The 133,230-nt window shown below is 41.0% G+C and overlaps 5 protein-coding genes across 6 annotated transcripts; all 5 read left to right on the forward strand.

The window, feature by feature from the left end:
* The first annotated feature begins 8,072 nt into the window (after window positions 1-8,072).
* Window positions 8,073-12,162, forward strand: LOC131257312 (uncharacterized). Its single transcript, XM_058258221.1, has 2 exons — window positions 8,073-8,224; window positions 11,682-12,162. The coding sequence occupies exons 1-2, from the start codon at window positions 8,107-8,109 to the stop codon at window positions 11,891-11,893; spliced, it is 330 nt and encodes a 109-aa protein (XP_058114204.1). The 5' UTR covers window positions 8,073-8,106; the 3' UTR covers window positions 11,894-12,162.
* A 19,603-nt stretch (window positions 12,163-31,765) lies between these two features.
* On the forward strand, window positions 31,766-33,921 carry LOC131257702 (aspartyl protease family protein At5g10770-like). Its single transcript, XM_058258514.1, has 2 exons — window positions 31,766-31,922; window positions 32,568-33,921. Exons 1-2 carry the CDS (start codon window positions 31,823-31,825, stop codon window positions 33,839-33,841), a joined length of 1,374 nt encoding a protein of 457 aa, XP_058114497.1. The 5' UTR covers window positions 31,766-31,822; the 3' UTR covers window positions 33,842-33,921.
* A 13,787-nt stretch (window positions 33,922-47,708) lies between these two features.
* On the forward strand, window positions 47,709-50,043 carry LOC131257313 (aspartyl protease family protein At5g10770-like). Its single transcript, XM_058258222.1, has 2 exons — window positions 47,709-47,844; window positions 48,557-50,043. Exons 1-2 carry the CDS (start codon window positions 47,745-47,747, stop codon window positions 49,828-49,830), a joined length of 1,374 nt encoding a protein of 457 aa, XP_058114205.1. The 5' UTR covers window positions 47,709-47,744; the 3' UTR covers window positions 49,831-50,043.
* A 9,360-nt stretch (window positions 50,044-59,403) lies between these two features.
* LOC131257703 (aspartyl protease family protein At5g10770-like) lies at window positions 59,404-63,163 on the forward strand. The gene is made up of 2 exons (XM_058258515.1): window positions 59,404-59,561; window positions 61,800-63,163. The coding sequence occupies exons 1-2, from the start codon at window positions 59,462-59,464 to the stop codon at window positions 63,074-63,076; spliced, it is 1,377 nt and encodes a 458-aa protein (XP_058114498.1). The 5' UTR covers window positions 59,404-59,461; the 3' UTR covers window positions 63,077-63,163.
* An 18,242-nt stretch (window positions 63,164-81,405) lies between these two features.
* LOC131257704 (uncharacterized) lies at window positions 81,406-85,323 on the forward strand. Of its 2 annotated transcripts, none has more exons than XM_058258516.1 (3): window positions 81,406-81,783; window positions 84,710-84,778; window positions 84,882-85,323. In XM_058258516.1, exons 1-3 carry the CDS (start codon window positions 81,577-81,579, stop codon window positions 85,056-85,058), a joined length of 453 nt encoding a protein of 150 aa, XP_058114499.1. In that variant the 5' UTR covers window positions 81,406-81,576; the 3' UTR covers window positions 85,059-85,323. The 2 variants fall into 2 exon arrangements, with proteins under 2 accessions (XP_058114499.1, XP_058114500.1); XM_058258517.1 differs by lacking the exon at window positions 81,406-81,783 and adding an exon at window positions 83,330-83,820.
* Window positions 85,324-133,230: the final 47,907 nt, after the last annotated feature.

The raw sequence follows: 133,230 nt of genomic DNA on the forward strand, positions 1-133,230 counted from the left end.
AACAGGGCCTTAGATGAAGATCTCAACCGTTCATAATCTCATAGCTGCCTGACTATCCAAACTTTGACTCATGAATTTGAACATGAGCCATTCAAGTTTTTCTTATTAGTGTTCTGATTTTATCTCATGCACAATCATCTACCCAAGAAATGTTTATTAGGGCCATATGAAGCATACAACCCAGAATATAGACGGTTCAGATCATCATCTGAGATGCAATCCGGGTCAAAAATCCACCCCTCTACGATGGCTGTGGAAGCATCCTATCCTAGACATGGATTTCTTGTCATCCCGACACCACGGCGTGGCCCACTTTGATGCATGCGTTTTATCGTGCCGTCCAATTTTCAGCTTATTTTAGGGCATGAGCCCTAAATTAAAGCATATCCAAAGCTGGATATGTAGACCACACGATTGGAAACAGTAGGATAGTGATATCCACGGTTGAAATCACCTTCGAGCAGAAAGTTTTGGATATGATATTTTTGTTTTCCCTTAAATCAGGTATGTGTGAACTCATCAATAGGTTGGATGACAAACAAGCATTACTGTGGACAGTGGCATACTCTTGACACCAGTTAACTGGGTGGGGCTGGGTAACCATGCATGGCAAGATTTGATTTGTCAAGTCTCAATGTGATATAAGTTAAGTATGCACTACCTTACTGCTTTAAAGCATGCTTTGTGTGGCACGATTGATGTTTACAACACATGCTTAATCAAATCTCATGAATGAAGGGGGAGCAGATTTGGCAATGCCCTCATCTTACTTACACACAATAAGGCCATGTCTTTGTAAGGTTTGATTGGCTATGCGTTATTAGAGATGAAGCCACACAGCATTTATTAAAAGTGATGCAAACTAGGTACTTCCCGCTTGTACAAACATGGATGGGCGGCAACCTATTGGGATTTGAATGGCCTACAGGCCACAATTAGAGATAGTTATTGTTGCCCTCAATTTAGTCAATCAAAGTTACTTGTGCATTCGAGAGCTTGGATTGAAAGTGTTTGTGAGAATAGTTGCATGGGCGTGAGATTAGAACGGATCCTAGAGTCTAATCGATCACCGATTGATTTAGAAATGCGCTGGCAATTTGAGTAAGGGAAGGTATTACCTTTTACAAATGAGTTATTTTTACTTGTACTGTCAATTACAGGATCATCCATTTTAAGGCTTTTTATCTCATCACTATTTGACATGGTATTTCTCAATCATAATAGAGGATTTGCACATACAAAAGGAAGATAAAGACTAGCTTCAACACAATCGATTTATTAATGTATTGGCCCTGTTACAATCATTGTGACCTAACCCTTAATATTAAAGTGAAAAAGAGATGAAGCATAAATACCTGATGCACCTATTTGAATAGACAATTGAAACAAATGATCAGCAGGATATGATCGGAGTATGATCAACTGGATTAAAACACAAATAAACATGGGGATCTGGCAACTTAATGTTGCAGCGTGTGCCGTTGAGTAGTAATGGACTAAGTTAGGAAAAGTAAAATAAATATGAAAATAAAATAGACATGGAGATAGGTGTGTTTGGCATGGGGTTTCGATATCTTCTTTGAGTGTTCATTTTATATATTTCTCAAGGCGATGGAAGCCTCTCGCTGAGCTTTAGAATCCTTTTGAATTTCTTGTGCGGTCTTTTTAGGATTTCTAATCAAGAAGGTCTCAAGAAGCTAGTGACGACTAGATTTTAGATTTCCACTCTTACATATAGATGCTCTTCTATAGGATTCTCTTGATTGATTTGAGGAGCATCTTTGGCTTGACCACAACCGTGTTTGCAGGTCATCCAGACTTTGGTGGGAATAGGATTTGACACCAACTACCGATCCATTATTCTGATAATTATAAAATATAAAATCTCTCATTTTCTTTATTCTGATTGTCGCATGGATTATGCCTTCTCAAACATTTGGTCGTTCTTCTTTAACTCTAGCAAGCGACCGATTTATAAACGTCTCTTGATAAATCTCTCATTTTGAAAAGGTTGTAAGAGATAACCCTCCGAATGATATCATATCCAATTGTGGGATGGGATACGCTCGTCCAGCAAGTCTTTTATAAGTGTACCAAGCGCACATCCCTCATTTAATAGAGTGCTTTTATGGTGGCCAAGTGCAATGGTTTGCTCTTCTAAAAGGGCCTAGTAGGAGTTTTTACTGTCACAGTAATGATAGAATATGTAATGCTAGGGGTGTACATCGAGTCGAACCGAGTCGAGCTAGCCTCAGCTTGACTTGGCTCGGCCACTGGCTAACCTCAGCTCAAACTTGGCTCGGCTCGGTCCTTGAGCCTGACTAGCCAGTTCGGCTCAGCTCGGTCAACAACTCGGGCTGAGTTTGAGTCAAGATCGAGCCGAGTTCGCCATTGAGGCATTTCCACAAACACCTGGACTACACCTTCAAAATCCATCGATTTTCGGTACAACAGGAAAGGCATAAACCTCTTGATCTTGCAGAGCTTGGTTCCTTGCACGAGCGTTTCAGAGTGGAATCGTCTAGCTAATGTTGCGAAGATCATCGAGAAGAACAAGATTTACAAGCGGAAAGACGATTAGGGGTGAAATCTTCTAGCTAAGCTTGGTTCTTTCCATCTATAAATCTTGCTGGGAGAAATCCCCTTCATTTCCAACAGGTCTCTCTCTCTCTCTGTTTCTCTCTCTCTCTCTCTCTATCCATCCATTGTCTAGAAAATCAAAACTCGAAAAGAAGATTAGGGGTGTGTCGGACAGGGCGAGCCAGAGAGGAGGGAGAGACTAGAGAGAGAGAGAGAGGGAGGAAAAGGAGGAGTAGAGATTAGGGGTGCCAGGCAGCAAGGGAAATGGGTTAGGGTTTAGGGACGCTGGTCGTGCGGGCAAGGGAAATTGGTTAGAGCAGTAGGGTTTTTTTTAAAGGATATATATACCTATGCACTGAGTCAAGTCAAGTCAAACCGAATCGATCCAAGTTCGAGTTGGATTCGATCCGAGTCGAGTCGAGCTAGGGCAAGCTCGAACTCATTTTCGAGCTCCAAAAATTAGCTCGACTCTGTTCGAACTTAGGTTCGAGTCAAGTCGTGCGAGCCAACCGAGCTAGCTCGGTTCGTGTACACCCCTATGTAATGTTGAAGAAAGATCAAATACAAATCTTGGTGTAAATAGGTCCTAGTCAAATATTTACCCAACCCAACAACTTTCAAATTGAGGTGGATTCTGTAGTGACCCCTATAGTATGGCCCCACCATGATGTATGTGTTTCATTCATGCTATTCATCCATTTTGGCATCTCATTTTAGGGCATCATACCAAAAATGAAGCAAATCCAAAGCTTAAGTGGACCACGCTATAAGAAAGGGATTGATTGCCTACCATTGAAAGAAAACTTCTTGTGGGCTAGATAAGTTTAAGATGAAGCTTTTGTGTGTTTCATTCATCCAGGTCTTTGCGACTTTATAAACATAATGGATGACAAATAAACATCATAGTGGACTCTAGGAAAGAGTCAATGGCGGTGTGTGTGTGTGTGTGTGTGTGTATATATATATTCTAAAATGAGCTTGTAACATGAATGGACGACCGGGATATAAAACACATATCATGGAGGGTCCACGGAGCTTTTCTAAGACCAAGCTCATTACTGGAAAGCTCACTACTGAATCCAAATCTCTTCCCAATGAGATTTGCTTGCGCCCATATTTTACACTAGCAATACCGTCCAATCAAATCCCAACACCTTGCTGACCGTCTACAAGTATACAGCATGGATCACCCAAGCTATAAAGTAGCTTGGTCAAACGTAGTTAACCCAAACCAACCTCACTCACTGAATCTCTTCGTGTTTGAAAGTAGTTTAGCCAGGACGCAACATGCTGTATGTGTCACCGAGGTCATTATTTTATTGATTGAGCCTAAAAATGTGGCAGAACCAAATCTTGAAGCACAACACAGAAAATTGATTGAATGTGGAACATTAAAAACGTTTTTATGTTGTGGTTTACCAAAGAACTGGATCTTCTCGTTTTTTGGCTCAAGGTATAAATTAAGTTGGCAAAATAGATGGACCACGTGATGAAACACATGTATCATGGTTGTCCTACCTACTTGTAGTCTGAACAGGCAATCCGCGACCGTCCTGTTGAGACAGACATTATGCATATCCTGAAACCAAACAAATCAGGCCTGCAACATGCTGTGGCATTAACTTTTTACGCTACTACGTATGGGCTTCTCGAATCCACGAGGTAAGCAAAGACTTCTCGAATCCACTAGGAAAATAAAAATGAATTTACAACCCTTTAAATAATGATAGTAAACCTTGGAAGAAGTTTCAGCATCACAAACTCCCTGTGTCGCCTAACCACATTATTCTCCTAATTTTCGACTGTCAGTTGGGGTTGGCTAAACAGCTTCTTCTACGGCTTCTTCTACCCAAAATCATATATGGAACGTGGTCGGGTAACTCCTGATTTGTGAGATATGCCTATTTTAATTCTGACAAACTTGATAACTTCAAACTCCAATCAAGCTTTCCAGTCCATCTTGAATATGGACGTGTTGGCCTACATCATAGACATTTGTCTATCTACATTTTGAGTGATTACTTTTGAGCATGTACTAATACAATCCGGGCAAATGAACAGAAAAAGTAGATTCTTCACAAAATCATGGTGTCCCAATTTGCTCAGGGGGCGTTTGGCACATGGGTTTAATTAAGATTTGGTGGGAGTGAGTTTTAAGATCTCATGGATGATTGCAACGTACGTTAGAACTCACATAAGGTATAGGTTGTGAAGCCCTTTTTTAAATCAGCACCAAGGCTAAGGCTGCAATCCTACTTTTGGGTTTCTTGTAGCTAGTGGTCAGTGTTATGTGGACCCCACCATGATGTATGTGTTTTATCTATGCTGTCCATCTATTTTAAAATATAATTTTAGGGCTTGATCTGAAAAATGAGGTAGATATAAATCTCAAGTGGACCACACCATGGGAAAACAATAGTGATTGAATTACACCATTAAAAGCCTCCTAAGGCCAACTGTGCGGTCCACTTGAGATTTGGATCAAACTCATTTTTGGGCTCATACCATAGAATGACATGGAAGAATGGGCGGATGGCATGGATGAAACACATAAGATCATGGTGGGGCCCACATAGCACTGCCTGGTAGTAGCAGGATGAGTAACCAATCGGTTTCTCGAACATGAAGTGGGATGGCCACCGAGCCGTGAGACGACCATCTCTGCCAGAGTGTAATCATTACATTTTAGTAATTCCTTCCTTCTTAAACCCATTTAATCCCATGCTCCAAACACTCCCCCATACTTTCACAGGAAGTTTTAGCAGCTGTCAACAATCCGCGTGCGAGGAATCGGCAGCTGATTAGATCCCAAAATCCCATTAGACACCGCAGACGTCCATTGTTTTATAAGGCCTACCATGTTTTGTGCATGACATCCAACACTCTAATCAATTTTTCCTTCAATGATGATGAGATGGTCCATGGATCATATCCATCCAATCATAAGATGGGCCACATCAGAGAAAAATCTCAAAATTCAGTTAGTAGCCCATGTATTGCTGTGATTACTTAATTTTGGAATTGTCCCACTTTTAGACATGGAAGATGATTTTGGACGGATTAGATGATATATGGACACCAACGTGGCCACGCTGCAAACACAAGAAACGGTGATGTTTGTGAGAAATCCATCCCTTCCCTCCATTTTTTGAACTCATTTTAAGAATTGAAATCAAAGGTGAGCAGGATCCAAGACTCAAGTGGGCCACACTAAAGGAAAAGGTGGGTAGAGAAATTCGTACCGTTGAAACCTCCCTGGGTCGACAGTGATGTTTACATTCCATCCATACCGTTCATAACGTCATTCCTACTGGGATGAACTGAAAAAAGAAATATTAACCTAATTCAAAACTTCTGTGGCCCCACAAATATTTCAACCGTTGATGTTAAACCCTCATGTTTGCGGCCCACTTGAGTATCGTATCTAGATCTTTTTTCCTCTCATTTCCTAAAATGGTCTCAAAAGACGGATGGACGGGGTGGATTTCTCACAAACATCACAGTGGGCCCCACCTAGGTTCCCAGCGCTGGAGCTTCCGGTCCTGCGAAAGCCTTTAGTAGGAAATCCACGTCCGGGCTGGATCCTGTTAGGATACGAAACCAAAACGCTTGCGTGAGTGCGGATAGTGACGTGGGGGCTGACTATTGGCTGAGGTGGATGAAGAAGTTCATGTGGATGCTATTCATACCGTCCATCAGGTGAGCCCAGCGCCTGTGTAGATCTGAAACGAAGAACCAGGACGATTCAACACTCGTGTGGGGTACAGCTTGGGGAGCAGTTGAGATGGGAAGTAGCACCACTAAAACTGTCTAAATTGTATGTCGGGTCCACCATGCACCCAGGAATCAGGATTAATGGATTCCCAGAAAATAGGACATTCCAAGATCGAATTTAGAGTTTTAAGAATGAATTTTTGGTCCACCTAGCTCTTGGATCGAACTAAATTTTAAAATCTATGGTGAAATCATTACGGTTCATCGGACGAACGGGTTTGATCTGATGAAAGATTTACTCACATGGTGCTCCAGTAGTTGTAGGCAAGCACTGCACATCCTATCAGTTTGTCAGGAATCCTTATCTAACTCTACGGGTAGTGGATTCGGTTAGGTCGCGTAACAACCGGGTTCGGTAAGGAGGTGACCGTGGGACCCACCTTGATATATGTGTTGTATATCTACGCTGTCCATCTGTTTTGCCTGTTTATTTTAAGGCATGGGCTTAAAACTAAAGTCGATAAGAATCTCAGGTGGACCACACCACAAGAAACCGTGGTGATTGAACGGCTGCCGTTAAAAACTTCTTATGGACACAAAAGTTTTGTTCCATCTGATATTTTTGTTTTCTCTTCATCCATATCCGTGTGACCTTATCGAAAATTTAAATGGCTAATAAAAAATACTGTGGGCGATAGGAAAGTTCCAACGGTATGGACGTTCAATTAGCACCGTTTCCTGTGGTGTGATCTACTTGAGGCTTGAATCTGCTTCGTTTTTGGATTCCCACGCTAGAATTATTCGAAAAAACAGATGGACGGCGTGGATGTACAAAATATACATCAAGTGGGCCCCAAATCGGATTGCAGTAGGCTCTTATTGTACTGAGTAAAGTCAGTTGGGCCCACCTTAAATGTATGTGGTCTATCCATACCGTCCATCGGTTTTTCCATCGGTGGAGCTCAAAATTAAAGCGTATCCAAAGATCAAGTGGATCATACCACTGGAAACAGTAGGGATAATGATTTCCACCGTTGAAACATTTCTCAGCCCCTCAGTGATGTTTATTGGTCATCCAACCTGTTCATGAGATCATAAAAACATGGATGAAGGGAAAAAATAATATATAAGCTTGATCCAAAACTTCTATGGCCCTCAAGAATTTTTCAACGGTATACCTACAGTTCAACTCTTTTATGTGATGTGGTCCATTTGAAAGTTGTATATGCCTTATTTTTGTAATTAAAACTTAAAATTAACTGTTAAAATGGATGGACGGAGCGGATAAAATTATATAAATCATGGTGGACATCAAAGAGTTTACTCAATACGCTTAGCGTAGGGGTTACAACGCAACCTGCGTCCATTACCTTGGCAGCTAGACTCCACCGAATCCGCTTCCCAAAAACATACATGGTACGGTCAATAACGTTTCGTATCCACGGTGTCCGTCCGTTTTGGCAGCTCATTTTAATATGATACCAAAAATAAAACAGATTGAAATCTGAGGTGGACCACACCTCAAGAAAATGTGGTGATTGGACGCCCACCAAAGGCCCACCCTAATGTTTATTTGTCATCAAGGCCACAAGAAGTTTTGATGATCAATCACAACTATTTCCTGTGATATGATACACCTAATATTTGGATCTGCTTCATTATTTCCCATCCCGGATATCTCAAAATAGATGAACAGCTTGGATATACAACGCATACACCATAACCGGACCTGCCGAATCGGCTCATGCACGTGTATGTATATATATACGGACGTACTCTACCTCCAAAATACACACGCTTAATCAAGGGTAAATGGATATGAAGATGGGATTGGTTTTCTTCCTCGTTTTCTCACTCTTATTCCTAAAAGGAGTCTCGGCCATTAGAAACCCTCGACGCCGCCCAACTAGCCTCTCTCCCGTCCAAACAGGTTTGCTTCTTCTTCTGTGATTATATATATAGGAAAAGGTTCTATGTGGTTGAGCTCATGGGAACTTCCCATGAGGTCGAGCTGTGTGGGCCCCACCGTGATGCGTGTCAAACATCAACACCGTGCATTTGATGGGTCCCCTTTAAATTATGAGATATCTCAAAAATCAGCTGTATACAGAACTCAAGTGGGCCATACCATCTAAAATCATGTGAAGAGATGCCTAAAACATATAAAAGCACTTGGTGGGGTCTCATTTGAAATTTGGAGTGTCTGAAACTTGGTCTGAGCCCTCATCCAAGTGGGACACACATAATGGATGGGCTGGATTTGTGAACCACATCTTGGTGGGCCTAAGAAATAATTATGAATGTTTTAATGGAGGGTAACCCTATCAACTTTTATAAGTGGTGTGACCCACAAAAGTCATGAATTGACTTAATTTTTAAGCCCTAGGCTCACCATGGAATGGTGCATCTGACTGATGGGGTAGATGTTCGACACGCATCATGGTGGGGCCACATAGCTCGACCTCATGAGAAGTTCCCATGAGCTGGACCGCATAGAACCTTTTCTATATATATATATATATATATATATATATATATATATATATATCAGAATATCATCAAAATATACTACCACAAATCACCCACCTTATTTGATTGGCAAAAGCGACCTAGGGATTTTTATCATAAAATTCCTCTAATATTCACATTTTACCAAATAAGGTCTCCCTTGCCGGATATTATCAGAACTCTTATTTATTTACTTTTCTTTAAAAAGTACTAAACTCAAGAAACATGAGGCCCATGTACTATGTGTATAACATCCAATCTGCTAGCCAATCCAATTATCATATGGGCTATACATGAATTTAAATGTTTTTGGGTAGTGTAATTTTTTTAATTATGGCGTGGTCCATGTTACAATTAGATACACAATATTTTAGGTTCTTATGATCATTATGGTGGGGTTCATCAGTCATAACCGCAAACATTTTTGGTTCATATCATTATCATAGTTTATTATGATGTGGTCCACAATATTTTTGGTTCATATATATATAATCATCATGGTAGGTTATTCAGTCAACCCAAAAATTCTCCTCGGGAAGCAATGAAAAGACAAGATTTACCTAAAGAACCTTAGGGCCTGCTTGGGCGGTGGGACTAGAAAGGATTAAGTGGGATGGGATTCATAAACCATAATTATTACCCAGGGCAGGGATTGTCCCCTCTTACCATGGGATAAGATTAATGCCACGCTTTGCTGATAATATGGTGGTACATTGAATGGATATACCCACCATCATTTGAAATTACTGAGAATAACACACGTGTTATATCTAAATCGTTCATTTGTTTCATAACCTCATTTTATGGCATGGGCCTAAAAATGAGGTAGATCCAAAACTTATGTGGCCCCAAAGAAGTTTTCAACAATAAGTATTCAATCCTCGTTGCTTTCTATGGTGGGGTCCACTTGAGCTTTAGATTTACGTGATTTTTTGGCCCATGCTCTAAAATAATCTCGATAAATGGGTGGATGGTGTGGATATAGCCCACACATCATGGTGGGACCTACACAACTTGCTAACATTGAGTGGAATTGGCACGGACCTAATGCAATTCCATTTAATGTAATTCCAAGCTTTTCCATTCTTCCCCAGACATGGAGTGGAATTGGCACGGACCTAATGCAATTCCATTTAATGTAATTCCAAGCTTTTCCATTCTTCCCCAAACATGGAGTGGAATTGGCATAGAACCAGATGAATCCCATCCCACCTAATCCCTTCTAATCCCACCGCCCAAACAGGCCCTTAGAAAATAATATTATGACTGAGAACCCTTGGCCTTGATTCAAGGCCAAAAACCTTTGCATGAATATCTGTTAAGAAAAATCCCTTATGCGGTATAAGCCGTGATATTGTCTTGACTTGAAGAACCGTACTTTTATTTTCCCCTCCTTCCTAGGGGGTTCTTTGTTTACATTTTTTGTTATCAACGGTTAGTTGGGAATGAAAATATGGTTGCAGCCCTCTCCAATTGGATGCATTCTCTGTTGTAAATATCTAAATTTCCGTGTCTGTTCTTATATTCATATTCATATTTATTTTCAAGATGTTGATGAAAGTTTTTTCTTCGGAAGTTCTTTTAAGTAGCTATGCAATTTACTGCATGTTACTCGAACTTCGCATTCTCTAACAAATAAGAAAATGAAGAAGAAGAGAATTACCTAATAAAGCCCCATAAAAATGGTATTACCATGTTCGCTCGTTCTTTATGTTTATTCACCTGAAGGGTTTGCAGCGAATGAAAATAATCTTGGGGTTTTTGTCTCGATTTTTTTTTTTTCTAGGGGGCTTCAGTAATTTTCCTGAGAAAGCCTTTGATGGAATCCTTAAAATTTTTATACTGCTCTCATAATTTTCTAAAATTTGATGCTTTTAACTGGACATATCTCGATAGGACGTCAAAGACCCACTTGCCAGATTTCAGTAATGTAGCCTCTAATCTGTAATTTTCAATAAAAAGAATTCAAAGAAAAAATCTCTCTGAAGAAATTCAAATCTTTATTTGGAATTCTACAGTAATTAGGTATCTCCCTCTCTCTCTTATAATTGCTGAGCATCATCGTGGTAGGTGGAAAGCTTTTCTGAATAATGACGTCTTCATCCAATGCACATTGCATACATGTATTAATCCCAGCCATCCAAATCATCAGCCCAAATATTGTAGTTGGCCGGTAGCCAAAATTCTTATACATCATACTCCTTAAACCATCTGAATCAGCCTCTTAAATTTATACCATCCACGACTGGCCCACAATTTAGATGGGCTTGATTGGTGCATTGTTTGCCAAGATTTTGCTGGAGATTTGCCACCATTTCAGTAACTATGGTAATTGCACTATGCACATTGATTGAATCTATCCTCCCTTCAATTTGTAGAGGTTTGCTCGAATACATCCCGCGTATTGAAATATAATACATCAAGACTTTAGACTTTGAATTCTGGTCATGATCCAAACCATTTATACAGATTTCTCATGTTGTATGTGTTGAAGTCCCTCGATATACATTGATAGACCACACTTTGACAGCTTAAGCTTTTAGAGTAAATGGTTGTTTGACGTGATATTAGAGCAGAAGATCTCAAGGGCAGCAAGTATGCCTTGCTAATATATTATTCTCCCATAGGGGTCAGAAAATTTGGTGGGTGGGGTGTTGAAGTGATAAAATCCCTCAATATACATTAAGTTTTTAGAGTAAATGGTGGTCACCGTAACCTTTGTATAATCAGTGAGATTTTTTTTTTTGGGCATCCTCCGTCCAAGAGAATCACACTAGGATGTATTAATTCAAGCAATCCTCCTAATATGCATGTTTAACAGTTGTTGACAATCTTTCATTATATCTGAAAACTAAGCACTATCTTTTCATATATCACAGACCATATAGGTAGTTCTTCCATAGGCGAACTACGGCTAGAAGTGGATCAGATTCTCAAGAGGGATCAAGCTCGAGTTGAATACCTGAACAAAAGGATTAAAGCTGGGCAGTCTAAAGCTCATATGAACACATCCACCGGTTCCATGCCATCGGTTGACAAGCAAGATCAGACCGACTTGAAGCCCGATCAGCACCAAGGCAAGGCGGCATAAGCACTCAACCCATTTAATTAATCATCCCATGGTTGTTGAATTGGTACTAGTACTATTTATTTTCGGAAGGGTGCATATGAACTAGTATTGTTTGGGAAAGAGGTGCATGGTGACTACTATTTCTTTGGCAAAGGTTGTATAGGAGGTAGAATTTTGCATGGTTTGGAGTCTTGAAAATGTGGTTAGAGAGTTATTAGTATTAATTGTCTAAGGCTCTTTGTAATTAATTACAAACATTCTTGAAAAATGAAAGAAGTTAAATTTGATAGCCATGGAAAGAGAATTTCTTTTATTTGCATGCAAACGATTATTTTCCACTCTACCACTGAGCTACTAAGGAACAACACAATATTAGATCTCATAGAGTTCAGTTCGGATTCTCATTCATGACCAATATGAATCCAAATCTTTCTATAAATACTCAGGAGATCGAAGTGTGACCCATCTAAGATTTGAATACCTGATTAAAAAGCTTAAAGCTAGGCGGTCTAAAGCTCATATGAACACATCCACCGGTTCCATACCATCTGTCAAGCAAGATCACATGCACTGACTTAATGCCGGGTCAGTACAAAGTCGGCATGACTACTCAACCCATTTAATCAGCCCAGTATTATTTATTTTGAGAAGGGTGAATATGAAATAGTATTGTTTGGGAAGAGTTGCATAGGAGGTAGAAATTTGAATGGTTTTGAGTCTTGAAAATGTGGTCAGAGAGTTATTAGAATTAATTGTCCAAGGGTCTTTGTAATTTATGAACATTCAAGAAAAATGAAAGAAATTGATAGCCTTAGAAGGAGAATTTCTTTTATAATTGCAAGCAAACAACTTTTTTCCACCCAAATTAAAGTTCCCATTGAAGTTGAGTTAAGAACCAACCACTCTACTACTGAGCTAGTAAATAACAATGGGATATTAGATCTCATAGAGTTCAGTTTCCATTCTCATCCATGATCAATATGAACCTGAAGCTTTTTATAAATACATCTGCCTTGGACGTCGAAGCGCGGTCCATTTAAGATATACTGCAACTCTCGTGTATGTTGCGTCAACAAATACTGAATGGATGATCTTAAACATTGATGGGTGGCGTGTAAATGGATGTTTTGAAACCAAACAGCCAACGGCTCCCATTCATTTTCATCTTCTTGGACCGTAATCACATGGCTGCCAGTGCCCTGTGTAATCAGGCCCACTGCTTTGAGGGATGCGTAATGCAAGGATCCAGTGGTATCACTTACATTAAGTTATCAAGCACTCTTTCTCTATATACAGTGGAATCACTTAGATCATGGTAAGGAAATCACATTGGTTGGTTTGAATACTGTTGTGTCATGGCCTAGACAGTGCAGAGGAAAAGTCAAACCAAATGCACCAATTTGCTGTTTGGATCATCCAACCAATTTTGAGTTTTGTGCATTTGTAGTTGTAGGTTGTCAATGGGCTGGGCCAGCTTTTCAGCCTCCCAGGCTGGAATATGTGGCCCAAGGTTCAGGTCCGGCTTAAGAGTGAAGCCCATTTATTAATCGAGTTGGGCTCAGGTTGTATATAAATTAAGGGCCTGCGCCAACCCATTTATGGTTTCAAAAATATATTCAAAATTTTTACATTTTTTGTATTGTTTTGTTTTTCAATATATTTTTAAAATATTTAATTACTCATTTAGATTAGACATTTTATTATTACTAATTAACATTATCTTATAGGGCAAAGGTTGGACTGACCTTTGCCCGGTTCATTCCCGACCCGGCAACCTCCCCATGCATTCGTGTCATGACCCATTTAATAGAAGGCCTTAAAGATGAAGAGAATGGTAGCAACAAAAAAGATAAATAAATAGCATACAAGAAATGTTCATGTTTAATTCGGTATTGATAGTAAAAAATGTGGAAAGAAAATAAAAATATAAAAAATTTGAAGAATGAAAAGTTCAAATTTAATGTAGTTTGGAGTAAATTGGGCTAAAAAGCCGAGTGAAAAAACAGCTATTTACATGCATACATTTGTGTGTTATTATTTATAATTAAGGTTAAAATAGAAAAATATAATTAGAACGTTCATATGTATGGATAATAATACATATGGGCAGTCTAAAAGTGTCCAATGCCTCTCTCAATTCCTTCATATTCAAGTAAACCACATTTAAGTAAATCATAATTTTCACCTTTTATTTAATTTTATTAATTGGTGGGGACCACCAATCTCTAGTCTCTTAAAATTGCCCCCAAAAAGCTACTTTTAGATAAAATACATTGTATTAAAAAAATGTGTTTAATTCGGTCCGCTAAAAAAATAGATTTTTTTTTTTCAATTTTTGTTTATCTTCTTAAATAATATACAGAGTTTTAAATGTTTGAAATATCATGCAAGAATTGCACTCTTGGCCAAGGCCTATACCCGGCACGAAAATCAGATGCATGGCTGTAATCATCCGTCTACAGCAACGTACGTGCATGCGTTGGATCATGAAACTGAAATCCGATTGAATTTGGATACATGGACTGATCAGAATTCGGGTTTGGATTCCAAATCGGGTCCAGACTCGAGACATGAATGAGAATCCTAGCTCTTCATATGTGTGGCACGTTGACACGTGTTGGCGCTCGTGCCAGTGGAAACACTAGAAACAGAAAACCCTTTTCGAGGGTTGTTCCCAAAGGGTCCTTATTCTTGCCTGGGTGGTAGACTCTCAGGAGTTTCTACTCGTAGTCAAAGGTTCGAGTACCTATAGCTGGTGAAATTCCACGAGCGTGTGAGTGTGTGGGGGGTGTGCGTGTGCGTGTTTATAAAAAAAAACGCAGAGAGGGTTGTTCCCAAAAGTGTATGGGTAACTTTGTTCATTGTACGCCCATAGCTGCGACCCTGAAGCTAGGTGGGGCCACCGTGATGTTTGCGAGAAATCCCACCCGTCCATTCATTTTTACAGGTCATTCTAAGGAACGAACCCAAAAATTAGTTAAACCCAAAGCACAAATAACCCACACGGAAGGAAAAAAAAATAGGGAGGGTAATTGCACCTTAACGAGGTCCACTGTTATGTTTATATGCCCTCCAAAACTTCTGTAGCCCCACCAATGTTTTGACCATAAGCGTTTTATGGCAATTGTTTCCTGTCGTGTGACCCACATGAGTTTTGGATCTTTCTCAGTTTTAGTTTCATATCCTAACATAAGCTTAAAAAATCGATACATTGGATGGATTTCCTACAAACATCACGGTAGCCCCACTTAGTCCTACATTTCACAACTCAGGTGGATCACACGGTACAAAACAATTAAATTGCATTTCACAACTCAGGTGGGCCACACGGTACAAAACAATTAAATTGCTACAAACAAATTGTTTTCACTATCATATACTTTGTGCATTGAGGCCCATCCAAGGAGCGCGGAGGGTAGGGTGAGGCTCTCATCTCGGGTCCCACCTGTCCATCCATTTTGCCAGTTCATTTTAGGGATTTGTTGTGAAAATATGAGGCAGATCCAAATCCCAAGGAGACTACATAGACCGATTTGAATTCGCACCATTAAAAACTTCTTGAAGTCACAAAAGTTTTGGATCAAACTGATATTTGAGTTTTCCTTTCACCCCGGGATAGTGACCTTATCAGAAGTATGAATGACAAATAAACATTAACTGTGCCTCACAAAGTTTTTAAGAGTGGGCATTCACTTACCACTGTTTTCCTGTGCTATGGTCCACTTGAGATTTGGATCTACCTCATTTTTCAAGGTGCCCTAAAATAAGCAGGGAAAAATGGACATTGAAATATGACATATACATCAAGGTGGGCCCCACAATTAGGGTTTCACTAACTAAGCAGTTGCCCCTGCCTCACCTGAACTGCACCCCATCTAAGAAGTAGAACTGCCTATTCTTTACGCAGAAAGTGAAATCATTATTTTCAACCAGATGAAAAGCTCAGATCTGATACATGCATTTCTCAGTGACACGTGGTTGCATGTGAACAAATAGTAGGATGTGCATATGGGTCATGTCGGGACTGATATAATTAATAATGATATCTGTATTTAGGACACGTACCCAACTTATTACAATCTAGTAATTCTAGGCACTTTCTTCTTCTCACTTTCAAGGTGCCCTAAAATAAGCAGGCAAAAATGGACGGCCACATTGAAATGTGACATATACATCAAGGTGGGCCCCACAATTAGGGTTTCACTAACTAAGCAGTTGCCCCTCCCTCACCAAAACTGCACCCCATCTAAGAAGTAGAACTGCCTATTCTTTAGGCAGAAAGTGAAATCATTATTTTCAACCAGATGAAAAGCTCAGATCTGACACATGTATTTCTCAGTGCCACATGTGGTTGCATGTGAACAAATAGTAGGATGTGCATATGGGTCATGTCGGGACTGATATAATTAATAATGATATCTGTATTTAGGACACGTACCCAACTTATTAAAATCTAGTAATTCTAGGCACTTTCTTCTTCTCACTACCCTAACACAGATGAGAGTCTGGACCATTAATTTTAGAATGCTTCAAATGGGCCCCATTACGGTTGGAAAACGCTAACGCTTACCTACCTCATGTAAGTACTTACTGAGGTCGCTTTCTCTAACATGTCGCAGGAAACGATTCTACATGCATGAAATCTACCCTTATCTGTCGACTGCATCACTTCTATTCTTGCCTCGGACGTGGATTGCCTACTGAAGTTATTGGTGCTCTGCGGCCTCACCACCATCGATCCATTTTGTCAGGTCATTTTATGGCAGGAGCTCAAAATGAGGCGAATTCAAATCTCAGGTGAACCACACTATAGGAAACAATAATAAGTGAACGCCTGCCATTAAAAACTTTTTAATACCAATTTAATATTTATTTTTCATCTAATTTACTGATTAGGTCACATAGACATAGATGAAGGAAATCGCAAATATTAGCTTGATAATTGTCTAATGTCTAAGCTCATGCCCTAAAATGATACGGGAAAATAAACGTATATATACTTCATGGTGGGGTCACAGAACTTAGGTTTTTAAATATTGTACTTTTTAGGTACTTCATGCTACAGAGGCACATGGATGAATGGATTGGGTGGTGTATTCCAAAGAAGGCGGGCCTACACAAATAATGGTGGGTGTCCCATCCTAACATTTTCTTGGGGGTTGGCCTACCTGAGTTATGGATGGTTGTGACTTTTGGTTTCCAAGGTAAACATGTGGCATAGTCCTTGTCTGACCCAATAGGCTCTCGCCATCATGACCGTTGGAAGACTTGGTAAGGCCCACTGTTATGTATATGTTTTATTAATGCTGTCCATTAGCTTTTACAGCTTATTTTAGGGAATGATATCAAAATTAAAATATATCCAAAGTTTAATTCTTGGGGACCATAGAAGTTATGGATCAAGCTTATAATTGTTTTTCTTTTCGTATGCAGGCCTACGTGACCCTGCTAACAGATTGGATGACAAATATATATCACTGTGTGCCCTAAGAAGGTTTCAATGGTAGATGTCATTATACCCCACTGTTTTGTATGGTTTGGTCCACTTGATTTTTAGATATGTTTCAGTTTGGGCTAATGCTTTAAAATGAGCTGCAAAAAACATAGGGACAGCATGGATAAAACACACATCATGGCAGGCCTTATTAAGTCTTCGTAGCATGGTAAAGGGTGGTGAGGTCCTCACCACTCCATGTTGGACACGGTGTTGTAATAGGTATCTTAGATCATGTCTTCGTAGTGGTCATTGGAAGTTTTGCTCCTTAGTTTTTTCTCAAAAAGGTCTTTCCACGTTGAATCAATGTGTCCTGCTCATTTTTTCTTAGTGTGTTTTTTTTTATAAATAAAATAAAAAAAACATTGTGATCTTAGATTAATCTCCGTATGCTTCCTCAGTTCTCCCAACACATGGCCCTTGGTTTGTGTTGTCCCGCTACTGAGGCTCTTTATAATTTGACTGTTGGTCTGGTTAGTTTGGTTTGATTTTGAAATGTCCAGGGCTTCCCCAACCGAAAACTATTAATCCGTACAATTTTTGCACTCAAGCCGATTTTATTTCAGGTCAGGTCCAATTGCCCATCTAAGGAATAGGGTTCCACGAGGGGTGTGGATCAAGCAAAACTCTTCTTGGTATCTGGCTTTAATTAGAGGTGGGCTACCTTTGTACGGAAACAATGGACTTATACTATAGATTCTATACAACTCCTGTAGCCTACCCAAGATCTTGATCAGCCTTATCTTTTTGGCCAGATGATTCCCTAAATGGGTCCCACCCGATTCATTGCTCTTGAACTACCATGGCATTTATTAATTGCACATGCACCATAACTGTGACAGTTATCAACTTTCACGGCCCTACAAAGAGATGGACTTTTCTAGATGAGGATTGCTAGAGTATATTCCAAGATAACGGGTTGATTTTAGAAAAGGGGATTCTTTTCAGACAGCTCATAGATATGGACCGTCCATTAGGTTCTAACCACTTTTCACATGGACCATGCTGAGGAATTCACCCCGATTGAATGAACTTTCCATCTGATTATTAACATTCAAATGGGTGGTCTGGATAAAAGGATATCCAATGGTTGGATATTCCAGAAACCGTTTCCATCAGGGCCATAACCATTCCATTGTTTGGCAGCCAGAAAACTGGAAAAGGAGAGGCCATTGAATGGAAGGTTAGGATTCTCTGATCGCCTTGATTCTTTCAGAGTGGCTCATAAATAGTAGACGGGAATTGCCTGCGACCCTGACCGCACAGTTCAACTCGACTGGTGTACACCTCTACGTATATACATCCCGGTGTATTTCGAAAAGATTTCAACGGTAGGCATTTTCCTCAAGTTGTGGACCAGCCTCGAATTTTTGGCTCGTGTGCATGAGCAAAAAACGGATGGAAAAAAAGATTTTTCCAACATCACCGTACGTATAAGATTTGATTGAATGGCAGGTTGTCTGTCCAAAAATTGATGTGATGGAGTACAACCATCTGCCATCCAATTAAATACTGCTCCTGGGACGTTGTGTTATGCATACTTTGTCGTTACAGCTGGGGCAGTATCCAGTCATCTGCAATACAGTGGTTGTAATTATCTGCACAACAACTTCGATACTTGGGTAGAGTGTGACTGATGATACAGTAGTACTTATTTAGAAATTTAATACAAAAGCATAAAATTTATTCAAACTAAATGAACAATAAATGTATAGTAAAGTAAAAAATTAGGCTCATTTAATTATCTTACTATCAGGTAAATATCTAATTATATTATTGTGTTATGCATACTCCCATAATAACTATTCATGAATCATAGGTTAAGACTTTGTAACCTATTTATATACCTATTTTTAACATACCCATGTATGTCAGTGAGATGTCATCACATGTTGGTTTTACCCGTGGGTGAAATTCTATTAGTGGATTGAGAGTTTTTTCTCTTTTGACATATAATGTGGTGTGCATAGATCAAATGCTATAAGAGATGTTATGTTGCAGCCTTGCCATATGTGGTGTAGATAATTTTAAATGTTGAAGTCTTGATAAAAACAACTCCTTACTGATTGCAAAACCAATTGATATAAGGACACCAAAACTTTTTATTATGGGAGTCTATAGAAACGGGGACTTTGACCAATGCATGACCGGAAGCAAGAGTCTCTCTTGTACAAGTCGTCATACACAATAAGCTACTCTGATGTGAAAGAATTAAGGAGATTTGTATCACCGAACATCAAAATCTTTTAAGATACTAACAACTATGCAAGGCCACCACCTCTCATAAACCACCTCTCATAAACGTATAAAAATAGCAATTAAAAAAAAAGAGCTCGTGGCCTTATGCATGCTAATATAACTTAGTCAAACTTTATTTTTCCGGCCGTCCTAGACATTTTTTAAAATTTTTAAAAAATTTTTAATTTAGCCCCTCCAATTCTCATAACATGGGGCTCCTGATTTTTTTTCTTCTAATTCTTAGTTTATTCCTCCACACTTTATTCATAGTCTTCCGTTAGATTGTAAGAAAAATCGCTTAGTTTCAAACAGAAGGTTATGAGGCTTTCCTGCGATATATTAGGTGATTCTGTTGTCTATCTCGCTAAGAAGACTGGTCCACACTAGATGATGAATGGATAGTCGATCCACGACCGTCTCATCACATACTTAGTTTCGATTAAGACTACGATCAGGTTGTTACCTTACTGGCCATTTCGCCATGAAGTCTAGTATTAATTGAGTAAAAAATAGATTGTCAAAAATCCACCCTACATCGGTCGTCTCACCATAACACTTAGTTCCGATCGAACAATGAATAGACATTTATCCCGCACATCACAACCGATATTGAGTGCTATTATTATAAAAATCATAATTAAAAAATACTTTCAACTTATATATATTTTTTCCATTATTCTTATTATTGAACTTTGGTAGTACTGAATCACACTAAAAGAAAAGGTCCTTAAGGGTCCTTGATCTTACTCCAGTGGTAGACTCTTAGGAGTTTCAACACCTAGTCAAGGGTTTAAGTTCCCATAGGTGGTGAAATCCCACTAAGGCGTGAGTGTGTGGGGGTGTGTGTGCGTGTGTAAAAAAAACAAAAAAAAAAAGGTCCTTAAATCCGCAGACTCACATTTATTGTCGCAGGTAAAAAAGAACTCATTCGAAAAGTTCAACCTTATCTCTTTTCACAAAACACTTGAACAAAGTACAATTTAAGCGGATGAGAGAACTCCGGATCCAATATCTAGTTTCCAATTTGTCCATCTCGACGTAATGGACACCAACAATATTTTAATCAACCCTTGAGTCAGGCCAACTCTAGCACATCGGTGCATCATAATCGCAAACGAAAATTGAATTTAGGCTCTCACTTACATGTGTACCCTAGCTTGATTGATTTAAGCAAAAAACACAACCAATCTAATTTTTGCAGTTAGTTCCACAATTTAGTAGTTTAATTTAAGTACATACATGGCACATGTACCATTTTAAAGTGCGTGAGTTTCATTATGCAGCCAAAGTACCAAATACCTCCCCTTATCTTTATAAATATTGTTATTTCGGTTTACTCCAACAGAAAAAAAAAAAAAACCAAAACCGTGGCAATTGTGCCATAATACAATGCCTTTGTCATTTGTAGGAGGGATGATAAGGTCCTCCCTAGGATATGAGCATTACACTCGGCTTTCAGCTTCTACAAGTAGGGCCATGGTTCAATGTTTCAGATTATTGGTCTGTTGAAAAATTAAAAAAGAGACATTAACTCAAATTGAAATCTCAAGTTATTTTAATTCAAGCTAATGAAAAAAATTGCCAGTCCAATTAAGAAAACGCTAGCCTTTTTTTGTTCTTGGCATGCACATTATATATATATATATATATATATATATATATATATATATATATATATATATATATATATATATATATATATATATATGACCAAAAAGCAAAAAAAAAAAAAAAAATCTCATTTTAAGATGATTAAGCATTTCTAGTGAGTTTTATACCTCCATCTCATATGTCTATTTTAAGGGTTGATAAGAGCTCGCATATAAACCCAACATTACTGTTTTAATTTTTCTATATTTCATTCCTTTATGGAATCCAAAGCTTCTAATATTGACATGGGGGATACCTAATCTATCTACTCTTTGTATAATTAAGGACAAGCCATGGTGCAAAAAATACATCAAAATAATCCTAAACACATGATCAATGGCATGTTTGTTGATTAAGCAGAGAAACAAATTAGGTTTAATCATCATTTTGACACATCCATTCAATCAATCGCACTTTGTATTACTTATGATTCCAAAGTGGCACTTTGGTTCAATCATTCTAACCATGTGATCTATAGCTCTAAAATAACATATGGTTCTAACTAATTAGCCCCTGTAAAGAGGTTAAGATCATCGGCATGATTCTTGTAGCATGACTTAGCATGACTTACTCCCAATGGTATTATTAAATTAACCATCCTAATTAATGATTGGGTGTGCCATGTTGCATTCAAAAGGTGGGGACGTCAGCAAAATGGAACATACATAAATGAACGGTTCTAACAAATTGGACCTATATATTCAAAGGGTTAGGATCTTCTGATTCTGATTGGTGTGATTCTTGTACCATGATTTTCTCCCAAAGGTATACCATTGAATGAACCCTGCTGGGAAGCGCTCCAGTGCTCTCATGATAACCTATAAATTATAGGGCTCCTACTTGGATTTTGATGCACTGGGGTACCCAGACTATCCTTAGTGAGACCACGTATCATTCTAAAGAAGCAAAATCATTATATATATATATATATATATATATATATATATATATATATATATATATATATATATATATATATATATATATATATATGTTGAAAATTATACAGATTAATGTATTTCTGTATGATATGGAAACCGAAAAGTGCAAAATAATCAGAAATCAGGACAGGCTGAAGCACGTCTGAAACGCTGTCCTTAAAACGTTATTTGCCCCTACTCAAGTGAATTGAGTATGCTGGTAGGTTATAGGCAAATAGCTTCTAGGATACGACGAGCCTGGTGTGGGTCTGCGTTCAGCAAACACGAAGGCCCACCAAATGGAACTCAATTACACGCTTTCTGGCAGTATTACAATATAAAGGAAAAAATTTCAAAAGAATAAGAAAAGAAGAGAAAAACTTCTGCAGTGGTCAGTTCAAATCTTCAGCTACTGGTTCAGTTGAACCGTTCTAGACCACACCGCTAGTCTGTTCTTCAAGCTAAGGTTTAAGCCTTGCTATGTTGCTGGAAAACACTAGAATATTTGAGTGGAAAGCGGCTGGCTGTCTCAGTTTGTATGGGTTTGCTGGAGTGAGTTGAGATGGATTGGAAACCCATCCAGGTCCTCCTTTTATAGGCTAGGATGGCTAGGGGGTTATGGTCCAGAGACTTAAATTCCATTAAGCCATTTCTAGCTGTTGGAAAACTAGCCGTATGCCGTCGCACCGAGCCCGAGCCCGTGACTGAGACCGAGACCGAGACCGAGACCGAGCCCGTGCCCGTGCCCGAGCGCGAGCGCGCGCGCGGGTGTTCCAGTGCTACGCACTGAAAAACGCAAGGTCCATAGTCCACGGACTAGGTAAGTAAATATTATAATACTCCACTTCCTTCATATAAACCACAGGTATTTCTCTTCTCTTTTCCATGTGGGACTATTCCAAAAAACCCGTAGAAAAGTATTTTTTCAAAACAACTTTTTATATTATATTATATTTTATTATTAAAATCAAATTTTTTTGCAACAATATATATATATATATATATATATATATATATATATATATATATATATATATATATATATATATATATATATATATATATATATATCAGGTTCGATGTGGTTGAGCTCATGGGAACTTCCCATGAGATTGAGCTGTGTGAGCCCACCGTGATGCGTGTCGAACATCTACCCCATCAGTCAGATGCACCCCATTCCATGGTAGGCTTAGTGCTTAAAAATAAGGTCAATCTATGACTTGTGTGGGCCACACCACATACAAAAGTTGAAAGGGATCACCTTCCATTAAAACATTCATAATCATTTGTTGGACCCATTGAGAACTGGTTTACAAATCCACCCATCCATTATGTGTGTCCCACTTGGATGAGGGGTCAGACCAAGTTTCAAATGCATCCAAATTTCATGTGGGCCCCACCAAGTGCTTTTATATGTTTTATCCATGTCTTCACATGATTTTAGATGGTATGGCTCACTTGAGTTCCGTATACAACTGATTTTTGGGATATCCTATAATTTAAAGGGGACCCATCAAATGCACAGTGTTGATGTTTAACATACATCATGGTGGAGTCCACACAACTCGACCTTATGGGAAGTTTGTTAAGAGTCAAATATTGTATATCAGACCCTAATTACTGCTTGGATTTATGAACATGGTACTGTTTAACGGCCCAATTTAATCGTGATTGTGATGCAGAGTGTATTTACGAGTATGGACTGAAAAAGGGTGCTTAAAGCATGGATTTAATGCTCTGATGACACCAAATGTCACGCCCCGAACTCGGAAACCGGGCTCACAAAATTCCCGATCGCCGAATCCGGCGCCGACAGCCTCCGTAGAACCTCATTCTCGGACCCCGGCACCCATTCACCAGGTTCCGATCCTGGGATCACTACAAGGAGGGTTTCAAATCATCGGTCTGAATCATAATGAGCATAACAAAAGCATAACCCACAAACAATAACCACAAGAACACCACCACAAAATCCACTATGATCAAGAACTTTTGAGTACAATGCGGCAGAAAGGGGAAATACAATGCAACAAAAGAAACAAAACTCCAGAAGCTCGGCTGCACGCTCCTGCTGCTACTATGCTACGGCTGCGTCCTGGCGTCACCTGCACGCATCAATCGTGCATAAGCTTATAGAAAGCTTAGAGGGTGGTGTAAGTGTGTGCGCAATATAAGCGTACTCAAAATGCAAGGTCAGAGTAATGCGAAATCATGGTGATGAGTACGTGAATGCAATCAGCCGTACCAAGGCTATGCGGTGCAAGATATGAATGATATCAGCCATAACACGGTCATGCGATGCGAGATGCTGCTCAAGCATGCCAATCCTCATCTTATATCAGTACAGTTTTCATTCTAGATAACCTCCGGGGTTTAGTACACTCCAAGTGGCATTGCTGCTCTCCTAGCCGCACAGTCCAAGTGAGCGTAAGAAACCTCACTATTCGCCTGACCAATAGTCTGCCAACCTATCCGGCACGTCGATAGCGGACCCATTCGCGAGCTGGTCAAACTCAGCTTAGTATTGCCCCCTACCCTCGGGCGAGTAAGGCCACACTCCTTTCCAACAGACCACGACACAGTGGGAGACGCGACCTCCTGGTATTCGGCCCTCGTGCGCTCATATATCCACTCGGTCTCGACATTGGAGTCATCCTCTGGTACCATCGGGTTTAGGGATTTTCACCTAGGGACGTCTATGGCGCCCGTATGCTAGAACCAAATATTTCCGGTATCCAACCCAGCCATCCACGATGTGTCTATGGAGGCTATGACCCTGATGTCGCTAGGGCATACAGTAACTACAATCACACAAATGCAAGTGCATGAGTCACACTATCAATCATGCAACAGTCCTGTATATACCATGCACTTATATGAGGCAACTCAGCCTATCAGGGAGCCCATAAACAGTCTATCCAAAGATATATGCTATGATCGGTCACTCCTCACATCAGGCATACATATGGTGCGAATGATCATGAATCATGGATCTATACTAAACATGTATAAAGAGATGGGCTCTAGGTATAATGGAGATGGCCCTAGACGGCCTACTTACCATAATTATGGGCCTATCAGTGAACCTTAGGGAGAGTTAAAATGCGGACATTTAACCAACATTATCTATTCAATGTGGACATCAAACCAACATTGCTCCCAAGGAATGGCCTTCCATGAATCACACAGTATAATGGGCCTTTTGTACATCTAATTGGGCCTTGACCCAAGGACCCAAATACATCAAATGGGCTATATAACATGAGCCCCATATCTATATCAAGGTGGGCCTTAATGGGCCTCATAATATGGGCCTAATACAAATCAAGGTGGGCCTCAACAAGGACCACTAATGCATGAAGATGGGCCTCCATAATGGGCCTTAAATTATCTCCAAAACAGTTGGACAGTTGGATGAAACACATACATTATGATGGAGCCCACACTAATAGAGGGTGCGGTTTACAATACTTACCTAAGTGGGGCCCACCAAAATGCTCATTTTCTACCCAGCTTAAGGGCCAATATAATGTTTATTTTCCACCCAACTTAAGGTCCAACATAATGTTTATTTTTCACCCAAATTAAGGCCCAACATAATGTTTATTTTTCACCCAAATTAAGGCCCAACATAATGTTTATTCTCATCCAATCTATTCATAAAGTCACGTGGGCCTGGATAGGGCCCACTGTGCTATTCATTTGACATCCAAACTATTCATAAGGTCACGTGGGCCTGGATAGGGCCCACTGAAATATTTATTTCCTATACAACCTGTTGCGGGGGGTTGTGTGGGCCAAGGGCCCACTGAAATGTTTATTTATTATTATTATTTTTTTATACAGCCTGATCACACAGGGCCACGAGGTGGAGGGGCCCACCGTAATGTTTATTTTTCGTGCGCCCGGTCTGGGCGAGGCCCCACAGTAATGTTTATTTGTCATTAAGGTTGATGAGGCCACCCAACCTAGGGCCCACTGTGATGTGGTCCACAGATCCAGCCCGTCCATTAGGTGAGTCCCACCTAATTGACGGTCCAAACCGAGTTTTAGCAACGTTAAAAACTCAGGTAGGCCCCACCAAGTGATTTTATATGTTTTGGCACGTCTTCTCATGATTTTAAATGGTATGGCCCACCTGAGTTCCGTATAAGGCTGATTTTCGGGGTGGACGTGTAGATTGAGGGGACCCATCAAATGCATGGTGCTGATGGTCGAAAGGAACCAAGGTGGGGCCCACAACTGGGGCCGTGAGCCCAGCCCGACCGTCCGTCCGTCAGCAACGGCCAGCGCCTGACAGTAACAGCAGCAGCAGCGCTGCTGCTTCGTTTATTTTTATTTTTTTTTTTGAAAATTGATTTTCTGCGGTTTTTCCCAGGCGGGGCCCGCTTCAGTAAGATCCACACCAGCCATTAGTCCCTGTGGCTCGATACAAACCCATAGAGTCCAATATTGGGCTGTTTCAAATATACAGGAGCATCAGGGAGTAAATCAAAGGTAAGAAACTTGTTTCCTATGGTATGGCCCGCTAAGGAAGGGGATCAACTTCATTTTTCGGCTCAACGCCTAAAATGAGATGGGGAACAAAATGGACGGCTTGGATTTTACATATACATCAAGGTGGGGCCTACATGAGTGGCCCACCTCTCCCTTCTCTTTTTTTTTTTTTTTTTTTTTTTTTTTTTTTTAAGTACACACCCATTGCCTGTGCACACACTCCTCTTGCCAACGTCCAGCGTCCTGGACGTTGGACGGCATACATAAGTATATTAGTGGGGTGGGTCCCACGTAGATGTGGCCCACCAACCTATATACATATAATATATATATTATATTATATATATAATACATAATATATTATATATATTATATAAAATATAACATATATATATAAAGCATTTAGCCCACCTAAATAGTGGATGGTGTGGATCATCACCTGTAATAGAGTGGACCACACCGTCTGATGTAGATGGACGGGGGAGATGTAACACATATTGGTGGGATCCACACCATTACAAAGAAAGAAAGAGAGAGATAGAGAGAGAGATAGAGAGAGATACACGGTGAGATAGAGGAACCCCGCCACTATGGGCCCTCTTGATTAAATCACATACATCCAAATGGGTCCCACCAACAAGTGGGCCCTAAAATTTAAAATAATGAAAAATCACCCACCTTATCTTCCTTCTTCTTGGTCCCTTAGACTCCAATGCTCTTTAGCTTCACTTTTGATGGTGGTTGATGGAAGATTGATGGTGTGGATGAAAGATGAGAGGGTGGGCCACACTTGAAGTTGAGAGAGTGTGTTGGATGTGTGAAATTTCTCATGGGATTTGGAAAAATTGCTAGAGAATGAGAGAGAGAGGTATAAATAATGGATAGAGGGATGGATGGAGTGATGGTTGTAAGAAAGGAGTGATGAGGGGTATGGTTTAGTTTGAAATTGGTGGAGAAGAGAGATGGTTGTGGTTGAAAATGAGAAAAAGAGGAATGATGAGGTGGAAAGATGGTGGACTTTTAGAAAAAGAGGGAATGGGTGTAGTACTTGATGTATGGGATGCATTTATGGTTAATTGATGGGACTAATTGTGTAGAGTTTCCCTCGAAATCCGCAACGCGCGGTGTTTCTTCGGAATAAATGCAGATCGGCATCTTCTGGCCTGGGTATCGGTTAGGTGCGCAAGTCACGGCGTTGGAACCGCGGCGACGACGCGATCACCAAGACATAAGTTTCAGATCGAGCCGACGTTGTTTGCGTGGGACCTGGCTTAGGATCGTGCGCAAACACCGAATACGGTGCGAAGGTTGCCGGAATTTGACCGGAAGGACCGCGGAAGCCAACGGAATGGTACGAACTAGGACACGGGTCTTACACCAAAGGCAAGGGACGGACTCTAGGGGACAAAGATCGACGGAATTACACGCCAGAGATTCGAGAAAATTAGGAAACTAAAGCTCAAGTGGTCCGAAAATCATCCAGAATGCAAGATCACGGAGTTCCCACCATCCATTCGGCTTGAAACTACATATATGGCTTGAAGACCATAAAGTAACCATACACATCAAATTTCGCTCGTTGGATATTGGTGGAAGTGGCCCAACAGATAGATCAACCTAGAAATCATTGATTTGCGGCTCACCTGATATCTGGATCTGCTTCAATTTTGGTCTCAACTCATTAAATGAGCTGAGGAAATGAATGGACGGAATGGATCTTTCACAAGAATCATAGTGGACCCCACAAGGGGCCGTGCGAGTGCATAGGTGGTGCACTCCTGCGGTGCACCGAATCCATACAAAGGGGTCAACAATCGCTGACCCGCGTCATCTTCAAAAACGGAAACTTCCGTTTTTCTTCTTTCGCCAGCATCCGCACGGACGATTTCAGTAGGGCCCATCCCTCATCCAGATCATGAATCTGGATCGTCAATCAAGCTTGAAAGGGCCTTATAATCACAGCCTAGGTGACAGAATCCCAGAAGGCAGCTGAGATCGGATTTCAACCGTCCAAACATAGGACGAACGGTAGAAGCACAAGTCTTATGGGCCAAACTGAACCTGAGCCAAAATAGACCATATCTGAATGGTTTTTCGAGAGGATTCCAATAGACGGATTGGATTTTCCTGTATACCCTGGTCATGGGCCCACCGACTTTCACAACGTCGACGCGAAAGCTATGTTTCGCAACAGAGCTTGCGATTTTTCTTTGTGAGCTACCATCACGAGCTATCTCTCCGATCCACACCGTCCATCGTGCAGAGGGCCTCAATCTAGTCAAACAAATGTTGATCTTGTGCATTCATGCATGCACATGTGCTAGTTTCAACGGTCACAAACGGACAGCTCGACGCCAATTGCAGCATGATTACTACCTTTGGTCGCGTCAATAAAATTCCAAAACTAGCCATCTCCGGTCGAAATTTAGAGGGGAAGCGGGTGAACGGAGTGGATCTCCTGTCTGAGCTCAATAATTGGCCCCACCAAGGTTCAGTGCAAGAATGGCTTACGTAAGAGTTCTGCTGCGTAAAACTTCCGCATGGAGTGCGAAAATTCCAGCCACCGCCTCTGGCACTCGACCTTCCCTGCTGCTTATAAGAGAGAGAAGGAGAGAACGTGTGAGGCATTCAATTTGCAGGGATCCAAGTCTTTGGACGTGGGCAGCTGTGGAGGCAAGGTAGACACGTGAAGCAGAGAGAGAGAGAGGGATCGTGGCTGGTCATCTCCTTATTCTTTTCTTTTCGGGTTTTTCTTTCCTAAGAATTTTTAGTTAATCAAAACTATGGTTGGCTAAACCTCTTAGCTAGGGCCAAGAGGTGAAGCTTGTAGCGAGATGGGAGATCCTATTTTATGCTTTTAATTTAATTTAAATTTATGAACTGAATTTGATTTTAGTTTGATTATTAAGTGAATGTTTTTAGTCTTTAATGGTCTGTTGTGACGGAAATTACAATAGGTCTGCAATGGCTTTGAGCGTGTTCCTTTTCCTTTTTATGTTTATGACATCAGGAAGCCCTATTGTTCACCATCATCTCCTGGGCATGGTTGGATGACGGTACCCTTCTTAACCTTCATATCATGTTGATTGGTTGTTAATTAGTTTAATTCTGTTGTTTGCTTTGTCTCATAGGCATGGTTTTGTGATGGAATCCATTCTAATTCATATACATTTCATCTCTTGAAAAATATATCAAAGGAAGTTCAGTTTGATGGTTACACCCTTCAATTGGATGAAGATGAGACTCTAAGTCTAGTTGAATACTTGAACATGCATAAGATTTCCCTGATTCCTACAAGTGGATCCTCTAAATCCCTAGTTTCCTTGCTCTGAATTCCTTAAGTTTTAGATAATTATTTCATCATTATTCCTCAATTTACACTTGATTTAGATTTCATCTCAATACTAATTCTAGTTCTACTTAGTTTCAGATTACGTACAGGTTTCAATCCCTTGGGATTCGACCTCGGTCTTACCGAGTTTATTACTTTATCACAACCCTATACTTGGGGAGTGAACAAAGTTCCCATGAGCTTGACGGAAAAGAACCTATTCCACACATACACACACACACACACACACACACACACACACACACACACATATTGGCCATAACTTCTAATCCCGATATCATTATGGGGCACACAACCTATTAATCTTTACTGTAATAGGCCATCCGAGGTAAACCGACCCACAATGGGTCACGTCGTGGACCAAAATCCACCCACAATGTGTTTCGATTTTATATATATATATATATATATATATAGATTTTCTTATTTTCTAGAAATAACTTGTAATACTCTTCTAGAAAACGTTATTTGGAATTTTTATTTTTAAAAATTAGGATTTAGAAGAGTATTACTAGAATTAAATTTTTTTAAAAATCAAAGTTAGAATTTTACTATTTTTGGTAATTACCAATTTTAGGGAGTTTGAGTTGGAGTTTAACTTTGAAACTTCTTCCCAGGCTTTGTATTACTATTTAAAGGATTGTAAATTCGTTTATCATTCATCAATCAAATTCCAAATTTTTACAATTTATTTTTTTATTTTTTTATTTTTCCTTGTGGATTCAAGGTAACTCTATAAGTCTTAAGAAGCTCTATAGATTTGGAATACATATCCCTTGAGGAAGACGGGGATCAACCTCATCATGTCTATCCCTGCATCTTACACACACAAATAAATAAATATATATATATATATATATATATATATATATATATATATATATATATATATATATATATATATATAATGTTTATATAAAATCCCCAAGTTTAAACTAGGGCTGAAAAATCATGCACAATGGGGCCCACCCGAGCTGCCAACTACTTTGCTCGCTTGTAAGGCCTATTAATGCTCACAAACTACTAGTACTTACAGCTACTGCTATGTGCGGGGCCCACCATGGTGGTTGCATGATATTTAGCTAGTCCTTGTCCCACCGTTGAAATGGATTGCCCCAAAAGTCACGTCTATTGCCCCAAAACTCAGGTCAATCCTACCATTGGATGCGCCTTACATGAACGTGGTGCCTTTTAAGTGGTCATTTATGTTTCATGTGGTATGCCCCACTTTACCGATGGATTCACCTTACTTTTGGGGTGTCCCATTTTTATGGTGGGACAACCTTGTTGGATACGGCCAAAAAAAGTTCCCAAATCGAACCCAACGGCTGACAGGCCTAACCCAGGATCATGTAATTCCTCTGTCTCACAAAAAACCCGTTCTTTCTTAGATATTAAAGCAAAAGCTAGCAATTGAGATATCCTCACAGCCATCATCTTCTATGATCTTCACACATTAAGGATATTTTTTAATTTTTTTTAAAATGAAGAATTAGATTATCAAAAGGTGTCATTTTCTTTTATTATGATTGTGCTTATTAATTTAGTTAGAGGTACAATCCACCAAAAGCCCTAGTTGATGTAACGTGTCGAGCTGGGCTCTTACACCATTCGAACCTGTAAGTCACTTTCCACTAAAAATTAATTTTGACATTTTTGGGGAATTACCAACCATTTATTTCCGTACACCTACGGCCTCTACCTTCTATCTTCTTTCATTATTCCATATCTCAGACTCTCACCATGTCTGTGTATATATAAATATATGGGCCACTTCCTCTAAAGTAACATACTTCGAGATGGGATTGGTTTTGTTCCTTACTTTCTCTCTCTTTCTTCTGACAATAGTGTCTGGCAATAGAGACAATACCCACAGCTCATGCACTTCAATATTTCCAGGTAAATATCTTAATTTCAATATCCACTTCTTATGCTATGTATCCATATTCAAAGAGGCTGAAGAAAGCTGAGTTCTGGTTTCTTCTATTTCTCGCTTCTCCTTTTTATCTTAGTTTTGTAGTTTTGATTGGACACTCTCTCTTTTATAGAGTTTGCACTCCAAAGGGATGGTTTGATGTGCTAGTTCTTGAATAGGATTTGATAGAATTTCTTGCTTTTTTATTTTTATTTTTTTAAAGAAGTTGTTGTATGTTTGGGTAGAGCTAGAATCATCTCTTTTGTTATAATTTTCTGTGAAGGAATTTCAAAAATAAAAATATATGTAGAAATTCAAAGCTTTCTATCATTTGGAATCCTTGAATGATTAATTACTCAGCTAATTCAAGCCAATTACACCATCTTGGCCATCTGATTTCTTTCATTTAATGTATTTTTATCTGCCATTTTCATGGCCAATGAATGGATGGTTAGGATTTCGAGATGGGTACTTCCATTTTTGGTTTATGCTCCATCCAAATTGAATGATCTGGTATTGATGTACCTTTTTCTTACTGCATATGAGTTATAAATGTATACATATATAGACATCTGTGGCTGAAAATCTTTCTATAAGAAAAACTACTAATTAATCACTAACCTTTGCAGATGATAAACACCAATCCAACGGTTCTGGCATTCACCTCACCTTGCACCATGTTCATGGCCCATGCTCACCTGTAACTGCACCACGGCTGCCACTTATCGATGTCCTCAAGCTCGACGAAACTCGGGTCCAGGCCCTAAACAACAGGTTAACAAAAGCCAATGTCACAACATCCTCCATTCCAAAATCCAGCGATCTCACGCCGGAATCTGTCGGCATCCCACTAAATCCAGGCCAGTCGATTGGAGTCGGTAACTATGTGATCAAGCTTGGTCTAGGCACTCCAACTAAATACTTCACAGTAGTGATGGACACAGGTAGCTCATTCAACTGGGTCCAATGTGACCCATGTAAGGTGTACTGCCACCCTCAAGAGGGCCCTAGATTCAATCCATCTACATCATCCACATACAAAAACCTATCTTGCGGCATGCCGGAGTGCTCGGCGCTGGAAGCTGCCACCCTCAATCCCACATCTTGTACAAAGTCCAATGTATGTGTATACACTTCAGCCTACGGCGATGGATCCTACTCCGTTGGATACCTTAGCCGCGACACATTGACGGTGGCCCCATCGGAGACATTGCCCAGCTTCGTTTACGGGTGTGGTCAAGGCAATCAAGGTCTTTTCGGTCGATCGGCGGGCGTTATCGGTCTAGCCCGTAACAAGCTCTCTCTACTATCACAATTATCATCAAAATACGGTTATGTATTTTCATACTGTCTACCTACACCTTCTTCTACTGGGACATTATCAATTGGTAAAAGTACGTATAATCCATCCATATACAAGTTCACACCTATGTATTCAGATCGACGAGAACCATCATTGTATTTTCTACGTTTGGCCAGCATAACAGTAGCTGGAAAGGCTCTACCATTATCCACTGCAGTATATACACGTACTCCTACGATTATAGACTCTGGGACTGTAATTACGCGCCTTCCATCAGCTGTCTACGTACCCTTACAAACGGCCTTTGTGAAGGCGATGGACGGGTATAAGCAGGCACAACCGATTTCGATACTCGACACATGCTTTGAGGGGGGCGTGCAGGGAAAGCACGTGCCGGAGGTTCGACTGATCTTTGAGGGTGGCTCGGAGCTGAGGCTGGCGGCTCAAAACACAGTGATTGAGCTGGATGGCGTGACTTGCCTAGCGTTTGCCGAGACCACTAGCCTGGCCATAATCGGAAACCGCCTGCAACAGACGTTTGGGGTTATGTATGATGTTTCCAGCTCAAAGATCGGGTTTGCTGCTGGTGGATGTGGTTGATTAGGGTTGGACCCGTTTGGATGACACGTTCTTCTCTAATTTTTACATGTTTGTAATAAAAAAGAAAATAGAAAAAAGAAGAAGAAGGGAATGCACGCATGTGGAGACTGTCTCACGGGCAACCTTACACATGGAAGGGCTTGTTGAGGGTGAGCACCATCTTCCTCAAGGGATAATTACTTCGAATCCACGGAGCTTCTCTTGACTCCTCCCAGAGATGCCTAGAGATAGAAGATAGAAATAAATTCTAATAAAAATCGAAATAATTGATTGATGTTCAAAAACGAGTTTACAACTCTTTAAATAAATGTTATGAACCCTAGGGAGAAGTTTCGAAATCAAACTGCAACTAAAACTCCCTAAAATCATGAGTAAACTTACTATTTATATATGGTCATGATTTCCACTAGACCTCATGGTTTTCAGCTAAAAATAGTAAGAGTCCTATTTTGCTTAACCATATTGTTCTCCTAATTTTTCTAAGCATTTATGTTGGACACGACTCCTAAAGCTCAATGTATGAATAGTTACGATCAAACTAAAACTTACTAAAAAATAGTAAAAATAAAAATAAACTGAAATTTCGACCATCGATATTATGGAATCTTGCAAATTCGGCATGGGCAGCCCGGCATAGCGGGGTTGGTTGGCTAAAGTAGCTTCTCCTCTCCCCAAAATCATATATGGCACGTCAGATAACTCATTTTGATTTGCGAGATACGCTCGTTTTAAGGTTCTAATGGTCCATATCACTTTCGTCTCCAATTAGATCTTTTCTGGTCCATCTTGACCCGTTCTACATCACAACAGCTTAAACCGTAAGTTACTCTGTGTTCACTCCCCAAGTATAGGGTTGTGATGTAGTAATAAACTCGGTAAGACCGAGGTCGAATCCACAGGGACTGAAACTTGTACGTTTCCTGAAACTAGGTAGAAATAGAACTAGCCTAAGATGTAATCTAAATCAAATGTAAATTTAAGGAATAATTGTGGAATAATTATCTAAAACTTTAAGGAATTCAGAGGAAGGAAACTAGGGATTCAGAGGATCCACTTGTAGAGATCAGGGAGAAATTATGCCTGCTTCAGAAATCATGGAGTTTAACTAGACTTCTTTTGATATGGTTTTCAAGAGGTGAATGGTATATGAATTAGAATGGATTCCATCATCTAACCATGCTCAGGAGACAAAGCAAACAACAGGATTAAACTAATTACCAACCAATCAACAATGTATGAGGATCAGGAAGGGTACTGTCATCCTACCATGCCCATGGAGCAATGATGAACAACAGGGCTTCCTGACTTCATAAACATAAAAGGGGAAAGAAATATTCAGAGCCATTGCAAACCCATTGTAATTTCAGTCACAACAGACCATTAAAGACTAAGAAAAATATTCCTTATAATAATCACTAAATCAAATTCAGTTTATGAAATTTAAAGGCACAAAGTAGAATCTCCCATCTCACTCTTCACCTCTTAGCCCTAGCTGAGAGGTTTAGCCTAGCATGATCATGCTAGCACCACAGAAAAAACAATCAAAGGATTTAAAAGAAAAAGAAAACAAGAAACAAAGAAAAACCCGGAACGTTCAGCCGAATCCCTCCCTGCTTCACGTTTCTTCCTTCCTTCAAAGCCAAGCAGCCGCACAGCCTTTCTTCTCCACGTTTTCCTGCCCAAGAAAACTCCTCCTTTTCCCAGCAGACACCCACCTTTTCCTCTCCATTTCTCTTCCTTGAACTGCAGCGGCAACCGAAGACGAGCTCCCTGTATTCTCCCGCACCTTCCCTGCTCCCACGTCTAGCCTTACCTCAAGAAAACAAAACCCAAAACTCTTCCCAGCCGTGCACTCCACGTTCCAGCTCCTTTCTTCCTTCCCCTCGTTCCCACTCCTTGTCACGTTCCACTTCCCCTTATAGGCAGGGGCGTAGGGCCGTGGAGAGGCTGAGTTCGAGAAGGAATAGGCTGCGGAAGATGTATTTACGCAAGGTTGGAGCGTAGGGGCGTTTTGCAGCCAAGAAAACACAAGGGAAAACTTCCACTTCCATCACATTCTTTCCAAATAGATGACGTCCCTTGGGAGATCTCTGGACGAGATACACGATGGATGGTTTGGATCAAGCCTCTGATCAACTGTGGTGGGCCAGAACCGCACGGAAAACCCGGGTTTTCCGGACGCAAAAACAGAGTAGCGTCCTTTGGCGCTGTGACAATGGTGGAGCCCACTTCACTGTTTTTCTGGAAAATCCGAGTCGTCCACTGTGTTCTACTTGAAAAACTAGGTGGGAATCACTATTTTTGGACCAAATTCTGTGTGGCCCACAGTACCTTCTACTCCGCCGTCCATCATGCCTTCAACGGTTAGGATTCTGCAATATTTTACATGGTCTTAAAAGGCCACCTTGGTGAGGTAAATACCCCACCTACGCACACAATGGACGGTCCCGATTGATTCTATACATGATGTGTGGGGCCCACAAGCCGAACCGACGGTCGGGCAGCGTTACGCTATTGCGTAATTTAAAAAATTTTGAGTTTGAGTCGGTCAGCGCTTGCTGACCGACTTTGGGTGCACGGGTGCACGGCTGGTGCACGTGATTGTTATGCACATTCATCACCGGCGGGGCCCCACAGAGATGTTAATGAGAAATCCGTTCCGTCCATCAGTTTTGTCAGCTCATTTAAACTGTTGAGACCAAAAATGGAGAATATCCAGATATCAGGTGGGCCCCACTTAAGGATTTAAGGGGCTGATCTATCCGTTTGGCCACTTTCACAGCAATCCAATGGTTGATTTTTGATTTGTACGGCTTATTTAATGTCTTCAGGCTATATATGGAGTTTCGAGCTGAACGGATGGTGGGAACCCTGTGATCTTATACTCTGTACCAATTTCAGGCTACTTGAGCATTAGTTTCTTGATTTTCTTGGATCCCTGGCATGCAAATATGCCGATCTTGGTCTCCTGGGGTCCATCTCATGCTTTGGTGTCATCAGAGCGTTAAATCCATGCTTTAGGCATCCTTTTTCAGTCTATGCTCGTAAATACACTTTGCATCACAAACACAAATAAATCAGGCCATTAAATAATACTATGTTTGTAAATCCTGGCAATAACTGGAGTCTGATATGCAATATTTGACCCTCAACACTCTGCAACCACCAAATAATTTTCATCTTTTCAAGTGTGTGTAATATCCAACCCGATGAAAATGTTGTCCCTTCTCTAAGGATCACTTCTGTCAAGATCAACCTGATTCACTTATTTGGTGGGCCCCCAACTTTATTTTATTTATTTATCAATGGCTATCCATTGTTTTCTACGGTGTCCAACCTTATGAGTGGAGTGGATTTGGCTGATTTTTGCTCCTATTGGGCAGGTTGGATTTTGCAAACACACTACAAGTTGGAAGTTATCACTGGTTAGATGGTAACTTATAATGCATCATGTTGGAAACATTTTTCTCCTCGTTTGATATGCTTGTATAACCATTTACTATTTTGGAGAATGGAAATGATTAAAAAAAAGTGTAGTATTTCAATTCACAAAATGCCAAGTGGGCGCAAGCAAGTCAAGTAAGGTGGGTGGAGGTATCAATTCCATGAATAAATGTATAAAATAGATAGGCATGAAAGGGACTTTATGTGGCCCGCCAAAGACAAGGTAACGTGCACCGTTTGTTGTGCTTGTTAATTAAATACCTCCCAACATATGTATTAAAAAATAATAAAAAAGAAGAAGCAGGGGTTGGTTTTGAATTATGTTTGACAGATATGTAATTACATTATTCATGATGAGTTATAGTTTTAAAACTCCGTAACTCTTAACTTCAACAGTTGGGAGTTTCTTCATTAGCTTCAATGATTAATTGCTTTGCCACAAGTGATGTACTAGTAGTTACGAGTTGGTTGGCGCGTCTCTCTCTCTCTCTCTCTCTCTCTCTCTCTCTCTCTCTCTCTCTTAAATTAGACAGTTGGGTTTTGTAAGTCACTTACAAAGTGACTTCTCATCTCAACCTCTGCAGTTTCCTAAATATTTGCATGTTAATCACTTATATGTTAGTTACCTCACAAATACCACCTATAAATGACTTCCTTGTAAATTACATTTTACAAAAGTTACAAGCATCCAAACACCTCCTTAATTTTTTGGTAATCTCCATGGTGGACTAATTGGTAATCTTTCATTTGAAATTAAGTTGGTATCAAAGCTTCCTATGCATTTTCTTAAGCACAAGACAATGAGTTTCTCATTGAGAAATTGGAATGTGAACTAGATGTGTTGTATGTATTAGTCATCTAAAGAAGAATATTCGGGTTCTCTTCCACATCATACCATAAGAGATCTCCACGAATATAATAATCTTGTAGAGTTAAATATAAAGTACGTTAAGGGCCTTACTCATGCCTTAGTGGTAGACTTACAAGACTTTTAACACTAGGTCATAGATTCGAGCATACGTTCCTGAAAAATCACTATAGTGTGAGTGTTTGGATATGTATGTGGTGTATGTGTGTTTGAGTGTGGGACTGACAGTGATTATGTTCCTTAAATCCAAGCCGTCCACCCACTTTGATAGCACGTTTTTGGCATGATTTCAAAAATTAATCTGACCCAGATCTTACGTGGACCACACCATAGGAAATAGTCATGATTGAATCCCCACCATTAAAAACTTTATAGATTCCACCCAAATGTTTATTTGCTATCTAACTTGATAAGGTCATAAAAACCTAGATAAAGAAACCATACAAATATCATCTCGATTCAAAGTTTTTTTTTTTGGCCCATGAGAAATCAATTACCACTATTTCATATACTATGACCCATCTGAGATTTAAATATGCTTCATTCATTAATTCATGCCTTAAAATGAGCGAGGTTTCAATATAAATAAACTACGTGGATGTATCCAAATACATCACGGTGGGCCCACAGTCAGGATTCAATCCAACTCAATGGATCCAGGTATCCACCGAAGCCATGGTCATTATTTTCGTGGCATCAGAGCCTCTGATATGATCCATCCAGAGGACTATGTCACGCTGCCAATGCTAGGTCCCTAAGACGCCATCTACGTTCGACCGACAAACCCAAAACCTCATACCGCATCTCCAAATCTCAAAACCCCAAGCTACATCCATATCCGACTGGCACTAACCCCATCTCTGCCGCCCGCCATTGTTGCCAGCAGCCAACCCCCAAATCCCAACCCACCAATGCATCGACCGGCAAACCCCAAAACCCCCATCCCGCATCTCCAGATCTCGAAACGCATCCATCTACCGTCACCATCTTCGGCTGTTCGGTCAGCCATTAAGGATCGCGGCTTTTCCATTACTATCAATCCACTTGCATAAACCCATCAAAAAGCGGATCTCGTGACCAAGTTATTTGGGCCATCATTGTATATATAAATATATATATATATGGGGAAAGGTTCTATGCGGTCGAGCTCATGGGAACTTCCCATGAGGTCGAGTTGTGTGGGCCCCACCCTGATGCGTGTCAAACATCTACCTCATTAGTTAGATGCACCATTCCATGGTGGGCCTGGGGCTTAAAAAGCAAGTCAATCCGTGACTTTTGTGGGCCACACCACGTACAAAAGTTGAGAGGGGTTGCCCTCCGTTAAAACATTCATAATCATTTTTTGGGCCCACCGAGATGTGGTTCACAAATCCAGCCCAGTTATTATGTGTGTCGCACTTGGATGAGGGGTCAGACCAAGTTTCAGACGCATCCACATTTTTAGGTGGGCCCCACCAAGTGATTTTATATGTTTTTATTCATATCTTCCCGTGATTTTAGATGGTATAACCCACCTGAGCTCCGTATATGGCTGATTTTTGGGGATAGCTCATAATTTAAAAGGGACCCATCAAATGCACGGCACTGATGTTCGGCACGCATCACGGCGAGGCCCACACAGCTCGACCTTATGGGAAGTTCCCATGAGCTCGACCGCACAAAACCATTTCCATTTCCATATATATATATATATATATATATATATATATATATATATATATCCAAACCGTCCATCTATTTTGTGAGGTTATTTTAATATATGAGACCAAAATTGAAGTAGATCCAACCATGAGTGGACCACACCAAAGAAAGCAATAAGGACGGACGTGGTTTGGCTAGTAAACCCAAGGCCAGCTAGGTAGTGTCAAAGCCCAAAAATGAGACAGAACCAAATCTCATGTAGACCACTACATTATTTGCCGTTTTGTAGTGGTTTTTTTTAAAATTATTATTCATAAAAAAAATTTCATATAAAAATGGATTTTTTTTTAATTTTTTTTTTAACTTTTGTTTATGCGATTGCATGCATTTTGCTTGATTCTGCTCTATGTGCTTTCGTAATACTCAACAAGAAAGACCCATCTTTTGAAAATCAGTAGTTTTTCAAAATAATAATAATAATAATAAATCAAAATTTTAAAAATTTCTGAAATTTTTCGCCAAAATGTTTTTTGAAAATTTTGAATTAAAAAGTATGGTCTGTGGACTTTGTCTCACATTGGAAATGCAAAGAATGGTTGTGCGGTTTATATGAGATGTTGTGAAGAGTATTCTTACTTAGAGTTTTTGGAGGAAGTGATACTCGGGTTGCGTGTTCCAGTGCTACGCACTGAAACAAACGCACGTGCGCGCTCGGGCTCGGGCTCAGGCATGGGCGTGGGTGAGGGTATGGGCAGCGTGGCTGTAGTGGCGCTAGATGGCGCACTTTGCACTTCGCAGAGTAGTCGCTCCCTCGCGACCTTACGCGAATCGGTGCGACCTCAGTGCGATAGGTCTGGTCTGTGCCTATGTGCAGTGGGGTCTGAAATTGGTCTGAGTTTTATAGAAAACTGAGAACGGTTGGATCATAAATCCAAAACGTTCAGCAGTTTCTGAAAACGACTCTCTGCCTTGAAAGCCAAACGGTCCGAAAATGGACTGACCATGATGATCCAACGGTCAGATCCTTTGATCCGACGATCAAAAACGTCTGAGATTAATTGACAACGACCAGAAACGTTTTCAAACGTTCTGGACAATTGAATACCACACAGCAACGGTGCTATACCTAATGCTTATATAAACTGGACCATTCAAGTCCGATTTCATTATCTCAACACACCTCTCTCCCATCAAATCAGATACAATTCAAATTTCCATTATAGAATACTTTAATCATCCCTACCGTGTAAGTTTGCCAGAAGAGATCTGCTGCGTTAAAACTGTTTCATAGTGGACCTATCGTGATTGCTGCACGCTGGATCCAGATAAGCCTTGTCTTATCCTAAAAGCAATTCGCCAGTAACCATCAGCAATTGATAAGGGGGTAAATCACACTTTAAGGACAGCGTATATTATACGTGATTCAGCCTAGTGAAATATTTTTTTAATTTATTTTTTATATTTTCGGTGTTTATTCCTAACACCATCAGAGTATTTTTTATCGGTGCATGATACTAACCCAATTTCATTTATTAACCTTTTAAGAGCTTGGCCTGGTCCAAGGCTAAGTACAAGTCCTGCCTTTTCTTGGGTTGGGTTGGCCTGAGCCTCAATGCCCGTGAGTGATACATTTGTAGATTGGATGACTAATTGGGCTATATATGGGCTTTGAACCTGGAGGTATGTAGCTAGCGGCATCACCGCAGTCCAAGACCAGCACAAAGCTGAAATGGGGCAGCCGACAAGCCAACCATATTAAAACTTTGTTGTATACGACGGGCCAACCAGACCCAACAGAGGACAAATTAGCCTTGGCCTGCCATAACCAGCAGCCAAATGAAATTGTTTTCCCAGTCAGTTTATCAATTGGGCTTGAACATTTAGCCCAACCTAACCCAGTAAGCCTATGAGTCTTGGCTCGAATCCATACAGTGATGTGCAGAAGAAATGACTAATTGCTGGACCTCAGACGCCCTCATTCATCTGCTGAAAAGACCAACAAGAAGGCTTCCACCATTTTTCTTTTTCTTTTTTCAGGTATCATACTCTGCATAACTGAGAGTAACTACAATGTGCTGGGGTTTTCATTTCCCACTATTGGGCCCATGGTTCAAGGATATGTATGGTAATTTATTTGATCGGAAATGTTCTTTGCAATTGTTTCTTTGGCTTCTCTTCATTGAAAGTGCAATCTTGTTGCATTTCTTTTTTAATTGATTGCCTATCTGCTATGGGAATACACATCTCAAAGGCTAAATATTGAAGGATTATAGTGTTCTATGAGGCATCCAGATTGGGCCAATCGTATCAACCGTTCAGATCACTGAATTGCATACTCTATTATTTTAAAACAGTGATCCTAACCATCTAATCACCTTATAGGAAATGGGTGATTCATATCTATCACTAGAAAAGTTTCATCATTCTTTAGACTATTCATCATGTGAGAGCCACCCCTGATTATCAATTGCTCCCAAAAAATCACTTTGATCTGTTAATCCCAACCATCGAATCACCCAAAAAATCACTTTGATCTGATAATCCCAACCATCAAATCAAAGGTGAGTAAATGTACAACCATACAATGCTATCTTTGAGACTCTCTCTCTCTCTCTCTCTCTCTCTCTCATGTACAGGCACACTCCTCTGAACCGGGCTGCAATCAAATTAGGTGGCACTAGGGCTCTTGGCTCAGATGGGCCCCACTATAATATTTTCAACCTATTTTGACCATCATTAGTTACAACCACTGTATTTTGGACCTAAATCATGGGAATCAGAGAATCCTAACCTTCCATATCGTGTCCTCTCCTTTTCTAGTTTTCTGCCTGCCAAGCCATGGATGGATGGAATGGTTATGGTCCTGATGGAAACGATTCCATCATAATATTTTATCCAAAAGGAATATCGAATAGACTATCTGATCATTGGACCTCTTTTTATCCAGACCATCTATTTTGAATGGTGATGATCAGATATAAAAGTTCCTTCCATCGGGGTGAATTCCTCATCACGGCCCATGGTAAGTGGCTAAAACCTACTGGATGGTCTATATCCATGAGCTGTCTAAAAAGAATCCCCTTTCCTAAAATCAATAGGCTATATATCTTGGTATACTTAGCAATCACCATCTGGACCATATCTTTTAAAGGCTGTGAAAGTTGGTTAGCTGTTACATTCATATACCCATGTAATTAATGATGACCATGGTAGCTCAAGATGCAACTCCCATGAAAGCTTAAGAGCAATGAATCAGGTAGGGTCCATTTCGGGGATCATCATTTCAATTTTAAGCCTCAAGTTCTATAAAGTGTGAGCCATTTAATGGAAAGCCTTATGCTACATGGGTCTATGTGGCTGCATTTGGTTGTATAATGCTCCACACATGCAAGCTTAGAAAACCTCACCCACAAATTATATATTTGTCCAAGAATCAGGTGAGGTGCAAATCAGATAGGCCAATCATATACTAATGAAGTGGACAGTCAGCATTTAACATACATAATGGCAAATAAGATGAATAGAAGGTCTAGCCCCCACCTGATGAACAACTTGGTTTATGTGTAAACTCTCTCATCAATAGATTTAAATGCGGCAAGTAGCATCACCAATAAAATGTAGAGATTACAAATCAAATCTCTGGGTAAAGTCTGAAAATGATGTACAACTACTCGTACTGATGCAACTTGTTAGCAAAATAGATGTATATAAATGTGAAAACTGTCACGATGCACTCATTTCATCCAAGTTTGGTTGGTCATAATTAGAGGTGTAGACGAACCGAGCTAGCTCGGTTAGCTCGCTCGGTTAGCTCGCTCGACTCGACTCGAAAAAGCTCGATTTGAAGTTGAGTTCGAGCCAAGTCGAGCTGATTTTTTGAGCTTGAAAATGAGTTCGAGCCGAGTTTGAGCTGGCCCCAGCTGGACTCGACTTGGATCGAACCAGTTCGGTGACTCGGTTACTTTGATATTGATGTTGCTCACCAAGTGTTCGATGAAATGACTTAAAGAAATGTGGCTGGTGGCAAGGAATGTATGTATATGAAACCAATACCCTTTTTTTCTTGATTTTTATATTGCTTAGAAGGTGTTTGATAAAATATCTGTAAAACCATTGCTGTTGTCTCAAATATAGTGAGATTTTGAAGGTGCAGTCCAGGTGTTTGTGAAAATGCTGCAATGGTGAACTTAGCTCGATCTTGGCTTGAATTGGCCCAAGCTGCTGACCAAACTGAGCCGAGCTGGCCAATCAGGCTCAAGGACCGAGCTGAGTTCGAACTGAGGTCAGGTAGTGGCCGAGCCGAGTTCAAGCTAAGGTCATGTAGTGGCCGAGCCGAGTCGAGTTGAGGCCAGCTTGACTCAGTTCAACTCGATGTACACTCCTAGTGATAATCCACACTCATTAACAAAACAAACATGCAATCCCTAATTCCATGATAAGGAAAGACTTCAAGTCCCCTCATGTGTTAGACATGTATGGATGAAGTCAATGAGCTCTACTTCTACTTCTCCTACTCTACTTCTCATACTACCTTAATTACTTCTTGAACTCTACTTCTTCCTATTAAAAAAAATAAAATAAAATTATAAATATATATATTGAGCGAAAGGATGACATGTTGAGGTGTGAATCTCTCGCTTTCTCTCTCTTATTTATGAAGAAATTCTTCATGGTATTAGAGCCTTGGTACCCCAACTCAATATCACTCACACCCTAAGTAACTCCAAATGAGTCAACTTAGTTTAGAGTTACCAAGTTTAGCACATCACCTCAAACCTTCTATGAAACTCCCCTCTAAACCCATCTTCTCCACAGTATCTTCAAAAATCCTAAACACCCGTTGATAACCATCTCCAACCAAGAAAAAAAAAAGAGGGAGAGAAAGAAAAGTTGAAACCCACTTGTTGACAATCCTGTGAAGATTTGGGCGAAATTCACCTTTGATTCCGGCGATCCCCAATCACTCCAAATCATCCTTGAAACCCCTTCAAAAACCCTGATTGGCAACCTCTGAAAAATTGAAAACCTAAACCTAACCCTTTTAATCCGATTTCGACTCATTCAATCCGAAAACCTAGCCTCCAACAGATTCTAACAACTCCTTTGGTCACCGCAAGAGATCCAAAAAAAAAAGAAGAAGAAAAGAAAATGTTGGCCACTCTTTTCTAGACCTACCTCATCTCCAACCATCTCGCATTCCTTTCTTCTGTTTTGCTCTCTCAATTTCTCCACAAAATCACTATCTCCACTCTCTCTAAATTTAAATAAAAAAATAAAAAATAAAGATAAAAAAACCTTTCTTTTTATTTAATTTTCTAAGGATTATGTACCATGCAAGCCTCTTGCCAAGACTATTTTCCAAGGATTATGTACCAAGCTAGGTGTGTTATCACCACCACCCTCTGATTTGAGGGAGAGTGATAAGGAAAGACTTCAAATCCCCACGTGTGAAACACGTATAGAGGAAGTCATATAAACTCTACTTTTACTTGTAATCTTCTACTTTTACTTCTACTTCTCCCATTTCCTCTACTTCTACTTCTCCTATTACTCTACTTCTACCTCTGAATACCACTCTACTTCTGCTTCTTCCTTTTGGACTCTAGTTCTTTCTTTTGTAAAAATCTATAAATAAATGCACTCAGCAAAAGGGATTACAAGTTGAAGTGTGAACTTCACACACTCTCTCTGATTTAGGAATTTCTTCACTGTAGGGAGAAGACTGGCCCAACAAAAGTATCACAATTCCCTGTTTATGCAATCCCATCAATGGTGGTGAGCCTACTAATACCAGCTAACCTACCATATTGCATCCCACCTCTTTTTGTTTAAAACACAATAAAAACATTACCATAGCAACCAAAGCACCACAGAACAAATATCAAATCATTCCAAACACAACAGGAGGAAACTACAGCCGCAAATCACAGCTAACCATCTCCTCAGCTAGGCACGGCAATCTTCGCCCGCTAAGTAGGATAGGCGATTCAACAATCCGTAGTGAGGATGCAACATCTGCAGCAACAAATCCACATCAGCTGCAATTAACTTAACGGGTGCAGTAAAACAATATCAACACATCTAGAGAAATGCTGAGGCCATTCACGTGGGCACAAATGCCAACATGGCATGCTTGTAAAACTTTTTTTTTTTACTTAATAGATGTGGAAAACAAAATAAGGGGACTAGTAAAAAAGGAGCTTTTAAAGATTCATACATCAATCAAAAGATATTTACAAATACCCACAAAAAAACATGTTGTTTGCGAATAAACTTATTGTTAATGAATGTTATTGCAAATACTCCTATTCTGCTAGTGTTTTGTAACTTCAATTGTTATAAAATGACAAAAATGCCCTTATAAAATGTATCACAAAATTCTCGTCCATAGGAAGAACATAAATCTTTTAAATCTTGTCCATCTAAAACCTATCACATGTTTTTAATTTGAGTAACACGGAGAGAGAAACTCAACACCACTATTTCTGAACAAGAGCCGGGCCTTCTTTTCGCACTATTATGGATACGAAAATAATGAAAAAATTGGATCCAATTGTCAACTGCTCCTATCGAAAATAGGATTGACTACGGATTCAAGGCATAGCACATGTTTCATAAAATCTGTATGATTTTTCCAATCCAAATCGAGCAGGCTTTACAGGAAGAAGAGGTAGAGAAGCTAGTAGGAGATTTTCATAGCAAGAATTTAAAGCATTTAAAACAATCAATTACTCAAAGATTATAACTAGAATTTCAAATTCATCTATATATTTTCTTCTAAGTAGCAAGAAAAACATATATAAATGATTATAGTAACTTGAAATACGGAATAAGAAGCAAATAAAAATGAAGAGAGGAAAGAAGTCTCACCAATGTATCTCTAGCAACGACAGAAAGTGCCGACTCCTCTCCCCCACCTTCTTGAAGCCTTTCTTTGAATTCACGGGGCATCTCCCACAACTCCAATTTCTTGAGTGTAGTAAGTGATATGTGGAGCCCACCTTATGACCTAAAAGCAGCACGGTGATTGGGTACTACGACCACCCGGACCAACCTAGAGAAGGACGGTCCTGTTAGGGACTTCGCAGGTCTCACTGTGACGTATGTGTTTTATACATACCTAAAAATAAAGGAGGCAGATTGAATACTCAAGTCGACCACACCACAGAAAATAGTGAGGAATTAATGCCGACCACTGAAAACCTCTTATAAGCTACAAAAGTTTTGTATCAAGAAAATATTTGTTTTTCCTTCGTCCAAGTTACCTTATGAACAGGTTGGAGGACAAATAAACATCATGGTGGGCCCTAGGAAGGTTTCAACAGTTATGGTCATTGTCACGTAGTCCACTCAAGCCTTTGTCTCTCCCTCCTTTTACTGCTCATAACTTAAAATGATCTTTCAAAATGGATGGACAGCTTCGATAAAACATATATACCACAGTGGCCTCAGAAAGCCCCTAACAGGACCATCCATCTCTAGCTAGGTCCTGGTGGGGTATTGTACCCCATTGCACCCGAAAAGCATGCCCAAACCCAGCCCATTGTTTATTTGCCTGGCACATTGACAGCCCCACATAGGATCACATAATTCCTTGGTCCCTTAGATATTCAGGCAAAAGCCAGCAATTGAGATATCATCACACCCTTAATCTTCTGTCTTCACACAAAGCAATTGAGACATCGAAAGCTGTCATTCTCTTTTATTATGATTACAGTTATTGGTCACTGTCGAGTCCTTACCATATACCAAATGCCAAAAGTCCCTAAACCATCGGAACCGTAAACGTCACTTTCCGTAACTTTAGACATCTTTAAGGAATTACCAACCGTTTATTTCCATACAGCTACCACCTCTATCTTTTATCTTCTTTCATAATTAAGCCATCTCTCTCCATGTGTATATATAAATACATGGACCACTTCCTCTAAAATAACACACTTCAAGATGGGATTGTTTCTATTCCTTATTGTCTCTCTTCTTCTTCTGATATCAGTGTCCTGCATTAGAGACAATACCCACAGTTCATGCACTTCAATATTTCAAGGTAAATATCTCCACTTCAATATTTACTTCTTATGCTATGTATATATATATTCAAAGAGGTTGAAGAAAGAGGAGTCTCGGTTTCTTCTATTTCTCACTACTCCTTTTTCTCTTAGTTTTCTAGTTTTAATGGGACACTCTTTTATGGAGTTTGCACTCAGAAGGGATGGTTTGATGGGTTAGTTCTAGAATTGGATTTTGATAGAATTTCTTTCTTTTATTTTTATATTTTTTAGAAGTTGTTGGATGTATGGGTAGAGCTAGAATTTTATATATATATATATATATATATATATATATATATATATATATATATATATATATATATATATATCTTTTAAAGAAAAAAAATATCTGAAGAAATTCAAAGCTTTCAACCCTTTGGAATCCTTGAATGATTAGGTCTCTCTCTCTCTGATGATTGCTGAGCTAATACAATCCAATCACACCATTTGATTTCTTTCATTTGATGTATTTGTATCCACCATATTCTTTGTATACTTGATATGACGACCAACGGTTGGATGGTTAGAATTACCAGATGAGTTGGTTTCCGCTTCATCCGTAATTGGGACCACATCTTGAATGGTCTGGTATTCATGTACCTTTTTTTTAATGCATATGCTATGTGTTCTGTATGCATATATGGACATATATGGTTGAAAATTATCTTTCTATAAGATAATCTACTAACTAATCACTACCCTTTGCAGAAGATAAACACCAATCCAACGGCTCCGGCATACACATCACCTTACACCATGTTCATGGCCCATGCTCACCTGTGACCTTGCCTAAACTACCACTTAAAGATGTCCTCAGGCTCGACGAAATGCGGGCCCAAGCCCTATACAATAGGCTAACAAAAGCCAATGTAACAACATCCTCCATGCCGAAATCCGTTGATCTCAGGCCGGAAATGGTCAACATCCCCCTAAAACCTGGACAGTCGGTAGGCGTCGGGAATTATGTCATCAAGATTGGCCTAGGCACTCCAGCCAAATACTTCACCGTGATGATGGACACAGGGAGCTCATTGAGCTGGGTCCAGTGTGAGCCATGTGAGATATCCTGTCACCCTCAGGTGGACCCCAGATTCAATCCATCTACATCATCCACGTATGAGTACCTAACGTGCGGCACACCGGAGTGCTCCACACTGGAAGCTGCTACTCTCAATCCCCCATCATGTACACTGTCCAATTTGTGTATATACAATTCAGTCTACGGAGATCGATCCTACTCCGTTGGATACCTTAGCCGGGACACATTGACGGTGGCCCCATCGCAGACATTGCCCGGCTTCGTTTATGGGTGTGGTCAAGAAAATGATGGCCTTTTCGGTCAATCAGCAGGCATCGTCGGTCTGGCTCGTAACAAGCTCTCTCTACTATCACAATTATCATCAAAATACGGTTATGTATTTTCATACTGTCTACCTACACCCTCTTCTACTGGGACATTATCGATTGGTCAAAGTACGTATAATCCGTCCATCTACAAGTTCACACGTATGTATTTGGATCGACGAGATCCATCATTGTACTTTCTACGTTTGGCCAGCATAACAGTAGCTGGGAAGGCTCTACCACTATCCGTTGCAGTGTACACAAGTACTCCTATGATCATAGACTCTGGGACTGTAATTACGCGCCTATCATCTGCTGTCTATGTGCCCTTACGAACGGCCTTCGTGAAGGCGATGGCCGGGTATAAGCAGGCACAACCGATTTCGATACTCGACACATGCTTTGAGGGCGGCGTGCAGGGAAAGCATGTGCCAGAGGTTCGACTGATCTTCGAGGGCGGTTCAGAGCTGAGGCTGGCCGCTCAAAACTCAGTGATTGAGGTGGATGGTGTCACCTGCCTAGCGTTTGCCGAGAGCAGAGGCGTGGCCATATTCGGCAACCGCCAGCAACAGACCTTTGGGGTTGTGTATGACGTTTCCGGCTCGAAGATCGGGTTTGCTGCTGGTAGATGTGGGTGATTAGGGCTGGACCCGTTTGGATGGCACGTTCTTCTCTGTTTTGTACAAGTTTGTAGTAAAAAAATAATAATAATAAAAATGCATGGGGAGAAGTTACCCGGTTGTCTCTTCGATCCATTGGGATAGCTTTCTGTGAAAATCAACCTGATCCACTCATTTAGTGGGCCCCAACTTTATTATTATTTTTGTTATCAATGGCTATCCATTATTTTCTATGGCGTCCAACCTCATGAGTGGAGTGGATCTGTCTGATTTATGTACATATGGGGCAGGTTGGGTTTTGAGACACAATGCTAGTTGGAACTTCTACGTGGTTGGATGGTAATTTATAATGCATCAGGTTGGAAATATTTCAACTCACCTTGTTAGCTTAATATGCTTGTATACCCATTTTCTATTTTTTGAGAATGGAAATGTAGTTTTTCAAATCACAAAATGACAAGTGGGGGTAAGCAAATCAATTAAGGTAGGTGGAGATCGGTATCAATTCCATGAATGAATGTATAAAATGTATGGGCATGAGAGGGACTTTATGTGGCCCACCAAAGACAAGGTGATTTGCACCTTTTGTTATGTTTGTTAAGTACGTCCCAAGATATATGTAAAGAATAAAAAATAGAGAAGGGTTTGTTTTTGAATTATTGATGGAGAGTTGATGACTCAATCTTGAGTTGTGGACGAGTCTCTTCATTTTCTTTTTATTTTTCTGTCTTTTTTGAGTTTTGCAACAATATTTACTACAGGTTTTTATCGAAAAATTCCTCATTAATTTGGATTTTAACAAATAATGAGAAATTTTGCTAAATAATGTTAATTAATAAAAATGTTTTTATAAAAAAATAAAATTAAAAGAAAGTGTTTAAGTTGAGAATTAATGTGAGGTCAATTAGCATGTTTATGATATCCAAAGCACTCAATAGATGCCAACCACCGTGATCATGAGATGACCAAAAAATATGGTGGATCCAATCATATGGTAGGTCACACCATAAAAATAATTTGTACCATAGCGGATTGCATGTGCCGTGTGGATGGAATTTGATCTAGGTAGGGCCTCTATGGGGCCATCGTGATATGTGTGTGGGGGGGGGGGGGGGTAAAAGGTTCTATGCGAGCTCATGGGAATTTCCCATGAGGTCAAGCTGTGTGGGCCCCACCATGATGTATGTTGAACATAATCAACACTGTGCATTTGATGAGTCCCCTTGAAATTATGGGATATCCCAAAAATCAGTCATATACCGAAATCCAATGGGCTATACCATCTAAAATCATGTGAAGACATGCTTAAAATATATAAAAGCACTTGGTGGGGCCCACCTGAAATTTGGATGCGTCCGAAACTTGGTCAGACCCCTCATCCAAGTGGGACACACTTAATGAATGGGCTGGATTTATGAACCACATCTTGGTGGGCCCAAAAAACAATTATGAATGTTTTAATGGAGGGTGACCCCTCTCAACTTTTGTATGTGGTATGGCCCACACAAGTCACGGATTGACTTGATTTCTAACCCCTAAGCACACCATGGAATGGTGCATCTGACTAATGGGATAAATGTTCGACACGCATCATGGTGGGGCCCACACAGCTTGACCTCATGGGAACTTCCCATGAGATCGAGCTATGTGGGCCCCACCCACCATGATGTATGTCGAACATCAACACCGTGCATTTGATGGGTCCCCTTGAAATTATGAGATGTCCCATATATATATATATATATATATATATATATATATATATATATATATATATATATATATAGGTTTATTCACTATTCATTCATTTTTTCAGATTATTTTAAACTATGAGCCCAAAAATGAGATAGAGATAGATCCAAGGCTCAAGTGGACCACGCTTAAGTGATAGTGATAATGATGCCCACCATTGAAATAAAATTTATGTTTTCCCTTTGTCAAGAATGCCGTCAGTTACTTAAGCGTGATCCACTTGAGTCAGGGGTTTACCTATTTTTTGGCTAATGAACCGCGTGATAGAACACATACATCAAGGTTGGCCTCACAGAACCCCTGCCTGATAATTCCGTCCAGACGGGGCAGGACACAATCTGCTTCTTTGGAGGGATCAGATTAAGTGAGACCCCACCTCACCCAAGACTATGGGGCCCTTACTGTGGGTCACCGTGGCCCACCTCGACCTTGATATATGTATGCTATATCCATACAGTCTATTTATTTTCACATATCATTTTATGCTATGATCCCAAATACCATACTCTAAGAAACAGTAGTGATTGTACACTTTACCATTAAAAGCTTCTTGGGAAACACCTTAACGTTTTCTTAGTGTTTATTTAGCATCTAATCTGTTAATAAGGTCACATAAATCTGGATGAAGTGAAAAACAAATATCAGTTTGAAACGAAACTTTTGTGACCTATTAATAGTCAATCACCATTGTTTCCCATGGTATGGTCCACCTGAGGTTTGAATCTTCTTCATTTTTGAGATCATGACATAAAATGATTTTAGAAAACGGATGGACGGCGTTGATATACAGAATACATACATTAAGATGGGCCACGAACTCGGCCTATTAAAGTCACCGGAATCGATAATTCAGTCTCTGGAATCCGGCGAGAAATTCTGGGGCGTGCAGTCACCGAAATCCTCTGGATTATGGTGGATTCGAGAAGATTGCGGTTTTATCTTTGAATGAGAAGGGGATTGAAGAGAATGGGGTTTTAATGGGCCTTCTGTGGTTCGATTTGGGCCAGATTTCGGGCCCGTTTCACGTTGATGTGGAGCCCAGTTTCAAGGCCTTTTTGCTGACTCATTTCGGGTCTGGTTTTGGATCCGCATGACGATGGATCAGGGCCCAATTCGGGCCTGATTTTCACTCATACTAGGCTTCACTTATGGGCTTAATGTTGCCTATTTCGTGGGCTTTATAGCCTTCTTTTGGGTATTTTGGGTCCACTGTCCAATCTAAACGATTTTTGAGCTCATCAGGCCATTTAACTACTCTGGGAGGTGGGGCCTACCCCTGTTTTAACTAGGGTTGAGCCTTGTAAACCTTTGTACGGCTGGAGTTAAGTGTAGGACTCATAAATCATTCATTTAATGAGCTTTAATAGGGTCAGTGGATTGTGGCCCTTTTTGCCGAAATGTTAGCTCCTTTTGGACAATAATCTATTGATTCTCTCTCAATTGGTTGGATCGTAGGTGTGATGATTTACTTCATAGGCAAGGTCTCTAGTTCTAGGATGACCTAAATACGTCAGGGAAAAGAATTGAAGAAGCATTTGACTCATTCATGCATGCTCCAATTAGCTCAGGGGCATTTGTACGTACATCATATCTATCACGAAACCTGTGAAAAGAGAAACATTTCTGCTCAGACCCATTAGTGAAAGAGTTGAGTGAATGAGAAATATAGCTAATTTTGAACCACTAACCCAAAAAAAAAAAAAAAAAAGGATAAATGGTTAGGGGGTAAAATGGGCCTTTTCTATTGGGGATAGAGGGACTTAAACCCTACTCGTTGAGAGCTTCGAAACAAGTGATTACTCATCCTGATCAGATTTCAGATCACGGAGATGTTGGATGGGCAAGATAAATTGCTTATTAGGTGGCTTTTTTGCATGATCTAATGATGGGATTAGAATATAAGTTAACCTGAGTGATAATATTGATACTATCTTCAATTTGGACTAGTCATATTATCTGGAGTTTGTTTAAATTTAGTTAGACTGATTGTGGTAATTTATAAAGTGTTTTGAATGAATTTGATTCATTTCAGATTAAATTAGGGTGAAACTCATTCTCTAATCCAATCAGCACATTTTGAACACACCCAATTATTCAAATTGATCAAAGAGTAGCCCAATCATTGTGTTCTGATCAATATAGTCTGTATATGATGAACTTAATAATTAAAATCAATTATGCTTTAGCCATGATTCTAATACAAGTAAACCTATCTAAATAAAACAAATTTAAATGGGACTTCTGACCGTCGATATGATGGAATCCCGCAAATTCAGCGTGGGCAACTCAGTATAGCGGGGTTGGTTGGCTTAAGTAGCTTCTCCTACCCCTCTTGAAAAACCCATCCCATCTCATGAGATACAACCGATTTAAGGTCCTGATGGTTCAGATATTTTCCACCTCTAATTAGGCCTTCTCCAGTCCATCTTTGCCATGAAAGTGTCTGCAACTGGCTCTACATCAACTTTGGCTTAAAAACCAAACACTCACCTGAACAGCCTGGTTCTTCAGCGAGATGATCGCCGGAAATGGGTCCCACATGATCCATTGCTCTTGAGCTTCCATGGTGCTCATTAATTATGCATATTCTATAAATCAATGTGAGAGTTTTCAACCTTCGAAGCCCATCAATGAGATAGCCTTTTGTGGAGTGCGATTGCTAGCTAGTAGGTTAGTTTATTCCAGGATAGCTGATTGATTTAACAAAAGTAGATTCTTTTTAGACAGCTCATTGATATGGACGTCCATTAAGTTCTAACCACTTGTCATGGGCCATGCTAAGAGTTCACCACAATTGAAGGAATTTTTCTATCTGGTTATTACCATTCAAAATGGATGGTCAGGATAAAATGAGTCCAATGATCGGATAGTACATTTGGTGGTCATTTTTCTATAAAATATTTCCATGGAACCATTCCTGTCATGACAATAACCATTCCATCCATGCCCTGGCAGCCAGAAAACTAGAAAAGGAGAGGCCATGGAAGGTTAGGAATCTAGCTATGACTCTTTCGTAGTGGTCCATCAGTAGTACCGGGGATCACTGTTCAGTGGTCCCAGATTAGACGGACGCGGATTAGCTAATGACAGGTCGAGTAGCGAGACTTGCTACTGAAGTGACGTCACAGTTCTGTGGGCCCTACTATGATGTATGTGTTGTATCCACACCTTTCATCCATTTTTAGATATCATTTTATGGCATGAGCCAAAGAATGAGGCAGATAAAAAGCTGTAGTGGATCCCATCACAGAAAACAGTGGGGAGAGTGATTTCCACCGTTGAAACTATCCTACGGCTCACTATGATGTTTATTTGAACTCCAACGTGTTCAAATGTTTAAAAATACGTTAAAAGAAGGAAAACATAAATATCAGCTTGATGTAAAACTTTTATGGCCTTTAAAAGTTTTTAACGGTGGGCGTTACTGTCCCCACTGTTTTCTGTGTTAGGGTCCACCAGAGCTTTGGACTTAACTCAATCTTTAGATCCTGCCTTAAAATAATCTTTCTAAATAGATAAACTGCGTGGATACAAAACATGCATCATGGTGGGGCCCACAGAACTTGGTGACGTCACTTCAATAGCGATGGCTGCTCAACCTGTCACTAGCTAATCCGCCCCCAGGTTAGACACGCCACGCTTCACGTTTTCAGTAGTCCCATGGTACACAGGACGCGGATTAGCTACGATAGGTTGAGCCGCCAGAAGGCTATTGAAGTGACGTGACCAAGTCACAGGGAACCTGCTACGATGAATGTGGTGTATCCACACCGTTCATTCATACGGAGATATCAAGAATGAGTTAGATCCAGAGCTCGAATGGGACCCACCACAAAAAACAGTGGAGAGAGTGACGCCTACCATTAAAATTTCCCAATGCCTGTAAAAGTTTTCGATCAAACTGAAATATATGATTTCGCGTCTTTCATGTCTGTCTCGACTTATGAACATGTTGGATCTTAGATGAACATCATAGTGTACCTTAGGAAGGTTTCAACTGTACGAGTCACTCTTCCCACTGTTTTCTATGGCGGGGTCCACTCAAATCTGGATTTGACTTGCTCTCTGTCTCATGCCCTAAAATGATCTCTACAAATTGATAAATGGTGTGGATACAACACATGCATCATGGTGGGTCCCACGGAACTTGGTGATATGACTTCTAGCAGCTGATCCACCTGTCAGTACCTAATCCGCGTCCGGTATACAGATAGGGATTGACCGTAACCTCCACTCCGGGGAGTTCCTGGGGTCAGAAACTAGGTTGGGGAGAAATACACCGTGACCATTCGTTTTGCCGGCTCTTGCTAAGATATGAATAAAAAATCAGGCAACTCCAAGACTCTAAGTGGGCACATGACAGGAAACAGTGGGGATTGAATGCCCACTGTTGAAACATTGGTGGGTTGTGGAAGTTTTGGATTCGGGCTAATATTTTGTGTTTTCAGTTCATCTTAAAGGAAATGACCTTATGAATAGTTTAAATTGCACATGAACATCATTGTGGATTACGGGAAGGTTTAAATAATAGGCATTTCCCTCCTTGCTTTTCGGGTTGTGTGGCTCACTTGAGTTTGGATCTATTTCATTTTTAGGTTCATGTCTTAAAATAAGCTAACAAAAAGGATGGACAATGTGGATTTTTAAAAAACATCATGGTAGGCCCCACCAAACTTTAGACCATAGGGATTACAAGTAATCTACCTTTAGAGTAAACTAATATTTGAGCAGGATGCTGATTTGGTATTGCCCTACCTATGCCAACGTCACTATTGACACAACATGGTGAAATTTGATTGGATAATAGGATGGTATAAAAAATGAATCTCATGAAAAGCATGCTCGAAAGTTATTTGCTTGAGGATATACTTGATTGGTCCCATCTTTGACACGAGCCCACCATCAAATAAATCTTACCACATTACACGTGTACCAACATCCGTACATGCAGGGGTCAATTCATGTCCATTTTAGTGCTAGCAATTATCTTTAGAGAAACCTTGATACTCCGGCACTTATAAATTACTTAAAAATTACACACACAAGATAAAATTAATTCAAATTAAACTAACAATTAATGTATGCATGCAAGTTTAGATTTATCATAAAATAAAAATTATACTTATTTAATCATCTTACCGTCAGATGTGTGGCTGCCCATTCGCCATATAGTAATTATGCATTTGCATTTATTGGATGGTTAACAATGAAAATTATCCAATGATCTAATTATTTCAACAAGTATCCCTGAATTAGAGGTTAGGATTGTACAACCAAACTAATTTCTGAACTGTAACTTGCCAACATTGAGTTCCATATTTGAGCAAATGCATGCTACAAGTACCATTTCGAAGTGCCAGTGTATCATTACACAGCCAGAGTATTAAATAACTCCCATTTATCTTTATAGATATTGTTATTTCGTTTTGTCCAAACAGAAAATGTAAATAGAAATTAAAATGGGTGACATAGCAATTGTTCCACAATACAATGAATTCGTCATTTGTAGCAGGGATGATAAGGTCCTGTCAGGAAGCTTATGATCCCAAAGTAGTACTTTCATTTGATGATTCTAACCATGTGCCTATGACTTATATGAGAGACGCCGGTTCTAACAAATCTCTCTCTCTCTCTCTCTCTCTCTCTCTCTCTCCTATGGTTCCATATGATATGAAGTTTAACAACGAATAATTCTAACAAATTGATCCTGATCAAAGGGTTAGGATATCCGATTAGTGTTATTATTATACCATATGATATTGCTCTGGATGGTACTATGGAATAAACTGTCCAGAGAAATGCTCCAATGTATTCACAACACCATATATTATAATGCTCCTGATGCAGGACAATTAACCACTTGCTCTAAAAGTTCGAACTGTTAGAGTATAGAGAATTAATCCCTTTATCTCATAACTGAGGCCCTACATTGTATGAGTTAGGACCTCGGCCGAACCCCCTTCGTGGGCCTCAAATTACATGGGCAACCCACCCCGAGTGTGTCCCCGCATCCCACGGGCTACCCCACTCAAGTCCGGTGTAAAATGCGCATTAATCACCCCTGGTGAGAAGTATCAAATACGAGACCTCCCCCATGGGCCCCAAATCACATGGATTACCCACCCCGAGTGTGTCCCTGCATCCTATGGACTACCCTACTCGAGCTCGGTGTAAAAATGCCCCTGCATTAGCTCCCAATGAGATTGTCTAATCCACCATTAGGTCCAACATGCATTAATTCATGGGTAAACATGCAAGAATCACATTAATCTGACAAATATAAACCATTTGATCATTGTTCTTCATTTTGAAAGTCAAGATCACGTATATGACAAAAATAGGTCCAATCAAGGCCATCCCATCCATCATGTATGTGATTCCAAAGCACTTTAGTTCAAAAATCATGGCCATCCCATCCTTGGCTTTGAAAATGTAAGGTTACTAAAAATAAGTCCAAATCAAGGATGGATTGGATCACCAAGTTCCACAGAGATTTTTTGCATGGTAACTTGATATGTAAAATCCGCGATATGTTAGAAAATGTTAAGCTTAGGGCCCAAAAATTAAGCTGATCAATCTATAATTTAGGTGGGCCATGCCAAGGGAAATAATTGGGAGCTCTCTCTCTCTCTCTCTCTCAAGAGAGTCCTAGAATCTTGTCACAAGAGAGGAGGCGTGTGAGCAAAGTGGGGCCCTTACCTTGATATTTGCTGGACATGCATCCATGCATGCTATACAATTGGTGGGTGCCCTCTAGGTTATTGGTTGTCCTAAAAAAATCAGCCATACCCAAAACTTAAGTGAGCCACATAATCTAAAATCATGTGAAATCCTGTCTAAAACATCTAAAAGCACTTAGTGGAGCCCACTTGAGTTTTTGGAATGGCTAGAAATTTGGTGTGAACCCTCGTCCAAGTGAGACACAAACAATGGATGGATTAAATGTCTAAGCTGCATCTCAGTGGGCTCTATAAACAATCAAGAATGTTTCAATAGATACGCACACATTCTAAACTGTTTTCTATGATGTGGCCCACCTAAGTCAGGGAATAGGCTTAATTTTAGTCTCATGGGGTGCATCTAATTAATGGTGTGGATGTCCGACACATTGGGGCTAGCAGAACTCGACCTCATGGAACGTTTTTCCCATATGAGAGATATGGACCTACCCCCTATGGGCTAGCCCAAGCATAATTAAAAGTATTCAGGCACTTAATTATGTCTAAGCTCAAGCTTGTTTTATGACCTAAAAAGCATGCTCAAACTAAGCCCAAATACCAACTGATCGACCCCAAAAGTCAATGGCCTGGCCCAATGACAGCCCTACATTTTTTTTTATATAATTTTTTTTTACACACGCATACACACCCCCACACACACGCCGTAGTGGGATTTCACCACCTATGGATGCTCGAAGCCTTGACCAGGTGTTGAAACTCCTGAGAGTCTAAACCCTTGACAGCCCTACATAGTATCAATAATTACTTGCCTCACAAAAAGCCATTAGTTCTTAGATATTGAAGCAAAAGTTAGCAATTACGATATCTTTGCACCCTTCATCTTCAATCTTCGCACATAAAAAAAGATAAATAAATTAAACAATACCAAAAATTAGATTATCAGGTGTCATTTTCTTTTATTAAAATTACGGTTATTAGTCATTGTTGATACCTAACTTATGATAAAAGCTGTGTTGAGCTGGGCTCTTAAACCATTATTGGAACTGTAAATGTCACTTTCCATTAAAAAAAAAAAAATTGACATCTTTAGGGAATTACCAACCATTTATTTCTGTACAACTGACCTGTATCTTTTATCTTCTTTCATTATCTCATTTATCTCTTCATGTGTATATATATATATATGGGCCACTTCCTCTAAAATAATACACTTCAAGATGGGATTGGTTTTGTTCCTTATTTTCTTTCTCTTTCTTCTCACAACAGTGTCTGCCATTAAAGACAATACCCTCAGCTCATGTACTTCTATATTGCAAGGTAAATATCTCAACTTTAATATCTATTTCTTATGATATGGATCCATATTCAAAGATGTTGAAGAAAGCGGGGTCTTGGTTTCTTATATTTATCACTTCTTTTTCTCATAGTTCTGTAATTTTGATGGGTCATTTTTACTTTTATATATGGAGTTTGCACTCAGAAGGGATGGTTTGATGTGTTAGCTCTTGAATTGGATTTAGATAGAATTTCTTGCTTCTTATTATTATTATTATTTGAGAAGTTGGATGTTTGGGTAGTGTTAGAATTATCACTTTTATTGTATTTTTCTTTGAAGGAAATTGAAGAACAAAAATATTCGAACAAAATTCAAAGCTTTCTATCGTTTGGAATCCTAAATATTGATTAGGCCTCTGTCTCTCGCTATCTCTCTCATGTTTGCTGAGCTAATTCACGCCAATCACGTGATCCTGACCATCTGATTTCTTTCACTTGATGTATTTGTATCCACTATTTTCTTTTTATCCCTTGGCCGACAATTGGATGGCTAGGATTGCCAGATGAGTTAGTTATGCTCCATCCACAATTGGAACACAACTTGAATGGTCTGGTGTTGATGCACTTTTTTTTTTTTTTTGGTACTGCATGTGTATGTATGAAAATATGGCATGTGGTTGAAATTCTTTCCCTAATAAGTGCGGATCTTCTGTGTTGAAAGCACAGAAAACTCAGATGCAGTCGCTTCTCGTCGTTACACGTCATTTCTGATGACTTCAGCTCATAAAATACACTGAATCTCTCTCCCAAATGAATTGGGTGCTACCTAACATAACTTTTAACATATGGAACTTTTCTAATTCCCACCATAATATCTTTTTTGCTGTTAGATCCACGCCGTCCATAAATTTTTCCAGATATTTCTAAAGTATGGGATCGAAGTTGAGGTACATCCAAATCTCAAGTTGACCACACCAAAGAAAGCAGTGGAGATTGAACAAACGACCTTTTGAAACCTTCTTAGGACCAAACGTGAGGATTACTTTCCATCTAACCTGTTCATAAGGTAACACATACCTGGATGAAGGTGAGACACAAATATCAATTTGATCAGAGCCTTTCGTGGCCACAAGAAGTTTTCAACAGTAACATCAATTCCTACTCTTTGTAGTGGTATGGTCCACTTTAGCTTTGGATCTTTTTTCCTCTACACTCGTGGCCTAAAATGATCTTTAAAAAATGGATGAACGGTGTGGATCTAAGAAACAATCATGGCCCATGTAAATATCACACGTCAAAAAATTCCTCTAGTTGTTGTGCGGTGCAGCGCACACCTGGAAAAGGGAAGAAAACGGAAGCGTTGACATGTGAAACTTCTGTGGCCCCACCATCACTTATGCATTGATCCACACTGTCCATCCAATCTTCTTACCATTTTAGGGCACGAGACAAAAATGAAGTAGATGCTCAAGGCCAAAAAGTGGGAATTAGACACCTGAAGGTTAAGTTGGTGACCTAATGTTGGGGGAGCTAGCAACCAAAGCCCTCGTAAACTACGGCCATAACTATAGTGGTCCTAAGATAGTGAAATTTCTTGTCAAGTAAGTTTTAACCCTAGAAAGGCCTAATGATATGGGCAAGGCATTGAAAAGATGCTAGGTGAAATAGATATGTTTATGAAGATGCGGGCTACCGGTCCACCTGAATGGTAAGACCCTACGAAGCTTTAATGTTCCATGGTTGAAAACTCCAGACCTTTGAAGAGATTATATGGCAAATAAACCTAACAGTGGACCCTAAGAATATTCGAGTCTTTACCTCACTGATAGACTCCGAGGAGTTTCAACACGAGGTCTTGGGTACGATACCTATAGGTGGTGAAATCCCACTATGGTGTGCAAGAGTGTGTGTACAGTGCGCATAAAAATATAAATATAAATATAAATAAATAAATAAAAACTGACAGTGGACCCTAGGAATATTTCAATCCCTCAATACACTGTTTTTGTAACAAGGTCTACTTAAGCTTTGGACGTGCCTTATTTTTTGGCTCATAAATTAAAATAATCTATAAAAATTGATGGACAGTGTGGATATAACACATAAATCATGATGGGCCAAATAAGTTTCACATGTTAAAAGTTAAGTTATTAGTACACATTTTATATCCTACTTTCATTGGTGATGACGTGGACCAATGAGAAGTGGCGGCGCTGAATTTTAATATGCCTTCTCTTCTACAAGATAAATTAATCTACTAACACTCCCTAACCTTTGCAGATGAAAAACACCCATCCAACGGTTCTGGCATACACCTTACCTTACACCATATTCACAGCCCATGCTCACCTGTAACCTCCCCACACCTGCCACTCATCGATCTCCTCAACCTCGACGAAACTCGCTCCCAATCCCTAAACAACATCCTAACAAAACCCAATATCACCACACCCTCCATTTCAAAATCCACCAATCTCATACCAGAATCTATCGGCATTCCACTAAATCCAGGCCAGTCGATTGGAGTCGGTAACTACGTAATCAAGCTGGGTCTAGGCACTCCACCTAAATACTTCTCTGTAATAATGGACACAGGCAGCTCATTCAACTGGGTCCAATGCGACCCATGTGTAGTATACTGCCACCCTCAGGTGGGCCCCAGATTCAATCCATCTACATCGTCCACGTATAAAAAACTATCATGCAACACGCCAGATTGCTCTGCACTAGAAGCTGCTACTCTCAATCCTTCTGCATGCACACGTTCAAATATCTGTATATACCAATCATCCTACGGTGATGGATCCTTCTCCGTTGGATATCTTAGCAGTGAGACATTGACTGTGGGCCCATCTCAGACGTTGCCTGGCTTTATTTATGGGTGTGGCCAAGATAATAAAGGTCTTTTCGGTCGATCGGCTGGGATCTTTGGTCTGGCTCGTAGTAGGCTCTCTCTAGTATCACAACTATCAGCAAAATACGGTTACGTATTTTCATACTGTCTACCTACACCGTCTTCTATTGGTACATTATCAATTGGTCAAAGTACGTATAATCCCTCCATCTACAAGTTCACACGTATGTATTCTGATCAACGAGCACCGTCTTTGTATTTTCTACGTATAAGCAGCATAACCGTATCTGGAAAGGCTCTACCATTATCCGTAGCTGTGTATACACGTACACCTACGATTATAGACTCTGGGACTGTAATTACGCGCCTTCCATCAGCTGTCTACGTGCCGTTGCGAACGGCCTTCGTGAAGGCTATGGCAGGATATAAGCGGGCCCCACCGTTTTCGATACTTGACACGTGTTTTGAGGGGGGTGTGCGAGGAAAGCACGTGCCGGAGGTTCGGCTTATATTTGAAGGCGGCTCGGAGCTGAGGTTGGCGGCTCAAAATACAGTGATTGAGGTGGATGGCGGCGTCACGTGCCTAGCGTTCGCTGAAAGCACGAGCCTGGCTATAATCGGAAACCTCCAGCAACAGACGTATAAGGTCGTGTATGACATTTCCAGCTCGAAAATCGGGTTTGCTGCTGGTGGGTGTGGTTGATTGCAATTGGACCCGTTTGGATGGCATGTTCTTCTTTGATTTTTACAAGCTTGTATTAAGTAAAGAAAAAAATAAATAAGGGGTTTGCATGGGATGACTTGTACAACCGTTTGCACCGTAAGTTACACTGCAACCACCGAATAATTTCCATCCTTTGAAGTTTGTGTGATATCCAACCCGTCCAAAAGGTTGTCCTTTCCATGAGGATCACTTCTACGAATATCAACCAGATCTACTCTTTTGGTGGGCCACAACTTTATTTTGTTTTACATCAACGGCTATCTGCAGTTTCTCACCTCATGAGTGGAGTGGATCTGGGTGAATTTTGTATCTATTGGACAGATTGGGTTTTTCAGGCATGTTAGGAGTGGCAGCGTACCAGTAGTTGGATGGTAACTTATAATGCATCAGGTTGGAAACATAGAGATCATTTCAATTCACATGTTTATATGCTTGTATACCCATTTTCTATTTTTGAGATTGGAAATGATGCAAAAGTTATAAAATGGGAAATGGGTGCAAGCAAGTCAATAAAGGTGGGTGGAGATATCAAGTCCATGTATGATTGTATAAAATAATTGAAGGCATGAGAGGGACTTTGTGTGGCCCACCAAAAACAAGCTTTGTACGATTTGTTATGTTTGTTATATAGGTCCAAAGACGAAAAGTATTGAAAGTGTAAAAAAATGTTGGTTTTGAATTATTGATGGAAAGATGAGGTTATATTTTTTTATAGTACAGAGTGTGGTTTTTTAAGCCGGTAACTCAACTCGATGGTCCATCAGATGAGTCTCTTCAATTCATATATATATATATATATATGAAATGGTAGTATGAGCTCGACCTTTGTAGAACTTCTCAGGAGATCGAGTTGTGGGCTCCACCATGATATGTATCGAACATCAACATCATGCATTTGATGGGTCCCCTTAGGGTCTGTTTGGCCGGACTGATCCCACGATATTAGGAGGGATGGGATCGTGATATCGCGGGATATGCATGACAAGTAGACTCGGTGAACTTGTCCCAGGATATAAGTGATGTATAGCGCGTCGTGGACAATTACATAGCCAAGATGGATCAGAAAAATCCCGGTCGACGACAGAAGTGATCCAGACCATCGGACCTTAAAATGGGCGTATCTCGCAATCCGGAATGAGTTATCTGATGTAAAATCTATGATTTTAGGGTAAAACGAGCTACTTCAGCCAACCAACCTCACTATGTTGGGTTGCCGAAGCTGGATTAATGAAATACCACCAGATCGACGGTGGTTTTCCCATTTTAATTTTATTTTTACTATAAATAGTAAGTTTTTGTTTGATCATAACTTTTCATCCGCTGGGCTTTAAGAGTTGTGCCCAACGTGAAAAGAGTTTAGAAAAATTAGGAGAACAGTTTGGTAAAGCCAAATAGGACACTATTTTTGGCCGAAAACCTTGCGCCCTAGTAGACATCATGGCCGTCTATAAATAGTAAGTAAGTCACGAATTCTAGGAGTTTTAGTTGTAGTTTGATTCTGATTTCTTTCTCATTGCTTGGTATCTTTATTTAAAGGTTGTGAACTCGTTTTTATTCATTCATTAATCAATTTCAAATTTATTAGAATATATTTCTATTTTCTGTTTTCTTTCCTTGTGGATTCGAGAAGTCTCTGTGAGGAGTCCAGAAAAGTTCCATGGATTCAAAATAGTTATCCTCTTAAGGAAAACAGTGCCCAACCTCACGTCCTTCCCTACATCAATAAGCAATCCCATGGATCTTAAACAATCCACTGACATCACCATCATTACCTTAAAATTGATCCCATCCCTTGGTTAGAGGGATTGGAGGTAGAATCTTGGGATATGTCAGGTGTGCCAAACAGACCAAGTGAACTTGTCCCGGGTTACAGCAATCCCATAGATCTTAAACCAATCCACTGACACCACCATCATTACCTTAAAATTCATCCCATCCCTCCTAATCCCATGGGATTTGCCCGGCCAAACAGGCCCTTAAGGTTGTTGAATATCTCAAAAATCAGTTGTATACGGAACTCAAGTGGGCTATATCATCTAAAACCATATGAAGACCTGCTTAAAACATATAAAAATACCTGGTGGGGATCACCTGAGTTTTGGATGCGGCCTCCAATATAGATTACTATTTATAAGGAACTTTCAGTTCTTGGTGATCACCTCCAATAATTATAGGGATTGCTATGTTTATCTTATGAAGCTGGCTTTCAATTCAATACTTTCTTCCACGTAAGGTAATGAAATTGTTGTTTTGATTGATATTATTTCATTTCTGTCAACAAGACACCTGCTGCCGGCCAACAGTGGAGGAGATTCGATTCTTGTCACATGCTATGAAAGAGACTGGTTCAACGAGATACGATGTGCTTGAGTTTTACAATGATATTTGATATTTAAAATATACTAAATATATAAATGTGATCATGCCTTCGCAAATCGAGTTGAGCTTTAGCACTTCAAAATTTTCTCCAGCCTTGACTAGAAGTGGCCAAATCGAGTTTCCTCTTATGAGTTGAGTCGACTGAGTCTTTAAATTAACTAAGATATTAACGTAGGCCCATAAGTCATTGTGAAAGAAATGGTTGCAATTGGACTCTCTCTCTTTCATTCCACTTGCTTGTAGAGTCTAACACATCCACACTGCCATAAGGCAAAGATGTAAATGAGAAAATTTTTTGCGAGATCTAAGCTTTCCATGAGGTTGGAAATAATTTTTAGATCGATCTTCTGACTAATAATTCAGACAACTTCATTCTTGGGGTGGACAGCAATTTATTTTGTAATTTGAGGGTTAAATTTATGTTCTTTCTAGTCATTCATTTATTTAAATATGCTATGGCCCACCTGAGGTGTGAAATGGTCTGATTTTTAGACTAGAAGATGTAAATTGTGTAACTCACCATATGGGAAGCTTAAATCTCACACCTGTGACATTATGACATATGGACCCACATGTAGGCTTGTACGGACCCAACACGAGTAATATACACCTGGCTCTTTTGTTGAAAGGTTTTAGTGATGGATCAGCAGACACATTAATGATAGTAAAACTTTTGCAGGACAGATTTAGTTTGGTACTTTTGTCGGTACTGAGCACAATAAGCATACTGTGTGATTGAGAATTTGATTGGATCACAGACCACTTAAAGATAAAACCTGCATCAGGTGGAATAACTTTCAAACATGTTCCATATAACCTACGTAATCAAATCTTGCCACATCTGGCAATACCAAATCTAAGTTGTAAAGAGATGGGGACTCTGACAATACCTACCCTAACTTGCCAGATGGACTCTGTGGAGCCTAACATGATTAATGTGTTTCATCCACCAGCCATTTTGCTAAAACATTTCAGGGCATAAGCCCAAAATTGAGATAGATCGAGCGATTAAGTGGACTGCACTACATAAAGCAATGGTGATGAGGACAATCACAATTGAAACTTTTCCAAGGCCCACTGATATTTATTTGTCATCCACCGTATTTAAAAGGTTAGATAGGCTTACTAGATGAGAGGAAAATATAAATATCAGCTTGATTTCTTAGACTTCTGTAGTTCTCAAAAAGTTTTTAACGGTGGATGTCTAGTTCCCCATTCCATGGTCCAAAAAATATCAGAAAAAAGGTTGATGTGTTTGGATAAAACACAAACATCACGTGGCAACGCAGAAAACCTGCCGGGACACAGTTCGTCGCATTTGTTCGGGAGGAATCCAGTGCAATCACTTACATCTAACTAATCAAGCACTTTATCTCCTTGCACGTGGCAGCGTACGCATCTGAACCATTAATCTCCTGGGTCTGATCGGACATCCTCCACATAAAAAATAAAAATAAAAAAACATTGGTTGCTTTGGGTATTGTGTCATATCCCATCAAGTGTGCAGAAGAAGTCCAGCCAGCGGTTGATATTCATTGTGCATCTAGAATAATCCAACCTGTCTTGAATAACGTGTGATGACGGTCCAGTGTCGGGCCCTAAAGATGAAGGGTCAGGATCTCTTGCATGTGTGCCACCAGCAGGGAGAATGATTAAGATAGATATGAAACGAATCTGGATACCAAGCAACATGAGTCATAGTCATGATGTGCCCTGAATGCATGACATGTCCTTGGATGCCAACCATGCAATTTTTAACCTTAGTCAGGTGGGCCACTTCTCATTTTATACACGTTAGTCCTCTATCATACACGTATTAGTTATCTGTAACTGACCTAGAAATGGCCGACACGTGGCAATCATTGAAATGAGTGGGCTACTAGCCAATGGCTAGTGGTTGGTGCTATGTGGACCTCAACATGATGTATGTGTTTCATCCATGCCGTCCATCCATTTTTCCATATAATTTTATGGTATGAACCCAAAACTGAGGTAAATCAAAATCTCAATTGGCCACACAGTGTTGATTGAACTCTCACCATTAAAAACTTTTTGGACTACAAAGTTTTGGTTGAAGCTGATATTTGTTTTTTTTTTCTTTCATTCATGTCTGCATGACCTAATATTGGTTGGATGTCAAATAAACATTACAGTGGACCTTAGGATGTTTCTAATGGCAGACGTTCAATCGCTACTATTTTCCCAATTTTCCCATGCTGTGGTCCACCTGAGATTTTGATCTGCACGATAAATTATTAAAATGATGTGCAAAAATGGATAGACGGTGTGGATATATAGAACAGAGATCATGGTGGGGCTCACATAGCACCGACCACTAGCCACCTGGCTAGTGGGAGCGTCACTAGCCAAACCACGTCCGTTTTACATGGGTCCCAACTCTTGCTCATTTGCATGTGCAGTCGGGACCCACATGCAGTCGAAGATAGATGATGAGAGCCGTTCATGATATGAATGGATCAAATGACACTTCACGGTTGCAGATAAAAGTCTTCTGCGGGGTTAGATGTTCCTTGTGATTTGAACCTTCAATAAAAGCATTGTTTTTCGCTCACACAAGCGTCACTTTTCACTTTGCAGTTCTTGCTTCCTCATCTCCGCAACGATAACAACCATTCATCTCATGTCCTTTTATCTTTACCTTTTTTATTACTGATCTTTTATTTCTTAACCTTTTGAGCCTTTTACCTTGATTTTGACTTTGATTTGAGGTTTGATTGGCAATCTTTCTTTTTTATTTTTCTTATTTTTTAAAAAATTATTTTAAAACATAGCAAAATAGATAGAAGTATTTAGGGACGGTTTGGAATTAGAGATTAAATAGTATTTTTAGGTGGAATTAACTAGATTATTACACCATGATTGTATGCCGGGAAATTAGATGGTATTTTTATTGTCTAATCTCACCATGGGGGAAAACCTTTGTATTAAGCGCTTGTTTCGCCGGGCGGATTGGAATGGATTGGAAGGGATTGGAAGGAAAATCCCGGGATTGGCTGGGTGTGCCAAACAAACTCGAGATTCTGATCTCGGGATATAGCAATCCCATGGGATTGCCAGCAATCCACTGACATCACCATCATTACCTTAAAATTCATCCAATTCACCCTAATCTCATTCAATTTTGCCTTGGACATGTTTAGCTCGACAGATTGGAAGGGATTGAAATGTGCAATCCCGGGATTGGAAGGGCGTGCCAAACAGACTCAGTGATCTAATCCAAGGATATAGCAATCCCATGGATCTTGCACCAATCCACTGACACAATCATCATTACCTTAAAAGTGATGCCATCCACCCTAATACCATTCAATCCCTTCCAATCCGCCCGACCAAACACGCCCTAAGTGAAACGTTTTGGTATGCCATGGTATTGTAATCAACAAATCAGATTTCATAAATGATGTTGGTTATATATGTGTGTGTGCGCGCGCACGTGCTCTGGTGTAAAGGGCACATGTGAATGACCTAAGTGGATAGAGTGCATGCATCAAAGTGGGCCCACAGATAGATGCAGTGGATTTTTAAATGCACTAGAAATCTCGACACATTTTTTGTTGGGATTGGATGACATAATACTCATATTAATTCAATCCTTCTTATAGTTTCCAAATGCTAAATAGAATTTACTTAGGATCAAATGCAATTCCATGCCACTTAATCCCATGTTCCAACTAGGTTAGTATACCATTGACAATTTTGAACCACAATGAGAGGGATATCATTTTTGTTGCCTTTTGAATTAGTGACAAAGGGGTGCAACTTGGGTTAAGCTCAACAAAGCTCAACTAGCCAACTGGAATTCAAGTTAGGCTAGGCAGAAGCTAGAAATCTTATACCCAACCCAAGTTTCAATTGGTCTTGGGTTGAGGTCCGGCAATTCAGCCCAACCCAAACTAGTTGATAATAACATTTTGTTATTGTGCCACATTCTTTCTATTTTTAAAAGTAAAGTGGTTCAAACATGACCAACCCAGTCTCTCCAAAGTTCTATTTTTCTTTTTCTGTTTTTTTCTTTGTTTTTTTTACACACGCACGCTGTGGGATTTCACCACTGGTGGGTACTCGAACCCTTGACCCGGTGTTGAAACTCCAGGGAGTCTACCACCCAGGTAAGAGTAAAGACCCCTCCATAGTTCTATTGCATTAGGGTTGACTATTCAAATTCAAATCTGCTATGATAGAATTTAAGGCTGGGTTGGGCTCATTGCCTTGAGGTTTGGTTGGACTTGGATGGAACTTCAACCCAATTGTTCCCACCCACGCTGCACCCTTGCTAGATTTTCGGCCGAAATCCATCTGTTTGCTGAGCTTTGGGTGAGATGTACTAGCATGCTCTAGTGTGGCTTTGGTGGATCCCTCCCTAGTGGGTGGAACCCTTTACTGTGGAGCTCACAGTGATGTATGTACCTTCAATCCACACCGTCCAACCATTTTGACAGCTCATTTTAGGACATGATACTAAAAATGAAGCTCACCCAAATCTTAGTTGGACCACATCATAAAAACAGTCATGATTGAACCTCCACGATTAAAAACTTCATGGATACCAGAGGAATGACTATTTACCATACAACCTGTTGATAAAGTCACAAAGACCCAGATGAACAGACCACACAAATATCATCTTAATCCAAAGCTCTTGTGGCTCACAAGAAGTTTGTAAGGGCGAATTACCACTGTTTCTAGAGGTCCATCTGAGCTTTGGATTTGCTACTTTTTTCGGCATCCTGCCCTAAAATGAGCTTTCAATTCCGATGAACTGAATGTAGTCACATACATCACTGTGGGCCCCACCGTCAGGGGTCCCACCCACCTCGCGTAGTCCCAAACAGGTACGTACTGCCCACGTGTACCAGTATTGTCCATGTTCGCCCGAAAGAACCGAGTACATTGCAATGCAAGGCGAATTGCAATGTGATATGGGCCATATGGCCGGTACGGGTAGTAATTGATACAATACGCTAAAACTGATTTTTATATTGGCTAAGACGTTTTCTGCTTTTTGGAGCAAACAGATCTGCCTTCTGTTCAGTAACTGAATGATGAGATGGGAAGCGTTGATTGGTCCACCTAATCAAGAGGCCTTCTTAAGAAGGCCCACTTGGGTATTTTCGTAGGGAGTAGATTAGCTGTTACACGGGTGTTACCGCAACCGTGTGGACCCCACCTCGATTTATTTGTTGTATATATACGCCGTTCATCTGTTTTCTTATATCATTTTAGTGTGCGATCTCAAACCTTAAGAAAATCCAAATCTCAGGTGGACCATACCACTAGAAATAGTCATGAATGACTACTAAACATTTTTTGTGGGCCATAAAAGTTTTGGATCAAGCTGATCATTCTATGTTCCCTTCATCCGGATCTTCTTGATATCATTAACAGGTTGGATGGTAAATAAAAATTATGAAAAACTAACCACGTACCCTTTGCAATTTTTAATGGTGAGGCACTCAATCACCACCCTTTCCTGTGGTGTGGTCTACCTGAGACCTTTAGCTGTTTAAATTTTTGAACCAAGTAATACAATGAGGTGTATAAACGGATGGACGGCATGGATATACAAATAATGTTAAGGTGGGCCCCCACGGTAAGGGTAACATCCACTAAGGTCTTGCCCGAGTAACACCTAATCCGCTTACATTTTCATCAGCCCAAGACACGCCGAAAAAAAAGTCGTTTATTTGCATCAACCTTTCGGGAAATAAGTCGGTACGCTTTTATGGTGCTGACTAAATTCTGTTGTGCCCACCACAAATTTACAAAGTTCATCCACGCCGTCCATCTGTTTTTTCAGATCATTTTAGTGTTTGATTCCAAAATTGAATCATATCCAAATTTAAAGTGGACCACACCATACGAAACAGTGAGAATAATGATTTCCATGGCCGAAACCTCCCCAGGCCCCACAGTGATGTTTATTTGTCATCCAACCTGTTCATAAGATCACACATATATTGATGAAGGGAAAACAGAAATATCATCTTGATCCAAAACTTCTGTTGCCCCCAAGAATTTTTCAACGTTAGACGTTCAATTCACACTTTTTCCTGTGGTGTGGTCCAGTTGAGATTTTTATATAATTCATTTTTGGTTTCAAGTCCTAATATTATCTGCTAAAATGGATGCACGGAGTGGATAAAATACATAAATTACAGTGGGGCCCACAGAGTTTACTCAGTTTTCTTGGGCTGGGTTAATCTGACCCCCAAAGGCCCATGAGTAGTGAACTTCTAGTTTGAATTGGGCCGTATATGGGCTTCGACACTTTAATATGTCAACGGGCTAGGCCTATGAGGGATCTGCATCAGCCCAAGACCAACACAAAGCTGAAATGAGTCAGCCCAAAAGGTAAAGTGTTACCAGCTAGATTTCCAACTGGCCCAACCCAACCCAACAAGCTTCTGAGTCTAGGCCCAAAACGATGCAGCTAACTCCAACTGGGAACGGTCAGGAGCTTTGAGTGGCCACCGTGATGTATGGGTCTTATCTACACCGTCCATCCATTTTTTTTCCTATCATTTTAGGTTCTATGACTAAAAATAAGAGCGCTTAAAGGCTTAAGTGGACCACACCACAGGAAGCAGCGGTGATAATGATTATCACCATTGAAACTTTTCTAGGGTCAACCATGATGTTTATTTCCCATCCAACCTGTTCATAAAGTTACATAGACCTGGATGAAGAGAAAAAACAAATATCAGCTCCATCCAAAACTTCCGTGGCCCAAAGAAGTTTTCAACGGTAAGAGTTTAATCCCCATTGTGTAGTCCACTTGAGCGTTGGATCTGCCTCATTTTTAAGCTTATGTACTAAAATGATATGAAAAAAATGAATGGACGGTGTGGATAAGACCCATACATCACGGTGGCCATTCCAAGCTCCTGCCCGTCCCACTCATCAGCTGAAAGAACGACGTGTAGGCTTAGCCTAGCCTACTGGGCCTATTTAACAGTGATGGGCTGCTGTCTATGCATGTGTGGACTATTCCTTGTCTCATGGGCTGGGCTGGGCCTAAACTCAAATCTGTAGATCGTTGGCTGGAGCTGGACATTGTCTGGTTTGGCCCACCCGACCTGAGTGGTTGCAACCCTTGATTACATGGGCCAATCTTACCCTTCTGGCCTTCCCAGTAGCGCTGGAAATGGGCCAATGATGGGATTAATTGGTGCCCAGATTAGAACTCATAGCAACCGCATAATTTATTTTTTAGTTAAAATTTAGCCTGGCCCGGCCCATGTACAGCCCTTAATGTAAGAGCTGCACACTTCCGAGTTAGCTCGGTCATCTCGGAAAAGCTTGAGTCGCCTTGTCTTGAAATTTGATTCGGATCAAGTCGAACTGGTTTTTGGAGATCGAAAAAATTTCAAGCCGAGTCTAAGCTTGCACGAGCTCAACTCGGCACAAATCGAACCTCAACTCGAATCCGCAAGCCGAGTTCGAGCTTACACGAGCTCCACTCGACTCAAATCGAACCTCAACTCGAATCCACTCAAACAGAATCAACTCGATGACCTGGTAATTTTGATATTGATGTTTCTCATCGAGTATTAGATGAAATGATTTAACAAAGTGTTGTTTTAGGGTGCGTGTATCTACGGATCAAATAGTGATGAGGAATGAATGAATACAAAAGAAATCACTACCAAAAAAAAAAAAAACAACTTTACATTATAAAACTGTTTTTGAATCTTGATTTTAATTTTGATCGTTAAGTATTTTACGAAATACCTATAAAAAATTGTTACTGTTACGCATTCAGTGACAACTTGAAGATGCATTTCACGTGTTTAAGAAAATGTTGCGCTAACTTGAACTGAACTCGAATTGACCAATTTGTTGACCAAACAAAGCTGAGCTAGCCAGACAAACTCGAGGACCGAGTCGAGCTAAGTTCAAACTTCCCAGTCTAGCCGACCCAACTAAGCCCGACTTAGCTCAACTCGTGTACAGCTTGTAAGGATATATGATAAGTGTCCTCTCTACTGTTTCACCTGGCATGCATGTGAAGGGATTGGACCATCTGTGTAGACAAAGCTACCATAGATGCTTCGTGGTTCTAAAACCATAATGATGATGTGACCTCAAACCAATTGTAGAAAATAATAATAATAAGGCCAAGGTCAGCATTAACAGCAGACAATTGATGGATATGATACTGCTCAAAATGTGGGCCATCAAAGATGTAGTGTTGATTCATACTAACGCATCCATTGTTGCGTGTGTGGACCCAAGATGAGCAACTTGGATCGACTCATCTAGTTTCCATTTGAGTCACAACTTGTCATGCGCCAAATTCGGAAACCGGGCTCACAAAATTTTCGATCGTCGAATCTGGTGCCGACAGCCTCCATAGTACCCCATTCTCGGCTCCCAGCGTACATACGCTACCAATCCTGGGATCCTACAAGGAGGATTTTCCAACGTACATTTATCTCGTAATAAGCATAACCACAAGTTTTCCCAAATCAGAAAGGCAACATCATCATCACATATCCACTAATATAATCATTTGAGTACAATGCTGGAAGGGAAATACATAAATCGAAAATCAAAGCTCCAGAAGACCGTTGCATGCTCCAAGCTCAATGCTGCTGCAACCTAACGCCGCCTTCACGCATCTATCGTGCATAAGCTTATAGAAAGCTTAGAGGGTGGTGAGAGTGTGTGTAAGGTAAGTGTCAAGTATACAATAAAGCCCATAAATTATACATCATCAGAATAAGCGGAAATACTGACAAGATCATGAATCATACAATATCAGAATAAGCGAAAATATACTGGTAAGTCCATGAGTACTATCAGCTGTACCAAAGTTATGCGATGCAAAACATAATAAGACAATAACAGATGCTGAGAATGCAATGCAATATGCAAATCCTGACAAGCCACGAATACCATCAACCTCATCTAGGCCATATAAGTGTAAAAACATAGTAACCCAGAATACTAAGTACTGCGGATGCAATGTAATATGCGGTGCGAATGAAATGACCATGCTGAAATGTGAAGTCGAGATGATAGTACGTAGTATCGCAGGTTATGGGGTACACCACAAATGGACTTCTATCCAAACCAGTCCCAAACCTAAATTTAGATAGTCTGACTTAATGTGGTAAACTCCTGATCTCAGGTTAGTTGCGCGCCCAACCGAAATCCTAGTCATGCGAAGGTACACGTAACAAATAGTTACGCACCACCAGCCCGAGTGGATAATGAATAAATGAATGAATGGATATGCAATTCATCCACATATCAGTACGGTTGCTCTCTGAGGAAATCACCGGGGTCTATTACACTCCACACCGAATACCTCCTCCCTAGTTGTATAGCCCAGTGAGTGGAAGAGACCTCACTATCCGCCTAGCCAGCAGTCTACCAATACCTACTCGGCTCGTCGATACCGGACCCATTTACGAGCTGGTCATACTCAGCCTAGCTTATAGCCCCCTCACTCGGCGAATAAGGCCACACCCCCTCCCAACCGACCACGATACAGTGGGAGACGCGGCCTACTGATATTCGGCACTCAAGCGCTCATGCTCCACTCGATCTAGACGTAGGGGCACCTCCTAGCCTCGGAGATTTTGAAATTTTCACCCAATGACATCTTAAGTGCCCACAGTGCTAGAACCAAGTATTTTCTGTGTCTCATTTAGTCATCCACGATGTGCCTGTGGAGGTCACGATGCTGATGTCACTAGGGCATACAATGATCAAGTCACATATATGCAAGATGCATAAGTCACACTATCCAGTCATGCAGCAATCCTGCGCGTACGACGCGATAATGTGGGCACTCTGTCTCATAAGGAGTCTCGTAAATAGTCTGCCCAATGGCGTATGCTATGATCAAACATTCCTTATATCAGGCATTCATATAATGTGTATGGGCATGAATCATGGAGTTATACTAAGCATTTTATATGGTGATAAACTATTCTCACAATAAAGATGGGCCTACACACAATAAGTATGGGCCTATCAATGGGCCATAGGGAGAGTTATAATGTGGACATTTAACCAACATTATTCTTACAATGTGGACGTCAAACCAACATTGCTCCCAAGGCATGACCCGCCATAAATGTCATTACATAACCCATGGTGGAATCACACAATGCAATAGACCTTGTATACATCCCATTGGGCCTCGACCCATAGGCCTCAACCCACGGGCCCTAATACATCACAATGGGCCTTAACCCATGGGCTCCAAATACAGCACAATGGGCCTCAACCCACGGGCCCTTATACATCACAATGGGCCTCAACCCATGGGCCCTAATACATCACAATGGGCCTTAACCCATGGGTTCCAAATACAGCACAATAGGCCTCAACCCACGGGCCTCAAATACATCAAATGGGCCTCAACCCATGGGCCCTAATACATCACAATGGGCCTCATTACATGGGCCTCAAATACATAACAGGTGGGCCCTGCACCTAGGCCTCAAAACACTCAACAGGTGGGCCCTGCTCATGGGTCAAAGATACATCATGATGGGCCACAAGTATATCCAAGTGGGCCTCTCGAATGGGCCACAAAATACATCAAAGTGGGCCTCACAGATGGATCACAAAAATACATCAAGGTGAACAATCTGCCCACATGTTCAAATAGTGGACGGTGTTGATATACATTAATGTGGGGCCTGCTGCCAACAAAGGAGCCGCTAGATGGCTGCTGCACAGGCAGCTAGTTGCGCTTAGGAAGGCAAAGGTGGGTACCACGTAGGGCCCACCACCATACATATATTATATAGTATATAATATATAATATATTATTTAGTAGTGGGACCCACAACACTTGTTGTCGTCATATGGCAGTGGATCCCACCATCAAATAGATGGATGGCATTTATAAAACACATACGTCATTGTGGGTCCCACGTGGGGCCCACCATAACGTTTGTTTGTCATCCAACTGTTGACAAGGTCACACGAACCTGGATGAAAAGGAGAAACAAATTTCATATTAATCCAAAACTTCGGTGACACCCAAAAAGGGTTTCAATGGCAAACGTTCACTCACGCTGTTCCCTGTGATGTGGGCTACCTGAGTTACGTACATATCTAATTTTTGGAGAGGACCCGCTGCCCTAAAGGGGCCACCAAATGCACAATGTGGATGTTTCACACACATCACGATGGGATCTGCAATGGGGCCCATAGACAACGTCCAAGCAGTGGACGCTGCTTGTTGCAGCGTCCTCTGTACGCTGACAACAACAGCGCCCCTGTTGCTATATATATATATATTTGAAATCTAAATTTCTGAAGTTTTTCACAGTTAGGCCTTGCATCAGTTGAATCTAGTCTAGCCAATGGATTCTACAGTCCATAACAAATCCATCGAGCCCAATATTGGGCATGTTTCAGCGTGTAGAAAAATTTAAGTGAATTTAAACGGTGAAAATCACTGTTTGCTAAGGTATGACCCACTAGTTAGTCGGATCAGCTTCATTTTTCGGCTCAATGCCTAAAATGAGTTGGGGAAAAGGATGGACGGCTTGGATTGAATCCATATGTCAATGTGGGGCCTATACGAGTGGCTCACCCAAATAGCCTTGAACCAAGGCTAATATTTGTGTTTTCCATTCAACGTCCAGCGTCCAGGGACGCTGGACAGTTGTGGATTTCAAGTGGGCTACCCATGTGGGCCACCAAATGAGGGATGGGGTGGATACAACACTTATAAAGTGGGCCCCACTTATGGATGACTTGAATAAAATACATGCCTTATGGTGGGGTCCATCCGGGTGGGCCATACGGCCACATCATTACATACAACAAGAGAAAAAAATGAAAGAGAGGGAGAGAGAGATACACGTGTGATGAAGGGACCCCGACACTATGGGTCCTCCTTTGCACGATTTACAATATACATCAAGTGGGTCCCAATACATGTGGGCCCACCAAATCAAATCAACAATAGAGATTCTTCTCCACCAAAATGGAAGGTCTAGATGACCTCTAGCCATGCAAAGAAAATAAACATCATGATGGGGTCCATGGGGAATGGCTCTATCATGGAATGATCATGAGAATCAAGGTAGACCATCGGCCACACCTAGGGTCCAAAGTGAAATCCATACCATCAATCGGTAGGCCTTACTTGGCCCTTCATCAAAATAAAAAATCTAGCCTATGGTAACACCCACCGTTCGATCTTCTTGGTCCGATGGAAAGCCAAGCTCCTTGTGTGTCACTTTGATGGTGGAAGATGAGAAATGAATAGCTAGGAGGTTTTTGGGATGGGAAGGTGGGCCACCAAAATCACTTTTCTCTCTTAAAATGCATGGATGTGCACTTCTCTTGCTAGCTTGAAATTTGTGTTGAGAAATGAGGGAGAGAGAGGGTTGTAAGGGAGGTGATGGGTGATGGAGTGATGGATGTGAGGTAAGGTGGTACTTGACATGTATGAGTGTGTAAGAGAGAGGGTGAGAGAGAGTTGACTTGGTGGTTGCTTGACTTGGAGAAAGAAAGCATGCGTGTGTGTACTTGACATGAGGTGATTGATTGATTGATGGGACATGTTGAAGAGATTCTCTTGGGATTACAAACGAGCGGCTTTTTCTTCGAAATAAACGTCGACCCACATCTCCCTGCCAGGGTATTGGATCGGTATGCAAGACGCGGCGTTGGAACCGCGGCGATGGTGCGGTCGCAATGGTACAAGTCTCGGATTAAGCCGACTTAAATCTACAGGATACAACTTAGAGTCATGCGCAAACATCGATTATAGGTCGCGAATTACCGAACTTCGACGGGAATGATCGCGGGAGTCGACAGAACAGTACGGACTAGGATACGGGTCTTACAGCTCTCCCCACCTAATAAAAATTTCGTCCTCAAAATTTAAACCAGGACACAACCAATATAGAGCTCACCAAGGGAGGAAAATCCTATCCGAACACAACATGCCAACATAATCAAACACCTAAGAATGAGGACAACGCCTGCGAATCCCAGCCTTCTGCTCCCAAAATGCCTCATCAACACTACAATAATCAAGGCTTATGTTTCAGTCAGACCTATCAGGTAACAATATCCGTCAATTTCATTTGTTCATTAATATTTTTATCTTCTACCGTTGATTTAATAGCCACCAATCAAATGGACAGGAATGCCTAATAGATTTTATTTATTTTTTAACACTTATGCTATCGATGTGAGAGCTGAATATATTGGATCAAGCTTATATTGGTTTTTTTTTTTTTTTTCCCTTTATACAGATCTATGTTACCTTTTGAGCAGGTTAGATGTCAAATAAACATTACCAAAATAATACGCTGGGCCCTATGAAGTTTTAATGGTAGAGTGTTCATTATCACTGTTTTCTATAGAACGGTCCACCTGAGATTGGGATGTCCTTCATTTTTGGACTCATGCCCTACAGTGATATGGCAAAACGGATGGACTGCGTGGATAAAAATTAAATACATTAAGGTGAGCCCGACGGAAATGTTGGATATGCATGCACTCAGAACAGTTCTATAAAGTTCAAAAGGTAATATTGTGAAATGGAAGAGAAATTGGTTGAGAAACTTGTCTCCTTCTGTCCGTTTGGCGATCTAGTTGCAGCCGACCCTGTCGTCGAATCTTTGTCCACAAGTGTTGAAGGTAAACTCCAAACCTAAATCCACAAATCATGACGTTAGGGTTAAGTTTTCCCTAAATCTATAATGGTTGTTCCAGTCATTTAGGTGTCAGTCAACCTTCCTACAACCCTAATTGTAGAGGCAAATCTGAGACGGGCAAATCCTTATTTGTATTATTATTGTGTAGCTCACATGTATGATGAAATGCATGATCATCTTAATCCTTATTTTTGCTGGTGTTTGATTTCAATTTCTAAATGAAAACGGTTAATTTGAAGGGTACTTGGTATTTACTACTTCGTACATGTCCCTTGTATAGTTTGTTGTGTATTAAATGTGGACACATGTAAATTTTCATCTTTACTTCTTCTTTTTTGTCAGCTTGTTAGTGCACCCCACTGTCAGTTGACACTTCACTGTTAGCCACCCCCACTAGGGATCGATATCAAGACCTCAGCATTGAAACGAGGTATCTTTCACTCAGTCTACCACTTGAGCTATGGATCAAGGTGTAAATTCCCATCTTTACTTGATTACATTATTGTTGGAGCATAAAATTAAGAAGGAAAGAGGAAACTGTGAATCAATGTACTATGATTGCGCGGTGCGCAACATAGTGCAGATGAAGGTCCATTGTGCTAGGTGCAATGAGGAAGAATTGCTCGTGCAACAGAACTTGATAGTGGTCCATTGCGCAGGGCGAGATGAGACTTATCCCTAGCACAAAGGGAAGCTATTGTGTGAAAAATAGGGTTCACACTTGTTGTTGCCTATAAATACCCCTTCTCTCCCTCTCTCTCTCTCTCTCTCTTCATTTGAATCATACACAAATTCTGGGGGCCAACAGAAGATCGTAAACCTCTCGAGGTAGTCAACAAATATGGGAAGCTCGTGCATCATATTTGATCATTCCGACATGTCTTGAGTTTGAGAAAACTGCAGGTTTTAAGACCTAAAATTATTGAACAAAAAAAGTTCCTTTAAAAAAAAATATCCTAGAATTTGATCTTCAATTAGATTTGTGATCTTTATTTTTCCCAAGTTTTGTTAGACAGATCATGTAGAGCAAGGGATATCACCATTGAACAGATGGAAGAAAACACAACGCATGCAATTATTGTAATGATGGACCGTCCATTAAAGGTGCCTACTGATCAGGCATACGTGTGTGGTCCATCTGTGGACAGAATGGAAGCTGAGGATGATATACGCAGCATCTTGGATCACACTATGAATTTTTCTTAGCCTCCAGTTGAGGAGAAAAACTTTAATACTCTGGTAGAATGTGATGGATGATACACAAGGTCTTAAAAGTCTTGAGTCCAAGTTAGATATATCTTAAAGCAAAATTTATGCTAAGTCGATTATCTTACAATTGGATTGGTGGACATTAATTGGACGGTTGAAAATGAAAGACATCCAATAATCTTATTTCGTAAACGAGTGTCCACAAATCAGAGGTTAGGATTGTTTAATAAATCTGATTTTCGGACTGTAAGTTAGTGGATTTGAGTTAACGAGACCATGTAATTTGGATTCAACTCCCTCAAATTGAAGGGTTGTCAAGGAGATATTTGGTCCATGGGAGCCCAGAAAACTAACGGTGTCCCACACTAAACGATGGGACTCGCTTGTCGACCTCACGATAAGCTCCGGTGAGGTCGAGCTGTGTGGGCCCCACAAACCGTTCCATGGCCCATCATGATGTTTATATGCCATCCAACCCGTTCATAAGGTCAATCTAACTTGGCGAATTGAAAACCCAAATATAGCCTCATGAAAAAAGTTGACGGTGGGCGTTACATTCCCACTGTTTCCTGTAGTGTGGTACACTTGAGTTTTATTTTTAGTCTCTTTTTGGGATCATATCGTAAGATTAGCCGGAGAAACTGATGGACGGTGTAGATTTCTCACAGCCATATATGTGAGCCCCTCGTAGCTTACGACTGCAGGAACTTCCTGCTTGCGGGACTGCGGCAGCTCGCGTCCAGAAAGTGAAAAAAGAGCAAGTTTCTTTAACATACGCCGGGTGCGCAATTTACAGGAGGACGATGAATCGTGGCGTGGGAGGGCCGTTGCTTTCTATAGGAGATCTACTGAGTGACGTGGGCGAAGGAGGTGGGGACCTACCCCATCTTCCTCCTCCCCTTCTTCTCCCTCTTTCCACCTTCTTTCAGACGACTCTCTTCCTCCGTCTCATCTCAACCGCCTATTTCAGGTACCACTTCATACACAACCTCATCCCCTTTTCCTTCTTTCTGTAATAGCAGATAACCAAATTTCCTAATTTTTGTAAATGTATACTCCCCATTTTTTAATGGGTTGGACCAGATAGTCTGATCTGATCGGATATTTAGTCCACCGAACTCTAAACGCGTTCTCTCTTGATTTTCTGTCGGATCTTTCTCTTCTTTAGAAGACGTTGAATATACACCGTTGGTGATTTTCTCTCCAACCTTCAACTTCTTTCGAATGAGCATGGTCCACATGATGGGTGGATTGGCCCGATTCAGGGCCAGGGCATGCTCGTTGTTCGACCCGCCTAGTGATTGGTCAGGATCTTGCACTCCTGTGCCACAATTGGCCTCTTCATTCCATCCTAGGATGGATTGCCGCACAATTTCTTATGGAGCATTGCCAGGGATGAGAAGTACATCGACGGGTAGCAATGTCATTTGGGTATGAGGTTAATTCCATAGTTAGTAGGGTTCCGGATATCGGTATTGGATTAAAATAAGAAAAGAGAAGTATAGAGCTTATTGTACTATATCACTATATCACCGTTTAAAAAAAAAAAAAATTTCTTAAAATTTAATTTTTTTGTTTTTTAATTCACGAAGTAGTGAAAAATAGAAAAAAGAAGAAGAAGAAAGGAAACACAATAATCTTTGTGTTTTTGATAGGTATACAATAGGCGTGGGCATTGAGCCGAGTCGAGTCGAAGTGGGCCAAGCTCAGCTTGGCTTGTCCATGATGTACTTGAGTTCGAGCTTGAGCTCAACATTGAAGCCTGGCTTGTTTATCAAAGTTGTCGAGTCGAGCTTGAGCTTGTTGGGTGAGAAAGTAATGGATTCTGTTCTTGATCCTCCTCCATTGATTCAGAAGAGAAGCTGAATAAAAAAATTTTAAAGAGGCATTTTACATGACGCTCCACCAAGCGAAATTCATTTTTGGTTTGGCCCGGCAACCGAAATAGGGTTTAGTCCATCTTTTAGCAGTCCAAAAAATCCATCTATGTGGACCCTATGATAGAAGAACCGTGGGGCCAAAAGCATCCTCAATTGTATATTCTGAATTACCCATCATCAAGGCCATACTTTTCAATGGATAGGATTTTGAATAGACCTGGGACCACAGAAAAGTGGGACCTACCTGTATTGTTGTTGCTCAGACAAAAGCACAATTTCCGTTACCTTGCAGATGATCTGAGGACTTGTAGCTCACAACATATTCATGAAGGATATGTCTATTCATGTGAGTGCTCCATGCAATATACTATTTTGGATTCAAGAGTTCATCAACACCAACATCAAACTCTTCGCTGCTGGGGTGAAAGCAAAGAGATCCCACTTTAACTTTCTCCGCATTCCCCACAACTTTAATATATTTATTAATCGAGCCGAGTCGAGCTCGAGTTTGAGCTTCGAGTCGAGTCGAGTTGAAATGCCCCCTGGTCGAACTCGGCTTGAACTCAACTCGAGCTTCAAATAATTAGCTTGAATCGGCCCAAATCGGCCATTCAAGCTGAGTCAATCCGAGCTGATTCGAGCCGAGTCGAGTGAGTTTTTTGAGCTAGCTCGACTCGTGAACAGCCCTAGTATACAATGGTGCATTAGACCATTCTTTGGTAAGAATGCTGTTTGTCGGCCTAACATGTTGAAAACTGAATTTTCTTTTTTAGCTGTCTACCTCTAAGTTGATCGTCAATTCTTACTGCTATAGGTTTTGTTACATATTTCTGATCAAACATTTGTGCATCACTACTGATTTTCCAAAATTAAAACATAAGTGATTGTAATCATGAAATTGTTGTGAATTGTACAAAACACGATCATAAGTAATTATATGTATGTTTTCTGAACTTATTCTGAGAACATCAAAGGTCTGTTTAATATACAATGTAGGCTTAGGTCTACTAAAAGATTGTGTCTTTCAACATCTTATCCAGTTGAAATGCATTAAAAAGGCAAAACAGTGAGAAAATTTGAGAAAAAGAAAAATCACAAAATGGGGCCTTTTAATCCTGTCTAGGCACATCCCTGACAGGTTCCCATTTCCGGATGGCCTTTTTGGGTGTAGTTGGGAATTAGTGCATTCTCTAATCTGTTCAAAATCTAGTATGACATACCCAGCATATGTTCGGATGCAAATATCACAAAGACAGAGTATTGTGTAAAAGGAAGCTAACAATCGATTTGTTGCGTGAAGCTCCTTATAATGAGAAACATGTAGAAAAATCGGGATTGGTCCTCACTTGGGAAATTCATCAACCTTTGTGTGTATTGGCAAATCCCTGAACCATCACATTTGGAAGAACATTACAGCTGAGATGACGACAACTTGGTTTGAGATGGACCCATGAGCCTTGCTGGACAACATAAGCAGTGGGAAGGGCCAGATTCCATGTTTAATCGAAGTTTAAGCTGAGAGCATGGACAATCAGGACCTGCTGGAAAATTGCATAAATCGAGATAAATGGCTGAAAACTATCCATGGGTATTCTTTCTGCTCAAACTACCATGTTGAAGAATTAATTCCTTTCAATGTTCATCGTGCAAGCAGACTGTAGTAGGTGCATTTCACAGATTTCAGTTTTTCCCCCCCTGTATGTCTAGTAATTCACTTGCAGAAGCGTTGGCATCTGGTATGTGCCCTCTACTTTCTCTTAAATTAGATGCATTTGTACATAAAAACGAACCAAACCACTATCCAAATGGATATTTTAGCAGGGTGGATGCTTATCCATTCATCTTCACGTTTGGGTGGTTAGATTTTGAGAATCACATTGAGCTGGATAAAGTTTACTTTTTCTACATATTCTACCCAAATCAGCATCTAGAACATTTTAGGTATTGATCCATGGGGGAAAGGAAAAAAAGGAGAAGGAAAAAAATTCTGGTGGGCTGTATTTCCTAGAATGTGTCACCCAAAAACCCAACCCTAACGGACTAACCATCTGCCCCATTGAAAACCTATTCTGTGACTTGCAGTGGTGCGTTTGGATGTACAGCTCAAGTGGTGTTCAGTTTTCCCACTTTTTCCTCTGTATCTCACTTCCAATTTGGCAATATTCTATCACATCAGCCATCGAAACCAGAACTTTTGAATGTAGCTTTAGCCATCGACCAGAAAGGAAGATTTTCAAGCAGTCACCTGAATATTTAGCATGTAAGATATGTTTATTTTCTGAATTTCCATGAAGAAGCTAAACAAACATTTGGCTTTATGAAGAAGAAACCTTCTCAAAACAATGGGAATCAAGAATCCATCATTCCTCATGTCCTTGATTCTTGCATAATGGATTTATGCAGCGTGTTGCATTTTTTAATGCATGTATGGAATTATCATCAACAGAAATGTCGGATTGGATTTTTTTTTTCATCAGGAGAACTATAATAAGTTGACCGAGGCATTGAAGGGGACAGATCAATCATGGACAGCTCTAACTCTCAAGGTGACAACATTAAGAAAATGCCTTTTCTTTTCTTTTTTCCTTTATGGTTAAAGCAGTGAGTCTTCATTGAGGTATTCTGATTAATTTCCGGTGACATTGACAGCTATGTGCTTCTCTAGAGACTGCTGATAAGCTCATTCAGTCCGCTAACTCAAATGTGGAAACACTAGCGGAAAAGATCAGAGAGCTTGAGAGCATTATGAAACGGGGGGATTCCGCCGTAGCAACAGCAAAAGCTATCCTTAATACACAGAGCAAAAAGGAAGGGCCTGTAGTTTAGAGTAATTAGACATCTGATGAATGGTGCAGATATACAGAGGTAAGTTACCCATTTGTGTGCATGTAAACCTGCAAATAACAAACCATGAAAGGTTTTAAAGAGCTTGTATTATTTTATTTTATTTTTTTAACTAAAAAGATTGATTGATCATTGAGAATCTATAGGGGAAAAGCAAGTTGTAGGCCCCGAATGGTGACGTGACCTAATCTGCACCACACACGTGGCGTGTTTGAAGTGCTTGGAGCTCTCCAGATGGTGGAGCAAATGTAAATTGCAACTGATCAGATGATTCCTAGATGCTTGAGCAGTGGCCTACAAAATGGCATTTAAAACAATAATTATCTTTTCTGTTTTAACTGCACATTTACAGGCCGCAAATCACATTGTCAGCTTCTTCCAATTGGTGGGATTTTTGACATGGTAGAATGCCTTTGATGGCGCCATCTTGCTAAGGGATTCCTATCACCTGTTGGGCATTACAAATGTTGGAGATCTGGTCGGCCATATTTTAGGGTGCATCCTCTATAACTAGTTTACCAGGGGTGCATTTGGTTGCATCAAAATTGGACCGATTAATCATGAAATATTATGATATTTGGTGCAACCAAACACACCCTAAACCAACAGACCAAAAACAGGAAATTGCCAACAATGGCAGTGATGGGGATCTCATCTATCGGCAGCTCTGCTAGAGCTTCTTCTTCTTTTTTATCCCTTTCATTTTAATCAATTTATAGCTTTGATATTTATTTTTTTCCACAGGAAGAGTCAATCTTAACCCACAAGTCCCCTTATCTCTTTGTTTAGACAGAACTGTGAAAAATCATACAAAGGATTACAAATTCTCCAAATGTGACTGACAGTTTCTTCTGTTTGAGAAACGAAAAAAGAGGCAGAAATCAATTTCCTTTTCCTAGCTTTTTCTCAAAACACAAGAAAGCCATTTCCCCAGAAAGCCCTGTTAAATGTAGATTTCCATAGTTACAATAGACAGCTCTTGCTGTTTAACTGTTAACCTTTTATTATTTCCATGGAAAGCAACTATACCAACCAAGGAAGCAGATTGCGTTGCAACTCACTACGCTCAGCGTACTGAGTAAACTCTATGAGGTCCACCATAATTTTTGTATTTTATCCACTCCGTCCATACATTTTACCAGATAATTTTAGGGCTTGAGCCCAAAAATGAAGCATATCCAATGTTCAAATGGACCACACTACAGGAAACATTTGAATTGAACTTCTACCATTGAAAAATTCTTGGGGTCCACAGAAGTTTTGGATCAAGTTTATATTTTTGTTTTCCCTTCATCCATGTCTTTATTATCTTATGAACAGGTTGATGACAAATAAGCATCACTGTGGGGCCTAGAAAGGTTTCAACGGTGGAAATCATTATCCCCACTGTTTCCAGTGGTATGATCCACTTGATCTTTTGATATCCTTCAATTTTGGGTTCCACCCCTTAAATTATATGAAAAAACGGATGGACGGTGAGGATGGACCACATACAGTCAAGGTGGGCCCGACTGAGTTTACTCAGCACGATAACAGCGTACTGAGTAACTCAGTACGCAATCCGTTTTCCCTAACCAAACAATAGAATTATTGTTGGATTCCACCATTCTCCATTTTCCAATTATTCCATACCAGTTTTCCATTTCCATATTTCAAACTCTGTTGAACAAACAGGCCCATGAAATTGCGGATCTACTCGTGCTTCATCCTGAATTGGGTTTTGTGCATTTGGTGGTGCTGATAATTCCTTGTTTATTGGGGAGCTGTCTTTCATAACCCCAGAAATCAACATTTAACATTTTTCTTTTTTGGGAGAAATCAATACCCAAAATTCTTTTAGTAAAACCTTGGAATGCGAAATTTCCCACGCTTAAAAAAAAAAAAAAAAACAAACAAACAAACAAACAGCGGCAAACTTGATTTCCTCGAATTTCCCTGAATTCATTTTCAGAGTACTCCCAATCCAAACACCCTATCGAATAGCAAATCCATTCCTACTTTAAGTTCACTTGGGCATTCTGCATTTCATGGGGCTGCTAAATCCATGTGGATGGTGTTCCGCGCTACGGATCCCACTGTAAATAGGCTTCCAATCTCAACCATGTTTTTTTTAAAAAAAATAAATAAAATTATTTATAATGTTTTGTTCAAGTAGACATTTTCCAAATTTAGCGTCATAACGATAGATCCCATTGCCCTTGGCGGCAAGACATGATGGTGACTTGAAATTGGTGGGCCCAGGATGTTGCCTGTGGAACATGAATTTGGGCCAGTGATAAGAGGTTGTGGACATCTCAGACTAACAGCAGACTGCTAAACTAGCCTCATAATAACAACTGTGCTGCAACAGCACCACCGAGCCATAGTGTTCAGTGATTCGGTCCATTGAGAAGGTGATCCACAACGTTGATGGACCATGGGCCCACAACTCAGGCAATCGTAGCTGCCCAATGGGCAATCAGTGCTTTGGAAAAAAAAAAAGTTTTTGTCTTGGCTAAGACGTTTTCTGCCATCGGAGCAAACAGACATCTGCAAGGGCATCTGCCTTCTGTTCAGTAACTGAATGATGAGACAGGAGGCGTTGATTGGTCCACCTAATCTAGAGCCCTTCTTAAGAAAGGTCCACTTAATTGGGTATTTTCGTAGGGAGTGGATTAGCTGTTACACGGGTGTTACCCCAACCGTGTGGAGCCCACCTTGATTTATTTGTTGTATATCCACGCCGTTCATCTGTTTTTATATCTTATTATAGAATACTATCCCAAACCTTAAGTTGATCTAAATTCAAGTGGACCATACCACTAGAAATAGTCATTAATGACTAATAAACACTTTTTGTGGTGGGCCATAAAAGTATTGGATCAAGCTGATATTTCTATGTTCCCTTCGTCCAGGTATTCTTCACATCATTAACAGGTTGGATGGTAAATAAACATTATGAAAACCTTACTACTTACCTTTGGAAATTTTAACGGTGAGGCACTCAATCACCACTGTTTCCCGTGGTGTGGTCCACCTGAGACTTTTAGCCGCTTAAATTTTGCAACTAAGGACTAAAATGGGCTGGATGGACGGATGGACGGCATGGATATACAACACATAGTCAAAGTGGGCCCCACAGTAAGGGTAACATCCACTAAGGTCTTACCCGAGTAACACCTAATTCGCTTACATTTTCATAAGCCTAAAACAGGCCGAACAAAAAGGTTCGCAGATTAGATACTTACAGGTTGAGTAGCGAGACTCGCTACTGAAGTGACGTCACCAAGTTCTATGGACCCCACCATAATGTATGTTTTCTATCCACACCGTCCATCCATTTGGAGAGATCATATTATGGCATGATCCAAAGAATGAGTCAGATCCAAGGCTCAAATGGACCCCACCACAGAAAACAGTGGGGAGAGTGACGACGTCACCATTGAAAAGTTCCAAGGGCCACGAAAGTTATCGATGAAGCTGATATTTGTTTTTTCCTTTCTTTTATGTCCGCTTTAACATATGAATAGGTTGGATCTCAAATAAACATCACGGTGGACCTTCATAAGTTTTCAACGGTGGGCATCACTCTCCCCACTGTTTTATGTGGTGGGGTCCACACCAGCCTTGGATCTGCCTCATTCTTTGGATTATGCTCTAAAATGATCTCTTCAAATATATGGACGGTGTGGATACAACACATATATCATGGTAAGGCCCACAAAACTTGACGACGTCACTTCAGTGGCCACTCACGGCTACTCAACCTGTAAGTAGCTAATCCGCGTCCAATAAAAAGTCGTTAGGCCACCGTGAATGTATGTGACTTATCCACGCCGTCCATCCATGTTTTCATATCATTTTAGGGTTTTAGCCTAAAAGTGAATCATATCCAAAGTTCAAGTGGACCACATCACAGAAAACAGTGGGAATAATGATTTCCACTGTTAAAACCTTCCTAAGGCCCAAAGTGATATTTATTTGTCATCCAACCTGTTCATAAGATCATACATATATGAATGAAGGGAAAACACACATATCATCTTAATGTAAAACTTCCGTTGCCCCTAAGAATTTTTCAACGGTAGATGTTCAATTCACATTGTTTCTTATGGTGTGGTGCAGTTGAGCTTTTTATATACTTCGTTCTTGGTTTTAAGCCCTAAAATTATCTCGTAAAATTGATGCACGGAGTGGATAAAATACATAAATTACAGTGGGCCTCACAAAGTTTACTCAGTACGCAATCCGCTTCCCCTTTCATGGCTTGGCCATGTCTAGACCTTTGCACAAGCGATGCCTTTTCTTGGGCTGGGTTAAGCTGACCCTGGAGGCGCATAAGCAGTCAACTTGGATATTTGAATTGGACCACTATGGGCTTTGAACCTTTAGTATGTCAACGGGCTAGGCCTAGAGGGATCTGCATCAGCCCAATACCAACACAAAGCGGTTGAGATATCCCATAATTTAAAGGGGACCCATCAAATGCACGGTGTTGATGTTCGACACACATCATGGTGAGCCCACACAGCTCGACCTAGTGGGAAGTTCGCATGAACTTGACCACATAGAACCATTTTGTGTGTATATATCCACCACAACTGACAGGCCAATATGCTAGGCTTCCCAGCTAGATTACTGAGGGGCCTGAACTTTTGGCCCAACCTCCGAGTCTAGGCCCAAAATGATACAGCTTTGAGTGGCCACCATGATGTATGGGTCTTATCTACACCGTCCATCCATTTTTTTTCCTATCATTTTAGATTCTCAGACCAAAAATAAGGGAGAGAAAAGGATTAAGTGGACCACATGCACCACAGGAAGCAAGTCTTATATTGATTCTCACAGTTGAAACTTTTGTAAGTCCATCATGATGTTTATTTTCCATCCAACCTATTCATAAAGTTACATAGACATGAATGAAGAAAAAACAAATATCAGCTCCATCCAAAACTTTTGTGACCTCAGGAAGTTATCAATGGTGAAAATTTAATCTCCATTGTGTAGTCCACTTGAGCCTTGGATCTCCCTCAATTTTGGGCTTATACCCTAATATGAAACCCAAAAAAAATGAATGGATGGTTTGGATAAGACCCATACATCAGGGTGGCCACTCTAAGCTTCTGCCCGTCCCACTCATCAGCTAAAGAACTACATATAGGCTTAGGGGTGTATGCCTTGTCAAACCGAGTCCAGCTGGCCTTAGCTCGACTCGGCTCAACCACCAGCTAACCCAGCTCAATGTTGGCTCGGCTCAGTCCTCGAGCCTGATTGGCTAACTCAACTCGGTTCGGTTAGCAACTCGGGCGAGTTCAAGCCAAAATCGAGCATATGCGGCATTTTCACAAATACATGCTGTGCACTTTCAATTTCGCACTGTATATAAAACAACAACTGTTTACAAATATCAAACACTTTGTAGGCAACATCAAAATCAAGAAAAAATGTCTTTGTTTCATATACATACCTTCCTTACCATTAACCGACATTTATTGAGTCATTTCATCAAATACTTAGTAAGCAAGATTAATATCAAAGTAATTGATTAACCGAACTAGTCCGTTCCGAGTTCGGTCTGAGTCGAGTTGAGGTCAAATAAGCTCGAACTTGGTTCGAAATTTTTTCAAGATCAAAAAATCAGCTCAACACGGCTGGAACTCACCTTCGAACCAAGTCAAATTGGGCTTTTTTGAGCCGAGTCGGGCGAGCTAACTCGGTTCGTGTACACCTCTAGCTTCGCCTAGCCTACTAGGCTATTTAATAGTGATGGAAGATTCTCTGTCTCATGGTTCCTTAGCTGGATCTGGACATTCTCTGGTTCAGTCCACCCAACCTGAGTGGTTGCAACCGTTGATTACATGGGCCAATCTTACCCTTCTGGCCTTTCCAGTAGCTCTGTAAATGGGCCAATGATGGATTCATTGGGGCCCAGATTAGAACAGATAGCGACCGTCGATTTAATATTTTAGTTTAAATTTGGCACGGCCCGGTCCGACTCATGTACAGCCGATGTAAGGTATATGACAAGAGTCCTCTCTACTGTTTCACCAGGCATGCATATGAAGGGATCTGGACCGTCTGTGTAGACAAACCTACCGTAGATGTCCCGTGGTTCTAAAACCATGATGATGATATGACCTCAAACCAATTGGAGAAAGAAAAAAAAAAAACAACGGTCAGCATTTAGCGTGAGAAAACAGCAGACAATTGATGGGTATGATACTGCCCAAAATGTGGGCCATCGAAGATGTAGTGTTGATTCATACTAATGCATGCCGCGTGTGTGCTGAAGAGATGACTGGACCCAAGATGAGCGACTCAGATCGACTTATCCGGTCTCCAGTTGAGTCACAACTCGTCCGATTCGACAGTGAGTTGACTCGTCCGGGAAAATTGTTGTATCAAAACATGTCTGACCAAGATGAGTCACGTGGGATTCGTGCGAGACTTAAACCAGGTGTAAAACATTTTGGATGAGATGTGATAACAAGGTGGGCCACAGTACACGTGGACCCATGACAGGTGGATTGGATATTTCACGTGCGGCGTATTTCTAAGCGTGAGACGCGACTGTAGAAGGGTGCACTGCTGGAGGTCACTTAGCAATACACGGATGGTACGTTTTACCGGACGTCCGTGCTTTTCGGTTGTAGGGCCCTGGTTTGGTGATCTGAGGCGTTGATTTGACGGGGGTACTCTTTACCTTCGTCCTTTATCTTAGTACGACCCAGATTTGAAACTACGCCCACCCGGACCTAGCTAGAGATGGACGGTACTGGAGGGGGCTTTGTGGGGCCACCATGATGTATCTCTTTTATCCACGCCGTCTATCCATTTTGAACCTAAAATGAGTTAGGTCGGTCATCTCGGAAAAGCTTGACTCACCTTGTCTTGAAATTTGATTTAGATCAAGTTGAACTGGTTTTTGGAGGTTGAAAAAATTTTGAGCCGAGTCTAAGCTTGCACGAGCTCAACTCGGCTCAAATCGGACCTCAACTCGAATCCGCAAGCCGAGTTTGAGCTTACACGAGCTCAACTTGACTCAAATGGAACCTCAACTCGAACCCACTCAGATAGAATCAATTGGATGACCTGGTAATTTTGAAATCGATGTTTTCTGTTGAGTCTTAGATGAATTGATTTAACGAAGTGTTGTTTTAGGGTGCGTAAATTTTCTACAGATCGACTAGTGATGAGGAATGAATGAATACAAAAGAAATCAATACAAAAGAAATACAAAAAATGAAAAAAAAAAATATTATAAAACTATTATTGTATTCTGATTTTAATTTTGATTACCGGGTATTTTATGAAATACCTATTTATGCATTCAGTGATAAATTGATGTCGAAAAACTTGAACTCAACTCGATTTGGCCAATCTGTTGATCATACAAAGTTGAGCTAGCCAAACAAACTCAAGGACCGAGTCAAGTTGAGTTCAAACTTCCCAGTCGAGCCGACCCAGCTAAGCTCGACTCAGCTCAACTTGTGTACAACTTGTAAGCATATATGATAAGAGTCCTCTCTACTGTTTCACCTGGCATGCATGTGAAGGGATTGGACCGTCTGTGCAGAAAAACATCAGCATTAATAGTAGACAATTGATGGATATGATACTACTCAAAATGTGGGCCATCGAAGATGTAGTGTTGATTCATACTAGTGCATGCTGCGTGTGTGGACCCAAGATGAGCGACTCGAATTGACTCATCCAGTTTCCATTTAAGTCACAATTTGCCGGATTCAGAATTGAATTGGTAAATTATTGTATCTAGAGGTGTACATGAACTGAGCTAGCTCGATTATCACGCTCGACCTAACTTGAAAAAGCACGATTTGACTCGCTTTGAAGATGAGTTCAAGTCAAGCCGAGCTAATTTTTTAAGCTCGAAAATGAGTCCGAGCTGGCCATTGCTCGACTCAACTCAGATCAAACCTAACTTGAATCAAACTCGAATCGAACCAATTCAATGACTTAGTTACTTCGATATTGATGTTACTCATCAAGTGTTTGATAAAATGACTTAACTAAGCATGCCGACGGCAAGGAATGTATGTATATGAAACCAATAAATTTTTTTTTTCTTGATTTTTATGTTACTTAAAAGATGTTTGATAAAATACCTATAAAATTATTGCTACAATCTTAAATATAGTAAGATTTTGAAAGTACAATCTAGATGTCTGTGAAAACACTGCACACGCGAACTCAGCTTAAACTCGACTTGAATTGCTTGAGTTGCTGACCGGACTAAGCCAACCTGGCAAGTCAAGCTCGAGAACCAAGCCAATCCGAGTTCAAGTTGAAGTCAACTAGTGGCCAAGCTGAGTCAAGTTGAGGCCGATATACACCCCTAATTGTATCAAAACATATCCGGTCTCACGAAGATGAGTCACGTGGGATTCGTGCGAGACTTAAACCAGGTCTAAAACATTTTAGATGAGATGTGATAACAAGGTGGGCCACAGTACACGGTGGACCACCATGACACGTGAATTGAATATTTCACGTGTGACGTATTTCCAAGTGTGGGAGGCGACTGTTGAAGGGTGCACACTTATAGCAATACACGGATGGTACGTTTCACCAGACGTCCGTGCTTTTCCGTTTTACAGCCCCTGTTTGGTGATATGAGACGTTGATTTGACGGGGCTACTCTCGACCTGCGTCCTTTATCCTGGTACGAGCCGGATTTGGTACTACGCCCACCAGGACCTAGCCAGAGATGGACGGTCCTGGAGGGGGCTTTGTGGTCTACCAGAATGTATGTATTTTATTCACTCCGTCCATCCATTTTGAAATATCATTTTAGGTAATGTTCCTAAAGTTAGATGGATCGAAAGCTCAACTGAACCACACAACAGGAAACGGTGGGGATTGAATGATTATTGTTTAAAATATATTGGGGCTACAGAAGTTTTGGATTAAGCTGAAATTTATGTTTTCCCTTCATCCAGGTACTTGTGACCTTATGAACTGGTTGGATGGCAAATAAACATTACGGTTAGTTTCAACGGTGGCTGTCATTTCCACCACTGCTTCCTGTTCTGTCGTTCAATTGAGACTTCAATATTACTAATTTTTAGGATATTCAACTAAAATGATATTTCAAAATTGATGGACGGCATGGATTAAAAAATATATCACAGTGGACTCCACAGAGCCTCTGCAGGAGCGTCAGTCTCTAGCAAGGTCCCGGTGGCTAGCGAGTTGCATGTAGAGATATATCTGTGCGCGTGCGTGGCTATGTGGATCCATAGAGATGTCCGTGACAAATCCACTCCGTCCATTTATTTTGAAAGACCACAATATAAAAATATTTTAGAAATCATACCGATCCAAATTCATGTGGGCCACACTAACAGAACAGTAGAAACAGCAACGTCCACTGTTGAAACCTTCCTAGATTGACCATGACTGTAATATACCATCCAAACCGTTCATAGAATTATTACCACTCATATAAACTGTACGAACAAATATCATACCAATAAAAAAAACTTCTGTCACTGCCAGGCGTTCAATCCCCACTGCTTCGTCTAGTATGGCCCACATAAGTTTTGGATCTGCCCGATTTTAGAATCCTATCCTATTGTCGTCTTTAAAAACAGATGGACGGAGTAGATTTGTCACGGACATCTCTATGGGGCCCACACAGCCCCAGTCAACGAGATATCTATGTGCCCTGTGTCGCACGCAATCCGCTCCCGTCCCGGTCGGGGCAGTACCCGATCCCCGTCCCTTTACGAAAGGGTTAGAAGGCATACGAACGTCACGGTGGGCCCTGGAATTCACGGCTGATTGCGTACTCAGTAGACTTTTATTGTACTAAGTAAAGTCTGTTGGGCCCATCCACGCCGTTCATACGTTTTATCGGCTCATTTTAGGGGTTCAGCCCAAAACTGAAGCAGGTCCAAAGCTCAGTTGGACCACAACACACAGGAAACAGTGGGATAAGATTTCCTCCATTGAAACCTTTATAGGGCCCACAGTGATGTTTATCTATCATTCAACATGTTCATCCAATATCATATTGAGCCAAAACTTCTGTGGCCCTTAAGAAATTTTCAACAGTAAACGTTCAATTCACACTGTTTCTTGATGTTGTCCACTTGAGATATAGATATTCTTAGTTTTTCTAATCAAGCTCTAAAATTATCTGTTAAAATGGATGGACGGAGTGGATAAAATAAAAATATCACAGTGGGCCCCACAGAGTTCAGTACGCAATAAGCTTCCGCTTACCAAGTTTTCAACGGTTGCCCGTCCATCCCCACTCTTTCCTATGGCGTGGTCCCCTTGGGTTTTTTATTTTCTTTATTTTCAGTCTCCCCTCCTAAAATATGCTCGCGCAAATGATGGACGGAGTGGATGTCACACAGACATCACCGTGGTTCCACAGTGCCTTTTTGTTGGATAGGCTCCCTACAACAAGTCGTAAGAAATTGGCGTCCATCGCATTATTGGAGCGGGTCCCACTTCCAGCTGAATCAGCTTATCGTTCTAGATCATTGCATCAGCCACGATGCTCCTTAAGAGATAGAGAAGCACGTGGAGTTTGATATTATCCGTACACGTGGCACTCTTCAAATGGGGAGTCAAAACCGCATAGCGCCGTCCACATGCCTAAAAACGTTTTATTAGTAGGTGGGCCCGACGGATGAAGACACACATACAACTGTTTTGACGCATGGTTAGCGTGAGCGGATTAGGTGTTAATCGGGTAAGTGTTTCCCTGATAGTAGGGCCCACCTAGACTTATGAATTATATATCCTCACCGTCCATCAGTTTTTCAGCTCATTTTAGTGGATGGTCCCAAAAAATGAAACATATCTGAATCTCAAATGGACCACACCACTAAAAACAATAGTCATTAAACACCCACCGTTAAAAACTTCCTAGGGTCCACAGTGAAGTTTATTTGTCATCCAAGCTGTTGATAAGAGATAAAGGCAAAACACAAATATCAGCTTGATCCAATATTTTAACGGTGGAAATTCAATCCCTTTCCTGTGGTCCAGTTGAGATTTGGATCTGATTAATTTAAATGAGATGAAGAAACTGATAGTCGGCGACAGTATATAACAAGTACAGCAAGGTGGGCTGCACGGTCAGGGAACAGGAACACCCACTAACGTGTTACCGGGGTAACACGTAATCCGTTCCTTTTGTCAGTGTGCTTGCTCGCTTGAGATGGATGGCCGTTTTACGTCATACATGCCAACATGTCATATTTGTGGAATATCTTGGCCGTTCATCAGATCGGGTCCACTAAGAGCATGTACTGGCTCAAAAATTCCTACAGGCCTACTAATAAATTGGAAAACAATAGAATGAGAAAAATAAAAGTTAATATAAAACCAACCGCTCAAATTCAACATACATTTTCTGTCCTAACTAATGCATGGATATGGTTTGGCCCACTGTGACGGGCGTTCCACAAGTACAAATGTTCCATCTTGCTACTTTTCAACGGACGTGAATTGCCTACTGTCATAGGTGTGGACATCAAGTCGAACCGTGCGGAGTTGGCCTCACCTCGGCTCAGCTCGGCCACTAACTGACCTCAGCTCAAACTCCGCTTGGCTCGGTCCTCAAGCTTGGCTGGTCAGTTCAGCTCGATTCGGTCAATAGATTGGGCCAATTTGTGCCGAGTTCAAGACAAGTTCATCTGTGCAGCATTTTCACGAACACCTAAACTGTAATTTCAAAATCTTATTATATGTAAAATACCAGCAAAGGTTTTTTTTTTTTTTTAATGTATTTTTTCAAATAGCTTCTAAGTAACATAAAAATCAAGAAAAAAAAAGGATATTTATTTCATTTATATACCTTCCTTTCTACCGGCTGCACTTCATTGAGTCATTTCATCAAACATTTGGTGAGCAATATTGACATCAAAGAAACCATATTTCTGAATATTACTGAACTAGTTCGATCCGTGTTCGATCTGAGTCAAATCAAGCTTGGGCAGCTTGAGCTCAGTTTCGAACTCGGCTCGTACTCAGTTTCGAAAGTCGAAACATGCTTTTTCGAGTCGAGTGAAGCAAGCTAACCGATCTAGCTCGGTTCATGTACACCTGTACCTACCGACACTGCTAGTAGCCAGTTGGCTGCTGGACGGTCCAATATGGACCCAGCATGATGTATGTGCTTTATCCATGACCTAAATTTTTTCCATATGGTTGTTGGGGACAAAAATACAAGTCCGAAGACTCGGACTTAATGCCTCGAGACTCGGACTTAATACCTCGGGTCACCGAAGGATGTGTCAAATCCGAGGCATGGTTCGCTAAACCGAGACAACGGTTGAGTCGGTTCGGACGACTTATCAGCGTTCCGGGCATGTGTCGGGCGGACCACCTTACAAGACCGACCGTCGCTAGGTCAGATCTCATCCCGGATATCTTGGGATAAGATCTCCGACCCCGAAGTTCACGGGATCGGATGACGGCTCAAGATGGGCACGATCCAATCTCCGTGATACCAGGAGAAGATCCCGTGCTCAATATCAGGAAGAGAATGCTATAAAAGAGGGACCCTGTCACCTTGAGAGGTACAAAACAAATTCCCTCCAAAACCTTTCAATACTTTGAGACCCCGAGTCCAGGCCGACTTTGGCATCGGAGGGTCCCCGACTCGAGTCATCCTTTGTCTTCCTCTTGTGCAGGCATACAAGGGTCAAAGGAGGACGAACCAGACATTTGCATCAACAGTTTGGCGCCGTCTGTGGGAACGTGCAAAAAGCCATCTCGTATCTCTATACTGAGTCCAATGGTGATGACTAGAAGGACGGTCCCAGAGGAAGATTTAAATGGGATTGAAGGACCGGTGGGTCCAGTCGCGGCCCCCGCGGCCCAGAACCCACCTAACAACCGCCAACGAGGAGCGACCCGGACAAGCAACAATCAGCGGGATCGCGACGATGGACGGTTGGATAAGGAGGTTCAAGAAATCCGGTCTGATATGAATATGATGAAGCAGATGCTGGAACGAATGTATCAGCAACAAATGCAGCCGCTCCCTCATCCTCAAGGGGAGACGGCACGGGCTCCGGCTACGGCTACGGCGGTTGATCCTCAACCTCCCGCGCCGCAGTCTGTCCGCCCAAGCCAACCCCAAGGCGGATCAGAACCATCTCCGGCGCAGTCAGCCCCCCGACTGATCTTCGGCACGAAATAGAGCGAAGAAGGCGCAATCGCCCTTCCATGGAAGGCACGAGCGAACCTTGGAAGGCCGACATTCAAAATTTTAAAAAAGAAGTGCGGGAAGAGATGGCAAAAGAGATGGCGGACATAAAGCACGGCCGGAATGTATATTCAACCGGGTCCGAAGCGAAGGCATCCCCCTTTGTGGACTCGGTACTGAAGGCCCGATTGCCCGAGAGGTTTCGATTACCTCAAATCACTCCTTTCACCGGCAAGACCGACCCGACCGAGCATATCGAGTGCTTCAGAACCTATATGGAACTTCACGACGCCTCGGATGCAGTAATGTGTCGGGCCTTTTCTCTTACATTGACTGATGTAGCTCGACTGTGGTTCAAACAGCTGAAACCAAAGTCCATCAGTTCATTCGTTGAGTTGAGCGACGCCTTCCTCACCAACTTCATCGGCGGAAAGAAGAAATTGAAGCCCCCTGCACATCTGAATAGCGTAGTTCAGAAGCAGGGAGAGCTATTGAAAGATTACATCAGGCGTTTTAATTTCGAATCCCTTCAAGTTCGAAAACATTCGGAAGAAACGGCCCTCAATGCGCTCATGCAAGGAGTTAGGGATAAGCCATTCTTGGCATCTCTAGACAAAACTCCGCCCGATACACTGGCAGAGTTTATGGCCCGATCCGATAAATATGCCAACGCCGAGGAAGCGCGAATCCTGCGTGAAACAAAAACCTTGGCCAAAGAGTCGGCCAAAAAAGAGGCCGACTCGGCCGGAGGGAGGAAACGCAAAGAGGATCAAGCGCGTGACGAGCGAAGGTCAGGAAAACGGCCGGATCGAAGATTTTCCACATATACTCCCCTGAATAAGACTCGGGAAGAGGTACTGATGGAAATAAAAAACGAAGGCTTTGTTAGCTGGCCCAGTAAGCTCAGGAGTAATCCTAATCGGCGGGACAAGGATAAGTACTGCCATTATCACCGCGATCACGGGCATAACACAAGTGATTGCCGTCACCTAAAAGAAGAGATCGAACGACTCATAAAAGACGGCCGACTCAGAGAACATATGGTCAAAGCTGGGGCAGCTGAGGCGCGCCCGACCGAGAGTCAGCCCATGGAAGAAATCCGGACGATTATCGGCGGTCCACAATGTGGGGGCGACTCAAACAACGCGCGAAGGAATCATGCACGAAAGCTTAGTCAGCCTCAGTCCGAGCTCATGATTATTGATCGGCCATCAAAGGAAAAGAAAAGAGAAAAATATTGCATATCGTTCACTGAGGAAGACGCCCGAGGTATCCATCACCCCCACGATGATGCGTTGATCGTCTCCTTGGCGATCGCTAACCGAAAAGTGTTCCGAATACTCGTCGATACAGGATCATCTGCAGACGTATTGTTTACTGGGGCGTTCGACAAAATGGGGATCGAACGAACCGCGTTACGCCCGGTTCGGACCCCATTGATCGGTTTTTCCGGAGGACAGGTACTGCCCGAGGGGACTGTCTCATTACCACTCGGCACTGCCCCACATCAGACGACGATGATGGTTGACTTCCTGGTCGTCGATCAACCCTCGGTATACAACGCGATACTCGGCCGACCTTCATTGAGTCTCCTCCAGGCCGTGGTATCCACATACCATCTTACAATGAAATTCCCGACCGAGTCAGGAGTCGGAATTGTCAAAGGAGACCAGCAAGACGCGAGGCGATGTTACATGATAGCTGTAAAAGGAGCCGCCGACAAGAATCCGACCAACATATTAACAATCGAATCATTGGACCCTCGGGGCGAGAATTATGAACGAGGACAGCCGGTCGAAGATCTTGTCTCAATCCCCTTAGTCGAAACAGATGAATCCAAGACAGTACGAATTGGCTCATCTCTGCAATCCCCTTTGAGAGAAAAGCTGATCGCCCTGCTCCGAAGGCACGCCGACGTATTTGCTTGGAGTCACGAAGATATGCAAGGGATCGACCCCTCCGTGGTGACTCACCGACTTAACGTCGATCCGTCATATCGACCGATCCGACAGAAGCGACGACCACTCGGCCCCGAACGATATGCCATCATTGAGAAAGAAGTCGACAAACTACTCCAGGCTAATTTCATAGAAGAAATACACTATCCAGAGTGGGTCGCAAATGTCGTGCTTGTAAAGAAGTCCAACGGGAAGTGGCGAGTCTGTATTGACTATACCGACTTAAATAAAGCCTGCCTCAAAGATAGCTTTCCGCTTCCGAGGATAGACCAGCTAGTAGATAGTACGGCCGGACATGAGCTCCTTAGCTTCATGGATGCTTATTCGGGATATAATCAAATTGTAATGCATCAAACAGATAAATCAAAAACTACCTTTGTCACCGACAAAGGCCTTTATTGTTATCGAGTGATGCCGTTTGGTCTGAAGAATGCCGGCGCAACTTATCAAAGGTTAGTTAACAAAATCTTTGCTCGGCTTATAGGCCGAACCATGGAAGTATACATCGACGACATGCTCGTCAAAAGCATACACGCGGCAGATCATGTGAATGATTTGGAAGAAATGTTTCTAATCCTGCGGAAGTTCCGGATGAAGCTAAATCCAAGTAAATGTGCTTTTGGAGTAGGCTCCGGAAAATTCCTCGGTTTCTTGGTCAACGAGGGATAGAGGCAAACCCTGAGAAGATAAAGGCTCTGATTGATATGGAATCCCCCAAAACCATTAAGGACGTCCAAAGGTTGACCGGACGAGTCGCAGCACTTAATCGATTCCTGTCCAGAGCAACGGATAAGTGTCTCCCTTTCTTCAAACAATTGAAAGGAAGACAAGCGATGGGTTGGACGGAAGAGTGTGAAGCAGCATTCCAGCAATTAAAATTATATCTCGGTTCTGCACCTCTCTTATCAAAACCCGAACCGGGGGAGTCGTTGCTCCTCTACCTAGCGGTATCCGAGGCAGCGGTGAGCTCGGCTTTGATACGAGAATCCGAAGGAAAGCAACTGCCGGTTTACTACGTCAGCAAAGCGTTATTGCCAGCAGAAACGAGATACCCAAGCTTGGAAAAAGTGGCCTTGGCTTTAATAACTTCCTCTCGGCGACTTAGGCCGTATTTCCATGCCCACACCATCATAGTAATGACCGACCTTCCGCTTCGCCAGGTACAGAAACCAGAAGCTTCCGGCCGACTCACCAAATGGGCTATCGAGTGAGTGAGTTTGATATTCAATACCGACCAAAGGCAAGAATCAAAGGGCAAGCCGTAGCTGATTTTATCGCCGAGGAACGTCTTCAACCGAACTTTCAAGAAATGATACACCGAAGGACGGTGCAGAGTTCCGACCTCGACCGCTCCCCCTTGCCCTATTCCGTGGAATCGTATGTCGACGGTTCTTCCAACTCGAAGGCCGGTGGGGCTGGGGTTGTTGAAACCCCGATCATACCTATATACGACGCCTTACGACTTGGGTTCCAAGCGTCGAACAATACGGCGGAATATGAAGCGTTGTTACTCGGCCTCCGACTCGCCGCTAGCATGGAAGTCACGCACCTAAGTGTTTTCAGCGACTCTCAGTTGGTTGTTAACCAAGTTACCGGTGTATACCAGACACGGAAAGACCGGCTAAGGGCTTACATGGAGAAAGCGAAAGAACTTATCAACGGATTTCAATTCTGTCGTGTGACTCGGATCCCTCGCACGGAAAACAGCAAAGCCGATTTGCTAGCGAAGCTCGCCTCGGCCAAAGAAGATGAAATACCCAGGTCCGTCCCTGTCGAATACGTTGACAAGCCAAGCATAGATGAGCCAATTAGCGAGGCTGTCAATACAATCGACTCGGAACCTTCCTGGATTGATCCAATCCGCCAATACCTTAACGAAGGAAAGTTGCCCGAGGATCGGGCCGAGGCTCGACGAATTAAGATTCGAGCCTCCCGTTATACCATATTCAACGGAACCCTCTACAAGAAAGGTTACTACGCCCCGTTGCTGCGGTGCCTCAAACCCAGCGAGGCAAACTATGTGTTACGGGAAATTCATGAAGGAATCTGCGGAAACCACTCTGGAGGGCGATCCCTCGCCTACAAGGTCCTACGACAGGGATACTACTGGCCCACTATCCAACACGACGCTCGCGAGCTCGTTCAAAAATGCGACAGATGCCAACGGTTCGCGGCAATTCCGAGGCAAGCGCCCGAAGCACTAACGCCGATGACCGGTCCCTGGCCTTTCGCACAGTGGGGCATCGACATCATAGGACCGCTCCCTATGGGAAAAGGTCAGACCAAGTTTGCTGTGGTGGCGGTTGACTATTTCACGAAGTGGGCCGAGGCAGAACCATTAGCTAAAATAACCGAGCAGAAGATCACCGAATTTGTATGGAAAAACATTATCTGCCGATTCGGGGTACCCCGTACCATTGTTACAGACAATGGAAGGCAATTTGATAACAGAAGCTTTCGCGGGATGTGCGACAACCTCGGAATCAGAAACGTTTATTCTTCGCCTCATCATCCTCAAACCAACGGACAAGTTGAGGCGGTTAATAAGATTATCAAGCAACATCTTCGGACCAAGCTTGGCCGAGCCAAAGGAGCGTGGGCCGAAGAGCTCCCGAAAATTCTTTGGGCCTACCGAACCACCGCTCGAACAGCCACAGGGGAGACCCCATTTTCACTAGCCTATGGCTCGGAAGCCGTCACTCCCGTTGAAATCGGATTACCGTCGGCTCGGATCACCACGTTCAGTGCAGAAGCAAACGAAGAACTCCTTGCACTCGGACTTGACCTTCTGGACGAACAAAGAGAAGTGGCACGGCTGCGCACGGAGGCGCGGCAGCGACAAGTGGCTCGGTTCTACAACACCCGAGTTAGGATTAGAAGATTTCGAATGGGGGACATGGTTCTTCGAAAAGTGTTTTCTAACACCAAGGAATTTGGTTCGGGTACATTGGGACCCAACTGGGAAGGACCCTACATCGTCTCGGGCACCATTAGACCGGGAACGTATCAGCTAGAAGACCTAAACGGACAACCGTTGCCCCACCCTTGGAACGCTGAACACCTCAAAGTCTACTATCCCTAGTTCTGTCTTCAACGATTAAAGACTCTGAACTAAGAAAGGATAAAGCCAAGTCGAATAAGTAAAGATAGGCATTTCTCTTCCATTCATCAAAACATATGTAAGTACAAAGCGAGCGAAGATCTCTTTCATTCATCAAAACATATGTAAGTACAAAGCAAGCGAATACATCAAAGCAAAAAAATATATATATGTCCAAGGGCCCCGGTAAATGTCCTCATGCACCGGCCTCGCCCCCAGCGGTATCTTCAGCAGTGGCGTCCGGGTTCTCGGATCCCGAGGCTGCTCCACCCTCGATTTCTGAAAGGTCAAGGTCAGGGAAGGATTTCTTTATGTCCTTGACGCATTCCAGATATCCGCTTTGGAACAAGCGGTCCCTTTCATCCTCGAACTCCGCCGACTCGAGGAATGCTTGGACGGCTTGGTCCCTAGCCCTCTCGGCCTCCCGAGTCTTCTCGACGGCCTGCTGAATGTGCTCCGCCGCCTCAAGCTTAGCCCGAGCTAAGTCATCCGCGCACGAAGCATGGACTGCTAGAACTCGCTGATTCTCCTCTTGACCTTGGAGAGTCGAGCCGGTGCTCGAGCGACCTCGCCGCTTCGTCGGGCTCTTACGGAGGAAGCCGCCTCGCCCTGCGTCTTCGGCAGCCTTTCCGGCAAGGGACGCCGCCTGTCAGACGCCGACCGGACCTCGGCCTCCTCGCGTCGACCTTCGACCTCAGACAGAAAGCCTGCAGTCGATGAGTTGAGGATAGCTCCTTTGGCCTTGATTAAGCAAGGAGCGAGTTCAAAAAGCATCCGGGCAGAGTTGCGATGACGGGGCGTTGTAGAGTTTCACGAACTCTCTTTCACACCCGTGGGCCAGGGCCCATGGAACCATCTCCGACACCACTTACTGCAGGAATGACGGCCCCTCCTGGTTCGTCTCCTCCCCTCGGGAGGACGCGGTCCTCGTCTCTCCCTCCCCCCTGGAGGACGCGGCCCCGGTCTCCTCCTCCCGACTCGGACGTCCGTCTCAACGCGTGCCGAGTCAGGATCCGCCCGTTCCGAGGCAGCAACCACCGTCTCTTCCGCCCTTTCGTCGGGGTCGGGATTACGACGACGGAGGGGGCAGAAGAGCTCGCTGGCTCTTTCTCCTTCCGCAGCACCCTTTGCCTCTTCGGCGAGGCTCCGAAAGAAGAACTGACCGCGGAGGAGCCTTCAACTTCGTGACTGGCCTAAGGGCAGGACGAGCTCCAGTCATCTCCGGTTCGAGGGTGATCCTGAGGTTGGGACGAGCTTCGGGCAGATCTGTAAAAAAAAAAAAAAAAAAAAAAAAAAACCAAAGAATAAGTTATGGCGAAGTAAGTCGGGGGAAATTCGGAAAATCCAGAAGATTCATTCTCAATTACCTGTAACTTCCGAGTCCAGACCTGCAAGATGAAGGCGCTCCGGCTGTAGAAGCACCTTCCAAGACCTATTCTTCGAATCCAACGACCTCAACTCTTTGATCCGAGCCGAGGCAGTGGAGCCGAGCTTCGGCCGCTTCTTTGGAATGTCTGCCAAACATAAGCTCGTCAGACTCAGAATATTACAAAAACAAAAAAAAAAAAAAAAATAAGGGGGCGAGAGGGAGAGAAGACCCAAGTCACCTGCTCTTTGGAACGCCCGAGGGACACGAGCCTCGTAGGACCCGGATTCATCCGTCTCCCAGCGACCACATGCCCAAAACCAACGCTCTCTCCAGTGTTTGTTGGAAGTGGGAGGGTCGGTTATCAGGGAACCGCCTCCGCCTCGCCAAGCAGCGAAGACGTAGAAGCCGGGATAGTTCGGATTTACCCGTACCTGATACAGGTGGAGAACTTCGTCGACTGTAAGTGGTGGCTGTTCCATCTCAGCCCACAACACCGCACATCCGAGTAAGTTCCTCCACCCATTCGGGACTATCTGCCCCGGGGCAATCTTTATGCGAGACAAAACTCCCCGGACGATGGTCTGAAGGGGCAGACGCAAGCCGCATTGCATCGACACCTGGTAAATCGCGACTGCCCCGGCAGGAGGGTGGTCCGGTAAGTCATTCGGACGGGGAAGATAGGTGATGACCGACTCGGGAATATGGTATCCGACTCGGATTCTGTCCAAGTCCGTCTCAGTCAAGACTGAGGGAACCGGACCGCTTAAATCCTCTCCCGATCCTTCTTCTTCAGACTCGGCCTGCGCCGATTCACCAACGGGAGCAAGATCAGGGGTTCCTTCGGCGATTAAAATTTCATCTTCTTCCTCCTCATCTTCCTCCATGTCCCTTTGCAAGTTAGGCCTTCCCGGGCGGGTTAATAGAGATGACCCGCCCCGAGAAGGAACGACGGAAGCAGGGCGCTCCGCCGGAGCTTCGGTGACTCTCTCCGGTAGACAAGCAGCGTTGGCGTCCACTGCTATCTCCGTCAGTAAGGAAGGCGATTCCGCAACGTTCCAAAAACGTTGCGCTTCGCCTTCGTCTCCGGAAGCCCCCCCTGGGGACTTTGAGAACTCCTATCCGCCATTAATATCTAATAAAGAGGAAGGAGAAACTCACCGGAGGGAGAAAGGAAAACGGAAATGGCGGAAAGAGGCACCGACGGTTAGGAGAAACGAAAAGAAGGAGATGAAAGGTTATGCAAACCCCAAAGAAAATGCGGAGCGGGAATGGCAAGAGCAGTAAAAGTTTAAAGTGCGGGGCCCCTGACGTTATATAAGGTCGCCATACGGCAGAGACAATTAATGGGGAAATGATTCGACGCCTGCATCGATTCCCTCATTCGACACGTGGCGCACGTCGGCTGGCGACAATAATACCTTTGCTACGTGTCCAATCTTCGTTGGCGGGATGTGCGATTTGACGGCTGACGGCGCATGCGATGTCAGGAGCTGAACCGTCCCCCATCAAAGGCCTTACGGAATGCATTTAATGACCACGACTCATCTCGGACTGAGTTACGAACCGACTCCAAACTCGTTACTCCTTAGTGTCATATGAAGCACACGGAGTAGGGGGGCTTACTGTTGGGGACAAAAATACAAGTCCGAAGACTCGGACTTAATGCCTCGAGACTCGGACTTAATACCTCGGGTCACCGAAGGATGTGTCAAATCCGAGGCATGGTTCGCTAAACCGAGACAACGGTTGAGTCGGTTCGGACGACTTATCAGCGTTCCGGGCATGTGTCGGGCGGACCACCTTACAAGACCGACCGTCGCTAGGTCAGATCTCATCCCGGATATCTTGGGATAAGATCTCCGACCCCGAAGTTCACGGGATCGGATGACGGCTCAAGATGGGCACGATCCAATCTCCGTGATACCAGGAGAAGATCCCGCGCTCAATATCAGGAGGACCCCAGCAGCTATAAAAGGAGGACCCCTGTCACCTTGAGAGGTACGAAACAAATTCCTCCTAAAAACCTTTCAATACTTTGACACTGCTAGTAGCCAGTTGGCAACTGGACGGTCCTATATGGAACAGCATGATGTATGTGCTTTATCCATGCCGTCCATCCATTTTCCCAATCCTTTTATTACACGAGCCCAAAATGAGACTGATACAAATCTCAGGTAGACCACATCACAGGAAACAGTAGTGATTATACGTACACTGTTAAAAATTTATTAGGGTCAAAGAGGTTTTGGATAAAGTTGTTTTTTTTTTTTTTCTTTCATACCGGTCTTTGTTAACTAATCAACTGCTGGGATGGAAAATAAACATTAAAATGGGCCTAGGAAGTTGTCAATGGTGGGCGTTCAATCACGACAGATTTCATGCGGTGTGGTCCACCTCAGAAATGGATCAGCCTTATTTTTGGGCTTTTGACTTAAAATAATGATCCAAAATGAACGAACGGCGTGGATAAAATAAAGACAATATTGAGAACTGTCCAGTAGCGACGTCGCTGCTGGCAATGTCAGTACGCAATCCACGTCCCTTTTTGACGTGAAGGGTCCATTGGACCTTACGGAGCGAGTACACTTGCAGCCCCTCCATTCTTCAGATATCCTTTTCCTCCCGACGTCATACAGCTGTTGGATCTGGGCTCATCTTGCAATGATCAAACGGCTGATATCATGGGCCTTGCCTTATAAGATGGGATCCAAAACGAGCATCAGATTGACGTTCCAATCAATGGTCACCAGACCTTTCTTTTGGATCTCTCAATTTATAATGAACTCCATTACATGAACGGTTTGGATCACCGCAGTATGACCCTAGATCTAACTTCTAGAGTACACCGCGAAGCACTGTAGAAAACCTCATGTCGTTTTTGGCTGGTGATGCCAACAAAAGGAAGGTAGTAGGGCCCGGCGGTGTTTGACATCCATCTCAATGGACGCGAGTTGCCTGTGCTCCCTGCCCACAGGAAGAAGCCATGTGGAGCCCTCAGAGATACGCGTGTTAAATCCACACCGTTCATCAGTTTCCTAAGCTCACAACATGACAGGAGTCAAAATTTCAGGAAGATCCAGAACTCAATTGAGCTGCACAAAAGAAAAAAGTGAAAATGTGAATGAACAATGCTGAAACCTTGCTGAAGTCGATCATGATGTTTATATACCATCCAAACCGTTCATAAGGTTACCATTATCATTCTATGTAAGGCTTCTGTGGCCCCCACAGTTTCCAATAGTAAGCGTTCAATCCTGAAGTTTTGTGTGGCGTGGTCCACCTGAGTTTTAGATCTACCTGATTTTGGAATTCTGTCCTAGTGTGAGTTTGAGAAACAGATGGATAGAGTGGATTTCTTCGGGCATCTCTATGGGCCCCACATACCTTCTGACCACAGGGCAGGGACACAGGCAATTCCCGACGGATCTCAACGGTCCAAAAAATATATTGTCCATTGATCGTGAAATCACATCCGTAAAAAGGTAGCCCCACCTCGATGAAAATTAGGATCCAAAACCAGGCATATACATTTATCAAGTGGGCCTCACTGACAGAACGTTCCGCTCAATGTACACCTGTGGTCCACCTGATGACTGGAAGTAACTCATATTTGCTTCAGTTATCTCCAAGGGAAGGGATCCAATGCCCCAGTAGCACAACCTCTATATTGTGTACCATTGACATGGCGATATGGACCATGCATTTCGCAATCTCCACCATTCATTAGCCACTAACCAGTATTGCCTTCATCCGAACCGTCTGATCAATGAACTTTTCCTCGCTGGATCTTAGCATTGCTGATCCTTGTCCGTTGTTGATCGTTTTGTGGACCACCCAATACATACATGCCAACATGATTATGTATTTTATCCACTCCATCCATCCATTTTTTCAGCTCATTTTAGGGCACAAGCCCAAAATTTAGGCAGATCCAAATTTCATGTGGACCACACCATAAGAAACAGTGGTGATTGAACACCCACCATTAAAACCTTCTTAAGGAGCACCGTAATGCTTATTTATCATCCTGATAAGGTCGCACAAACCTAAATGAGCCCAAATACACCTTGATCCAAAACTTTTGTGAAGAAGAAGTTTTTAATAACAGTCCCCCAGGAAACTTCTTCATGCATATAAGAAGTTACGGTGCTCCTAGTTGCATGGGACACATATTCCAATCGACAGATCAAGGCCGTCCATTATCTTTAACATAAATTTCACTGGCTACCATGAAACTATCAGACTTATCTGACAATCATAAGCATCTGATCTATAGCCTTTAATCAGGATGGCCAAGATCGTTTTTATAAAAATAGGTCTAATCATTTTTTAATCCATTTATTTATTAGGCCCATCATGGATTGCTTACAATCTGAATTACCACTTTTGTTGGGCAATCCTAACCGTCCCATCTGTGGCATTAAAAAAAAAGGATGGCTACAAAAACTAAAGGCTAAATCAAGGATGAGTTAGATCATCCATCAGTGTAATTTTTCACGTGTGTTCTGGTCCTAATGGACAGTTCAGATTAATCAATTAAACTGTCCACGTGACCCAATATAGAATAAAGCATTTGTTAGTAAAAAGGAATATTGCATCATGAGCCATGTGTGAGTTTTGGCACGTTTATTTGTGTTTTGTTTTTGGACGATCCATTTTATTTTCATGCCTTAGCCTAACTTTAGACTATGAATTGCAGCCTTGATAAGCTACACACGTGTGCATCAAAACTCATGTTCATGCCACACATGTAACAACATGTACCATTCTAATGGATGGTTGGAGATCCAATCCATCCACTGGAACAGTACTACCACTATATTGATGGTGTAGATCAAGAATCAGGTTGATCCACTGGTTAGTCTGACTACAGTTTGAGAAAAAAAAAATGTAAAGCTTTAAAATAAAATTAGCTGAAGTTTTCCAACTCTTCTACATTTCTCTAATATTAGGGGCCACATGATCAGTGGACCCAATGAATTTTTAAGAAAAGTCAGACTAACACGCTGGATGGATTAGATCTCACACCTATGTGCTATGCTAGCACATGTGTGGCGTGGTGTAAAGGAGTTTTATATCTTAGGAAAGCTCAAAGGTATAAAGACAATCAAAGCCATTTTTAAGACTACAAAAGCGTTATTTTATTGCCTAAGTTGAAGGATGCCTTGAACATCCATGTCACTAAAATCTTTATAAAAATAAAAGATTAAGCATGAGGTTTTATGTATTCCAAGAACCAACTCTCTTCTCTATTGCAAGTTTATTACGAAAATTTCTCAATTTTTTAGATGGATCCATTGTGCAAGTTGTAGACTAAGCGAAGATGACCTCATTTCAACATTGAAATCTTAGTATGGATTCCCAAGTGGGGTGTGGATACCGCAGGGTATACTAACAATGGTGTATGTGCGTACGTACTAACAAACAAACCAAAGAAAATATTTCTCATTTTTCTATTAGCATTCTAGTACAATTTTATAATTGTTTTTAGACTTTTATTTTGTCAAATAATGATCTTCGCAACTTTTAATCTCATTAGTTGCTTACGTATTTGAGGTTTATCATAGGTAAAAATAGATTAGCTATAGAGAAGAGGCCATTTAGGACATATATGCAGAACACAAGTAGGTCGAACAACACCAATCATAACCAATGAGCCTTTCAACGGTTAGGAAAGTGTTCTTTGTCATTCTTCACCGAACAACCCCAAGATCTTCCGTGGTCTCATTCATTTCTGAGCTGTTACTTAAAACATCTCTTGTAAAAGCTCCCAAAGTGTGACTTTGCCCTATATGACTAAATGAAGAGGATGGTCATCTCCGATGTCTCTTCTATATTTTACCAAGGAAATGTGTTCGGTCTCGGCCTTTTGACACAACTTCCGAGGGTAGATCAATAGGTTGGTAATCTGCTCAATGCCATAGGAAAGGTCGACCACAACTCACTAAAGAATTTAGGTCAGTAAAATTCCTCTTCGGAACGACCGTCCACCTCGGACACCTACTACACACTTCCATTGGTTTCAACTTGGTTTCGACTATAACTACTTGAGGTCCTAGTCAAGAATCTCGGAAGATGATCACAACACGGATCTGCCTAATATCTCCGCCAAGGATCTCAAGAGATATCCACGACGCGTTTGGGATACAAATCCCTCTACAATACATATATACTAAACAGAAAATCTCCATCTACGCCACCGCCCCTCTTCAACTATAAATAGGAACGCTTCTAATGGTGAAAGGTACGCACAATCCAACTCAAAAAGTACTCCAAAAAATCCTACGTTCTACTAATCTAATAACATGGACAAGCTTGTTTGTTGCCGAGTCTAGTGGTGGCTCACTCAAATCTCTTCCTTTTTTTTTTCTTTATCTTTTTTCTTTTTTTACACGCACTTTCAAAACCGCACACACCACAGTAAGTTCTTGAACCCATAACCTTTATGTTAAAACTCTTGTAAGTAGAGACTCCCGGATGCATTAGATCATGCAGAATAATTGGAATTATGATAGTTTTTAACCCGATAGTGAGGGTAAATACCATCTTAAGTAAAACACTTTTTGAAGCTACTTTCTGCCATTGTTGGTTCTTTTGATGTGCTCTATTAACACACTTTAGCACACATGTTTCTAATCATAGAACATTTGTGCCACTCATCCACATGGCCTTCTACGGCCCACGTGATGAATGGTGCAGATTTCACAAAGTTGTCCAAACTGCAGATGGGTTGGGATGAACCTTGCACCTCATGTGATAATTTGTATTGATGTCTTCTTCGGGTGTTAGCTGGCTGCTCCACGTGACATATATAAACGATGTTGACTGAAGAATCCTAGACGCACGATTAGTAAATATTTCCCATTTGATGGCTACCTACTATGCTTTTTGTTTGTTTTTAAGCAAGGCCTCGGGCCACTGCCACACTGAATTTCCATGGTAACCGGAGCCGATTAGGTGTTACTCAGGATAACAAGTTCGTGGGTGCTTTCCCGAACGTGGGGCCCACCTTGGATGTATTTTGTATATCCACACCATCCATCAGTTTTTAAAGCTAATTTTAGGGCATGGTCCTAAAAACGAAGAAGATCCACATCTCAAGTGAACCACAAAACAGGAAAAAGATATCATTGAACGCACACTATTAAAAACTTTCTAGGGCCCACTGTAATGTTTATTTGCTATCCAACCTGTTGATAATGTCACAAAGACATGGATGAAGAGAAAACACAAATATCAGCTTGATCCAAAACTTTTATGGACTCTAGAAGCTTTGAATGGTGGGAATTCAATCCTTATTGTGTGGTGAGATTTGGATCTGCTTCATTTTTGGGGCTATGGAATAAAATGAGATGAAAAAAACTGACGGACGATGTGGATATATAATACATAGAACAAGGTGGGCCCCACGGTTAGAGCAACCCACTAACGTGTAACTCGGGTAACCCCTAATCTATTCCCAGTACAAACCTCGGGAAGAGCTGGTACACCAATAATCTCGGCTTCCGAGTTGGGTCTCACTTCTTCTCTTTCTTTTCAAGCTCAATTTGAGAACCGCAAAATTATGGTGCTCTGGTGGAGTTTAATAGTACATACACGTGCACTCCTGAATTGGATACATATATATATATATATATATATATACTCAAAACCGAATCATCCAAATTTCATACTGGTTAAATGGATCATAAGCCATTAATTTTTCTGATAGAATGCCCTAGGCTGTTGATTGGAGGACATGTAATGAATAGTTAAAATGAAAAAATTGCAAACATTTTGAATTCAACCTACAAATGTACATTACCCAGATGATTAGGATTGTCCAGTAATTCTAGTTAATTTCATCATGCATTTGTATGCTCCATCACAATATCCAACATATCAAATAAGCTTTATTCTTTTCTTCTTCTCATTTCTTGAGCAGTCGTTGTGGCCGATGTGCAATGGGGACCACCTGATCAGAGAATTGATGATGAGGGTACCCTATGGGTGGTAGAGGTCACACAAGTTACAAATTTGGCTGTCCACAGACCTGTTCTCTTTCAAAAATCAATTTTGAAAATTAATCATAGAAGGTAAGTGTGCTAATGGACTCTGTAGGCCCTGATGGAAGGATGGACATGATGAGGTCGATCACTGCCTTCCTCAAGGGGATAATTACTCCGAATTCATGGAGCTTCTCTGTACTCCTCATAGATATTCCTCCGTGCAGGCCATTTCTAGCAAAACCATATTTTTGAAAAGAATAAGAAAAGAATTGATCCGAAGCCAATTGAGCAAATTTCACTAAGGTTCAAGAAAATACACGACCTAGCCAGAACTCAATCAAAACTCAACTTAAAAAAACTTGACAAAACCTCCAAAAAATGAAGAAGATAAGATAAAACTTGACATGGCACAGCTTTAAATTACTTATACATTTAGTAATGAAAAATAAAAATAAAAAACTCAAAAAGGTCTTAAGAATTTTTAAGGAACTTGTTCATAGAGCAGTACACGAGTCGAGTTAGCTCGGTCAGCTCACTCGATTCGACTCGAAAAAGTTCAACTCGACTCTTCTTGAAATTGGATTCGAATCGAGTCGAGCTAGTTTTTCGAGCTCGAAAAAAATTCAAGCCGAGTTCGGCTCAATCCTCAACTCAAATCGACTCAGATCGAATTGGATCAGTGACTTAGTTATTTTTATCTTAATGCTGCTTGCCAACTGTTTGATGAAATGACTCAACGGAGTGTTATAATGTTGCTCACCAACTATTTGATGAAATGACTCAACGGAGTGTTGTAATGCTGCTCGCCAACTGTTTAATGAAATGACTCAACGAAGTGTTGTAATGCTGCTCGCCAAGTATCTGATGAAATGATTCAACAGAGTGTTGAGATGCTGCTCGCTAAGTGTTTGATGAAATGACTCAACAGAGTGTTGTTTCAGGTACATACATTCTCCTTAAAGTTGGCTAGTGGCGAGGAAGGAATGGTTACGAAACAAATCAGACAAAAAAAAAAAAAATACTTTACACCATATGACTGCCCTCATATCTTGTTTTTTATGGTGCTGGCTAAGTGTTTGAAGAAATACCTGTAACGTGTTGTTATTGTTATGCAATCTGTGATAAATTGAAGATGCATTGAATGTGTTTGAGAAAATGTCGGACGGTCTCGAACTCGGCTTGGACTAGCCCGAGCTGCTGACCGAATCGAGCCGAGCTGACCAATTAGACTCAAGGACCGAGCTGAGCTGAGTTCATGCTGGGGTTCACTGCTAGCCAAGCTAGGCCAAGCTCGACTCGTGTACAGCTCTACTTGTTCATGTTTTCAAGTCAAATTGTTTCTGGGTCAAGTTTTCATGTTTTTAAACTATGATAAAAACCTTTTCATCTCTACTATATGTAACACAAGTGGTTACGGAAGGCATTATTCATGCAGTTAGTCATTGGAAGATTTATAAACTTTAAATTTTAAAAGAAGATTGATGCCCTAATGTCTTCAATCAGGCATAATTTTGTAACTTACCTTTTCATATGAGTAACCCATTAACACACTTTCTCTCTTACTTTAAGCCCACACCCACCCTTCTCTCATACCCAAGTCTATAGGAATATGGTGAAACAAAAATCGATGTGGTGCCTACCATAATCTCCACCAGACATCTACTCTATTCATTAGTTGCCCAACTTGTGTTAGGATGTGAGCCCAAAAATGAGGTAGATACAAAATTCAAGTAGACCACAACACCAAAAACAACAAGCCCGCCATTGAAATAATTCTAGGCCCTTCTCTCTTCTTTCTAAATATAGCCTACACGTTTTTTTTTCTTGGCATATAACCACGCCCTTTAACTCCAACCTCTCTCCCTTTCCCTTTCTCTATTTCCCTCTCTACATGCGTTGCATGTGCCATACTTACTAATTTTGTAATTCGTGATATATTTTTTAGAGTGCAAAAATTAAGAAGAAACGTTTATGTTAGTGGGAAGGTGTGATGCAACATTATATTAAAGCAGATTTTGCAATTGTGACTAATAATAAGCTTCTCTTATTGAGTCTGGGTTCTCTTTTAGTGACTAAAAGGAAGCTTCTCTATTGTGCGCGTGGATTTTGTACATGTGGGGCCCCAGGGTTTGGTGAGCCAAATCATTGAACCCTAGCCTCTTATCATTTATGGACCATGCCTGAAAAATCTTCTCAACCAGAACACTCCGGTCGTTTGCCCGTTGCCATCCAAATACGTGTTTAAGAAGAGATATATTAGCCCATCCAAATTCAAGGGAGAAGGGGCCAAAAGATTGAATGGCTAGGATCTTCCAATTGGAATATTTTGGAGACATGGTCCATATATGATGAAGTCATCATGTCGATATTTAATTAGGATAAGCCCACCTTGAACCCTATACATGCAAACTCAATTAGCAGACATTTGGTCATTAATAGAGAACTGGGACTGTCTTAATAATATTACAATAAAGATATAGATTGATTTCTTTAATCTAATTAATGTGCAATAGATCGTCCACCAAGATCTCCCATTTATTCATTCATGGTGGGCGGAAATGGATATATGCATTCAAGCCAGGAATACAAGCCATTTATTAAGAAAGAATGAAGATACACACACACACACACACACACACACACACACACACACACACACACACACATGAAAACGCTCACCTGCGAACCAGTTCGTACGTACTACATACGAACTTTTTTGAGAACCCATCATACGTGATGTGGATCCAAAATCTAAACCGTTCATGTGAAGCAACACCTCGTGAAACCTCCCGGGACCAAGTTTTTGACGTAGGGATGAACGTGATGAGGATAACTACTCCGAATCCACGGAGCTTCTCTGGACTCCTCACAGAGACTTCTAGAATCCACGAGGAAAGAAAGCATAAAATATAAATAAATTCTAATAAATTCGAAATTGATTAATTAATGAATAAAAATGAGTTCACAACCCTTTAAATAGGGGTACCAAGCAATGGGAAAGAAATTAGAATCAAACTACAACTCAAACTCTTAGAATCCGTGACTTACTATAAATAGTAAACTTACTATTTATAGACGGTCGTGATGTCTACTAGTGCGCAAGGTTTTCGGCCAAAAATAGTAAGTGTCCTATTTGGCTTCACCAAACCGTTCTCCTAATTATTCTAAGCTCTTTTCACGTTGGGCGCAACTCCTAAAGCCCGACGGATGAAGAGTTATAATCAAACTAAAACTTACTATTTATAGTAAAAACAAAATTAAAGCAGGAAAACGACCATCGATCCAGGGGTTTTTCGCAATTCTGAGCTGCGCAACCCGGCATAGTGGGGTTGGTTGGCTTCAGTAGCTTGTTTTACCCCAAAATCATATATTTTACGTCGGATAACTCATTTCGGATTACAAGATACGCCCGATTTAAAGTTCGATGGTCTGGATCACTTCTATCGTCGACCGGGCCTTTTCTGATCCATCTTGGCCATGTAACTGTCCGCGACCCGCTCTACATCAGTCTCCTCCACTTCAAAAGAACTCGTCCTCGAGTTCTCGTCATGCTCTAGTTCATGATACTCGGTCAGGTCCGCGACATTGAAAGTCTGTGAGATTGCCATGTCATCTGGAAGATCAACAATATAAGTATTGTTATTGATCTTTCGGATGATTGGAACGGGTCCAATCTTCTTATTTTTTAACTTGTTGTACGTCCTGGTCGGAAATCTCTCTTTCCGCAGATGGACCATAACGCGGTCGCCCACCTCGAACACTTTTTGTCGCCGATGCTTGTCCGCTTGTTCCTTATACTTCTCGTTCGAGGCATGTAGCTTGGTCTGCACTTTTGAATGGATGCCCATGATCTTGTCTGTCATATGTTCTGCTGCAATGCTCATGCCTGGGTGCTTGGGTAAAGGGACCAAGTCAAGTGTGTGGCGAGGCACTCGTCCGTAGATAATCTGGAACGGTGATCTCCCTGTCGAGCGGTTTACTATGTTGTTGAATGCAAACTTTGCTTGGGATAAGGACAAATCCCACTGCTTCAGTTTTTCTCTTGAAATACAGCGAAGGAGGTTTTCCAATGTGCGATTCACAACTTCAGTCTGCCCATCAGTTTGTGGGTGGTAAGCACTGCTGAATCGAAGTCGTGTATCGAATCGATTCCATATAGTCCGCCAAAAGTGGCTAATGAACTTCGTGTCACGATCGGAAGTAATGGTCTTGGGGACCCCGTGTAGCCGAACAACCTCCCTGAAAAATAAATTCGCCACGTGTGTTGCATCGAGGGTCTTCTTGCATGGGATAAAGTGCGCCATCTTTGAGAAACGATCTACCACCACGAATACCGAATTCATGCCGCGTTGTTTTCGTGGGAGACCAAGTACGAAGTCCATTGATAAATCCTCCCAAGGACCGTCAGGCACAGGTAATGGGGTGTAGAGACACGTATTCTGAGATTGCCCCTTAGAGGTCTGACAAACATGACAACGTTGTACGGCTTTTCCCACGTCGCGTACTAACTGCGGCCAGTAATATCGCTCTTCTACAAGAGCTCGCGTCTTGTCTCGCCCCAAGTGTCCACCAAGGCCACCTCCATGTAGCTCCTGAATAATCTGCTCCCTCTGAGAACTTTGAGGGATGCACAATCGATTCCCTTTGAAGAGAAAATCGTCCTGTATATGAAGGTCACAGTGACCTTCTTGACACTTCATCCAAGAATCTTTGAAGTCTTCATCCTTGGCATATAGCTCCTTGAGATAGTCGAAGCCGACTATCTCGTTGCTCATTGTAACTAGTAGTGATGCACGACGGCTAAGTGTATCAGTCACCTTGTTCTGCTGCCCTGACTTGTGCTTCAGAACGAACGTGAATTCCTGTAAAAATGTAACCCATCTAGCATGCACACGATTCACGTTAGTCTGACTATTAATAAACTTTAATACTTGATGGTCAGTGTACAAAACAAACTCTCTTTGAATCAGATAATGCCACCAATGTCGCAGCGCCTAAACAACTGCGTACAACTCAAGCTCATAAGTTGACCACTTCTTTCGGGCTTCGCCGAGGTTCTCGCTGTAGAAGGCTACCAGCCTGCCTTCCTGTGATAATACTCCTCCAATTTCGACGTATGAAGCGTCACACTCAACCTCAAACAATTTGTCGAAATTAGGAAGCACCAAGACCGGTGTTGTAGACAAACGATGCTTGATCTCATGAAAGCTCTTATCAGCTTTATCGATCCACTGGAACGGTCCTTTTTTCATGCAATCTGTTATAGGCGCGACTATTGTGCTAAAATCTCACACAAATCGACGATAAAAAGTCGCCAACCCATGAAAACTCATCACCTCATGAATGTTTGTCGGGATCGGCCATTCCCTAATAGCTCGCACCTTTTCATCGTCCACACGAATGCCTGTGGACGTTACAATAAATCCTAAAAATAACAGGCTGTCAGTAAAAAAAACTATACTTATACAAGTTGAGGTATAACTTGTTAATTTGTAAGACTTGGAGCACCTGCCTAAGATGTTTCTTGTGCTCCGCCTTATCCTGACTATATATCAATATGTCATCAAAATATACTATCACAAATCGGCCAGTGAACGGTTTTAGAACTTGATTCATCAAACGCATAAAAATACTCAGTGCGTTCGATAGGCTGAAGGGCATGACCAGCCACTCATACAACCCTTCATTGGTCTTGAATGTCATTTTCCACTCATCACCGGGTCGACTATGAATCTGATGATACCGGCTCCTTAGATCTAGTTTAGAGAACACCGTGGCCCCTTTTAACATATCGAGCATGTCGTCCAACCGTGGTATTAGGAACCGATATTTAATGATAATTTTGCCGATTCCCCGGCTGTCGACACACATGCGCCAGCTTCCATATTTTTTTTGCGTTAATAATGCTGGTACGGCACATGGTCTCATGCTCTCTCTCAAGAGACCCTTACGGATCAATTCCTCCACTTGCCCTTGAAGTATCTCACACTCCTTCGGACTCATCCGATAATGAGGGCGGTTGTGCAGGCTAGCCCCTGTGACGAGGTCTATGTGATGTTGGATGTCCCTCATGGGGGGCAATCCATCAGGTAAATACTCAGGCCAGACTTCTTTGAATTCGTTTAGCAACAGTCTTAAACTTAGAGAGATGTTTGAGGGTTCATCTTCCTCGCCCTTCACTACTATGGCGTATACCTCGTCAGTTTCCTTAAAGTCCTCCATGAAATCCCGAATGGTCAAGAGGAAACTCCCCTCCACTTTAGAGGCTTCAGGGTGGTTCTCTGGTGCCATAGGGGTAAGGATTATTTTTCAACTATCCTTGACGAATACGTAGACATTATCTCGTCCCCAATGGGTCGCATCACGGTCCGACTGCCAGGGTCGACCGAGTAACATATGACAAGCTTCCATATCGACCACGTCACAAAGTATTTGATCCTTATAATTTTTGCCAATTGAAAATGAGATAGTGCACTGTTTAGTTACCTTGGTCTCATTCTCCTTTTTTATCCAGCCAATTGAGTATGGGGAAGAATGTTTCATCATTGGTAGCCGCAACTTGTCCACCATTACTCTTGAGACGATGTTTTCGCTACTACCACTATCTATGATCATATCACAGATATTTCCGTTGACGGTGCACCGAGTACGAAATATATTGTGTTGTTATGGATGTAATTCCTTTCGTGGGGCATACAGTAATCGCCTCACAACTAGAAATTCGCCACGATCCTCGCCCGTCACTTCATCACCACCTGCTATTTCTTCAGTGGTTTGTTCATGTTCATCAAAGTGATGGTCTTCTTCTGCGGCCTCATCTTCAGTGCCCCCTTCGTTTATAGTCAAGTGCGCTGCGGGACGTTGAGGACAAGTGTTTGATAAGTGGCCTGGTTGGCCATAGCGGTAACAATTGTTTGATCTTGGCCGAGTATAAGGATTTGGAATCCTACTTGGACCTGCTGTTGTGGGTGCTGCACGTTGAGGTCTGGATGAGCCGCTCCCCGTATCACGGTTTGCGGTTGTAGGAAGTTGAGGTACTGGATCTTTTCCTTGTGGCAGCACTGGATCCTGTGTGGGACCCATCATGAGGGGTCGATTTGAAGGATATAGACGAGCAGAAGCTCTTGCAAGTTGTGTTTCTGCCCTACCCGCTAATTGAACTGCTTCATCCACGGTCCCGACTGGGTACATCTGAACTCGATTTTGAATTATCGGTCGCAACCCACCTATAAATCGTGCCACCTTCTGTGACTCAGATTCTGACATATCGTTTCATGTAGCCAACCGTTAAAATTCTTCAGTGTAATCTGTAACAGTTCGATTTCCTTGTCTGCAATTTTAATATTGATGGAATAATATCTGCTCATAATCACTGGGGAGAAATCGTGATCGAAGAAGACGTCTCATCCGTGGCCTTGATGAGATGAGCGCCTTGTTCTGGCGAGCTCGTGAGAGTTCTAATTGTTCCCACCATGCAGAAGCATCAGATTTTAATTTGAACGCTACCAATTTTACCCTTTTATGATCTAACACGTTCATGTAATCAAAATATCTCTCTACTTCGGCTAGCCAATCGAGAAAATGTTTTATACGTAATAAACCGTTAAAACTAGGAAGTTCAGCCTTACCTCGATAGTCTCTTTCAGCACGATCTAGATGATCACCTCCATGGATTGGTCGTCGAGCAAAACCCTCATTAAGGTCCTCGTCACTAGAACTTAAATCATCTGGTGTAGCCCTACGGTTTGCCACTGGTAGTACTCTACGAAAATCGGGGTTGTATCGTACAGCAACCATGGGTGGTGGAGCTACCACGGGTGGTGGAGCACCGCCTAGGGCTCGGGGTGGAAGTAGCTCATCCGTAAGACAGTCGAGAGTTGCCTGTAGCCCTTGCATGGTCAACTGACTCTACCAGTGGAAAGCTTCCATTCTTTCTGAAAGATAACGAATCCCTGAATCACCGTCCATAGGATTTTGATTCATACCTTCGTTGTTTGCCATCGGCCCGAGGGGAATCCTCGTTTTGATACCAATTGCCGTAGGGATGAACGTGATGAGAATAACTACTCCGAATTCACGGAGCTTCTCTGGACTTCTCACAGAGACTTCTCGAATCCACGAGGAAAGAAAGCAGAAAATAGAAATAAATTCTAATAAATTCGAAATTGATTAATTAATGAATAAAAACGAGTTCACAACCCTTTAAATAGGGGTACCAAGCAATGGGAAAGAAATTAGAATCAAATTACAACTTAAACTCTTAGAATCCGCGACTTACTATAAATAGTAAACTTACTATTTATAGACGGTCGTGATGTCTACTAGTGCGCAAGGTTTTCGGCCAAAAATAGTAAGTGTCTTATTTGGCTTCACCAAACTGTTCTCCTAATTATTCTAAGCTCTTCTCACGTTGGGCGCAACTCCTAAAACCCAACGGATGAAGAGTTATAATCAAACTAAAACTTACTATTTATAGTAAAAACGAAATTAAAACAGGGAAACGACCATCAATCCAGGGGTTTTTCGCAATTCCGGGCTGTGCAATCCGACGTAGCGGGGTTGGTTGGCTTCAGTAGCTCGTTCTACCCCAAAATCATATATTTTATGTCAGATAACTCATTCCGGATTGCAAGATACGCTCGATTTAAGGTTCGATGGTGTTGATCACTTCTGTCGTCGACCGGGCCTTTTCCGATCCATCTTGGCCATGTAACTGTCCGCGACCCGCTCTACATCAGTTTTACTTTGATCTAAAACTTTGATGGGCCATGAAAAATGAAAACAGTTTCCTCCCTTGATTTACATTTCTCTTTGCTATGGCCCACCAGAATTTTAGATCAGGGTGAAAATTTGTCACATGGGATTTCATGGGATTCCGCATCACATGGACCATTCATATTAGATACCCATGACACGTGTGCAAAGGTGCGCACATGCGTAGGTGTGCAGGGGAGCATGACTTTATATATATATATATATATATATATATATATATGCTACATGACACTATGAGATCCGCTATATGTTCTTGTCCTACTTTTATTATTTGCTCTTACCTATATAAAATATATTATAAATATAGACTGTGTATGATAGTTGCCTACTTTTATATATGTATTTAATTATAATTCCACAAGTACACTCATTTTTACACCCATTAGGGACTTGGTAAATCCATGCTTCCAAAATTGATAAATTTGCCAAAAAAAAAAAAAAAGAAGAAAAAAAAGAAAAAAAAAAAGAAGAAGAAAAGAAACTCTCATAAGAAATTATTTCTTAAATTCACAAAATAAAAGGTTATTTCAAAAGTAATAACGGTTCTGCCCTCACAATAAATGCTCTATAAGTTCATTCATTTATGGCTCTATTGCCAAACAATGGACCTTAGGATTTTTCAAATCAAAATCCAAATCCATATTAATCTAACAAGATATGACAATTAGTTATTTGCTTTAAAAGCTTGAACTAATAGAGAGTGGTGAATTAATCTATTTATTTCATAACTCAAACCTCACATCTCATGTGTTAGGACGTCGTCCGAACCCTCCTTGCGGGCCCTACTTCACATGGGCCTGCCATGCACGAGCCACCCGCCTCACATGGTCCGCCCACCCTGAGTGTGTCCCCGCATCCCATAGGCTACTCCACTCAAGCCTGGTGTGAAAATACCCATGTATTATTTAAATTTCAAGAATGTGAAGACTTTAACCAAATCTCTCTTACCTTTTTCTTGATCCCAAGCAAACACTTGGTAAAATCTAATAAAAATCATGAAATGGAGCATTCTTTATGCGGTATTGGAAAGAAATAGTTTTCTTTACTCAACATGAATATTCTTTAATGATTCTTGATGATTTCAGTAAGAACAAAAGTCCCAAATTGCTGAATTATTATTTTTTCATTGCCCAAGCCAAACACCAAATTATTAAGTTCCAACATACAAGGGATACATGATGGAAAAGCTGAGTTTACACATTGTTTGGACGACCTATTTACCATGATAAAACTTAAAAACCATCCTAAAGTCATGGCATGTGAGCTTTGTGGTGCTTTTTAGAGACCAAAAGAAAAGGCACCAAATGCCTCAGCTGCTTTTTCTGATAAAAAGCATTTCAACGCTCAGGTAAAAGCATTTCGTGAAATGTCTGTAAAAGCTTGGCGTTGGATATCCAAATACATCAATGAATATACCATCTGGTATGAGTGTCAGCAACTCCTCTCATTTGAAATTGTTACCGTAGCCCCTCCGGTTTGAATTATTGCAAGTATCTCTCTCCTCTCGTTTACAAATTCACTGCAGATAACTCAACACAATGTGTTAGCACCTTATTATTATTATTATTATTATTATTATTATTATTAATTTTTTAAAAAAATTTAAATTTAACCATTTTTCACCTATCTCATAAGTGACTAGTTGTGGACACATGGGAGAAATACAATGCATGTATGTTATTTATATTGTCAGAAGATGTCTTAAATCTTCTGGTTTTTTCTTTTCTCCACGTTACTCGAGCAGTCGAGGGACTGGCTCGACTAGCCGAACGTCCCTTCGATTGGTCGAAGCCAACTAGACTCGAAGTCCAGCGAGCAATGCACAAATCCCCAACAATCTAACCTTGTCTAGCATGGTAACTCCATTATAAAAATGGGAAGCTTCAAAAATAAGGCTAATCTAACCATTAGGTGGCTTACCACGATACTTTTGAGGTTTTTGGGTGAGTGTGGTCCACTGATGATTGAATTTGCTTGATTTTTGGATGTCCAATTTTTATGGTGGAGGATTTTATTGAATAAGTTATATACTATTTATACATAATGGTGGGCTTCATATAGAAGCAATCCTCTCTGAATTGATCTAACATATCCAACCAATGCACAATCGCTTGCTTTTTTGAAATTTCTAATATTTTGTTATATTTTATTTCTTTACAATTGTATAAATTATTTATAAATATTATTAAATTTCTTACTAGATATCAAGTTTAGTCAAGTAAAGACATTCTTGAGTCTTGGAGTCAATTTGACCCAATTGAACATCTAGTAACGTCCAATTTTCAAGTTTTTGTACTATGGTTCCATGCATAGAAGAAATGAGCACAATGTCATTTTGGCTACAAGTCCTGATGCAAGGAAGGGCGTAATGAGGAAGACCACCATCTACCTCAAGTGTGCAAAACCTTAAATCCATAATGTTATCTTAAATTCATGAGAAAAAAAAAAGAAGAAAATTTAGAATTTTATTAATCAATAATTGTATAATTTGTCTTATTTCTTAATTATACCGCTAATAAAAAAAATTAAAACCCTAATTCATAATTACCAAAAATAGTAAAATTTTAACCCTAATGTAAATGCTAATTTTAATAAAGCTCATCGAAAGCTTAATTTGCTAAAAATAAAAAGTTCAAATAAATTTTACTAGATGAGTCTAGCATAATTATAAGTAATTTTTAAAAAAGATAGAAATTTGAAGCTCTAAAAATAAGAAAATATGACAAAATTAAAATGACTAAAGATACCAAAATTTTTTTCTAAAATCGAAATTATCAAAAATAATAATAATTTTTTTTCTAAAAATTTTGTTTTTGAACTGGAATTAAGCATTTTCTCGTGAAACGGACCAACACAACTCACTTTATGGGTCAATTGGCTCTGAATGGCCTATTTCAATCAAAATTCATAGGTCATGTGTCTCATGATAATACTTGGATAAAAGGTTATAATCGATTTACGCACGATTTACACTTCAAATGACAATCTCCTCATTCGAAATCAATTTCTTCAATCTGGACGCACCTGGGGCCCAAATATGTCGTGCCCTACATAGGATTGGATCTGAATTTAATAGATTATTTCTGCTTCCGCTTAGCCTTCTTTTGATCCAGTCATGCTAGAAATGGATCTATGCCATGTCCTGTTGTGTTTTTTAAGAATAAAAATAAATAAATTTCAAAAATAAAAGTTATTTTTAAAAAATAAATAAATATATTAATTATTTAAACCTTCTATAAATAGTGTGTATAGCCAGTCAGTAAGAGAAGGGGTTTTTGCTTATGCGACCAGGGTTCAAATCTCCTCGAGGACGGTGCGAAGCACCGTCCGTGCACGCGCGCTCATGGCGTGGGCTGCTTGGGCTCTTTTTGGCGCTTTATTAGGCGCACTTAGCACTTCGCATCGTCGCAAGGAGCAAAAAGATAGTCTGAATGAACAAGAGTTTATCCTGATAATTTTATGACCTTTGTTGATTAAGAGTAATTGTGACATAATTGTACATGTGTCACTTATGCCATGTGTCGCTTATGTAGATATAGTTTTTCCTGTTGGATAACTGCTCCTGTCTGAATGGGTACAGAAATAACTGACATAGGACAAAGAGTCATGTCCTTTCATGAAAAAGCAATTATTTGCTGTGAATGGGTATGGATTTCATGAAGAGGCACTTTAGCACCTCTTCAGGAAGAAATCCATAACCTTTCAATTGATATAAATCCTGGATACTATAATCCAGAAGTAGACACTCTTAATCCTTGATATTATATCATGTTCTATGCAATTACTTTCGATCTAATCTCTTGCTGAATATTTTCTGAACGTCTTAAGGCATATCAGTGTCAAAATTAGAGATCTGTTCAACACTTAAATATGCAAATTTTTGTGTTGAAAAATGGATTGAGAGTTCATTGTATCATGAAGACAATTTGCAGATTTCCTTCGTTTGCACTTGTTGGAATTTTCAGAAAAAGGGCAATAAATCTGTCTTGAGAAATCGACTATTCAAGTCAAGCCTTGAACCCGATAGATCTGATCGTGTTCTTCTATCCTCCGTTGTGTATTAATATCTAACACGTCCTACATCAAGTCCATTCAACCCCATTGGAATATTTTAAGAGACCGAAACGCATAAATATCTCAAAATATGAATTTTCTGAAAAACTTTAATGACCCGTTTGGTAGACTTTCAAGTTTTCTACCTTGACTTTCAGTTAGATTAGCAATTTTTTTCTCTTTATTTATTTTTTTCCAAACCACAATATACGCATCTAAACCAGTCCATGTGCCGATGTTAGAAATTGTAAAAAAAAAAGAAAGAAAAGACAAAAAGAAAAAAAGAAAAAAAGAAAAAGAGGAGCATCTGAGCAGTTGAGTCAACTTGAGTCGTCTAAAGAGTCTTTAATCACTTGGACACAACAACATGACTTCTTTGTGCAATGAGAAAAATCAACAGCCCTGCTTTAGACGAATCACTCTTTCATTTTTCTAAAATACCTTTTCTTGTCTCCTCTCTCTCTAGAAAACTAGATTCCCTTGACATTTTTACATGCACAATGCAATTTAATTTGATGGTGCATCGAAAAGCAGTGCTCAAAATATCAGTTCTAGGCATTATTTTTATGCTTTTCCTTGAGTTCTTACATTTCTAATATTGAAAAAAGAAAAAGAAAATAGGTGATTTCAAAGTTAATATGTACATTATTTTTTTTTTAAATAAATGGATGATATAATTTAAGAGAAATAATCGATACAGTATCTCTGTCATAGGTTATGATACAAGCATTATTTTTCTGCCAGCATCTCACGTATGTACCACATCCTATCTGTAAAAATGGTGAGCCACACCATGATAATCACTTGGTAGGAAAAATCAAGCAGATCCACTCATTGGGTGGGCCACACCATGATTTCTGTGTCGATCAGCTTGAATTTCTCACATTTTCTACGGCTTGGATATTCTACATATGTGACACATTAGTGGAAGAAGGAAGGTTGTATCATAAATCATGATACAGCTGTTGTGTCATAACTACCACTATATGTGATCATTTCTCATAATTTAAAGGTTATTAAATAGTGATATAAAAGGTAGAAAATCAAAAGGGATAGTTCACAACCACTTCTTTTGAAGGGTTGTAATGGCATCTGGCGCCGTACACGTGGCATAGGTATACCAGGCAGTTTAGTTGTCTTAGCACCACAAGAAAGAGAAAGTAGCCTGAATACAACAACACTAGTCAAATGATCTTTAACTTCCAAATGGGTTCTATCAATTGGACCGTTAAAAATAAAACGATCAAGGTCTAAATTCAGCAAGTGAAATCAGATAGTTAAGGTTATTTTCCAGTCCATGCATCAACCATGGTGGGTTGGACAATTTGGGTGGTCTTGATTACACATGTATGCCACAGGTGCATGGTTGGTGAGACCCCAAAAGTATTGTGTTTTTAAGAATAAAAGAAATAAATTTCAAAAATAAAAGTTATTTTTAGAAAGTAAATAAATATACTAATTATTTAAACTTTTCATAAATAGTGTGTATAGCTTGTCGGTAAGAGAAGGGGTTTTTGCTTATGCAACCAGGGTTCAAATCTCCTTCGCACCATCCATGCACGCGCGCGTGGCGTGGGCTGTAGGGCTGCTTGGGCACTTTTTGACACTTTATTAGGCACACTTCGCACGTGCCCATCGTCGCGATGAGCAAAGAGAGCCTTAGTCTTTTTGGTACTCGGTTCATATTTTTTGGGCCATGGTACCCTGATGTTTTATTACTTTTTTTTTGTTGATTGAGAGTAATTGTGACATAATTATACATGTGTCACTTATGCCATGTGTCGCTTATGTGGATACAGTTTTTCCTATTGAATAACTGCTCTTGTCTGAATGGGTACAGAAATAACTGTCATAGGACAAAGAGTCATGTCCTTTCATGAAAAGGCAATTATTTGCTGTGAATGGGTATGAATTTCTTAAAGAGGCACTTTAGCACCTCTTCAGGAAGAAATCCATAACCTTTCAATTGATATAAATCCTGGATACTATAATCCAGAAGAAAATACTCTTAATCCTTGAGATTATATCATCTTCTATGCAATTACTCTCGATCTAATCTCTTGTTGAGTTTTTCTAAACGTTTTAAGGCATATCGGTGTCAAAACTAGAGATCTATTCAGTACTTAAATGTGCAAATTTTCGTGTTGAAAATCGGATTGAGAGTTCATTGTATCATGAAGATAATTTACAGATTTCCTTCTTTTGCACATGCTGGAACTTTCAAAAAAAGGGCAGCAAATCTGTCTTGAGAAATTGACTATTCAAGTCGAGCCTTGAACTTGATAGATCTGATCATTTCGTTATCGTTTTCTTCTATCCTCTGTTGTGTACAAGATACTCTTACAATTCTAACAAAAAGTTCAAATGGAACAGTGAACGGTGACCATTTTGCCAATTCAATGCATTTCACGAAGGCCTTGTGATATTTGCTTCTGAAAATTGTACAATTGATTCACAATAAATGATTAACTGAAATTATTTTCTAAGAATTTTTTATATCGAAAAAGAAAGTTTGGTGAAGGTTTATACCAATTGTTGAAGAAAATTACACCTTTTTTATTTTCTTCCTTTACTCATTCCTTCGAATCGTGCAAAATTATGTAAATGTCCTTCTCAAAGCAACCCTCTTTAATATCTTAATGGCATTCAAGCATTTTGATTCTTTTACACACACGGTGTGTGTGTGTGTGTGTGTGTGTGTGTGTGTGTGTGTGTTTATAGTAATGGTCTCCTGTGAACTATCCCGCATGCTACCTTGGTGCGGTCCAATTTGCACCACAAAGAGGAAATCGGATTTTGTACGGAGAAAACTCTGTTGGGCCCACTGTAAATGGATGTGGTCTATCCACGCCGTCCATCTGTTTTTCAAGCGCATTTTAATGGTTGAGACCAAAATTGAATAATTTCCAATGCTCAAGTGGACCATAGAATAGGAAACATTGGGAATAATAATTTCCACCATTGAAACCTTTCTAAGGTCTACAGTGATGTTTATTTGTCATCCGGCCTGTTCATAAGATCACACAGATATGGATGAAAAGAAAACATAAATATCAGATTGATCCAAAACTTGTGGACTCCAAGAAAATTTTCAATGGTTGACATTCAATTCACACTGTTTCCTGTGGTGTGGCCCACTTGAGCTTTGGATATACTTCATTTTTGGCTTTAAGCCTTAAAATTATCTGTTAAAATGAAGGAGTGGATGGAATATATAAATCACGGTGGGCCCACAGAGTTTACTCAGTACGTAATCTGCTTCCTCGCAAGAGACCTAGGCGCGGATAGGCTATTAACAGGTTGAGAAGCGACATCACCAAATATTGTGGCCCCACTATGATATATGTTTTGTATCCACGCCGTTCTTTCATCTGGAGAGATCATTTTAGGGTAATATCCAAAGAATGAGTCATCCAAAGCTCCAGTGGACTCCACCACAAAAAACAGTGGGGAGAGTGACGCCACCGTTAAGTAGGGATTAGATACTGAAAAAGGGTATGTGGATTAGATACTTACAGGTTGAGTAGGGATACTGGCTACTAAAGTGATGTCACTAAGTTATGTGGACCCCACTATAATGTATGTGTTGTATCTATAATGTCCATCCATTTGGAGATATTATTTTAAGCCTTGAGGCAGAGAATGAGGCAGATCCAAAGCTTTAGTGGACCCACCACAGAAAACAGTGGGTGGATTGATGCCCACCGTTGAAACCTTTCTAAGGCCCACCATGATGTTTTGTCGAAATCCAACCTGTTCAAAAGTTAACAAAGACATTAAAAAGAAGGGAAAATACCAATTTAAACTTGATCGAAAACTTTTGTGGCCTTTAGAAGTTTTTAATAGTGGCGTCACTCTCCCCACTGTTTTCTGTGGTGGGGTCCATTGGAGCTTTGGATGTGACTCATTCTTTGGATATTACCCTAAAATGATCTCTCCAGATGGGTGGACGGCGTGGATATAAAACATATATCATGGTGGGGTCACAAAATTTGGTGATGTCACTTCTCAACCTGTCAATAGCCAATCCGTGCCCAGGTCTCCTATGGGGAAGGAATTGCGTACTGTGTAAACTCTGTGGTGCCCGCCATGATTTACATATTCCATCCACTCCTTACATCCATTTTAACAAATAATTTTATGGCTTAAGCCCAAAAATGAATTATATCCAAAGCTTAAGTGGGCCACACCATAGGAAACAGTGTGAATTGAATGTCAACCGTTGAAACATTTCTTCAGGTCCACAAGTTTTGGATCAATCTGATATTTATGTTTTCCTTTCATCCATATCTATGTGATCTTATGAACAGGCCGGATGACAAATAAACATCACTGTAGACCCTTGAAAGGTTTTAACGGTGGAAATTATTATTCCCAATGTTTCCTGTTCTATGGTCCACGTGAGCATTGAAAATGATTCAATTTTGGTCTCAACCATTAAAATGTGCTTGAAAAACGGATGGACGGTATGTATAGACCGCATCCATTTACAGCGGGCCCAACAGAGTTTACTTAGTACATAATCCGATTTCCTTTGTGCGGTGCGAATTGGACCACACCAAGGTAGCGTGCGGGATGGTTCGCAGGAGACCATTACTCTGTGTGTGTGTGTGTGTATATATATATATATATATATATATATATATATATAGAGAGAGAGAGAGAGAGAGAGAGAGAGAGAGAGAGAGAGAGAGTCATGCTCACCTACGCACGTGCGCAGCTTTGCATACGTGTCAAGGGCGTTTAATCCGAACAGTCCATGTGATGTGGAATCCCATGAAACCTTCAAGGAAATTTTTTTACTCTAATCTAAAATTCTGGCGGGCCATAGCAAAGAGAAATGCAAATCAAGGGAGCAAACTGTTTTCAATTTTCATGGCCCACCAAAGTTTCGGATTAAAGTAAAATTTGGGCCTGAGTGGTTTCATGAGGTGATGCTTCACGTTGATTGTTCAGATTTTGGAGTCACTTCATGTATGATGAGTTCTCAAAAAAGTTTGCATGAGCTCCATGCGAACTAGTGCGCAGCTGATTGTTGTGGCTCACTCGGGGCTTAGAATATCTGCTTTTTTTTTGCCAAATTGTATATTTCAATAGGCTTATTATGATCATTTTGTCAACTATCACATATATATGGTAATTTAGAATGTTTAAGTTGATTTAATTAATCAAATTTAGATCTTATAAATATACTAAAGAATTTCAATGCATTACAAATATAAGCTTTCAAATGGAAGGTTTGGATTCCAATGCATTCCAATTAGAAACTACCAAACATAATGAAAATTCAAAATCATATTGTTCTAGTATAATTATGATTTAGATTCCAATCCATTCTCAATACGGGCTCCCAAATGAGCTTTAATTTGATTGGTGCCCTTTTATTTCCTTTATAAATTAGATCAAATATAATATCGTTTAATTTGATACATGTGTGTTAATCACATCAAAGGTGGGTAACGATTATGTTTGGTGATCTAAATCATAGATATGGTAAGATATCAAGAAATATTAAAAGTTTCCAAACTTTCAAGAAATGGACTAAAACAATGGTTTCAAAGATGGTCTATATCCAAAGGATAATAATTTAATAATTAAAGGATTGAACTATTAAGAACTTTTATGTATCGCATCGCAACAACAATGTAGCCCCATGAAAAAATAGCTTGGATTAATGGACATCACCCAATCCAATGATTATAGTGTGATTGACAATTTGGTGATTAGGGTCCATTTGGGAGCTTGGATTGGATTATGATTTAAGGTGATTTGGAGTACATCATGATTATGAATACTTAAGTTGTGTTTGACAACTTGTATTCAAAATCTTATGTAATCCCAAAATAACAATGGATTGAAATTATGTGATATATTGATAGGAGTTAGAATTTAATTACGAAATTAACTTTAATGTTCTTAAATAGTTTACATATGAGATGTTTGACACAATGATGGTAATAAATTATATATAATATAATTTCAAGCATAGGCTGGGCCACAAGTATATGATCACAACCAAGTGACTAACCAACATTTTTTAGCCGTTAATTTATATGACCAATGTTTGGACTGCTTAGATATTTACATTATTGTAATTTTAGTGATGCAGATCTAATTGTTTTGGGATATCATCAACATGCCACGTATACAATTATTAATAGCATCTACACCTTTGTTATATGTGCGAATCTCTTGCCTTTAAAAATGAGAACAAAAAAACAAAGGAAGAGGATTGGTAATCTTAGCGAAAGGGAGAGAATGCAAAACGCTCCCAAGCAACCTTGGACAACTGGCAACCATTGAGATAAAAAGGTGGCCTACTTAATAGAGGAGATTTTTTTCTTTGGGATGTAGTCTAAAATAGCTACAGAATGGACAAAATTCACTTTAAGACTTAGTGGAAAATAGCTGCAAAATATCTATAAATTAACTACAAATAGTTAATGGTTAGTGGAGGTGTTATGCATTATGATTTGACGATTCTCACATGAGGTGATGGTATACACATGTGAGAAATGTATGATGTGTAGGTCCCACAAGTGGGTCATGCTATAGGAGAGCGTGCCACACAGGCTGTCTTAGCATGAACCATCTTGTATGGGACCTACACTATCATAATCTTAAGAGAAATAATGAAGAAGAGAAACAAATGAAAAAAAGGCAAGGAAAGGATCCGGCCATCGGGGTGGGGCCTTGCCACTATGAGGTCCATCATACAATTTATACACAATCAGGGTAGGTCCCACCCTTGTGGGCCTATCAAAATGAAAAATGACAAAGAAAAATGAAGGATTTTGATCCTCCCATTCACTCAAAATAGCGGATAATCGATTGGATCGTCTCGGATCAGTGATCGGATGGCCCACCAAGCTTCTCTTCACTCCTAATCTTCTTTAATCTCACTATTATCTTTCACTTACTCTCTTGATCCCTGGTAACCCTCTCTCAAGCTCTCTTTCTAATCTCTCCTAAACACTCTCTCTTTTCTCTTAATCGCTCTCTACTCTTTCTTTCTTTTCTCTCTTTCTCTCTTAATGTAGCTTCCTAATCTTTATAATATTTTTTTCTCTCTCTTAATCCCTCATCATCACTTGTGATAAATTAATCTATTCTTTAAATAAAGTACAACATGAACATACCATGGACTAAAAATAATATTAGTCCACTTACTAACCTCGTTGAACTTATATGAGGAAAACATGCAGTAGGTAAAAAAAGTTCAGAAGCTCATTTAATTAGTGTGGCACCCTAATTCTTTAGATATCACGTCTCGGTGTGTCCCACCAGATCAGTAGTTGGGATCTATATCTCTAGCCCATGTGACACACACACAAATCTCTAACACATGTTCTGTCCCTTAAATGATTGTTAGCCGTTTGGCTAGCAAAAGTCACTTAAAATCCGCATAAAACGGTCACACAAAAAAGTACTTTTTCAATAATTGTTTTCTAGTTAGCAATTGATGTGGCATGTTAATCCTATGTTAATCAACAAATTAATTATTTTGAAATTACAATCACCCAAAAATATATAATTAAGCAAAGCCAAACAGCCCTAAATGTATCCTAATCCTATTTTGAGAATTACAATTACCCATAAATATATAATTAAGCAAAGCCAATGTATCTTCATTGCTGCAGTTGGGATGTTTCATTTAGTAAAAGTAATAAATGGTACCAACCATGCTAACCAATGAATGGTGAAATTTAGACCATTTGCAATCCATGAGATGGGCCACCA

This window comes from Magnolia sinica, chromosome 10 (assembly GCF_029962835.1).
Source record: "Magnolia sinica isolate HGM2019 chromosome 10, MsV1, whole genome shotgun sequence".
Lineage (NCBI taxonomy): Eukaryota > Viridiplantae > Streptophyta > Magnoliopsida > Magnoliales > Magnoliaceae > Magnolia > Magnolia sinica.

Excerpts from the sequence above, each read along its gene's own strand:
- LOC131257704 (XM_058258516.1), top strand. The coding sequence starts at position 81,577 with ATGAGCATGGTCCACATGATGGGTGGATTGGCCCGATTCAGGGCCAGG. Across the intron at positions 81,784-84,709 it reads CGGGTAGCAATGTCATTTGG|GAGAACTATAATAAGTTGAC; the intron begins GTATGAGGTTAA and ends TTTTTTCATCAG. Across the intron at positions 84,779-84,881 it reads GGACAGCTCTAACTCTCAAG|CTATGTGCTTCTCTAGAGAC; the intron begins GTGACAACATTA and ends TGACATTGACAG.
- LOC131257313 (XM_058258222.1), top strand. The coding sequence starts at position 47,745 with ATGGGATTGTTTCTATTCCTTATTGTCTCTCTTCTTCTTCTGATATCA. Across the intron at positions 47,845-48,556 it reads ATGCACTTCAATATTTCAAG|AAGATAAACACCAATCCAAC; the intron begins GTAAATATCTCC and ends TACCCTTTGCAG.
- LOC131257702 (XM_058258514.1), top strand. The coding sequence starts at position 31,823 with ATGGGATTGGTTTTGTTCCTTACTTTCTCTCTCTTTCTTCTGACAATA. Across the intron at positions 31,923-32,567 it reads ATGCACTTCAATATTTCCAG|ATGATAAACACCAATCCAAC; the intron begins GTAAATATCTTA and ends TAACCTTTGCAG.
- LOC131257312 (XM_058258221.1), top strand. The coding sequence starts at position 8,107 with ATGGATATGAAGATGGGATTGGTTTTCTTCCTCGTTTTCTCACTCTTA. Across the intron at positions 8,225-11,681 it reads CCTCTCTCCCGTCCAAACAG|ACCATATAGGTAGTTCTTCC; the intron begins GTTTGCTTCTTC and ends CATATATCACAG.
- LOC131257703 (XM_058258515.1), top strand. The coding sequence starts at position 59,462 with ATGGGATTGGTTTTGTTCCTTATTTTCTTTCTCTTTCTTCTCACAACA. Across the intron at positions 59,562-61,799 it reads ATGTACTTCTATATTGCAAG|ATGAAAAACACCCATCCAAC; the intron begins GTAAATATCTCA and ends TAACCTTTGCAG.